Source organism: Peromyscus californicus, unplaced genomic scaffold (assembly GCF_007827085.1).
Source record: "Peromyscus californicus insignis strain IS unplaced genomic scaffold, ASM782708v3 Scaffold_1__1_contigs__length_55948999, whole genome shotgun sequence".
Taxonomy (NCBI): domain Eukaryota; kingdom Metazoa; phylum Chordata; class Mammalia; order Rodentia; family Cricetidae; genus Peromyscus; species Peromyscus californicus.
Window position 1 is genome coordinate 23,697,823 of NW_026294492.1, and position 144,179 is coordinate 23,842,001.

Sequence of the window (144,179 nt, forward strand, 5' to 3'; positions counted from 1 at the left end):
CAGAGCTTATGCTGACCCACGGGTCCAATAGTTTTGCATGCAAAAAGATCTTATGGAACCGGGCAATCCAGCCCATTAGCCATTTCATTCTAAATTCCATTCAGGGGACATGAAATGACCAAGCACACCCTTCAGCGTGTGGATTAGGTGGCTAGGTTTGTTGTTTGTGCACTGGATGTGGTCACTTTCAAACGGTGACCTTGTTCTTGGCATGAATGTGCGTGTGACGGAGCCATCCTGGTCATGCCATCTGTTTTCTAATGGGGGTCTTCTCACAACGTCACACTCGGGAAGGTTTTCATCTCCCTGTCCTTTCCACACAGACACTTGCTGTTCCTATTGTGGTTTAAACCCAAAATGTCTCCCTAAGGCTCATGTGTGAGCAGGGGGCACTATTTTTGGAGGATGGTGGGACCCTCAGGTGGTGGGGAGGGAGCTGATAGGTATAGGTCTCCAGAAGTGGGTTTTGAAGCATAGCCTGGCTCCTGGTTCTGGTCCGTTTCTATTTCCTAGTCCAATATGGTGGGAGGGGACCTGTGCCACATGCTCTAATCACTATGAACATTGCTATCCCTTTCCCACCACAGTAGACTAAAACCTCACGGTACAATACGTCAAGATAAACCTTTCTTCCCGGAAGTTGTTATATCAGATACTCTGTTATGTAGATGAGGAAAACAACCAATACAATCCCTCACTGAGAGGTGCTTCCAGAGTTGAGCTCTTACACTGCATATACTGCAGAGCAGGGTCTCCCCTGGTTATTTTCTGAAATGACCATGATTCAAAATAACCCTTTGGAGATACCCACGGACCACACGATGAACGAGGAGGAGGAAGGAGGCTCCTTTGCTGGCTAGACTGTCCTTTCCCTCAGCTGTACTTTTAAAACCAGACCTAAGAGTCTTCTTTCACACCCAGAATCCTTTGCGGAAATTTTATTTTATTTTGCCATTCAGCTGTAAAACAACTACAATGCAGATACAAAAGAATGTCATTACCGGTAAATGACACTGAATAGACCATTCCTGGGTCACCAATGCGCACCTGGGGGTTGAATACACTGGGTCAGTCTGCTTTTTCCAAGAGATGGATTCTGTGAGTTGGTAGCGTAGGCTCCTTCCCTTCTTTCCCACAGGGGACATTTCCTGCTTTGTTTTCCTGGACGCGCCTACCGATGTCAGAAAGTGCTCTGATGACCTAACGTCCTTGGGTTTACCGGAGCCTGACTCAGCTAGCAACTCAGCCCAAGCTCTTGAAAGGCATCTTTGACTCCACTTCCAAGATCAGGTTTTAGCTGCAGACCTGCCACAGGAGGTCGGCACAGCGCCATGGAGGAGGAAGCCAGTTCCTTGAGTGACCACCAGGAGCTCGTCCTAGAGAAAGACATAGATGCTCATAGGCAAAAAGGTCCAAGGCAGAATAAAGAAACGGTTCCTTTCTTCAAGTAACCACGGAGGGAGGCCCAGCCCCGTTCTCACGGTGTGGACCAGCATAGCAAGCCTGGGCATTTCCTACTGTGAGAGTGACTGGCTCCCTCACCGGGTCCCCCACCCCCAGGAGATAGGGATGCTCTTTTCCTTGAAGTCCTCAGAAGCCGCTTTCCATCTGTTCTACTCTGCCTGCAGCTAGACTCCACACCAGGGCTCCCATGGCTCCGGGCGCCTGCGGTGCCATGACAGAATCTTGGAGTCAGCCCGGATCTGTCCTCCCTGGGGCGGACCGGAAAGGAAGCTCTGCCCTCTGTGTGCTCCAGTCTGCTGGCTGCGGACTTCTGCAGAAGAATGGCTTCTCTCAAGTGTACGTGGCTCAGACTGACAACCCTGCATAGATATTTCCCCTGCAACTGTAATGTGTCCCCGGCCACGGCAGTTAGGAGTCCCCAGTTCTCCTTTCCAACTGGTCTCGTCTTTCAAGACCTAAGCATTTGACTTTCAGGCTTTTCCCCGGCTTCTTAGATTTATTTTCTAGTAAGAATTTAATTTAACACATATAATTTGAAAACTCAATCATTACTACGTGCCACGAAGGAAAAAGGGCAGATGACGGTGTCTCTTCCTGTCCTTGGTTCTCCTCAGACTTGCTTTGGAAGCCTTACTCTACTTTTCTAAATACTCAGCTCAGACAGTGGCTCCCTCACTTGTCAATTTTAAATGCCCATCGATTTCTGTGATGGAAGATGGAGCTGGGTGTTCCTCATCCACTTTTTATATCTCTATCCTCTCTTCATTCTTCTAATATATTTATATTCCACTTTTTGTTAAATCAATATTTAATTTCTACTTTATTACAATTATATATGTACCGTTCACCGCTGAGTGAAGAAATACTCTTGGATCACATTTCCGTTCTTCTGTAACTTTTTGTTCTTCCAGGAGTTACTAATTGCCTCATTTTTTTTGTCTGTATAGTCTGTCATTATCTTAATAATTCTTCCTAAAGTCTCCAGCAGAATTTCAAAGCTTTCTGCACAATGAAGCCATCCAAGGAACTATTCTGGTTTTCTCTCCCCTCAGTTCACCCTTCTGCTCCTCCGGGGGACTGCTTGCCCTCTGTGCTGTGTCTGATTCTGCTAACTGTACTTTTCTACTGATGGAGCTCACGAGTCTGGATTCCTACCCCCACCCGCTGATTATGCTCTTTGAGGGTGCATGTTCATCTCTCAGCTGAGGACATTTCTCTTCCAAAGCCAGCTCAGAAAGCTGGATGATGATCTTCTGGGGTAACTGGGAACCACTGTATTTATATTTTCTTAGTGGGATCTGGAGTTCTCATGTTACCAGTGGCAAATCCAGACTCCCAACTCTTAATATGACCTCCATGGGAGAGTTTTATCCAAGCTTCTGATGGTCTCATCTGTTGTGTTACCAGTCTTCAACCCAAAGTCTAGCCAGCTACCTCAGAGGTTAGGAGAGATGGATTTATTGGGGTAGAAGCCACTCTGAGGAAGAGCTGATAGCAATCAGCAAGATCAAGGTCATTGCTGCCTATTTTTCACTGTCACAGAGAGTAGAGATTGCTGTGCAGTGGAAACTGGCACAAACACTAACGTTGTTAGAAGGTACTCTCCTGCCGCGTTGTCCGTACATCAACATGGATGCGGATGGCATTAGCTAGATGAGCCCTCAGTAAGATGTCCTGACCCTCTAGACTCTTGAAATCAGTTGAGATCAACATGGCCTCACCTGTCTCAATGCACTGCTAGCATTTCTGAACTTGATAATTTAACCTAAACACCACCTGCAATGTGGCAGTGGAGACCCATGCCTTCTTCAAAACAAACAGGTTGGAGGGGAGAGGAGAAGAGCAGTTCAGTCTGGCTTGTGCTTACTCACAACCTAAGCTAAGTCAGAAATGAGCGGGGGGTGGGTGGGGGGGGTGGGGGTGGGGGCTGAAGATGAGGCAGAACTAGAGGAAGATATGATTCTAACAAAGGTAGTACAAGCCAACCCGCTCAGCAAGTCTAGGGGACATGAAAGGCTTCTTGTATAGATTACAGAATGTGACCCAGAAACAGAATGGCCTGGCAACAAGGTTCCATTACTTTCTTCTCTGGGGAAGACGCTCCTGTCGTAAACATGACAAATCCTTTGCTTATTCCAGTAACAATACGGCTGAATAAACAAGACCCAAACAGTGACGATACCAATACACATACTAGCATGGGGTGGGGGGTGGGGTTTACAGGGTCCCGTACCTACACAAAAAACCTACAGGCAACTAATGACTTCTGGGGAAGGGAGAGTTAATCCCTCCCAGTGATGAGCCCCCTAACTGTTTATCCCTGAAGTCATACACTCACAATCAACACTCAACCGATTCGGCAGGTTGTGGTCATCTACTGGTACATTGATATATGCATAGATATATGTAATTATAATAAAAGAAGAAGCCATCAATTTGAGAAGGAATGAAGAGGGGGACATAGGAGGGGTTCGAGGGAGGAAAGTGAAGTGGGGGAGTGATGTAATTATATTTGAATTAAAATAAAACTTAAAAATGAAAGCACGACTTCTTTTGAAATCTGGGAAATGGTGACTGAATGATTCCCTTCCCCACACTTTGCTTTGTGCTCAGGTAGCAACAATTGAGACACATGTAGGCTTAGTATATAGCAGGGGATGCAGTCACCAAGCAAATAACTAAACAGGTATTAGCCAACTACAAACAGACGGAAGTTCCTTAACCTGATGGAGGGTATCTATTAAGAACTCAAAGGTAGCCGGGCGGTGGTGGCGCACGCCTTTAATCCCAGCACTCGGGAGGCAGAGCCAGGCGGATCTCTGTGAGTTCGAGGCCAGCCTGGGCTACCAAGTGAGTCCCAGGAAAGGCGCAAAGCTGCACAGAGAAACCCTGTCTCGAAAAACCAAAAAAAAAAAAAAAAAAGAACTCAAAGGTAAATGGGACATCCATATCACACTCCCTTCTCCCAAGGCTCAGGGGTCATCTCGGAAGAGAGGGCAGAGAGAATGCAGAAGCCGGAGGGGGTGGAGCATTGCTATAAAACACTGTTTTCCAGACACGACAGGGGAGTTGTTCCTATGAGCTCACAGAAGTGGTGACGGTATGCTCCAGACCAGCACAAGGTCAAGGTAGAGAAAATCCTAGCATGGAGTGGGAGGTGGTCACAAAGTGTCACCCCAGCTAAGGAGCTATTGGCAACTGGTGAGAGAGGGACTCTCCCAGATTGCTGAGAGAGGAAGAGTCTGTCTTCTTCAGAGATATGGCCCCTGAGAGGCTACTTGGGTTCCTAAGATGGTCCTACACCCAGGTACATATAGATAGCACTAAGTAGACTCAGTGGGTTTTAAAAAAGAACACATTAACTAAGAAGGGGAAAGCCTTGGGGAGGCATGGGAGGAATTATAGGGGAGGCAATGGGGGATGGATCTGATCAAAACACATTGTACGCATGTATGAAATTCTCAAATACTAAAAAGGGAAAAACCCATCATCCACACAAATATGCATGGTCCTGGACATACTCATTTCTGAATGAAATTTAGATGCAGTGTTTTCTGAATACTAAATAGACTGTCACCTAGACACGAACACATACAATCCAACCACTGTATACATGGCTGGAAAAGCACCATAGGGAAGTAGGAAAATGACAGACTTAGCCTTTAAATTGCCTGACTATTAACTAGCTCTGCAACCCCAAGTGAACGTCTCAATTGTAAAATGGGGACAATATCATATAGTATTTGTTGTAACATTAAAAACACTACAGTCCCACTCCCCTAAAGAAGAAATCTTCAAATTTAATATCATATGGAACAGTCAATGACTAGGCTTCTATGCCAAGATCAGGAATATAAGGATGCCTGGGGTTTTGTTCACTCATTTGTTTGTTTTTAATTTCTGTTCATAATTGTGGTAGAAGTCCTATTCAGGATGATAAATCAAGGAAAAAAATAAAAAACAAACAACCAAACCAAAACAAAAACCCAAAGTGATAAATGGATACAATTTGGAAAGTAAAAAAAAAAAATGAAACTACTTTCAGATGTGATTCTATATCTTTAAAATCCAAAGGGATCCCTTTAAAACCAGAGCTAATGAATGAGTTTAGATAAATTGTAATATGTAAGATCAGTATATAAAACTCAACGTATTGCTAAAAGCTAGCAATGGATAGATGAGAAGCGGGGCAAGAAAGCAATTTCATTCATAGTAGCATCAAAAGGAGTATAAAACCCAGAAGACAGTTTACCACAGGCACGCAGACCTTCCATACTGAAAACAGGAAGAGAAACTAAAGATGCAAAAATTAAGGTGTGTTCTCGCCTCAGTTCAAAAACTTATGTTGTGAATATGACATTTCCCAATTAATTTAATACTTAATGTGATCGCTATCACCCCCAGACCCCCAAGATAGGACTGGGAATATAGACTAAATCCTTACAGTATGATTAGTTGATGTTCAAAGAGAGCAAATGGAAGAGGCACTAGTCTTTTTAGCAGTGGGTTCAGAGAAAACCAGACATCCACGCGTGAAAGAATAAAGCTAGACCTCTTGCTATACAGAGGCAAAAAAAAAAAAAAATTACCTCAAGATAGTTCAAAAACCTAAATGACAAACTCTAAATTGTAAAAAATAGTTACAAGAGAATCAGGAGCAAACATTTGTGACTCAAGGCTAGACAGTGACCCTTGAGATCTACCATCCAAAATATAAATAACTAAAGGACAACAGATATGGTAGACTTCATCAAACCTAGACACTCATGACTGCCCAACACTGAAGAGACAAAAACAAAACAAAACCCCCACAAAAATACAAAGTGGGGAGGATCTGGGAGGAATTGGGAGAGGGGAAGTATGATAAAATATATTACATAAAAACAATTTTAATTAAAAACTAAATAAAAATTAAAATTAAAAAATTGAAAAGGCAACCTTAAAGAAGAGGAGAAAAATTGACAAAAACATATATGATAAGGGACTAGTAACTAAAATATGAAAATAACGCTTACAACTCAGTGGCAAGAAGATATTAATATATAACTCAATTTCAAAACGCAGAAAGGATTTGAACAGAATTCTCCAAAGAAAATATACAATCAGCCTATAATCAATGGGAAAGAGACTCAGCATCATTTGATATCAAGAAAGTGCCAACAAACCCACAGTGAGGTACCAGTTCCAACCCACAGAGACAGACAACACCAAATGCTGCTTAAACCCCCAGTCACTGCTGGTAGGAAGACAGAAAAGGCAAGCCGCTCCTCAGACTGTCACACAGAGTTATCATGTGATCCTTAAGGCCCATCCCTAGCTATATAGCCAAGTGAAGTGAAAACATACGTCCACCTCAAAGCTCGCTTACAAACATTCACCATATGATAATTAATGATAGTTATCACAAAGTAGAAATAACTTCAACATCTACCAGCTGTTGAATGATGAATCAACGATGGTGTAGCATCAATGAAATACTACTTAGAACTAAAATGGAACAAAGACTCAAGGCATGCTTCAATGGAGTGAACCTGAAAACATTACGCTAAGTGAAAGACACAGTTACTAAGGGCTGCTCATTTCATGATTCTACTTGTATGAATCACCCAGAATAGGCAAATCTACAGAATCATAATGTGGATTAGTGCTTTCCCAAGACTAAAGGTTGGATGGAACTGGGGAGTGACTGCTGGGGGGAGTATACATTTCTTTATATAGAGATGAAAAATGCTCTAAAATTATATCATTGGAATGGTCATGCAGGCCTGCAATTATACTAAAGTCACATGTTGCAACTTTAGTTTTGTTTTGTTTTTGTGACAGTGTCTCATCATGTAGCTCTGGAAGGTCTGGAACTCACTATGTAGCCTAGGCTGGATAGGAAGTGGGTCTTCTCCCCTCAGCTTCCTGAACTATAGGTTTCTAGGTGTGTACCGCCATACCCAGCTTGAACTTCATATTTTAAGTGGGTAAACTTTATACTGTGGATTGCATTTCCACAAACCTCACTAAAAATAAAGGGAGAAATTGGCAACAAGAAAACTACGTGTTGAGCTTTATAACTGGGGAAATGGATGTGAGAAATTTTATGGGAGTTGCCAGTTGGGCTACAGCAAGAAAGAGTAGGAGTTGGGCTACTAATAGCCAGGGCAGAGCAGACAGTAAGGTCTGAGATCCAAGGCTGGGAATAACAGAGAATAGAAGGCAATGGTATTATCTATGTTTGGTGGACATTGACAAAGGAACATGGTGTGGTCAGATAGATGAGCTGGGGCCGATGGTCCATAAATCCAGGAACTGATGTTAAGGACCCTAGAACTACCTTATATATCAAGGGGGAGATACATTGAAGGATTTTTAACTTGGGGAACGCAGTAAAAGGATTTGAATTTTTAAGAGTATAACTCTGGCTTCAGGAAATTGATTTGAAGGATATTAATGGATAAAGAAAAATAAGATCAAAAGCCAATGCAAAACTCAGGGAAACAGATTTATAAGAAATCCAAATTGAAGTAGCTTGAGGAGAGAGTAGGAAGTGAGGATGTGGAGACAATTAGTTCCTTTATGAAGTTTGGCTGCAACGGGAGGAGAGGGGAGGTAGTAGCTGGAAGGGATTATGAGGTGGGAGAAATTCAAAAGATACATGTGCTTGAATGAGGCTTAGAAAACCTGAGAGAGAGAGTGGTGGGGGGGAGAGTTTAGTATTCAGAAGACAGTGGAGAACACTCATTCAATCAGGCTCCTGCAAAGGTGATGGTAATGAGTTACAGAACACCCCCAGAGGGAGTTGCTGTGTGACAGAGCACAGGGGAAGGAGGGACTGTTACCAAAGCAGGTGGATCTGTACTAAACAGAAAGAGCTTCTTCATCTTCCTGCCTCCAGTTCCTCAGTGCAACTCATGAGCCATGCGTGAAGGGATATGTGCAATATTGTGATGTCCAAGAGTGGCTATGAACAAGGAAGAGGGAACACTCGCAGGGTAATGACAGGCGTTAATGCAGGAGATAATACATATGCACCTCACATTACACTCCCTCCTTGTACAATCTTCAGAACAGGAAAGTGGAAAAATCAGTGAAAAGAGAATTGGGACTCTCCAAAAGAGACAAGAGAAAATTCAGTGACTTTAAAAGTTCAAGGATGTAGACCCCATGTGCCAAATTAGCTTCAAGATACAATTAAAGAGTCGTTCTTTACATTAAAACCATGCAGACTGTGATAGGCACAATAAAATTGGAAATGATCTATTTTTTTAAAAGGAGTGAAAGGGGAGTTCAATGCAGTTGAGTAAAATTGACTCTTGTCAATTTGTAATCACTAGTAGCCATCAGATGTTCATCAGGAAGTACTGAAGCTCAAATATTATATCTTTATGCAGAGAACCTTCCTCCCAGTTTCAAGGCACACACATGATTCATAGATTAGACAAAGACTATTTTCAGAAGTAACAACATCTCAGAGGATATGGGGGTAAACTTTGATTATCGACTTGATTGGAGTAAGAAACATCTATGAGATTAGTGGGGTGCACTTTGGGGCGTGTCTGTGAGGGTGTTTCCGGAGAGGACTGACTGAGTGGGTAGGACATGCTCTGAATGTGTTGGGGAGGTACCATCCTACGAACTAGGTCCCATACTGAACAAAAAAAGGGAAAAAAGAGGAAAGCTAGTTGAGTATGAGAGCTCATCTTTCTCTGCTTCCTGACTGTGGATGCAAAGCACCAGTCACCCCAAGTTCCCACTGCCGTACTTTTCCTACCATGACATACGACGCCCGTTCAAACAGAAACGAACCCTTTCTTCTGTTAACTGCTGCTGTCCAGCATTTTGTCACAGCCACAGGTAACTAGTTCACAGTACCATTTCATGGAGAACCACCAGTAATAATTAAATAAGAGAGACTTTGGGTCAGGCAAGAGAGTGTCTTCAAGGGCATCAAGATCTGGTATATCTAGTCTTTTTTTTTCTACAGTGGTCTAGGGAGTAGAGTTTCTATGGATGCATGATAGAAATTTCCAGGGACCTAGATGCTTGTCTCTAAATAAGGAACCCATAGACTTGAAGATTCCCAGAAAGTGGGAACATGAAGTCTCAAGGTCTTCGGAATTCTAGAACACTCACTCAGCCAGAATTTCTGCTATAGCAGCATTGGGCAATGTGATGATAGACTGTCTGTAACTCTAGTTTGTTCCATAAAGGTCAAAGAGGAAATGGCAATGTGCTTGCTGCTGAGCACAGACTAGATGTATAAATGTGGATGGCTACACTATCCACTGCTGTCCAAAGCCAGTGAGGCAATGGTCGGGTTGGGGTGGCCAGCTCTCCTTCCCCGCAAGGTCAACTGTTCGTGTTGCTCTGCAGTATTCTATTTTCACCATTTCTAGTCCCTGTCTGGAATGAGTCATCATGCTTTCTCTTCGGAACATTAATTAAATGTTGTTAATCTCTCATTCACGACTTTCAGGCTGTTCTCTTTATGAATGGGTTTAGATGAAATCTGAGCATTTGGCCTTGAAACTCAGGAGCCATGAGCAGCGGGGCCTTGGCTCATAAAATAAGCTTTCTGGTGTCTCTGAGAGGCTGTGTCCAGGGAGTCTTCTGCGTCATTCACAGAGAAAGAGGGGCAATGTTCAGAGGAAGAAGACAGGACTTTAATGCTGCCATGTCTTACCTGGTCCAGAGGGCTCTGCTGGATTCCTCACCTCAGCCATACATGACTAGGTTCATCCACTGAGAAATAAGCATCATCGTTAGAATGAATATTTCTCTCCCCTCTCTACCCACCCCCCCCCGGGCATGAGTCTCATATATGCAGATTCACATGCATGTAAACTATGTGAGTTTCCTTACTTTTTAAAATGAGTCTCTCATTGAACCTACAGTTTACCAACTGGGCTTGACTAGTTGGCCAGCAAGCTTCTCGGATCCTCCTGTCTCCACTTCTCCAGGGCTCTGGAATGGTAGGCATGTGCCACTCTGCCTGGCTTCTTATGTGGGTGCTAGGCTTCTAAACTCAGGTCCTTATGCTTGTGTGGTAAGTACTTACTGACTGAGCCCAGACCCTGTGTAGCCAATTCTTAAAGCTTGTTCATTTAATGTGGAGCTGGGCAAATATACACCCCCTCCATTGGAAAATCTCAGTTCAGTATCAATGCATTTTCCCAGCTAACTCCATCTTCAGTGTTCTGTTCTAACACATCCTTCCCCCATACTGTCTAGGCAGCTCCTCTACAATCCTCCACTCTACCAACTGAGCAATTGAAGGGCATATATTATTTTCTAAATAGCCCAGCAGAGAGAGGTGTATGGGGGTTGACCAGCTGGCTGGTTAGATGGCTCTAAAACTCAGGCTTAATGTACGATGAGCTAGGTGGATTGTTCTTTACTTCTCCCTTGGATTTATGATTCCCACATAATCCTCGGCTTTATTAAGCTATTGGAAAAAAATAAAATCTCTCTGCCAAGATCCTAAAGCAGCCTGGCAGCCTGCAATATATAAAGGCAGTAATTGGAGGCAGCTCCCCCCACCCCACCCCCAGCCTGGCTGGCCTTGGACAGACTAGTCAATACTCTGGGGAGAAAAAATGCCCCCTGGAACTGGATCAGGAGAATGGAGCCTGGGACTGTGCCTGGTTCTGGGAGGGGAAGGTGCCTCACCTCCATTTCTGTCAGGTAGACTCCTCTGCCGTCCTTGGAGAGGTTGCGGAATGCCTCTAGGATAGAGGAAGAAAGGTTTTGACTGGCTGAGAGGGGGATCATAAGTCTCTGCTGTCCCCAGAATGTGCCTTTACTCTGTTCTCCTGTTTGGTCCGGCTCTATGCTGTAGGGTGGCTTATGGTTCTCCCCTTAGGACAGTTGCGATTATTCTCACCTCTCCTCTTCCAGATCCCATGTACCTTGTTTCCTTCTACTTTGTCTTGTGGGGGATGTATGGGATGATTTTTGTTTGTTTGTTTGTTTTTCCAGACAGGGTTTCTCTGTGTAGCTTTGTGCCTTTCCTGGAACTCACTCTGTAGACCAGGCTGGCCTCGAACTCACAGAGATCCGCCTGCCTCTGCCTCCCAAGTACTGAGATTAAAGGCACGAGTCACCATGCCCAATGGGCTGATTTTTTTTAAATGGGCACAGTTAGGGATCTCCCCAATCTATTTCAGGCTTTGCTTTCACCTTTTCAAGGTTCTACTCTTTCAGTCTTCACTCGGAGCCTTGGACTTTTCAGAAGTGCCCCATGACTGTGGAGGTATCAGGATTCAGGGGTGTTTCTATACCCCCACTCGACCATTCCCTCATTCCCAGCAGCTGTTTTGAGCTGCACTGTAGCTTGGGACTTCACACAAGGTTCCACTTAAAACAAGAACTATTCTGCTAAAAAGTGTGGAACCCTCTGGCCTCCATCTTTGGAGTTCTATAGCTTGAAGAAAGACCTTCTGCTCCCATGTAGTCACTGGGGCAATATCCCCTTGCTAGAGACTGAAATCCTTCACTGCATAACTAAAGAGTAGATTTAGTTCTACACATAGCCTGGAGAGGGCACAGGGTGACTTCAGTGGACCTTGTTCCTGAGACAGAGCCTGACTAGGGTGAGGAGGCAAAAAGAGAGTTGGGATGTAGGGACAGAAAAGAGTGTGGAAGGGAAGATGGGGACATGGATAATGGCACTGTTATTGCTTATCAGAGGCTGGTACCCTCCGGAATTTCCAGGTCCTCATAACTGAGAATTAAAAACAACAACAACAAAAAAATGGGTAGACATGTGGAGAAGAGCAAAGGCAGAGACACTTTACTAAGAAGGAATAGAATATGCCTGCGATGGTCAGTGTTAATTGACAGACTTGACAGAATCTAGAATCAGCAGGAGAAATGGGCCCTGGGCATGCCTGTGGAGGATTATCTTGGTTGTATTAATTGAGGTAGGAAGACTACCGCGGGTGGCACCATTCCCTGGCTGGGGTCCTGGACTGTGTAAGGAAGGAAAGGGAGCTGCATGGCAGCATGCATTCATCGCTTTCTTCCTGGCTGTGGATGTAATATCAGCAGTGGCTTCAAACTCTGACTACCTTGTCTCCCCGGACTGTAACCTGCAGCCATGAAGCAGAAAACAAGCAAACAAATGAAACCACCTCTTTTTCCTTAAGTTGCTTTGGTTGGAGTATTTTATCATAGCCACAGTGAAAGAGAGCAAGACAACTTCCAAGAGAGGAAGTAGAGCAGAACTTGGAGGAAGGTTGGAAGCTCAATGGCATGGTGTGAGGAGGGTCATAACCATCATTTCTGTATCATCAGCATAGCACCAGTTACCACACAACTTGGCATACTGTGGGTTTTTTGTTCTTTTTTCCTTTTGAGAAAGCACTACCTATCCCGTGTTGGCCTTGGCTGGGGGGTTCCGGTCTTCCTCTGCATCAGCTGGTTTCTTTCACATGTTAATCTCACAGCAGCAGTGTAAGGGTTTAGCAGACCTTATTTTCTGCCCTATTCCTTTCCACAATACTACTTGCAGTCTCACTGGCTGGGCTCTCTTAGATCCCGGCAGTCTCAGGCAGGACGGCCAGCCTGCCTACTCCTGAGTCTTCACCCAGGTCCTGGGGCACCGGTGTTTTCCCGGCCATCTATTGAGTTCATTGGTCACTGGGAAGGTCTACAGAATGCCCCTAGGGTTACTTACTTGCCATGGTTTCCAGTCGGATCAGGAAGCAGACAAGGCTGGAGAAGCTGACCAGGCCAGATTTATCACTGTAGCGGAGTATCATGAGACCCAGCAGCTCATTGCTGATGAAGACTCCTGAAAGGAAGTCTGCGATGGGAAGATTAAGTGGGTGAGCTGAGAGGAGACTGGAGATGGGGTGGTCCTCTGCCTCATGAGGCTCAATGAACCTGTTAAGACAGTCCAGCAGCCTTCTACCCCCACATCCCCTACTCAGTCCCGGGTGTCAGCCAGCCCCACCTCACTCGGGGTCTTGCCTTTTTCTCTTGATCACTGGCTAATGGACCTTAGTGTCACAAGCCTGCAGCTTGGCCAGAGACCAACTCAAGAGACTGACTATTCCTGTGAAGACACACCTTCTCTTCCAATAATTAGATAATCCCCATGTAGCGTGGAGTTGCCAGGATGCCTAAGGGCTGAAGTCCAGCCCTGCCTCTGCCAGGTTTCTCTTTGCTGGTGATCCTATTAAATGGTCTTCCAGCTAGATGTCATGGCTCTCTGTAAGCCCCGTGTATGGGTGCTGCTAATGGAGGCAGGTGTGGTCACCCTCCAAGAGGGAGATTCGGTTCTACGGTGCTCATCCAAGGAAACGTTGGGGCACAGGAGGGAGCCCACAACTCAGCAGGTCACCTCGGCTGGGCAGAAGATAAGCCTCTTGCCCTCTTTCTTTGGCTTTGTCACTTTGCATCTCTAGTGATAAGCTCCAGGGATCCAGGGAGACACCAACCACACAGTTGACAAGTGTGGAGTGGTCAAGCCGTTGTTGCTCTGGTGAGCAGGCAGACCCTTGAAAGCTGAGCCATTCATGCAGCGATGAGTTTGGCGGCCCATGGGCCCAATGCAGTTAGAGACACATTTGGTTTCTGCAGTAAAGCTGATAAGAGAGGAACCAGACGCCTTCAGAAGGGGCTTGAGTTGCCCCGATAGCCACCTGCCCAGCCTCTGAGAGCTTCTGAACTGAACTGGAAGTGTCCTCTACTTCACCCCCTTGTTTTACTCTGTGGTCATTAGGCTGCTCTGATGACTCCAATTTTAACTGGCTCTCCAGTGGTTCTCCAACTGTGACCCCACGAGACCCCATGTGGCCCCATGTCAGCCACAGACGTTACACCTTAGAACTTGCTAGAAATGGAGGGAAGCCTCGGCCTTTCTTGTTCTAGCAAGCCTAGCAGGGCACGGTGGGGGCAGCTCAGCTCTGAGCATCTCAGCCTTCTGCTCTGCTGCAGACCTGTGATGCTGAGGTGCAGCCGCTGACAGTCATAATGAAGGGGAGGAGCTATGCGCAAATGGAGAACAGTGTCTTATATTTCTACCACTTTTCATGCCAGGAGCATGGGAAGAAGAATTACAGAGGCATTCTTTCTGGAGTTAACCTGGGGGAACATGAGTCTACGGCTTATTAAGGAAGGTGGCCATTTCCTTACATAACCTTTATGTGATGTGTCTTCCCCACAGGTACAGTGGAAGCAATGATTCCTGCCCTTCCCCGCTCACAGCCCAGTGGAGACAATGAAATGAGATGGTGTGAACAGTTCTTGGTGAACTATGAAGCGCTTATGCACCCTGAAGTACTGTTAGCATTACCCCAGGATGGAAAACGTGGGCCTATTTGAAGCCAGCACACGCCATTTGGTTTAATTTAGCTTTGAACCTTATGTGAAGAGAGAGAAGAAAGATTCCCCAGCCTGCTGTGGGTTATTTAACCCTGACAGCCCAGACAGTGAGTTGGAAGCTTCTGGAAGATGAGCTCCATTCCTTGTAGGTTATGTGGTCCTACAGTCATGTGGGTCCTCCCTGACTCAGTCAGAGCTGTGTTGGAGAGAAAAGGTGGCTGAGGAAATTGACGGGGACAGGACTGCTCAGGCTGCAGTCGGGGAGCTCATATCTGAGTCTGGAGTGCTGGAAACGGATCAAGGTCAACGTAGGTAGGGAGGACACATAAGCTGGAGCTCTCTTTTCTTCCAGCTGCTCAGCCTCTCCATGCCAGCCTTGCTTATGGCCTGCTGGGAATATGGGCTTCCCTCGTGCCCCATAGCCTCCAGTCATCCAGGCTCCTGAGTCCCATGTTACCTGTACTCTCTATGACCTTCCACAGATCTGAGCTCAGGAGAACTCCAGGGCTCCTCTGGATGTTCTGGAAAACACGCTGATGGAGGGAAAGAGAAGCCAGTGAGGACTCAGAGGATGTAGATGGGAGAGGTTCTGAAAAATCTATTCCTCATCCCCAGTGGAGGCCTTACTAAAGTATGCAAGGAGCCAGCGTACACAGAGGTAGAGGAGGGGACGGGGCAAATGGGGACAGCCACACCCGTTAAGTCCATCAGTCTGGTCACAGCTGGGCCGGAAACGTCCCTCCTGCAACCAGCTATCCTTTCCCCTTCCCACTCCAGACACATGGGACATTTGGGCAATCTCTGGGAAAGCACAGGGGTTCTCTCTAGTCCAGGGGTTCTCAACCTTCCTAACGCTGCGACCCTTTAACACAGGTCTTCATGTGGTAGTGACTCCCAAGCATAAAATTATGTTCATTGCTATTTCATAACTGCAATTTTGCTGTTATGAATCGTAATGTAAATGCTTTTGGAGGCGGAGGGGGTGCCAAAGGGGTCGTGACCCACAGGTTGAGAACCTTGGCTCTCAAGCGTTTCTGGCCAGTCGTGGTTAAGAGCACAGATATAAAAGATGATCTGCCCGGGCTGAAGTTCCAGCTCAACTATTGACTGGCTGTGTAACGAAATCCTCATCAAGTTACCTCGTCTTTCTAGGCCTCAGTTTCCTCTTATCCAGTACAGGGCTAGTTACAGTGCCTGCCTACCTCCGAGGTTTGTTACAAGAAGCCGAGGAGCAAACATCTCTGAAGTACAAATCCATAAAGTGCTTGTCATTCACTAATTTCTAAGTGTGCATGCTCATGTATGAATCCTCTGCCTTGTACATTAGTGAGTGCTGCATAGAAGATACCAACAGCGGTTTAGAGCTGTGTCCTGGCCCAAGCATGGCCACAGAAAGCAGACCGCAGCCGCCACTGTTGGACCAACCACTCTTGCATTGACTGGAGACTTTTCTTCTCTCCCTGGTGCTCACTGTAATCCTGGTCCATGGCGCACTTCCTAGATGAGGAAACTGACCCTCAGGCAGGTGAAGTCCTGGTCTTGGATTAAATGCGCAGTTGCCCAGGACTGAGCACAAGAGTGCTTGACTGTGGTCAGTACCCTGCTGGCTCATGAGAGCTTTTCCATGTCCAAGTAGCAAATACCAGGTATGCAAGGCAAGAGCAACTGGAGCGGCAGCCATGATTATAGGATGACAGCTTGAGAAGCCCCCCTTGCCCTTATTTGGTTACTGGTAGGTTTAAAGACAGACTTCATGTGATTTCCATTACATTATCTCATTCATTTGGTAGCTGATTAGCTAGGTCATCTATTGAGCTATTCTGAACACTGCTGTGTCACATACACCGTGGAAGTCTCTGGGGAAAGAGGAACATGAGGAAGACCCCGCCCTGGAGGACCCAACAATATAAGGTAGGAGGAGCCTGTTGTTGTGGAAAATTAGTTGAAGATGTGTTACATTTGTTTATGCTGTGGAGCATTTGTTTAATGATGCAAAGATGTGTTACATTTGTTTATGCTGTGGAGCATTTGTTTGATGATGCAAAGATGTGTTGCATTTGTTTAACTCTGTGAGGCTGTGTTACTTTGCCTGTCTAAAATACCTGATGGTCTAATGAAGAGTTGAATGGCCGGCCAATAACTAGGCAGGAGAAAGAAATAGGCAGGGCTGACAGGTAGAGAGAATAATAGGAGAAGAGGGAGGAGCAAGAAAAAGGAGAAGGAGAGGAGGATGTGGGGGGCCAGCCACCCAGCCACTGAATATGGAATAAGAAGGAAAGAAAAGATATACAGAAATAGAGAAAGGTAAAATCCCAGAGGCAAAAGGTAGATGGGATAATTTAAGAAAAGCTGACTAAAGACAAGACAAGCTAAGGTCAGGCATTTATAAGTAATAATGTGTCTCTGTGTATTTATTTGGGAGCTGGATGGCAGGCCCCCAAAGAGCAAAAGAGAAAAGAATAAAAAACAAACAACTACAGCTTGTCAACCATTCTAGTGTCTGGTGAGAAGTCCAGTGGCCCCCTGTCAGGGATCAGATGATGCATCTTGGCATAGTCACACAGGGGTATTTGATTTAGTCTTTCAAAATGTTCAGAGATAGTGACATGATTAGACGTATTGGTGCCCTCTATTTTTTAAAAAGCAGCTTGTATGAATGTATATGTTCATATGATTGATGTATTGCCTTGTTTATTTATGCGTTCATTTGTTTATTTGATGTAGGGCTTCTCTATGTAGCCAAAGCTGGCTTCAAACTCATAATCTTCCTGCCACAGCTTCTTGAGTGCTGGGATTACAGATGTGCCCATCATGCCTGGCCATATTATACTTTTATTTAGTGTGTATAAATGTGCCGATTTTGGACACACTCTGGAACATATTAACTGGGTCTTAATACTTTCCCTTTGGCAAGATCATGTTTTCTTATTTGAGTTTGTTTTTTCTCTTCTATGTTTTCTATTGTCAATAGGCACCAGTTTTAAAATAAAGTTCTTTTTAACTACAAAATTTTAAGGTAGATAATGTGGCTTGACCTACAGGTATCAGCTAGGTGAGGAGTCAGAAAAGACAGTAATCAGGTCATAGGAACTGGCAAGAGAGACTTGACAGGGAAGGCATGTCCAAAGCTCCCTGTATTCTTAGGATGGATGAGCAATGGCCAGCCTTGGGGTATGGAGATGGGAGAGAGGAAGGGCAGGCCAGAGGAACAGAGGCATGGGGTTAATAGGGGGCAGCAAGCATCTTAGAGTTGGGTTTCAGAGCAAGTAGGATGTGTAAAAAATGACATCTTCTGGACTTAAAGTTAGAGGCTCAACTCAGGAGGTCTGTGTGCTACTCTGATGCATGTAGACTTTGTCCTGAGGACCATGGGAGGCCATAGGCCAACTGCATCTCTGTTGGTAGGTCTTCCCACAGAGGCACTGGGATAGGAAGAGAAGGGTTCAGACTAACGAATGTTTCCATATATATCAGGGCAGTTCTAGACACCGTCCATGGTAACCTCTTTCTCCAGCCTCCTAGAACATTCCTCATCCTGCCTCTCTGTCAGCACTTCAGCCCTCGGTGGCATGTACATCTCCCTAAACCAAATGTGACGTGACTTTGGGGATGAGCTGATGCTTCCCATCCTTTCATACCCCAGTGTGGGACACCCAATCAATATTTGCTCACCTAGGTTAAATAAGGGCATTAGTCATGTCACAGAGAGCGTGACCATACCTGGCAGTGGATAAGACGACTCCATAGTCTGGCAAACTCGTCCTGATCGAGCCGCCCATTCACCTTCAGCTGGGGGAGGAGTTAAGTGCCACACAGTCCAGAGGGCAATGGGGAAGGGGAGTTGTTGGTCCCGCTAGCAAAGCCAGAGCATCTCTGTCCTTCAGCTGTGTAACCCAGCAACATGTTGGCCCCATGCCAGCTGGCTCCCGCTCTATCTAAAGGTGACCTGCTTTAGATTTGTTTCACAAAATAAAATGGATTGTTACAAGGATGGCTCCCTGAGAAAGAGGCATCAGTTTTGGTTATAGCCAGCAGAAGAGAGGGACCCCTACCCCTGCCACGACATGGCCTTCACCAGTTGGGCTGGGTTCCCTGGCAGGGGAGGGTGGGGAGGAGCATGCAGGGGGCCTTGCAATGCAGAAGTAGTGTGGACAGGTAAATGTGCCATCCCTGGGCCATGTGTGTAGCTGGGGTGCTTCCCTGGCTCCCCCTTATAGTAGGCAACTAATGCAGGAAAGATAATGGAGCTATGAGAGCACCCTACCCTAGCACTCAACCCCAGGGGAGGCTCTATTTGCAGTTCCACAGCACAACACAGTGCACGGGTCTTTTCTATCCCTTTCTTTTCTTCCCCTAGCTGGGTGCCCTGGCCACAGGGCTGCAAGGGCCATTTGGATTCCTCTGTGCCTCTGAGTGACTCCAGACCACAGCCGGCTAAGACAGGACTGATTTATGATTCCATCAAGAAGCCTTCTTGTTCTACAATAGCTGGCTTCGCATTCACAATCGAGCCTTGTTAACCAGTGTGAGAGGGGGTGATCTGTCTCCCTCGGGAGACAGCCACAGCCTGGGGAGGAGCTGCCAGGCTTGGGATCCATCCTATGTGGCCAGTGTCTCTCCGGCCTGGGTAGAGGTTGGGTAGAGGAGAAAGGCTCCTTGGAGAGGGTGTTAAGATGAGAGACAAGAAATTAAAATTTGATTTCTGGTCCTGTTCCTCGTGGTCACGGAACTAGGCTAGCTAGCTACCAAATTGCCTCAAGGTCACCACCAACTCATGCAAAAAAAAAAAAACCACCATGTGAGCCACAAGGGGGTGCCACTGCTGTGCACTGTAGACAAAGGAGGTTTGAGAGTTTCCAGGGGTTATCTTTTTACATTGGTGGCCATCTGAGTAAGTGACGATTTCTCCAGTGTTGAAGGAAAGGGCCAAGGGCAAAGAGTTCCAATTGGAGGACGTAGTGCAGGCTGACGTTAGAACACAGACCTTGGAAGCTAAAACTTTTATTTCGAATCCATGTATGGCTTTCAACTAGCTGTGTCACCTGGGCAAAAATACTTGACCTCTGTGACCTCTGTGTCTTTCACTGTCCGATGGGATAAGGGCTGTTGAACCACCGGGGCTGTTGTAAGCATTACGAATGCATTTCCTTAGGATTCCCGGAAGTTTGGTCAGTAGTGGCTACTGCTATTGCTGCTGTGATGAACTAAATTCTAGAGTAAGTTGGGGAAAAAAGGCACAGGATCCATGTGCTGATCTATAATTAGAACCCCAGGTTAGCCCTCAGGGCAGGTGGGTTCCTAGGGCAGCAGGAGGGGGTGCCTGCAAAGGATACATCCATCAGAGCCACGATGCTTTGGCACTGGTCCAAGGAGAAAGTGTCCCCTGGAGACCCTGTGGAAAGAGAAGGGACTGAAGGTCCACTGAGGGTGCCCACATGGGAAACAGGGCCGGAGCCAGCACACCTCTGAGCTGACATACCTGTCAGGAACTCCTGGTTGAGAAGTTTCTGAAGTTGGGTGGCATCAATGTCCAGCCCCTGGTCCAAAACACAGGAGAAAGATGGGTGTGAGATGGGAATCGGGAGCCAAGGGGTAAATCCACCCCACTCTGTAGCAGCTCCCTGATGTATAAACCTTTCCTTTCCATAGCATGTCTACCCGTTCTTTGTCCTGGGCCTGCCCTGGGTTCTGGCCATGTTGCTAACCCCCTCCCTGACATCCGTCATGATGATTGGTCCTGACACTGGGCTCCTGGTGTGGGCTCCATCACATTGCTTCCTTCCATTTATTACTGGACAGAAAGCATACTTCTTCCCCTTCTCAGAGTGGCTGGCACTAGTAGATCGCCTTCAGGAGACCATCTCAGGATAACCAGTGCAGCCCTTTAGGTGTGTTCTCCACTTCTAGAAGGACCGTGAGAAGATGTGATAATATCATGTATGCCTGTGTGTGGTAACAGGAGTTAAATATACTCAAAAGCCAGGCTACTAAAGCTGTTATCATGGAGCACAGCAAGTAGTCTTCCAGGTACGGAGGCTTTCCTTAGATGAAAAGCAGAAAGCAGCTAAGGTGGTGGGTAAAGAGGTTGTTTTCCAGGCCTGATCTCAGGAGGAGGTCATGGTACTAACCCTTCCCTGCAGACAGGCACTGGGCAGCCTGGTGGGCAGTGTCTTTGATGATAGTTTTACAGAGAAGCATGGCTGCTGTACTTGGGGGAGCTGGCACTGGAGTACGGTTTCTTAGTGGGTAGACTTGGAGAGGGGCACTCTTTGGGGTATCCTGAGACCAGCTCCTTACAGATAACTGCCCCCGCAGACCCCACACACTGTCCCTTTCTCCTTTCAGGGTTGGCAGTACCGCCTGCCCTGAAAGCAGGAACAACCCCATATCCTGTCATTGTAAGGACCTACAGTGAGAAGCACAAGCCTCTCAGATGCTAGTGTCTCATGCTGGTCCTTACGCCATTCTTCTAACCTCGAACAGTTTGCAAATATCAGGGAAGTTGGCTTTATGTGCCCAACATCAACTGAGTTTTTCTTCCAAAGAATCTTGCTCAGAAGTTGATATGCTAAGGAGGGACTCGTCTTCATGGAATTGACCCCCAGCCAACAAGCTGAACAGAGCCATGGACAACATCTGCTTCTGTCTCCATATTACCCACCCAGGACACACTTGGACCAGGACCCCACATTCTGTCAGTCACCAGGAGCATTTGAGGAACTGATGGCCAGGATGGCCATGGTGGTTGCTCAGACAAGTTCCCTAAGAATTGTATGTATGAATTATGGGACCCTCAATTGAATTCATAAAGGATGGGGGTTAGATTTGCTCTGTCTAATCCAAGGGCCCAAATGCATGATTCCTTTCTGGCAAGCAGGCCTGGTTATACCATCCCCACTGCCATGGCTAACAAAAACAGCTCATGGCAATGGGTGCTGATACATGACTGTACTAACAGAGCTGGTTAAACCAATGGGAGATATCAGGAGGAAAGAGACAGTGAGCACGTGAGAAATGGCTTTGCTTAAAATTTCTTGGACGGTCACAACCTCTGAGCATAGCTTTCATGTTGTACAGGATGCTGCCAGAGTGCCTTGCTCCAGGATGCCTGCCTGAGAGGTGACCTAGGCACAAAACTGTATTAGTATCTTATTCTAATTCTGACCAGTGTCCAGTGCCAGCAACAGTCACTGTAGGGGGAGCCAAACATTTGGCTGTCTCTTGGAAAAGTCCTGATTAGGGAGCCTGTGCCATCCTGTCATATGACAAATTATATTTTTATTTTCGAAGTACAGGTACATGGACCTGTGTGAAAAATGTGCCACCTGCCCTGGAGAAGCTTGGTCTCAGGCATCCTAATCAGGTCCTGCTGGCCACCTCAGAGCAGCTAATCCAAGCTTGGGTGTCTGCTCCAGGGGATCTAATCTGTCTTAATTCAACCTGACAGAAATGATTGAGCACCTCCTCTGGGCCAAGGACAGTGATCGGTTGTTTGGGGACAAGGAATGCATATGAAGTCGTCTCTGCCTTTGGGGATTCAGACAGGGGACAATGGTCTTCTGGGTCAGTCTTGTTTCAATAAGAGCTGGCCTGAATTTTGGGCTAATGCCGATGGACTGCTCTTTGAAGCACTCACCCCTCACTCCAGCTACACTCTTCATCTGCACCCCCCTCTTTTGCCTGTGGGTCCAACCTGTACCTGAGATACCACTATGCCATTAGCCCTCTGAGTACAGAAGCACGGAATGGCATCCTTCCTTTCTCAGCCTCTGCTTGGCCCACGGTACACAAAATCATCTGTATCACTTTCTGCTTCCCACACCGACACCGTTATTAATGGTAAAAGGCCCATCCCACGGAACCATTGGCAGCTCTTTTATCCTGAGGAGTCAAGGAGTTCTTTATAGCAGTTTATTAAACCATTAGGAAAGCCCCATGTGCACATAGGTGGCTTGGCAGGAGTAGAGCTGTTGGGGCTTTTTGAAGCTGGCCAGCTCTCGGGAGGAACAATGCCAGGTTTGGTGGGGGGTGGGGGGGGTGATGGCCGAGCCAGAGAAAGAAAGATTTCAAGGGGTGCTGCCAACTGCTTGTCTAAAGGCTTAAGCCACAATATATCCCTTACACACAGCCCATAATTATCCTCTTCCTTCTTAAGCTCTCTGTTCCAATGGGATTCCACCCACATTGGGATATCACTTGTCTCTGGAGCTCGGCAGCCAGAGCATCTGGGGACGGTCCAGGGACAGAAAGTAGCTGATAAGATCAAGCCCTCTTCACTCTGTGCATTCCGGCAAGCGACTGGAGAAGTCTCTGTCCCTGGATTCCCTCCTCCCCCGACCCCATAAGTAAGGTCCATGGGTGTAGATAACATACCTGATCCACGTATCTGTAGAAAATGCTTTTTGGGGATCCATTTTCTGAAAGACTTCCCTGGATCAAAGGGAAAATAGTTATGTCATATTTCTGGGGAAGAGGTCACTTATCCAGTACAGCTTTGTTTTCCTAAGAGCTGGTCTGGTGTAATTAGCTGAAGGGTATAATTAGCCTGACCGGAATCTAAGATAGAAGCCTCCCTCACTTGGTGGTTGGAGAGGTGCGGTGGGGGAAATCAAACTTTAAGGGGATTTGAAAACTAAAGTTTGTTAGAAGGAAGAAACTTGAGTCCAGTCTGGTCTTTTGGGGTTGACCTTCTCTTCTGCCCCACTCCTTAGAGCTACCAGAAGGCTGTCATAGCATCTCTGTTTTTCCGGTCAATAGCAAGGCCAGAGGAGGAGAAAGAAGCCCTTGCGGGGATGTGATGTAGCTAACACAAAGACAGCAAACAGGACCTGCACACCTACCTTAAGGGCTCTGAGGTTGAAACTGCTGCTCGGGTTCCTAGAAAACCAGGGGAACAGTGTGACACAAATGACCTGCACTGTATTCCCAGGAGTCTACCTGTGGAGGGCACCCAAAGGCACCTAACATCTTCAGCAAGGGTGAGTAGAAGGCAGCCATGGCAATAGACAGATAATGATCATATGGCCATTTGAGGTGGACATAGTCTGGTTTGCTAGCCACTGACTTGTGCATTCTGAGATGCACATGGACAGTGACGTCTACTGCCAGGATGCAGAAGACTTTTGACTCATTCTCCACCCTGAACTGGCAGTGATGGCCACCCTTACACATTCACTGTTAATATATTAATATCTGACTATAGTAACTCCTGCCTCAGGCTCCAAGGGACAGGACTTTTTGATCCCAATCTTGACCCATGATTTAACATTCAAGACTCTGTAGAATCAGAGTCTGTTTTTCAGGCTACTCTGGCTTTCTGGTCTACCCCATATTCTGGCCATGTTTCAGACAAGTGAATGTAATACATAGTATGATCTTCCCATGCATATGACTAACAATGCTTATTCAACAAGCCCTGTGCTCTGCTACATCCCTGCTTCTTCTCAGCTTTCTTTCTTTCTACATGCATGGTCTTCTCTTGAAGTTACCAACGTCTGTTTACCTTCAAGGACCAGCTCAAGTGCCATTTCCTCTGAGAAGCCTTTCCCAGTCCCTAAGGTCAGAAGCAGTCCCTCCACTCTGTCCTTTCATGCAGTTTTACATTGCTGTTGGGGTCAAGTTACAGGTTCACGGGCTTTCTCATACCCCACCGCAGTGAGCATCTCAAGAGCAAGACTCGTATTGTGTCCTTGGCACACCACGTTCTGCATATGACACACAGAGAACTGCTCCTGAAGACACACTGGGGTAGAATGAAACACTCAGGAACCCAGCGTCTCTATACCTGTCCTTGTCTGGCATTTTGAGGAATATTCGGAGCAGGAACTCAACTTCTTTGCGGTGTGCCGAGGGGACAATTACATAGGTCCCGGGGCTCAGGTGGAAGGACTTGGTGAAGTTGCACTTGGATACATAGTCTATGCCCTGGGCGGCACTTCTAAATGGGGAGAAAAAGGCGGGTGGCAGTCTCTCCTGGAACTGCTGGAACTAGAAGAAACAAGATTATTGTGAGACACACCTCTCCATACATGAAACCTGGCACCAGGACCGGTCGCTGCGTTCTAGAGTTCTAGACCCTTCTCTGCTCACCCAACCCAGCATTACAAGTCCTGGAAAAGCAGACAGTGGTGGCTCAGACCCAATATTAAACAAACGAACAACAACAACAACAAAACCCCAATAGTACCTTATCTACCATGTGTGTCCCACCTGTAGTCTGTGGGTCCCAGGATAGCCAGGGATGTGGCCCAACACATTTATCGATGATAAAAATCATGTTGCAATGTCAAATGGTTGGACTTGGCAGATTCCAGACCCCACAGTGGATGTACAAGTATTTGACAGGTAATTTTATCTCACTAATCTACTAGCATCCTGGGGTTCTAGTTTTCTTTCTTATTTATGTGCAAAGAAGACATGGAAATTAGTGGCAGTGTTCCAGTGTTGAATTCCTTCTGGGGTCCCCACAGCTACGTCTCCTCTAAACCTTTAATCATATGCGCTGGGCTGCCACAGGACCGCAGGGTTGAATTTGCCTCTCTCCCTCGCTTTCATCTCTCCAGCAGAGCCTCGGGATTCCTTCTCATTGGAAAATAATGGTTCTCAATCATTTTCCTTTTATTTCAAATTTTCTTACAGATAAAACAATAAATATAACGCGATTCCTATTACCAGATGTCACATACATATTATATAATAAAAACCCCTTACTAAACAAATTTTCCTACTACATGTGAGCATGGTGATTCCATTTAGAATGGCTATACAGCATGAAATGGTTATTGATGGGCTCTGCCTTGGGGGAAGAATAGGGGGAATGTGGAAGTTCCTATCAGGGGATAGGGCTAAGACTAGGCAGGAGGTGGGCCACTGCCCTAGGTGTACAGCAGAGGGCAAGTGGAACCTCCAAAGCAGTTTTGCTGCTCTCAACAGCAGCCCTTTGTAAGTTTGGGGACCTGGTTTTCTTAGGTCCTTTGACAGAAGTAATGGTAGGGCCAGTTCTTTTCCAAAAGGGCAGCTCTGACCTCTGGCACTGGGTGTAAATGTGTGTGCAGAGGTGTGTGAACAGCCTTTCTCCTACAAGCTAGATTAGGATGGCCTTGGTTACCTGCTGCCCTCCCTTCTACCACAAATATATGGTTTTTGTTTTTGTTTTTGTTTTTTTGAGACAGGGTTTCTCTGTGTAGTTTTGATGCCTGTCCTGAATCTCACTCTGTAGACCAGGCTGGCCTCGAACTCACAGAGATCCGCCTGGCTCTGCCTCCCAAGTGCTGGGATTAAAGGCATGTGCCACCACCTCCCGGTCTCTGCCCCATACTTTTGCAGCCCTGTTCAGCGCAGCCTTGCTCAGGGGCAGTGAGAAGTGTGACTAGGGAGTGATAGGAGACCTTGGTGTAGTGTATGGAGGAGCCTGCTTCACGCAAATTCATGGCCAGGAAGGTACAGAACTGGCCCTATTATTCTAGTGGTGGGGCTTGTACCATTTTCTCACTCAAGTCCCTGCTGTGTTTTGTGTTCTCCATTTCAGGGAACTGGAACTCTGATCCATTCCATTCACTTGAGAGCTTCCCTTAGAACCCTTCTAGATGTTCTCCTATGGCTGGGACCAGAGGTAGATCCCAAGCCCCAGCTTTGTGGCTGGGCCATGGCTAAGGGTCAGACCTCTTTCCTGCCAACTTTCTGTCTGTATTTTTGGGTCTCCCTGCTCTGGGAGCTGCTACTCTAGACACTGTCTACTTCTTGGGACCTTGTAACAGCCTTGGGCTAGGGCACTGTTACCATTTGCTGTCTATGGCCACATCTTGACCCTAGTCCATACATTGTACCTTCCTCTTGGCAATAGAGGAAGGTTACTGCAGACTTCACAGTCATGACAGGCTCTGTGCCTGTGAGGTTGTACCCTCAGAAGTCCATTGTCCCTTTCCATCCTTCCTTATAGCCTTCAGATCTTGTATCAATACTTGACCAGATCAGGTCATTGGATATAAAGAGATATCCACTTGCTTATTTGAGAAGAGATAGGGTATATGTCTCGAAGCTCTATGTAGCCAGCAAGTGCTAGATTTGGGGACAAAGTTAATAATCTAAAGGTCCTCCCTAGGTACCCCTTACTCCTGCCATCATCTCAAATGCACAGAAACCCACTGGGCCAAGCTTCTCTAGGAGGACCAAATGCTTCAGGATGTTTTCACCACTGCAGCCCCTCTTGGATGTTAAAGAGGGACACCTAATGGGGTCCATCCCACATACCAACATAACAAATCCTGTCCTAGTTTGTTGACCTGTTTGGAGATGCTGACAGCTGATTCAAGAATCAGCCAATTTGTGGACTTGGGGCACGTGGAGTCCCCAGTGTTGGAAAGAGGCATAACAGTTTACCAAGGGACAGCATCAGAAGTGTGGGAAGTCAGTGAGGACAGCAGTGGGCCATACCTGGGAGTCTACCTGTGGGAGAGAGGAAAAAAGGGCTTCAGGAAGACACACCAGAAAGACGACTGGGTCTCTCATCCTAGCGCACGGCACATGCTACTTCTTGTGTGGCCAGCCTGTCTGGTGTATGGGGTTTGTGTTAGGGGTGGGGATAGGGTCTTCGTTTGTGCTTTGTTCTATTGCCAAGAGGAAGGTACAATGTATGGACTAGGGTCAAGATGTGGCCATAGACAGCAAATGGTAACAGTGCCCTAGCCCAAGGCTGTTACAAGGTCCCAAGAAGTAGACAGTGTCTAGAGTAGCAGCTCCCAGAGCAAGATATAGTTATTGTTCAGAGTTATGATGGTAATACAGAAGGAAGAGGACACCAACAGGACCACAGATAAGACGTAATCTCAGTCAAGTGCAGATTTCCCAAAGTCAAGAGCAAATCCCTCAATAAGGAGGGCACCGATAGAAGACAAGTTTGATCCCCACCCCCAACTGTAAACATGACAGGTGTTTGTTCTGTGTATACTACCCTTCCCGTGCAGGGAATGTATGTGCACATATGGATGGCGGGAAGCACCAAGGACAGAGTTCTGTTTTTATGCCCCTCCACAATTTTCAAAGTCCTTCTGTGTGATCCGCTGACTATTCAGCACAGTCCTTTGAACAGATGCTTGGGTCCTGTTCCACATGTGTGGAAACAGAGGCTGGGCAGGCAAGAGGCAGAGCAGGGAATAGGGCAAGCTGTGTTGCTTCCTTAGCAAGGAAGTCCCCCTTCCCATCCAGCACAGTCCTGCCCAGGTAGCCTGGGTTTTGATTCCTTTGCACGGGGAGCTGGGGTGCTACACATGCAGACTAACCCCTTTGTGGGTGTGATCAGACCCATGTTAGCCATAGATACCGGGAGGGAGGTGTCAAACCCTGGCTTGTGGGAGGACCTTTGAGGAGTGGGGTTGAAATAGCATGGACTCTTGTCCCTTTTCTCTGTCCTGACTTTTTCCTGCCTGTTCACACACCGCTGGTATCCAGTTGATACAAGACAGAATAGTGTGCCCACAGCTGCCGGGGAGGCTCACACTAAGCTGGGAACCCTATTTCAGCTGCATTAGCATTATAATCGCTCAGCCCTAGGGACTCCCATAAGCCTGGATGCTGGCAAACTAATTGTTTCTGGCTGGAATGCAAAAAGAACCAAAGTATCTTTTTTTTTTTTTAAGATTAAAAAATTTACATATATGAGTGTTTGCCAGCATATATGGGTATGCACTAAGTGCATGCCCAGTGTCCAAGAAGGAAGAAGGCATTGAAAAGCTTGGAACTGGAGTTACAGACAGTTGTGAGCTATCATATGGATACTAGGAACCCAACCTAGGTCCTCTACAAAAGCAGCAATCACTCTTAACCACTGAGCAATCTCTCCAGTCCCCCAAGATTCTTATGAGATCTAGACTGGCTTTGGCATTTAACTCAGTCAGAATCCTGGAAGGACCATTGAGATCGCAGGAAGCCTGAGGAGGCCTCTGGTCTGAGTGCACTTTTGGTAAGTGTCAGCTTACCACAGAGATAATGCATCTCTGTGCCAAGCGGAGAAAGGAGCTCGGGAGAATTTTAAAGATGGGGTTGATTACCACCTCAGGATAGCTCCTGAACTATAAGCGTGTTTGTCCATTGGTTATGGGTGGAATCATCTAGAAAATGAAGCTCAAACGGGAGATGAGAGCTGAATAAGAAGACTCTACAGCTAGACACGAGCCTACAGACTGACCTATATGGCTACTTTTGGGCCAAGAGATTTGTTGTAAATGACACCTGCTTCTTCCTGCCTTTTTTGTTTAATTATTCAGTAGTCGGGTATCGGCATGAGCAGGTATGTGTGTATAGTGAGGTGGCTGGAATGGAGGTGAAAGGGACACCCAAGTAGAAACGCCCAGGTCACAAAAGCTCTCCTTCTGCATCCGAGGCCTGGAGACAGGGAGTTATTTGGCTTTTTTTAGCTACGGCAGTGGAAGCCCACGTACTTCCTCCTACCAAAGAGGAGGCAGGAGCCGGATGGAGGATCAAATGACACTTGTTTACCATTGCATCCTTAAAGGATGCTCTCTGGTAGTCTTGGCAGGCCTGGGGCAACTTAAGTATTGTACTGAATCCCAACAATCTCTTCTGTAGGGACTTTGACTCTTAAAGAATTAAGTAAAAGGGGTAGGAAGAAGCAAGAGTTCTGAACTATGTTAAGAGAGTGGAGCCCAACAGGCTCTCCTTGCAAGGTCAGAAACTGTTTTCTCTGGTTGCTCTGGGTATCATGAGAAAAGCAAGTATGTAAGCCCTGCTAAGAACCCTGGGCCTGGGCTTACAGGTGCTGAGATCAAACTTTACCCATCACCCCCAGCTGTTGGAAAAATGATTACTCTTCTCTGAGTTCTGGATTTCATATCTATGAAAGTAGGGATAGCCATGGTTTTGAGATACTAAATGAGAACACGCTTGTGACTCTACAGTGCCATATCCATGAGACCTTCTCACTAGCTAAAGACACAGCTGTGAGCAGGACAGTTCTCCATGAGCAGAGGAGGCAGAAAACTTGTCTGGCCATGAATGGGTTGAGGCCCATGTGTTTGAAATTTACTTTGTCTCAGTGAGCAATTATAGTTGTTTGGGAGGCTAATCCCATCTCTAGCCTAGTGTGTTAACAGACTTCTGAGCTCTGTGGTACTCTAAAGGTGACAGGTGTGTCTGACCGAGGGCTTGAAGGGCATCTGGTGCCCAGTCTCAGCATCACCATTAATGCTGGCATGCCATTTCACACCCCGTGCACTGGTTTCTTCAACTCTAATGTGAGGAGATATACTACTAACGTCACAGGGATGCACAGTCTTATTTGTACAATGAGGCTGTGGGATGTGAGAATCACTCACTCTACCTTTGGGATGCTTTAAATTTCTTGGGAGAAGAGGCAGCTGAGCCATTAGACTTGCTTTGTAACTTTTTTCTTTGAAATGAGTTCCTTAGTTATCTGTCTCGTGTGTGTGTGTGTGTGTGTGTGTGTGTGTGTGTGTAATTTTATTCAATGATTTAAATTTAATCAATGATTTTCAAAAATGACACAAGTAGGCAGCCTCTGAGGACCTTGTTAAAATGCAGATCATTTTAGACTGCCCTTAAAATTTTGATTCAGGGAGTTTGGGACTGGCTCAAGGATCTGCATAATTCTAGAAGCTGGTCTCCTATTTGAGATACAAAGGCCTTCGATTGTGAAGCATACCTGAAAGGCTGTACCACACCAGTGGCACAGGTAAGGGGTATATGCCATTTAAAAGATGGGCAAGAGGCTGGAGGGATGGCTTGGGGTTGAGAAAAAATGCTGCTCCTACAGAATTCTGTTCCCAGCAGCTGCACAGTACAGCTCACAACTGCCTGTAACTCTAGCTCCAGAGGGCTCCAACCCTCTTCTAGACTCCATGGGCACCTGTGCTCACACATGCACACACTCACACATAGCTACATACATAAGAGAATAAAAATTTTAAAAAATTAGTCAAGTCTGATTCTCCTTTAAATTTTTCTTAAAAATTTAGAGCTGGACACATGAATGCTACAGAGCCTTTGAGCTTTTACTACTAAATCTTCCAGGTTGGCCAGCATCTCTATCTAGTTCCAAATGTACATAGTGTCTCTGAAGAGCAAGTCCCCGAACAGATCGAACAGGTTGCATACCTTGAACACCTGGAACTGTAATGGAAATATCTCCTCTTCTGTGTTCAGGCTCTGTGACATGATTGTGAAGGCCACAACAACATTGTTGCCGACTGTGGGCTCTTGAACACCAAAGAGATACTGAGTATCTCTCGCATGTCCTCCTAGAAGAGAATGAGCCATTACTAGAGTTCAGAAACACCACAGGGGTCCCAGTGCAGTACTTTATGGACTTGGGTTTTAATCTCTGTTTGAAAAGCTAAGGCCTGGGTCTGCAGAGTCACAGTTAGTACTTGTGAAACAATTTCTTTATATTCTGAGCCTCAGTCTCTTTCTCTTAAAAATAGGGAGGGGAATATTATCCCTACTTGAGCAATGTCTTCTATTTTTATTTTATTTTATTTTATTTTATTTTTTTTTTGGTTTTTCGAGACAGGGTTTCTCTGTGTAGCTTTGCGCCTTTCCTGGAACTCGCTTTGGAGACCAGGCTGGCCTCGAACTCACAGAGATCCGCCTGGCTCTGCCTCCCGAGTGCTGGGATTAAAACCGGGCGGAAACAAAAGGAGAAGAGTTTATTTTGGGCTGGAGAGATGGCTCAGCCGTTAAAGGCTAGGCTCACAACCAAAAATATAAGAGCAATGTCTTCTAAACTAAACTATAAATTCAGTCGTGTGTGTGTGTGTGTGTGTGTGTGTGTGTGTGTGTGTGTGTGTGTGTACACATTTGTGGAGGCCAGAGGTCAACCTCAAGTTTCATTTCTCAGGTTCTGCCCACTGTTTGGTTTTGTTTGGTTTTATTTTGTGAGACAGGGTCTCTCAATGGCCTAGGACTTTCCAGCAGCAGGCTAGGCTTGCTGGCGAGTAAGCCCCAGGAACCTACCTGTCTTCACCTCCCAGTACCGGGATTATAAGAGACCACCATCGTGGCCAGCTCTAAGCGCTATTTATAAGTACAATTACAGAGTCTCCAAGTATGCATGGACTTACTGTACTGGCAATAACCATGAGAGCTTTGAATGGCATCAATCACCAAGCACCGGTAAAGATAGTAGGAAAGAGGTGGTAGGAAGGTGGTCTACAGTGCTCTTATACCCAAGCACGCTTAGTCAAGCCAGAGCCACGAGGAGAGCTCACATGGAAACTACTAGACTCAAATGCATAATGCAGCAGGGCAGTCAGGATCTAGATGAGCGGACATTCTTCAGAAGGCATGGGTCACAACTAGAGAGCTCTGGAGGATGAGCAGGGACACAGAAGATGGTGATGGTCATGGCCTTGCTATGATGAGGATTAAAATGCACTCAGCAGCAGCATAGAGCAGGCACTCAACTGCTGCCTTCCTTCCTTCTCTTCCTTGTAAGGTATTGCTGTAAATGGTCTTGCTGTGTAAATCTGGTTAGTTCACTAACGCACGTTACAGCCAAGGAAAAGGGCTTTTGTGGTGTGGTCAGGCAGGCACCGCGTAGGGAGATGCGTAAGAAAGAATGACTCAGCAGTTCCATTTAGTCTGCACGGCCTCCTTGATGATAAGGCTTTCAGAGTAAAGTGATCAACAGAGCCTGGAGATAAAGAGTGAAGCCTACTTTAAGGTCTGGCTGGGGTCCTTCAAGAAGACCTTTCTGGACAGGTAAGCGTAAACATACATTCTCTCACACAGCTATGCTTACAAAAAAACCTCTTTTATGGAGGATGTGCTATCTCAGACCCTACGCCACAGGAAGCAGTTCCAGTTATCGGCGTCACAAAGGGGACATGATGGACAGTGAAGGGTCATGATAGAGGTGCCTGCCGTCGCTAACTCATGAGCCGGACAGGACTATTTACCCTGTGTCTTGCTGGTGCTTCTGTGGGTTCAAGGGGGTCAAGCAGGGATTACTATTAATACTCTTTGCCACTGTGGAGGCTGAGGACAGAGAAAACAGTGATATTCCCGGGCACAAAGCTAGTGTGTGGACAAGATGATGGTTTAACCAGGCTCTGAATTCCTTTCCCAGGCTCTTTCCGAAGTCTTCCCTCCTGTCTTGGGTGTTTACTGGAAAGCAGAGAGCCAGCTCTCTACCCTAGATGTGGGTGGAGCTGAGTAGCAGGGTGTGGAAGCCAGGAGAGGTCATTCCCCCACCCACCCCTACTAGCAGCCATTGTGTTTGGGGAAGTGTTAGTTGGCCCTAGAAGCTAACTCCTTTGCTTTCTTCAGCAGGCTAGTGGTCTAACCAGAGGTGACCAGAAGAGTCTAAGCAGAAGAGTCAGAGACAAGTCAGGGCAGAGCTAGGGCTGACAGCTGCTGGTCCAGCAGAATGACCACCTGCCATGTTTCCCGAGATCACTTGGTTCTTAAACATCATTTGGCGCCATCTTTCATTGGGTGTGACTCCATGATCCGGGGTGATGGGGATCTGGTTACAGATGAACAGGCATGAGAAGTTCTCTTGGAAATCTTGACATGACATCCTGTGGAAAACAGACACATGGCCCAAGTCACCTATGGCTTTGTCTGCTACCAGGGTTTGGCTTCCTACCCCTCACTGCGCCTCTCCAGTCGGCAGAAGTGCCTAGGGATTGACTTACCATAGGCCTACCCAAAGACCAAAGTCTGTCTCTGGCACATTCGGTGTCATGTGCTTCTGCCCTGAGAATCTCCTCCCATGCTTGGCAGGGCAGTGGTAGAGACAAGTCTGGGTATTGTGTCACCTGGAAAAACTACTTACCCAACCCAATAATCCAACTGAGTCCTTTTAGGATCAGTGAAACAAAGGCCAGGGTCTCTCCATATCTGTTCCATCACCCTGTAAGCAATCTTGCCTTTCCTAATTGCAAATCCATTGCCAATGTCTTTAAGAAAACCCATGGATGCCACAGCAAAATCCTAGCCTTGTGCCAGAATTAAAATAGAGATATTGGGGAAGATTTGCCTTTCTAATTGACATCTCTGATTCTTAGGAACCACAGACCTAGGCTTTCTTTCATTATTTCACACATGGTAAATTCTTTTTTTAATTTGTTTTCATACAGTGTATTTTGACCATGTTCTTACCTCTCCTCCAACTCCTCCCTACTGCCCTACTCACCCAACATCATGTCCTTTCTCTTTCTCAAGAAAACAACAAAACAAAAAATGAAAATCAAAAAAGACAAACTAAAAAAACACAAACAAAACCCAAACCAAGCACGATAAAAACTAGAGTCTGTTGGTCTACTATTTCTTGTCAAGTGGCTGCCCTGGAGCATGGTTGGTATGCCCAGTGACACTCCATTGCAAAAAAACAAATATTCCCTTTCCTGGCAGGGATTAATTGAAAAGGTTTCTTGGTTAAGGGTGGGAATTTGTGTCCACTTCCTCTTCTCAGTGTTGGGATTTTGTCTGGTTTGAACCTGTACTGGGCTTGTTTATGCTGTCATAGCCATGCTTTCTCAAGTTCATTTCCTTTCTCCTGCTCTCCAGGGAGCAGCTGAGGTCCAAGCCAGGCTTATTCTATAGATCTGTCCTGCTGTTTCTCTTTGTTTTCATATATACGTGCTATATCGCACCAAAATATGTCACCAAGTAAACCAGAGAACTCTTCAGGAAATGGTCATCTTCTCTAAGATGTGCTTAAGGCATAGCATGTGTTTTCAAGACAGTGAGTCTTGAATAGCTTCTAGCTAAGGACAGTGATATCCCATCCAGGGCCGGGCTGGAAAATTCACTTCCAGTTACTCTTTTGGGAGAGTCTTTCCAAAGCAAACTGGAGCTGCTGAGTCCCTACTTGATAGAAATCAGAGGTGACAATCAGGCCTCCAAATCCAAACCTCTGAGAAAGTACCTTTTTACTGTTAAGATATCCAGGAGATCCCAGTGTCTCATCTCCAAGATAACCTTCCCACCAAGGAGAGAGGGCACAACCACCTGCCGTTCAAAGCTGTTGTGCCTTGGGACAGAAAATAGGCTCCCTCTAAGCAGGTCTTTTCGCCACTGATTTCCAACCTCACAAAAGTTTAAGGGAAGCTGTTGGGATGGAGGACTTGGGAAATGAAGACTTCAGACATCCTTAAAGAAGAGTAAGTACCAAAACTCGCCATCATCCTTGTTCTCATACAGCTGGTTTTTCCGAGGGTCGTGGGTTTCCTCCCACTCCTGGGACCTGAGGATGGAGAGAAAGACCACAGAGTGAGACCTCTCCCACATGACTGTAAGAGGTCCACGGTGACCTCAAGTCACCTGCCCACTTTTGTGAAACTCTAGAACACCCGACATCTGTCCTTTAGGATCTGGCTTTTCCCACTCAATATGCTAGTCTCTAGTTCTGTCCATTTTTTTCCCCTTGCTAATAGCGTGTTTTTAACTCTTCTTTCTGGCTGAATAAAGCTCCATTGTGTATATAGACCACATTTCGTTGACCAACTTACCTGTTGGGGGCTGCCTGGGCCGATTCCATAAATTAACAGTGGGAAAGGGGAGGGAGGACATGAGAGGGTAATAAAGTGGGGGAATGACCAAAATACATCTTATACATGGATAAAGACGCCACGATTTGTACAATTAATGTACACTAATAAAAACTACCTCCCATCTTCAACCACCTTCTTCTTCTACTTCCTCCTATTACCGAGCTTGAACACAAGAGCCTTTTGCTGTCTCTACTTCTGGCAGTCACCAAATATTACTCATTTATTGACTCTACCTCCTCGGTCCATCTCACAGACGCCCTGGTCCCACTCCTCCGTTTGTTACCCTAGTTTAACCTACCTTTTAGTCCCTCACAGACATGCCGTGATCTCCCTGCACATAGTCCTGCCCACTTTCCTACCCCTCCTCCACACATTCACCGAAACAAGCCCTCCAAAGTAGGGGCTTGATCATGTCACTTCCCTGCTTAAAACATGCTGGTGGCAGCCAGTTACTGCCAGGGCAAAGTTCAGACTCCTTAAGAAAACCGTGGCCTCTGCCAACCTCCCCAGGTGTAGCTGGGCTGCTCCTGCGCCACCCCCACCTTTGAAGGTCCTTTTCCAGCGAGATCGTTCATTTCCTTAAAGAGGGTGACTCCTCCCCCCAATCCCCACATGCACCTCTTGGCTTTCATCACAATGATGCTCCTGCATCAGGAACACTCCTATCAATGCTAACCTGCTACCTCTCATGCATCTTTTCACCTAATGGGGACTCTGCGTGAGAAGCCTGGCTCACATGCTCATGCTGAGACCTGGCCCACCCTTTGGGCTCCCGTACACCTAGTCCTCTGTGTAGCTATTCCTCCATTGCTTTGTCTTTCTTTCTCTTTTTACACTCCAGATGCCCAGAGAGCAGTGGCCTTGCTTTCTGAGATACTATCACAGGTACCTCACACACCATGACACCCACTCCAAGCAATGACTTTTGTCTTTTTTGCTTAGTTAGCTGCACTACAGAGATGATGCATTCCAGAAGCAAGTCCTGGGGTGTGATGGGAAAGAGACCCTTCTAGGCAAAAGGCCACGGCTGTTCCTCATTCAGCTTTCGCTTTAGAGGAGAGGCAAGCTCCAGGTTCCAGGCCCCAGAGGCCTAACAGTTTAATGAGATCTTTCCTACAGAGGAGCCCGTATTGAGAGCCCGGGTCACCTTTGTGTCAGGACAGCAAGGCAGAGACCACCACCCAGTCTTCCGGCGGCTGGCTGGAGCCGTCAGATGTGTTATTGTAAAACGGCAATTTTATAATTAAGCGATAATTACATTTTCTGCAGTGTGTAAGGGAAAATAAATGTAGTGTAAATCAATACGCTATTGATTCATGCAAGTTTGCCTTTAAGTGTGTGCGACTGAAATTTCAATTATGGCTGAGATTAAACCATCCGGCTCTCGCCATCCGTCTCCATTCCTAAGGAGTAGGGGAGAAATCGACCACCTGCATAGAGACAGTGATTATGCGGTCCCCACCACTTCCTTCCAGCCTGGTTCTGGCGAGAGAGGGGGGCTGACACTCAGCCAGGGGACTTGATCCTACAGGGTGGAAACTGCTCTGTACACACACTCTTGTTTAGAGGCCCCATCCATGCTCATTCCTGTAGGATTTGAATCCAAGATTCAGGCCCCTTCTCCCCATCCTTGCTTCCTCTGCCATAGCCCAGCAGTTTCCTGGCTAGGGAGAGGGGCCCTGTCTCGCTTCTCTTCTGAAGCACACCCGATACCCTTGTCACAAGGACACCTCCTGTTCATTGCCATCTGTCACGCTTTCCCTAAATATGTCCACCCACAGGACCTTTTTCTTCTCTGAGCTCTGATGTCCCATGTGGCCTTCCTTCACTGGTCGTGGAAGACACAAGGGAAATATTAACCATTTTGAGTTTATTGTCTGCCCTCACCTTAGGGAACCTGTTGTCAATGGTCTGACGTGTTCTATTTCTACCTGCCAATCAAAATATCCTCTGGGCCACATTCAGCAGTTTGGGGTGCTGGGCATGGAGAACCGGGGACAGCCAGAGGTTACTCAGATTTACTTTGGAAAAAGTAAAGGAAAATCCAGGTCGGGTGGCTGGCACAGGTGTGTCATCTTAGCCCCTCCAGAGGTTGAGACGAAAGGGTGGCAAGTTCAAGGCCAGCTTGGGTGACAGAGTAAATCAAGCCTAGACCAAGCAGTAAAGCAGGACCCTGCCTCAAACAGATAACGAAGAAGGCTGAGAGTGGAGTGAAGTGGTGAAGAGCTTGGCTGGCACGCATGAGCCCTGTGTTTAAGCCCCAGGAGGGAAGAAAGGAGAAAAACATAACTTTAAGAATAGAGGCAAGAGAAGAAAGAGGACACCAGGAAGGCATTGCACAGGCTGGGAGAGCGCATGGGTGCATGTTTTCCCAAGGTCATATCCCTTCTATCTCCAGGGAGCGTTGGAGGTTCCAGCCACGCTTGTTCTACAGACCTGTCCTGAGGTTTCTCTCCTTTCCTTTATCCTTCCCCTTTCCCTCCCTCCCTCCCTCCATCCGTCCATCCCTCCCTCCCTCTCTCCCTTCCTTCCTTCCCTCCCCTCCCTCCCTCCCTCCCTCCTTTCTCCTTCTCTTCCCTGCTCCATCACACATTCACACTATTTGCTAAGTGCCCATCCATGAGGCCAGGGACACACCAGTTCCAGGGCCCGCAACGAATCAAGGGGGCTTGCCTCAGCTTAGCCCAGGGAGTCCCACTGGGGTGTTGGCGGCTTGTCCAGTCACACTGGCTGTCTGCATGTGACTTCCAGAGCTGTTGTGAAAATCAACCCTATTGATTTTCACTACTTGTTGGGTCTTGTTCTGTTTGTCTGACACAGTGCATTTCCTTTCTGATCATGCTCCCATCCCCAACTGGTAATGAAACTGCAGCCACTGTGCTCTGATGCCTTTTAACAGGTCTGCACAGATCCTGAGTGGAATGGGACAGACCCAGCCCCACTGGCCACCAAGAGAGACAAAAAGTATTGCTGCCCCTCTGTCCTTCTCCCTTTCAGTCACCAAAGCACTGGGGACTGAGGTGGGAGGAAGAAAATCCAATGGGAGGGACAAAAGACAGACAAATGTTGAATATTCTCTCTCACATGTGGAAACATTTAATTGCTCATGGCAGGCAGTCGGGTACCAGAGGTCAGGCTACGGCAGCTGAGAACGACCATTCCAGCACCTGGATGAAGTTGCTGAGTACCCAGATGCTCATCAGGGTGTTGGAGACCTAGCTACTCAGCAACCCCCTTCATGAGCAAGGGGTACTGCAGGCACGTGGGTCCACGAAGTCCAGGTCAAGGGCTAGTCGAGCATCTGAGTCTGCTCGGTAAAGAGACCACCCAGATCATGGTCTCAGGTCCTCAGTTCTACCTGGCATGGAGCCTGCTCCACGCTGATCCTGTGGGCATCATCAGCATCTGAATCCAAAGAATTCCTTCCAGGAAGGATGCTTTTATTCTCTACTTGTCTTTTCCCAAGGGGCAATCATGGCTCCCATCCTGCCTCTTTTCCCTCTTTGCTAATCTTGGGTACGTGAGATCTCAGAGACTTTTGGGAGACAGACACTGGGTCTTCCCATTTGTGTGTGTGTGTGTGTGTGTGTGTGTGTGTGTGTGTGTGTGTGTGTGTATACAGCACCTACCTAACTTTATCACATGCACATAATAGGTGTCTAATAAGTGCCTGGAAAACGATTCCTGGGAGTGGAAGTACACCCACAGCCATAACCAGTGATGTACTGGCCAGGCCCATAGCGAAGCCTGCAGTGGGCTGGCCAGACCCTGCCCAGGTGCTCAGTGAAGAATCGACATCTGCCCATGTTTCCAGCACTCATACCCGTCTCTCCAGCGCCCTTTCCATTCTGTGTTGCCCCAGGGGTTCCAAAGGCGGATGATTTCTTCCCAGCCCCTCTGGTACTGAATCTGTAAGGAGGAACAGAAAAAGCAACCATCAGGGCTCTCTGGCAAAAGTCAGCAGAGAGCTGAAGTATGAATGCAGCTCCTTTTTTTTTTTTCTTTACCTCCCAGGACTAATTTAACTTCTGACCTCATTTGGCTGCAGCCAAGAGAAAAATGAAAAGAAAAAAATCAATGTCTCTCTTGCCGCCTGCATGGAGCTGGAATGAGAGAGGGAGAGAGAAGGGGGGGGGGGAATGAAAATGACCCTTGTTTTGCTCAGCCCCCAGCAGGTGCAGGGGTAGCTCCATCATGTTGGGTGCTGTCTCCTGGAGCTGGGTGAACTCAGGTTTAACTGCAGAGACCTAGCATGGGCTGCTGCATTTGGCTGTAGGGGAGATAGCTTTGTGGTCCCCTGCTTTGTCTAATCCCTCTCACAGAAGGCTTCTCTATCCCACCGTACAGCCTGCATCTGTGCCGGAAGCCTACCAGGGGCTGCAGTACAGTCTTGTGAGGAGGCTGATATGAGCAACCCTGGGGCATCCTTGGAGCTGGGATAGCCAAGGCTAACCTTCCATCTTGCCCCTGACTAAACATCCCGGTGTATGAGAAGGTGGCCTCTAATAGCCTGAACCTTCCTTCTTCATCCCCACCTCCAACATGCAGGGTTTCACTTGTGCCGCTTTGTTAGAATTTTTGCGGCTGTTACACCAGATAGCAACAAACCAGCCAGCCCACACTTCCGGGAGCCAGGAGCCCTCAGCCTGGAGAGAGGGACTGAAACATGATTGAGTTGTAGTGGGGCTATTGATCCATGCTAATGCTGTCTAAGGAGATGGAACGCCTAGGGAAGGAGGGGGCTGCCTGCTGACTCCATGGCAGAGGCGGCTGAGAAATTCAACAGCCTCTCACTGGACAAGGAGAAACTGCGGCAAGGCCCCAGCTAAGTTCACTCTCAGGTCTCTGGGGTGGGCATTCCTATAATCCTTGTCTTGCAGAGGAAATAACAGAATCAGAGAGGTAAATAAACTTTCCCAAGACCGAGTAAGCAAGTAGCAGGCAGAGGGAGAATCCCCATCCTAGTTGCTGTCAGTTCCCTAGGCCTCACTCTAAATTTGGGAATTAGATATGGAAAAAGACTCTTTGATGTGGCTGTGGCCTTGGCCTCAGACATAACCCTTGAGTCACCTTGCTTAGGCCCACATGATCACTCACAGATACGCTCTGAAGAACGGCATGGTACAGAGCTTGGACCTTGGCTTAGCAAAGGTCTTTTGCTTGTTTCTTTCCAGGTCTGCCCAGTCTCTTACTAGCATGCACTGGGAGGCTTGCAGTTCCTCCAGAGGGCAGAGGCTCCTGGCACGAGCCCAGGCCCTCATCCTCTCTGACCTACCCCAAGCCTCCACTCAGCTGCCAGCATTTGCTGGTCCCCACAAAGCAGGGTCACCTTGTGTGCCACAGAGCTTCATGAGCGACCCCTTTGGTGCCCAGTGGAGTCAGGGGCTCAGTTGGGCCTAGGGAGGAGAAGTAGCCAGTGATTCAGGAGGGCTGAGAGCAGGGCTAAATGAGGCATGCAGATAAACACTCACCCCTTGGCCCAGGGGAGTTGCCAGCAGAGCTAGGTGCATAATAAAAAATGCCAATTTCATTTATCTTCCTGTCTATGGCCTGCCTGGAGGGAGGATGAGCAGATTAAAAAGCATACTACATTTACAGGCTGGTTTAATCTTAGCACTTGTGGCTCAGAGTTATAGCCTTCTCGCTCTGGAGGGGGAGGGAGCCTATAGCAAAGTCAAATCCCTGAGCCCTTGTGTCCTTTATGACCCTGCCCAGTTGGTAGCTACATAGTCTGTGGCCAGGGATGCAGAGGTCACATTCAAAGCTAAGACCATGGATAGGGATACAAATGGGGTGGCTCATGGCTTCACTGTTCCCAACCATCCTCTTGACCTTGGTCAGCCTTCTCAGCAAAGCTGTCACTGGACAAGAGGTAGCCCAGGTCATCTGTCCTAAATAGCAGCTTCTTAGATGTATTTTCTTGAATGAATGCTAGTTCCATTGGCTATAAATAGCTCTACTCCAGAAAGAGTGGTTTCCTTGTTAATGGTTGATTAAAACCAAGAAGCACTAAAGAAGGTGCTCTCAGAGCCTTTAAACTGTGAATGTACATTCCATCTGCAAGAGGCAGAAATGAGGAGATGCATTCTCCAAATGTATTCGTTTTCACAGAACGTCTCCTGAAGATACCTTCTGTGATGTGACACCTGCTCGGAAAAGCAGGGCAGGATTATACAGGCCATAGGGCTTTGATCATCTGTCATCCCAGGTCAGGTGCTCTGTTCAGCCCTCTCTCTCATCCCATGCTCACCACAGGTAACACTAACTGATGACCACTCTCTTTCTCCAACTCTGCAAGCAATATCAAAGTCTTGTCCATCTAGAAACCCCGACGGCATAGTTAAGTGACCACAGCTGAAACGTGAGATAAAATCTATTTGCAATCCCGAGACGTGTCCACATCTGGGAGAGTGGGGCTATAGGAAATGGAGTGTCTACACATGGCCAGTGTGATGATAGTATCACTGGCTTCACTGACAATCCCTGGGAAGAGGTCTGGAGAGTAGAACAGAGGGTCTGGTGCACAGTTCGGAGGACTGGAGTCTGCAGTCGCCATGACCTTGCTCATACAAATGCCCTCTAGGCCTCTGTCATATATTCTGTGATAGGGGAATAACAATGTCATCTTCTCAGGCCAAGGGCAAATGCATTCATTCATGCATGCAACTGCATTCATCCATTTAACAAGCATTTATTAGATGCCTACTGTCTTCAAGTATACTGATGCTGATTTACCATTTTGGAGGCAGACCGGACAGAATAAGGTCCGCCATGCTGTGAACTATGACTTGAAACAATGAGGTAACCAGCTTTTAGTTGGTGGGTGGGAGAGACAGATTGGCACAGAAGAGTTAAGACAAGTTGAGAAGGGCACAGAAGGCACTTGACACTCGGCATTCCTTAGTTTACAGGCACCTGTGAGAGATCTGTCCTGGAGTTTGGAACTCTGTCTCTTCGGATATGGAAGCTGTGCTTGACCTCAAGAGTAGTGGGACACACAGTTACAGGGAACACTTGTAGGAACCCCTGGGAGGTCAGGAAATGTCACTGCACAGCTTTTTGATGACTGCAGGTACAAAATGGGGGGGGGCAGGTGCCAGGGAGCTATGCCACAGGTAGCCATCTCGATGACTTTCAGGCAGGTCCTTCTCCCATCACCTCACAGCGTCTTCATTTCAGAACGGAGGAAGCTGGACTTCCCTAGTGCTTTCCAGATGGATCACACTTGATCCAGGAACCACACACATTTTCACTCACTTGTAGTAAGTTCTATAGACTGCCTGCCTCCTTGTGGAGTCAAGCTGCACCTGAGCAAACAGAAGCAGCCACAAAGTGCGCTTCACTTCCCAGCCTCCTTTGGGTCACTGTATGGCTGGGGGATTAAATGCAGGCTAATGGGCTATGGGGTGTGTGTGTGGGGGAGTGGATCTCTTTCTCATTCTTGTCCACTATGGGGAGCAAAGTGTGGCCCCTGGCCTCTTTCTTTTCCCAAGCTAGAAGACAAGGGTACCATGTAGTTTGAACCTACCAATAGAATCCAATGCTTTGGATGTCAGAGTTACCCAGTATGGTGGTTTGAAGGAGAATGGCCCCCCACAGGCTCATATATTTGAATGATTGGTCCCCAGTTAGTGGAACTATTTGCAAAGGATTGGGAGGTGTGGCCTTGTTGGAAGAAGTGTGCAACTGGTGGTGGGCTTTGAGGTTATAAAAGCCTCTCTCTCTCATACATGTACACACACACACACACACACACACACACACACACACACGCACCCATATTTCTGTTTCTCTCTCTCTCCTACCTGTGGATCAGGATGTAAAGCTCTCAGCTACTGCTCTAGCACCATGCCTGTCTGATTCCTATCATGGCGATTATGGTCTAACTCTCCAAAATGATAAGCCAGCCCCAGTTAAATACTTTCTTTTATAAGAATTGCCTTGGAAGCTGGGCAGTAATGGCTCACACCTTTAATTCCAGCACTCGGGAGGCAGAGGCAGGCAGATCTCTGTGAGTTCGAGACCAGCCTGGGCTACAGAGTGAGTTCCAGGACAGGCTCCAAAGCTACACAGAGAAACCCTGTCTTGAAAAACCAATATGGTCACGGTATCTCTTCACAGCAATGGAACAGTGATTAGGACACCCACTGACCCAGGATCACCTGCTTACCTGAGCGAGAAGCAAATGCTATCTTGTTTAAACCCATGTAGTTTAGAGGGCCTTTGCTCTATCAGTTTAGATCATATGTCACAAATGACATGAGTTCCAAGGTGAAGTGTTCCTCAGAGTCAACTGGGTGATGCATTCTACCCCTCTTTGGAGTAAATCCCCTATATAACTAGATACCCACACCTCTGTGATCACTTCACAGAGAGCAAAGACACAGGGGAAAAACGGGCATGGGGGAGAAGGACCCTAGGCGCCGTAACATTGGAGAAGGAATTGAGACCGCTGGAGGTGGGAGCTACGGTAGAGCGAGAGAAGGAAACACCCCTGTCAGCTACTGGACTTGCAGCAGGCATCTGCCTCTACCTCCTGTTTAGAGGATCCCGGGGACAGATGCCCGGCTAGCGGTTCAGCCTTACCTGCTCAGCTCCAGTTACTGTGTAGGCGTGCTGGCTCACCAGTCCATTCTCCATCACCTCCGACTCATCCGTCAGCTGCAGAAGAGAAGGACAGAGTTCTTTGGAGACACAGAAAAATACATGCAGGCAGCAGCTGAGTCAGTGGGCTACCCACCCACCCCCAGCAGGAAGTGTGTGTGTGTGTGTGTGTGTGTGTGTGTGTGTGTGTGTGTGTGTGTAAAACCTATGTGTGTGTGTGTGTGTGTGTGTGTGTGTGTGTGTGTGTGTGTGTGTGTGTGTGTGTAAAACCCTTCCTAGGAGCGTGAGGCTACTAGGTGGAAGGTTCCAATGTTTCATGCCCAGGAGCTACCTACCCCACTGACTATGAAACTCACAGGGCTCTGAGGACATGGGCTGCTTGCTCCACTGACCATGTGTCATGAACAAGACACAGCATAACACATGTCAGCAGGGTCTTCCACCCCTAACAACATCCTCCCCCCCCACTCCCCCCCGCCGCCACCGAAGGAGCAGTATGACTTGGCCAATGTTAAGAGTACAGGAAGTGTGAGGGAGCCAGGCATCTTAGAATAGACTGAAATAATTTGGGGGTCATGCAAACTATGAGACCTGCTACCCCTATGGCTGGTGAGAACCAGGGCTTTTTATAAACATAAAGAAAACACAATGGAGCTTCCCACAGCTACAGTCGCCTTTTCCGACACCTTGAAAGCCTTCTGGTCACCCTGGCCCACATGCTGCTCTTGGTCATAAGGAAGCAGTATGTGAGAATTTGGGGGGAGGGCAACTGAATTCCAATAGTGCACAGCACCCCCTAGCCACGTAACTCTGAAACTTCACTCCATCTCTCTGAGCTCATTTCCTCTTCTATGACATGATTTTGGAATGCCTGTCTCCTCCCTAGCTAAGGACTCTGGATGGATACCCCCAGGTGAAGAGAAAACTTCTTGGGCACCCAGGAAGCCCCCATCTACTCACCCCCTTTGGGGTGGCACAGGCCACCATTGAGCCTGCCTTGACTGCCGTCTTCACCGCCATCAGGAGGTCAGAAGGGGAGGAGTGCAGGTTGACAATGGTGACCACGCCTCCCGTGAGGTCCACCAGGGCATCGGGAAGGTAGCCATAGTGGATCTGGGAATAGGAGCCAAGCAGCCTGGGAGGGGGAGGTCAGGTTAGCCCTGAAGCAGGAGATTGCACATCAACCCTGTGTGTGTTCCCTAGGTGAGAGACTTCTCCATCCACAGGGGACCACACACACACCACGCCCCCAGGAGGAGGGAAGACCAGGGCGAGCCAGCCCCTAGAAAACACTGAGTGCTGATTCTCTTGATGAGAATCTTTGTTGCTGTCTCCTCAGTCTGAGGACACAGTAAGCATTGACATGTGCAGGGCCACCCTGAGTACATGCTCCATGATGAACAAGACCTCATCCCCACCCTCAGAGAACTCACAATTAACATCCCCAAGTTCAGCCTGGCAACGGGTACTCTTTGTTTTTACTCTGGGAAAACTGACCCAGATCTCTTGTTTATAATGCCACCCATCTCCCTGGAAATTAGGAGGGGGAGAGGCTTTAGTGAAGGTGGCATAGGAAGAGATGAGTCTGGGCAACCATGCCCTCAGACCTGTTCTCTAGACACCTCTCCCACCCCCACAGTCTTTGACCTTCTGCTTCTGCACCCGCACCTCAGAAAAACCTGGCCGCACTGTCTCGGCTTTGCTTTCTTCTGATTTTGCTTCAAACCTCAGCATTGGAGCCCTGCTCATCACCTCCTGGCTGTGTGATGGCAGGAATTGACTTAGCCTCTCTGATCCTGTTTCAGGACCCCATCACACATTATCGAAGCTCCATCCTTGGCTCCTCTCACAAGTTTTCAATATCCTGGAAGGAGACTGAGCTTTCTCAGGCACCCTTTGCCTGTTCGAGGAGAGGACATTTACATATGCCTCACTGAGTTAAGTAAATTCGGGCAGCATAGAGAAGCCTCTGGCCATGGCCAGCATCATGAGGCACAATGGTCTGCGTGTCCCCTTCTCCCTGCTCCACATCGGCCTGTCCTCCATACCAGTGCCTGGCATCAAGACATAATCTCTTTAGAAAGGGTTGTCAATGATCACAAACCAAGCCCTTTGACTTCATGAGGTATCTACAAAAAACAAGTAACCATGGGAGACAGACGACAGACAGGTCCCAGCCTAGGGCCCTTGACTCTGAGTTAAGGTTCATGTGGGTCAAGAGAGTGCCAGGGGTATTCCAGGGAGGGGAAATCAAACTGGAGAGGCTCCCAGAGCCAGGAGAGCAGTGGTTCTCAACCTTCCTAACACTACCACACTTTAATACAGTTCCTCATGTTGTGGTGACCCCCAACCATAAAATTATTTTTGTTGCCACTTCATAACTGTCGTTTTACTACTGTTATGAATCATAATGTGAATATCTGATATTCAGGACATGTGATATGCAACCCCTGTGAAAGGGTCATTTGACACCCTCCCCCCCTCCCTGGGGTTGTGACCCATGGGTTGAGAACCGCTGCAGTAGAGCATGGCGGACCTAGACGGGTGGACAATAGGGCTGGGGGAAGCCTGTGATCTCTGGGAGAAAGGACACTGGAATAGTCACAATGATATCACTAAAGATGGAGTCATAGGGCCAGATTCTCAGTGGGGTGAACTGTAGGTTCCTAATCTATAGCCATGGTAAGACTTGAAAGATAGGAGATGGAGGTCTGTGGGCAGTCTCCTGAATGCAGGAGCTGCCCTCCCTCTATCCCTGCCAGATCTCTGTGCATCTGTCCCCTACTGGCAAGCAGATGCAGAGCCTTTCATGCATGATGGTCAGAGCCCCTGCCTTGACTCTTTGCTTCTTTTGCTATTATAAAATAATAAAATGGGAGTCTGGGCCTGGGTCCATTCTCACCTCTGCCTGTAACAAGGTACTTGGCCTTGGAGATGACCCTTCTCCATTTTGTTCTTGGAGTTTCTACTAGACATAGCAGGGTGGACTGGGATCACACTGGGGCCCTCAGACACTCTTTTCCCATCCTATTTTTTACCTTGGTCGCTTTCCTCCTAGAACCACACAGAAGTCCGGCAAAAACATGTGAGCAAATACGTGTTAAGTGGCCACTGTGTCCCAGGCACACGTGCTAAGGGTGACTTAGAAAAACCTCTTACTACAGAAACCTAAGGATACACAGACCAAAAGGGCAAATCAATGGGACACGCGTGTGACATTTACCCACACTGTTTAAAATGAGTCCTGATCTTATCGCCTCCCTGGCCTCCCTGTGACCTCAGGTTCTGATGGGCTTTACATTCTTTATCTCCACAGTGTGCGCTCAGTCAACGACACAGGTTCTCTTTGATCAGGGTTATGCCCAGTTAGGTCTGAAGACTTAATGTCACAGGTCTTTACTGAGGACAGCAAAGCCAACAAGGGCCATTCCAAAATCTATTAGTGCTTCGCTGCACCAAGCTTCCGTGCCGGTACCAAGGGTCCCTCCCAGTTCTAAGCAGGACCCATGAAGGTGGTTGCTCCAGGAAAGCGACTGGGGGCTTTGACCCTTCTACACGGATGTACCCCATCTCAATGGCTCTGGCCTTCATCTGAGGTCTGTTACCCACATGACTCTGCTGTCACCACAAAGACACCACACACAATAGAAGGGCTCCCTGTCCACTCTACCACAGTGAGCATCCCTCCTCATGTCGTCCAGAACCTTCTCTCGGTGTCTGTCCTCGGTGCCTACAAAGCCTGTCCCAGGAGCCATTGGATGTTTTGACAGATCCAGGCTTCTGGATCCTGCTGATGCTTCAGGAACACGTCAACTATTCTTAGTCCCAGTTGCTGACAGGAAGCAGGAGAGAGAGAGAGAGAGAGAGAGAGAGAGAGAGAGAGAGAGAGAGAGAGAGAGAGAGAGAGAGAGAGAGAGAGAGCGCAGTGCCTTGTCACCCGAACCCCGGAATTCTGAGTGAGCCTCCTGCTTGGGCCTCATCTCGAGGAAATGAATGTCTCCATGCTCTGACAAAATAGAAGCATCCAGATGTCTAAGCCTGAGCCTGACAGGAGGCTGAGATGCTGCATTTCTTACCCATAAAGACGCCGCCAGGGCTGATACGCAGCCTGCCAGATCTTGTCCCCATCTCTTCAATCTCCAAACACAGACTGCTCTGCCTGACACTTGCCCGATCTGATTAATTTACTTCCAGACTCCCCAGCACGGTGAGAAGTGGGAACTGGGAGTCCACATGGTCACTGGGCTGCTTCTACTCCCTCACAGGGCCAGCGGCCTCTGCCACAGACAGCTGCGCTCTCCAGGTTTGTGTGGGGGTCCCAGGGTCAGGCAGCAGACAAGATGGATCTCTTTCTGGAGAACTGACAACGTCAAGAACTGGCAGGAAGAAGCTGGGCGGACAGCTCTTGGTCCTAGCTTGGTCTGGACCACTCGGTGACCTTCTTGGGCCTTGGTTTCCTCATCCCTCACAGGAGGGAGTGCTCGACGTTCACAGAGGCCTCTTGGAGCTCGAGCTCTGAAATGCTGGCATTCGCTTCTGCATTCGGCAACTCTCCTCTTCGGGTGGGTGGGTCAGGGCAGAGCTTTTAAATAGCTTTAATAGTTTGAAACATTTTATCCCCAGCTAGATTTCTTTAGGCGGGAGAATGTGGGATTTGGGCCTAGTCTCCCATTTCTTTTCAAGCTGAATGATTGCTTTAGGTCAGCTGTTAACAAAATGGGGTCAAAGTCATCATTTCCGTCCTCAAGCTTTCTAATTCTCCCAGGCTCCCTCTTTTTACATAAGGGAAAAAAAATGAGGCCCAGAAGTGATAAGGGTGGGATCTAGCCTGGAAAGATAATGGCGATGTTTGTGTAAGTAGCTTAGGAGTGAATTAACCTCCCAGAACGCCTGCTCTGGTTCAACAGCCCTGGCTGTTATCTCGACTTCTTCCTCCAATGCGAACGCACAGCTCTTCCCAACAAAAGAAGGGAGAAACAACTTTAGTTTTTCCACAAATTGCCTCTTAAAAAAAGAAAGAGGTCTGGAGGAACCTCTTCATCTAGATTGTGAACCCAGCCAGGCTGCACCCCTGCTATGTGGAGTCCCAGGCAGGTGACCAAGGGATTCAGTGGCTTGCATCTGTTGTCTCCTGGTAGCTCAGAGACTCAGCTTCTTCCTGTGTGAATGAGGAGCCTTCCAACCCTATGTCCCTTTCTCCTCTTCCTTTTGTCCCCAAGGATGTGGACTGCATCATGGTCTTTCTCCTGTGAGCTATGACTCCCCACCCCACCTCTCTGAAGTACTGTTCTCTATGTCTCTGCCCATGCATCCTTCTGAGGGAAACAATCTCATCCACAGCTCTTGCCCAGCGGGCTCTATGGCCACGGAACCCTGGCCATGGTTGAGGAGGCCAATGGGAACCTAGTGTAAGCCTGGCCAGTTAGACTGCCAGTACCTGGAACCTCATAAGGAGCAGGAGATAGGGTTGAAGGAGCAGACTAAAGCCTGAGGGAGAGAGAAAGAACAAGGCCACCAGGCCAAGCTCTGCTATGACGGGCCAGGAGTATTCTGAGAGAGGGGAAGTTAGTGGAGTGAGCAGAGATGAGACAGGGAATCAGGTAGGCCGCTGCATTCCTTCTTCACATCAACCATTTCAGGATGTTTAATATGCAACATTTCTTTCCTCTGTGTTCTTGTAAAATGCACACTGTGGTGGCTATAGCGTCCATCTCTATAGATGGCTTCATATTTTCCTGCTCAGTGTTTCTTGCCCCATTCACTTAGAGCCCACCCTCCAAGGATCACCCTGGGCATAGATTGTGTATGTGGCTTCCAACTGCCATGGGGCTGTCCATGGAGTACACCCACCCCATGGTACCTGTGCACCCTGGCCTGGATACAGCACACCACACCCACAGTGCCATTGGGAACAGCCCAGGCCTGTCCTCGTAGAGCCCTTCTAGAGAGCATCCTCATGGGGTGTGACATATGCCTGTGAGTAATCTAAGAGTAGTCAAGTGGCCCTTAGAAGGTTGTCTCAGGGCATGTCCATTAGGGCTGTTTCTTAGACTCCCTACATACTGGCAGTCACTTGGTCTTAACCTAGCTTTGACTTTTGCAGTCTAAGAGCACAGAGGGAAGCTGTCTTACTTTTAAAAATTTGCATTTTTTTTCTTTTTTGGTTGTAGAAAGCCTGAACCTCTCTCTCAGGCATTGTAAGAGTCTTTAGAACAGTGCTGTGCTCTACATAGATGTGTGCATGCATATCATTATCCGTATTCGCTTGAGCCAGACTGCTCTAGTGTCTGAGGCGGTGCCAAACACAGTGCCTGGCATATGGTAAAATGTTCAGTGGGCATCTGTTGAGAAAGTAACCCTGAAAGCTTAAGGGAAACAAGCGAGCTGGGGTGCATGCAAATTCTGAGCTTGTCAGGACCGCAAGGTGGTCCCTGAACATCCTGGGTGGACCACAAGAGAGGGAGAAAATCCTGCTCATCAACCATTGCCCCACAACACAAATGCGATCTCATGGCAGCCACACAGGACCCTCACTCAGTTCCTGGACCACAGTTTGAGGTGTTTCACTCAAGCCTTTGTCTGTCTCCCTCTCATGGCCTCTACCCACAAGTCTCCCTCTCACTGTAGCGTCCTACCCATGCTTCCATCCTCACTCAAATGCCATGTCTCCCAGCAGCCTTAGCTTGCCTCTCTGTAGGTCAGGGAGTCAGGATCATTTCCTCATCCATACCACATCAGACTGTGAGCAGGATGATAGCCAGCCCAGTTCTTTGAATGTGCAGCCTTCACACCGACTATGAAACCAACCATGCAATGAAAGGGTTGGAAACAAATTTTGTCAGTAACGGCATGGGCAAGCATTCCTTGTCATTATTTCCTAAATAATACAATATAATGACTATCTGCACAGGGTTTATAGTGTGTTAAGTATTATATGCAATGCATGTATAGATGATTTAGAGTATGCAGGATGTGTGTAACTTATATGTAAATACTATTTCATCTCATATAAGGATCTTCAACATCATGGGTTCTAATATCCAAAGGATTCTTGAACCACGCTCCTTCGGATACCAACAACAACTATGGTTCATCTTACATTTGTCTAATCATTCATGTTATGTGGGCCTAGAGCTGTCTAGTCCACAGCTCACTGTGTGTCTGTGGGTCCCTCCTGATGGCCCCAGGATCAAACCTTAAATCTGGAGATTGTTTACAGAGATTGTTTCACCAGCTGACAAGGGCTCTGATGTTCAAATGGACAGTGTTTGCTTCTTTGTAAGGTCTCACTATGCAGACCAAGCTGGTTACAGTGATCCACCTGCCTCAGCTTCCCCAGGCTGGGATCAAAGGTGTAGTCCACCACACCCAGGACACTGCTTGCATTCGGAACAGATACTGAGAGAGCTGCAGGGCCAGCTGGCAGGAAGCATCTGTGAGGGCAAGACACTGGGCAAGCAGAGCCAGCACAGAAGCTGGACAGAGAGGCTTGCCCACACTTACTTGGCATAGGCTTTCTCCATCAGGCAGGGCCAAAATTCCTGGTTGCCTCTGCGAGGATGCACAAAGAGGAAGTTCTTGCCTATGACAGGCAATCGGTCATCAACCACTACTTCCACCCAGTGGCCACACTGCCAGAACTGGAAAAAAAAAAAAGACAAGGATATGTCTTAGTAGAGCTGGGGCAGGAGGGAGTTTCTGTAACTACCTGACCTAAGCCAAAACATTTTTGTAACTTCATTTCCATAACCCAGTAGCAAACTCAATCCAGAGCAGTATCACATCCCAAAGGGCATAGGCATGTCATCTCCAAGGGTAAGAGCAATAAAGGAGGCGCCAATCAAGACAACAAGACAATTAACTCAGGGAAATCTAAGCAGGGAAGAAGGATGCATGGGCTCTACTTCAGCTTTGCAATGAACTACAGCCTTATTCTGACAAATCCCTTGTGAGCTTCAGACAGACAGAGGAGAGTCCAGATCTTTCTTGCACACACAGGGCGGCAGGGGAAGCATATGTAAAATAAGAAGAGTGGCAGGTGCAGGGCTGTGGCAGGGCAGGACAACTGACCCGGAGCTGAGGGCTCCAGGAAGGAAGCATGTCAGGCATACTGCAGATGCATCTCAAATGACGAAGACAGAATGGACCAAGGCCTGGAGGCGGGATGATGTGGCTGGCTCAGGAGGAGTGAGCAGTGACAGCCTGACTCTGGCCCTTCTGTCTTCATGTCACAATGGCCTTGCTATTATAATGGACAAATGGAGCTGGCTGGTGCTCTTACTGCTAAGAGCACAAATGAGCCAGATGTTCCTCTCCAAAGCAGACTGCTTTCATCTTTAGTATTCAGCTCTAAATGGTTCACCCGGGGACATCAGCAGATGAGGAACATTCATTAAAAAAGAACGCTCTGAGTTTCTTCGTTGGCTTCCACTGGGCTGGATGGAGCACCGGGACCTCTGGTTTGGGTCTGAACCGGATGAAGGTAAGTCTCCTCCAGGTGAGCTTGCTAAAGTGGGGTGGATGTGAGCGCTCATCCATACCACCCTTTCCACAGCTGGAGGTCTCAGGGTTGTCACACCCACCTGAGGATACACTATCAGAGCAGAGATGGAGAAAGAGACTGAGATGTCAGTGGAAACAAGGTAAAGATGTTTTCATGGTCATGAATGAGCCAGGGCACTCTAGCTGGCTTAGACACAACGGGATGAATGTTACTCCTGAAGCTATCAGTAAGCTGTGTAAGCATTGAAATTCAGGAAACAGGGATGCTACTGAGAACCATCAAGGAAAGCTAATCACAGTTCCCAGAGGGCAGACAAGAAGGCCATTTAAACTTTGGACTTAGTTGGGTAGACACAGAGAGGATAATGTCCAGTGGGTAGAACGGTGCCTGAATTTTGGTTTTAATCTATTATCTAATAACAGTTATTAGGCAAGATACTTACTTAACCTTGACTCCATTTCCAGTCTGTCAAATGATGGTATCATGAAAGAACCACTTAGGAGGCTAAAACTGAGACCAGATGAGACAGGGAGAGGGACGGAGTGGTTTTGAGCCACTATGATTTGTGGAATTGTATGGCTGTTTTGTTCAGCAACCAGGGTGGTGTCATGACAAGTGAGAATGCCCAGGGACAAGGGAACTATTATGGCCAGTTTTGTCTCAGAAATCACTCTCCTCTCATTCTCCCACTAGTAAGGCTTATCAAACATGCTTTCTGTATGCAAGGAGGACACCAGATAAGATTGCTGTTGCTGGAGATCAAGAATACACACACACACACACACACACACACACACACACACAGCATATGTATATGATTAATTATGTAAAACAGGAGCTTTCATTTTAAGTATATGTATTTAAATAAGCATTGAGACATATGAATAAATAATATAAAGACAAAAAAAATAAACTGACTGATGGTCAGGAATGTGGCCATGTCCTATTTCCTGGGTGAAGAGGACAGACCTATTGGACAGTGTTTAAACCCTTCAAGAACCATGCACGTGCCCTTTTGCCAATGTCATGTGCCTGACAGGGAAATCAGAATTTTTCTGGGCAAAGCATCTGAGGCGCCTGGGCACTGAGTGCTTTCTAGAAGTAGAGTCCAAGTTCACAGTGGTAGGAAGAGAGCGACAGAAATCAGCACTGTAGCCAACACTGGGGAGTTTTTTTACTACATTTGTTTGTTGGTTTACGTGTGTGTGTGTGTGTGTGTGTGTGTGTGTGTGTGTGTGTGTGTGTGTGTGTGTACACCACAGCACGTGTGTGGAGGTCAAAGCACAACTTGTAAGAGTCAGCTTTCTCCTTTCATCATGTGGGCTCTGGGACTTGAACACAGGACACCAGACTTAGGTAAGTCTGATAAGTGCAGAGTCATCTTATCAACCAAAGGTACTGGCGTAACTGGTCGGCTTTCTTTGTTACATAGAAGGGCAGAGGGCGTTCTGCTGGGTCTCTGGTTATCCTAACCACCTAAGGCATGGCCCAGCAATGCTAGCAGTCCTGCGGTGAGCCTATGCTCTGTTCAGTTCTGGATGTTCTCTGGTGCCTCTCAGTGTGGTCCTTGGATCACGATCAGTACCAACATCACTAGGGAGCCTGTCAGAAGTATTGCCTAGTTGGACTTTGGGAAGTAAAGAACAGGATTTTTTTGTTTTGTTTTGTTTTGTTTTGTTTTTTTTTTGTTTTTTGTTTTTTTTTTCGAGACAGGGTTTCTCTGTGTAGCTTTGTGCCTTTCCTGGGACTCACTTGGTAGCCCAGGCTGGCCTCGAACTCACAGAGATCCGCCTGGCTCTGCCTCCCGAGTGCTGGGATTAAAGGCGTGCGCCACCACCGCCCTTTTTTTTTTTTTAAAAAAAAAGAGGACCATCAATGATGGAATGAAAACTAGAAGCAGAAGGAGGCTAGTCTTTAGGCTGAATGTCTCTTTCACCTTCAGGAAAGTGTGTGTGTATTTTACATGTATACATTTGTGTATATCTACGTTTGTGTATGTATGTATGTATGTGTGTGTGCATACTGCTGTGACTGAGCCATCTCCCTAGCCCAAGAATATTTTAGTTTATATTTTAAAAATTACTTTGTGTGGTGTGTGTGCGTGCGTGCATGCATGCGTGCATGTGTGAGTGTGTGTGTGTGTGTGTGTGTGTGTGTGTGTGTGTGTGTGTGTGTGTGAAGGTGTCCATAGAGGCCAGAAGATGGTATCAGTTCCTCAGGAGCTAGAGTTGTGGGCAGTTGAAGCCATTCAATGTGGATGCTAGGAACTGAGCTCGGGTCCTCTGGAGGAGCAGTACATGCTGTCACCTGCTGAGCCATCCATCTCTCCAGCCCCCCAAGAGTAATTTTTAAATGGTACACATCTGAATGTACTCTAGAGACATTTCTGAACTCCAGGGAGAGATAGCCACTTAGAGACTTGAAGTTTGACAGCACATGTTACATGTAAAGTTGGCTGACACTGGTGCTGTGGGATGGTCTGTTTGTCAAGTGTGTTGCTGATTGGTCAGTAAATAAATCACTGATTGGCCAATGGCCAGGCAGGAAGTGTAGGCAGGACAAGGAGGAGAATGAAGCTGGAAAGTGGAAGGCTGAGTCAGAGAGACACTGCAAGCCGCCACGATGACAAGCCGCATGTGAAGATGCCGGTAAGCCACGAGCCATGTGGCAAGGTATAGATTAATGGAAATGGATTAATTTAAGCTGTAAGAACAGTTAGCAAGAAGCCTGCCATGGCCATACAGTTTGTAACCAATATAAGTCTCTGTGTTTACTTGGTTAGGTCTGACGGCTGTGGGACTGGCGGGTGACAGAGATTTGTCCTGACTGTGGGCAAGGCAGGAAAACTCTAGCTACACACTGGACTTTTCTACAAAAACGGAAATAATAACACCATGGGACATTGGGAAATTCTGAGGTTAAAGAACATTGACAGGATAATCCAGATCAAGCCAAGATGTTCTTCAATGAGACCAGATAAATTCTCATATAGTTTGAGAAAATTATGCAAGGAATGACTTCTATCTGATAAAGTTAAATAGAACACAATCTCAAGGTAAGAAGAAACATGGCTGGAAGAGACTGTCAAGAAATGAGTGTTGAATGTTTCTGACCAAAAAATTACCTATAACAGTGAAAGTGAGACCAGTAAATCAAAAACAAAGACTTAAGAGGGTCTGTCTGTGTGCCTGATGTGGCATGTGTGGAGATCAGAAGACTACCTGCTGGAACAGGTTTTCTCCTTCTACCATGTAGAGCCTGGGTCTTGAACATAGGTCATCAGGCTTGGTTGGCCCAAACCTGTTGAAACATCTTGCTGGCCCACAGATAACAAGACATTAAATGAACTATCAGAGAATCTCAGGAGCAGCTTTAAGACATTATATTGGGAAACATTCTTTCTGGTAAAGCCTAAATATTAGTAAGCAACTCCAGCTATCTGTGGGTATAAGGACAAAGGTTTAAATTGTGGCCAGGGAATCTGCTGATTTAGTAGAGTAGTGGTTGCAGGTTCTCCTCCGAGATAAATGACTTCATTAGCTGGTTCTCATATATGCGTGCAACATTAAACAGATGGAGCAGGTTATGTTTATGTATGTATGTATGTATGTATGTATGTACATATACTTATAGGCATATAATAACAATTAATGAAAAAAGAGGCCATGAGTTTGGCAGAGAGCAAGGAGGGGCATATGGGAGAGTTTGGAGGGAAGAAAGGAAAGGAACAAATGTAATTACATTGTTATTTCAAAAATAGAAATTAAAAAGAAATAACTCCAGGAGAAAGAAGTGATGCAAACTAATGAATAGCTGCTGAATATTCCAGAAGAGCTAAAGAAGTCATATTTTAACAAGAGGTGGGGTGAGATAGTTTAACTATTGTCTATTATACTTTCCTTTTTGTCTACTTGGCTGAATATTTGATTAGCAAACATTACTCAAATGATTTCAAATAACCAAGGGTGTAATAGTTCACTTTACGAAGCTTGTATAACTCAGACATGATTAAAAAAATAACATAATGCAGAAAATAACTTCAGATATGACACAGACACAGAAATTCTAACGAAGTGCTTAACAAACTGGAGCCGGTGGCATCATCAGGAAAGCCCCTTACTAAAATCAAGAGGAGGGAAGAGTTTGACTCTTGTCACTCTGATTCAAAGGATGTGACAAGGCAAAAGAACAAAAATAACAACTCAGGGTATTAAAAGAGGAGAAACAAGTCCGGGCGGTGGTGGCGCACGCCTTTAATGCCAGCACTCAGGAGGCAGAGCCAGGCGGATCTCTGTGAGTTCGAGGCCAGCATGGTCTACAGAGCAAGAATCAGGAAAGGCACCAAAAACTACACAAAGAAATCCTGTCTCGAAAAACAAAACAAAACAAACAAAAAAAAAAGAGGAGAAACAATTGCAGTTGCATGAAGATCAGATCATTAGGTAACTAAAGTAATCCAGATTCAACCATAGGAAGAACTAGAGAGAGAACTTGATAAGGTGTCCAGAGAGTTTACTATGGAATCAGTGGGGGAGGAAAGCCAAAAGAACTTCACATTGGCTCTATGGTTGTAAAATATTTGAGGATAAATTTATGCAGAAGGGCACAGCACCAATATGAAAACATAACTGTAACATTTTATGGGCAGGCATAAAATCAGTTCCGAATAAATAGAAAGATATACCCTGTTTCTGGATAGGAATAATTAAAACAATAAAAATGTAATTTTTCCAAATTAATACATAAATTGCATGCTGTTCCATTCTACATCACAGTGGTTTTTCTGTTTAATTAGACAAAATTATTTTAAAATTCCCATGGAAGAGAAATGTGCAAGGATTACCAAGGTATTTGAGAAAAGAAGGATGAATAATGAAGCAGAATACATCTGTTCCAGATGCTGCAATTTCCTGTAATATTCTTGTCACTAATATCATGGAGTGGGGCAGGAATAAGAGGCATGGACTCCATGGTCATGACCTTTAGGTTCTAGGTCAATGGTTCCTTCACTACTTGTCATGTACCTCTCAAAATATGCCCAAAGGACTCCTTAACATCCTCTTCCGACCATTTCTATCCCCATGCAAACATCTCCCTCCTCATCTTCTCTGTGTGTGGCTGGGCCATAAATGGAAGGTAGAACGCTGTTTTGGAGGAGGAAGGGTAACTGGCATTCAGATGTTACTCCCAGTTCAGGCTCCCAGGTCATGAGAATGTTCATGGCTCACAAGAGTTCCCCATCCCAGAAGGAGTATACTTGTGGTGCACATACCCGGAACCGGAAAATCCCAGCATACTGGTGTGAATAGCTTTGGTCCATCAGGATCTTCTGCAGACACTGTGGGTTCTGGGTCAGGGAGCCCAGTGCCGCCAGGAACCAGCAGTCTCCTGGGAGGGGATGAAGCCATAATTGAAACTAGTTGTACCCAGAAATCCCACCCCCTGAATTTTACAGGTTGTGGATACCAGAGTTAACAGATCTTCTTACGAATACAGAGTGAATGTCAATTAGAAATCTTTGAGACCAGAACATTTTCAAATTATTTTAAATTTTCAACTATTTTCCAAGCAAGATGGAGAAGAGGTGTTAGTGCCGGTGATGTAGGTATTGGGGGACAGGGTGTGGAGTAAGGTCTGGTGAGGAAGGCCAGGGAAGCCCCAGATAGGCTTTAGCAATAGGGGGTTCAACTTACTCCCTGACACTTTTTCCTAGAGTTTCCCAGGACTGACATCCATTAATTTTTTTTTTTAACCACTGAACAAAGTCAGCAATGGTACTTTATATAATTGCAGAAAATGCACCTGTATTTTTCTTTGCTAATATTTGCCCTGCTCCTTTTCTATGCAGGGAAATCTCTAGCCCGTGCAGAAGTTTTCTCTGCTTCCCCTTGACAGATGAGTAGCCTTGACCTTCTCCACAAGTATTGATGTGAGTCCTTCTAAATATGCTTCCCTCCTGTCTCAGTCTCCCCCCCCCCCCCCGTGCCCCCAGCTTCACTGTCAACACCATCAATTCTCTCTCATGCCAGGCACTGTGCTCAGAGCGGCAATCACAAAGAGACCCTTAGAGGGACCCTTTCTCCAGTTAAGGGAAATTCTAATGGGCAGATTACAGGCTGGTAGTTGGCTAGGTGTCTATGTACTTGGTTTAAGACTGATTTCCCATGCAATGACCAAGTCAAAAGGCTGGGATGGGAGCTGTGGAGTTCTTACCCGCTCTTCCTTGCTGGATGTCAAATCTGCTTGCACCTTCCAGGATGAAGTGAGGCGGATCCTCTGATAAGTCCTTACAAAAAGACAATGAAATGCTATGAGCTTCTCTCATTCCTTTTTGCCTCAATGTGGTACCCACAGCATCATTAACTTTGCCTTTGAGAGACAGAGGTTAATTATTAAATAGATGCTTACCGTATGAATTAGGAAAATTTCCTTTGTTCTTCAGGTTTTATGGCTCTTGGGAAAGCAAGTGTCAAAGGGGTGTGTATGGAGCTGACAAGACAGGCAATAAACGCACAAAGAAACTACACAAGGAGACTTCATAAATAAGGTTTGAAGATCTTTATATCAAATAGTCAGCCTGTCTGCTCCCAACAAGCCTGTGTTTTATTAGACGGTTATAAACAAATAAAAGTGAATAGGATCCATTCGTCAGAGGAGACTTGGAGAAATACCAGGACTACACTTTTTCTGAGTAAAGCTTTTCCTGGGAAATGGTGGTCTTAGTTAGGGTTTCTATTGCTGCTACGAAACACCATGACCAAAAAGGAAGTTTGGAAAGAAAGGGTTTATTTGGCTTATACTTCCACATTGCTGTCCATCATTGGAGGAAGTCAGGACAGGGACTCAATCAGGGGAGGATTCTGGAGGCAGGAGCTGATGCATAAGTCATAGAAGGGAGCTGCTTACTAGCTTGCTTCCCCTGGCTTGCTCAGGTTCTTATAGAACCCAGGACCACCAGCCCAGGGATGGCACCACCCACCATGGACTGGGCCTTCCCGGATTGGTCACTAACTGAGAAAATGCCCCATAGCTGGATCTCATGGCGGCATTTCCTCAACGGAGGCTCCTTCTGCTCTGATGACTCCAGCTTGTGTCAAGTCGACACACAAAACCAGTCAGTCCAACAGCATACTTCAGAAATCATCTTGGCCATTCCCACCTCTAGATTCCAGTCCACTGACATGCTACACAGGACACAAGCTTTGAATTACCCAGATCTTTGCCCACCCCTCACCTATTCACAGACTGAGTCTGGGAATCCTCCATCCACCCTTGGCATCTAGCCCACACACACTTCCCGGCCACAAAAGAAGAACGCTCCAGTGTCAAAGAGGGACAACATCTGGGCAAATTCGGAGGACTCTCAGCAGATGTGAATATTATAAAATCCCTAAGGGGGATCTCCAGACACTAGGCTCCAACTCCAGGGCCCACGCGCCCTCTAAATTTGTTTCCTTTAAGGAGGCCATGGGGTTTTCGCCTGTAACCTCTCTGTGAGGCTCTTCTACTGTATATGTTTGCATCATCTGGTAACTCTTCCACAACTGTATCCTCTCACATTGAAACATAAGTCCCCAGAGAGCAGGGCCCTAGCATCCACAAAAGGACAGAGACCTACTGTTGTTGGTTGTTTTTGTTCTTTTGGGGGTCCACCATCTAGCTCCCAAATAAATCACACACACACACATGGAGGCTTATTCTTAATTATAAATGCCCAGCCTTAGCTTGGCTTATTTCTAGCCAGTTTTTCTTAACTTTAAATCATCCTGTCTATCTTTTTTTCCTCGGGGCTTTTACCTTTCTCTATTTCTGTATACTTGGTCTTTCCTTCTTACTCCATGGATGGCTGTGTAGCTGGGTGGCTGGCCCCTGATGTCCTCCTTCTTTTCTCTTGCTCCTTCTCCCTTCCTCCGAGATTTCTCCTCCTATTTATTCTCTCTACTTGCCAGCCCTGCCTATCCTTTCTCCTGCCTTGCTATTGGCCATTCAGCTCTTTATTAGACCATCAGGTAACACAGTTACACAGTAACTGTAACACAGCTTCACAGAGTTAAACAAATGCAACATAACAGAATGCAACACATCTTTGCATCATTAAACAATTGTTCCACAGTATAAACAAATGTAACACACCTTAAAGTAATAGTCTATAACCTACACCATAAATAACCCTCTCCACCTGTCATGTGCTGCCAGAGTTTCCTAGTGAAAACATGGACTGGAGACAAACAAAGGTGCACCCACCTGCATTTTCTCAAGCAAGGGCATCTTCCTACCAGCCTTCACTCGCTTTCTTGGAAGTGAATTGACCCCGTTAGATGCCAGGAGAAACACAGTTTGGCTCTCCAATAGGCCCTCTGTTGTAACCAGGTCCCCAATTCACACAAGTAGGAAAAACTGCTCCAAGGGACCATGGTCCTGTGCACTGGCTGTGGAGTTCATTTTAAAACAATGTGGGTGTACTTCATTGACCATGGATTGTCTTTTTCTACTGGGAAAAGGCGCTAGAGGTCTCAAAGGAGGTGCTATCTGAATGAAGACACTCAATGGTGATGCTCCACTCACAGGACTTGAAAAAGAAGGTGGAAGCCTGGGGAGATAGTTCAGTGGCAAAGTCCTTGCCTTTCAAGCAAGTACGATGATCTGAGTTTGGTCCCCAGACTCTATATTAAAGGCCTGCTCAATGCGAAGGAAGCCATGCTTGGTACCTGAAACCTAGCCAGCTACACAGGGCTAGTAAAGCCAGGGATCTTGGAGGAGAAGCTGTAACTGCTACTTTACTAAACCAGTGTAATCCCTAACTACATTCTAAATATTTGTCTTTATACACACAGATCAGTATAGTTTCCACTCGCCATCCAAGAAACTTCTCTTTGCAAGAGATGGAAACCAACCATTACAGAAAACCAGAACTGGTCAAAACGCAGCAAACAAGAGATCCTGTGGTGCCCAGTCTCAATGGATACATCTACAACACAATTCCGGAACCTGAGACTCAGGGATCACTGAGGAAGAGGGGGCAGAAAGATTGTAAGAGCCAGAGGAACAGGAAGCAGTTTGCTGTGAGATTGTGTCTCCTAGAATGCCAGATCCCATCTCCTCAACATGGCTGCCCAAACATGAGCGGAACAGTGACGGTACCAACAGACATGCTAACAGGGCAGGGGAAAGCCCATGAGGTCTCAACACTAGACAGAAAACGACAGGCCGCCCAGGAAGGCTGAGAACAGGAGAAGAGAACAGGAGAAATAGTCTTCCCCCGGGGAATAGCCCCCAAATTGGTTACTCAATACTGAATGGTCAGCCCTGGAATCACATACATATAAGTAACATTCTATGGACTGATCAGGTTGCATTTATATTTTAGGAGTGTATGTGTGTGTGTGTGCACATGTTTGTGTGTAACAACAATTAAAGAAAAAGAGGTCATGAGTTTGAGAGAGAGCAAGGGGAAGAGGTACATGGGAGGGATTACAGGGAGGAAACTGAAGGAGGGAATGATGTAATTATACTTTCATAACTTATAAAAATAATAGAAGTATATATGTATAAATACATACACACACACACACACACACACACACACAGACACACACACACACACACACACACACACACGCACCAGGAGTGGTATAGTACACTTATAATCCCAGCACCTGGGAGGCAGAGACAGGCAGGTTCCTGAGGCTTACCCTCCAACTAGCCTAGCCTACTTGGCAAATTTCACGTAATAGTGAGAGACCTCATGTCAAAAGTCAAGGTGGATGGTACCTTAAGAAAGGTGACATCTGAAATGGCCCTTTAACTCCCATGTGCACATCTCTACCTGTGACCCAAACACATGCATACACATACATGCGCACATGCATACACATAGAACAGGAGAAGGTGGGGACCACGGTAATTTGGACCAGGAGCACAGCCAATCCTGTAGTTAACCTTATCCACTGTCCAGCTCTTCAGCAGCTGCCCTGTTGACTTTGCTAAGAGGGTGCTGTGTTTGGAAGGTCCCCGCAGACAGACTGCATATGGAATCTTGCCCTGACATTTCTCCCCAGGCGACCTGGGGACCTTGAACACTTTCTTCTTCTTTGCTGTAGCTCAGTTTCCTCATGTGTCACACGGCGACATACATGGAGGAACAGCTGAGCGAATCAAACTCTGAAGCAGGGCGACGGCCGCCATTTTTAAAACCCCCACTAAGCCGTAGATGTTGTCCTCCTAGGCTATGTCCTGCAGGCTCGAACCAAACTCACAAAGTGGGATGAGTCCTTCCATTTGCAAACAAGGAAGGATGTGGAACACTTCAGCACAGCATCTGACAGAGTGTGTGTTCAATAATTATTGATTCCTTTCTCCTGTGTGACAGCCGCAAAATTAAAATGGCTGTGCTCATAGCCTCAAATGCATTCATTATTAAACGAGACAGAATCAAACATAAATTAAGCAGTCAATTCATAGATAATAGAAAGAAAGGGACAAAAATGGGAGGAAGGAAGTGATAAAGAAAACGACCTGTAAGTTATAAAATAAGCCAGAAACATAGCAAGGATAATCAGGTCAATAAATTGTTCTGCTCCGGATAGTGGCTTTACATAGAACTGACCTTTGATAAATATGGAAGAGAAACCCAGGCACAATTAGAAATAAAAATGGGCTTTAGAAATATAAAAGCACAGCAGAAAATTTTATGTTGATCAACTAAAAATACTAATAACTTTCTGAAAACTGATGACGAAATGACTTAAATTAGTAAATAACACCCCAAGTCAATAATCTTGGTCATTATTTTTAAGATTTCAAAGACAATCACCCTTGTATACCTATTTATGTAATTTTCCTGTTGAATTCTCTCCAACTTTCAGGGGGTAAACAAGTCCTGTATCATTTCCAGTTTCAGTTAAGAAAAAAAAAGAACTGTATTGCTGATTAAGAAGTTAGTGGATTCTTATTTATAACCTGAGAGTAAAGACACATACACAAAACATACACATGTGCACACATGTGTGCATGCACACACATGCTGACATCACAAGCCAGACTGACTTAGACTAACTTATTATCATCAAGAAGGAGTTTCCACAGAAATGAAAAGTGCAAGGATATTTTCATTTCAGGATCTCGAATAACACAAAAAAAAGCACTGACATGGGCCCAAAGAATGAAAAATGTAGACTCTTTTGCTAAATGCTATGAAGGCATTTGATAAACACACAACCTTTTACCAAAATAATGGAAGTTATACGCCAAAAACAAAAAGTTACTAGTTATGGGCAGAATAGACCTGAAGTCAATCGTGAGCATCGTCTGTAAGGATACAGTGGAATTGACTGCATCACTGGTGGGCACAGTATCTCCAACTCCTGTCCCCCGAGTGTCTGCCCCATGCCCCATGCCGGGCTTTAGAACCTCCACCCTGATCAGAGAGGTATGATGATCATCAGAAGCCTTTCACATTGGACATCTGGCTTCCTCGAGAAAAAAACCCATACAGAACATATGTAACCGTGGCTGAGACGGAGTAAGCTCTGGGCCTGGGAAAGTCCCAGATTAGCAGGCGGACTTGGCGAACCAAGGCAGTGGGGAAGTTATTGTGATAAGATCCTAGAAGAGATTTGGGCTGAACTACCACCAGATGGTGACTCAGACTCAGCTGGCAACCTGGTGGACCTGCAGGCTGTGGAGGCCTGCCTTCCACACCTGTGAATCAGCAGGTCAGCCAGAGGTAGCATTCGAGACCGACAGCGATCCCCGGGGTGACTCTGAGGCCCAGCCAGGGCAAGGAACGAGGCTCAGAGAAGTTGTTCCAGGTTCGTTTGCCTCCATGGGTTTCTCTTCCCCTCTCCTCACTGCAGTAGCTAGAGTCTTTCCCAGCCTGGAGTGTTTGATTCTGTGAGGCGGACAGAGCCTCGGAGGGCTTAGGTATGCCAAAGGAAGCTGCAGTACAGTTAATTTGGTATGTCAGCTTAACTAGATCACAGGGAGCCATTTATTTGGTAAATATTTTATCTGGGTGTGTCTGTCAAAGAAAGGGTGGGTCGATTGATATTTGAATTTGTGGACTCAGTAAGGAAGGCAGTCTACCCTCTCCAGTGTGGGTGGGAACATCCAATCCTCTCCAACTCATCAGGTACCTGACTATAACAAAGGGGAAAAAGAATTTGCCTGCTCTCAGCTTGGGCTCACAAAATGGTCTCCTGGTCCCAGACTAGGAATCCCACCTGTGGTTTCCCTGGCTCTCAGGCCACTGACTTAAGACTTGTTTGTGTCTCTAGGTCGCAGACTACATATCATGGTATTACTTACTCAGCCTCCAGAACTACATGAGCCAATACCTTTCTCCTGGTAAATACATCAACAGGTTATAGATAGTATATTAATAGGGTTAATATATGAGTACATACTATCAATATGGATGTTGATAAATCATTAATAATATATAATTACACATCAGTGCTATATAGATATGCATCTACACACCCATATATTATAGATTTTGTTAGGTGTTTGGAAAATCTGAATAATACATAAGCCATCAATAATCATCAGACTAAGTAACTGTCAAATTACGTAATCCTAATAACTTAAGTCTAGGCTATAGGTCCTTTTCTCCAGGCCAAGCTTAGGTTACTCTCTGTTATATTAGGAGTATCAGAAACCCATGTAACACACATCTTGGCAAATATCATCTGCAGTGGCAACACAGAAGCCACTGTTCTTGGTCATCTCTAGGGACATCACCCCAGTATGAAAACATTTGCCTCCCAGCATTTTCTTTGAAGACTGCTTATGAATTTCCCACATAAAGTTCCGGTCTTGGGTAAGAAAACACGAATATTAGTTACCTTTGCACAGCTGTGACTAAAATACCTGGGGAAAACATAGAAGAAGAAGGTTTTATTTTAGAACACCGTTTGGGGGATGGTTCATTGATGTCCTTAGTTGCAACATCATGTAGTGAGATGGTCTGTTAGAGGAGGCTGTTCACAGCATAGTAGATAGGAAACAGAGAACAGTTAAGGGATGGGAGACCAGGTAGAAGTTTCAAAGGCATGCCCGTCAATGACCTACTTCCTCCTACTAACCTCTACCTCCTAATGTTTCCAGAATCATCCAAAATGCTGCCATCACCTGGAGACTAAGCATTCAGCACCCAAGCCTATGGGAACATTTCATATTCAATCAGTAACAATTAGACCCATCATCTTGTCACTCAGCCCTTCCAGATGGTGACTAGGCTTTTGCTTGGACAGGTGGCAATATAATTCCTTTCCTGTTTTTCTGAGAGAATTCTGCTGTGCTGTCATCCAAGATTTTTTTTTGGCATGTTGGCAACTGGCTGTTGACACAGTCACTTCCGGTACCTTCTGTTAACTGTTAGGTGATAGAACATCTTTACAATTCACCCTACATTCAGATCTCCATCTTTTCCCCCCCTCTTCTTTTTATGAACAATACATTTTGGTGAGTCACTTCTAGTGAGTGAATGATCCCATCAGAAACTATTCTGACTACATGAAGATATTTCCTGGGCAGGCAAATTCATTGCTGTGAAGTGACTACAGCCTGGATCTACATTAAAGCTGTGAACTGAGCTCCAAGTACCTATTAGAGAATATGCTTTAGACATACCGACCCATTCTTTGGTAGAGGAGTGGGAATGTCATTTTTTCCCTGAATAGGGTCAAAGATGATATTCCAATTCCTTGGTCTACCACAGTGGTGACAATGTGACAATCTGCCATCTTCAGTTCTGTGCTGTTCACTATGATAGGTATAGTTATACATGTTGATTTAGACCAGCAGTTATCAACCTGTGGGTTGAAACCCCTTTGGGGGTCGAATATCAGATATCTTGCATATCAGATATTTATGATTCATAACAGTAGCAAAATTATAGATTATGAAGTAGCAATGAAATAATTTTATGGTTGGGGGTCACCACAACATGAGGAACTGTATTAAAGGGTTGCAGCATTAGGAAGGTCAAGAACCACTCTTTTAGGCTTAAACAACACTAAAATTTCCTTTCCCCAGTCATAACGATCACACTTCAAGTACTCAGTAGACACATTTGACTGCTGCCCATGGCAGCGAATGGAGCAGATGAGCACCTCCATCACTGCTGAAAGGGCTACAGGACACTGCTGATCTATTTAGTGAGCATAATATCATCCACCTTACAGGACTTGATGGTAATTAAATGACAAATTGCATGTAAGTACTTAGTATAATATCTCAACTATGTACACACTCAGTAAGTGGGATTTATTACTATCATCCACAGAACAAAAATTCTCCTAAAAGGCGGTCATCTAAGTACCAAGTTTAATTTAGAGAATGCATTACACACACACCCCATGTTTAATTCTTGGCATTATCTCTTACTGAGAGCAGAGGTTATAGGAAACATTAAGAATGATGAATCCTCGAATTCCCTCCCTACAAGGTCACAGGCTACTGCAGAGCCCAAGCTGAAGTGAGGAGAGGGGCTGGGCATTCCTTAAAGAGAAACAGAACGGCCGAGTAGTGGTGGCACATGCCTTTAATTCTAGTACTCAAGAGGCAGAGCCAGGCGGATCTCTGTGAGTTCGAGGCCAGTCTGGTCTACAGAGCGAGATCCAGGAGAGGCTCCAAAACTACACAGAGAAACCCTGTCTCGAAAAAACAAAAACAAAAATAAAAAAAAAAGAGAGAGAGAAACAGAGTAAGTCAGGCTGTGAGAAACATTCCCCTTCAACTACATTCTAGCAGAAAAACACGTTAGATTCCTTGTTAAAGGGAAGGAGAAGAGAGAAGAGGAAATGCAGGTGTGATGGTTAATCTTGACTGTTAACTTGATGGGATTTAGGACCACCTGGGAAACAAACCTGTGGGCAAATCTGTGAGGGATTTTCTAGATTATGTTAATTGAAGTGGGAAGACCCTCAATGTGGGTAGAGCCATTACGTGGGCTAGGGTTCTAGACTAAACATAAAAGGGAAAGGCTTCTGAACATCAGCATCACGTCTGCTTCCTAACTGTGGACACAATGCAATCAGCCACCTGCCGCCATGCCTTCCTGGCCATGATGGACAATACCCTTAACATGTCAGTCAGAAGCAGCTCTTTCTTCCTGAAGCTGCTTCTGTCAGGTATTTTGGCCCATCAACAAGAAAAGTAACTAATAGAGTAGGCAAAGGGAGAGAGAAAAAGAGTTATTGGGACATGAAACAACTTTTCTGTGATAGGCCCAGAAAACTGAGCCTGGGTCTCAGGCCTCTGACTTGCAGGTTATTGATGAATCTACTGAGCTGGGATGGATACTCCAGGAAGAATAATATCCATGGTGGTTTAGCCATTGCCTAGAATATGGAGTTTCTCTATTGTCTAGAATGTGCTAGAATATGGAGATGGGCTACGGAGCCTTAGAGCATGTGAACCAAGCAGACCCATGGAGAAGCAGCAAGCAAGTTGTAGGTGGGGGGAGGTTGGACCGTGAAAGGGACGGAATACAGAACATGAGGAGAAATGTACTTTGCACATCCCTTCCCAGCAGCCACTTAGCCCCTCACAGTGTTCTCTGACCTATATTTCTCCTTGGAAACATTTGCTGATTTTGTCTGGGGGTTGAAACTGGAATTCTTGAACTGTGAAAGCTCAAGAGCACTGAGGGATCGGAGAAACAATAGTTGGCGTTGAGGAAGTACTTACACTGTGCTGGATACTAAGCATTGCCTTCAGTTCCTTCTTAAAGTAATCACATGTAGTATGATACAGACCCAGTTTTCATCCCTACTGTTTTTCATCTATAAAATGGAGCAAAGAGATTGTCTACGGAACAGAGACTGACTTTATGGAAGGGTTGGTTCCTGGCTGACCACGTGAGACTGGAGAGGCTAATGGTGCATAAAATATCTGTGGCGACCAACAGCCAAGGATATAACATGTAACATAAGTTCAGAATGACATTTTATAGGGGACAATATATTGTGAGGCCAGGCATTTAGGTCTTGGGTTGTCTAGTTGTGTGACCAGACTGATCATTCTACGCTGCTCCTGGTTATATCTGCAGAACTGGACTCGTGATAGTTCTTCACGATATTTTAAAAATCAAAGAGCTTAAAACCATAACACTATGTGCATCTTGACCTTATTACGAGGCCTGGGCCAGGTTGGCTGGGCCTCTTCTTTCAAGACTATGCATAGTCAGGCTGCAGTTGTCAGAGATGCCAAAGTAGTGAAGAGGTATGTACCTGGGTTTTCTCTTTGCTAGCCTATGGGGGAAATTGGTCAACAAAAGGTTTCTCTTTTGTACATATGATCTTGAAACCCCAACAAGTCATTTGTAGATAGTTACCCACTCATTCATTTTTTTATTCTTCCAAATCCTAACAAACCCTTAATAGGCATGCAAGTTCGTGTGCGTAAAAGTATAGCACGTGGCCTTGGGAGTCTTGTTATAACTCTGGGCCCTTCTCTTCCTAACCATGTCATCTCAGTCAAGCATATCATCTGTCTGAACCTGTTTTCTTTCTTGTAACATTAAAAACATAAAGGCTGCAAATAAGATAAGTTACATGGAAAGCTTTAGAAAGTATTATATAAATACAAGTATTGCTAAATTTGGAAAGCGACACACTAAGAAATACGATATTTGAGAATGTATTATAAAATGAACACTAACCATTAGTAGAATATGGGTAAGTCCCTGGGTGTAAAGACTGATGGGAGAATAACCATGGCTTCTAGCTGCCTCAACTTTGGATTTCTGGTCTGATTCTGTTTGAGTTATTTCCACTTGCCTCATTTCTCCTTGATCCCAAGAATTTTTTTATTCATTTTACATACCAATCACAGATTCCCCTCTCCTTCCTCCTCCTGCCCCTTCTGCCTTCCCCCACAACCCACCTCTCATTCCCTCCTCCAACAAGGCAAGGTCTCCCATGGGGAGTCTGCAGAGCCTGGTACATTCAGTCGAGGCAGGTCCAAGCCCCCCCCCTGCATCAAGGCTATGCAAGGTGTCCCACCATAGGGAGCAGGAGCTCTCTACCCTTTCTAAACAGGAATGTTATTAAATTCTCAACAGTCTAAGGTCTTACATAGACTGCTCAGCACCTTGTGATAGAAACAAAAGTACTTCATGAATGAATCTCATCTTTTCAAAACAACAGAGGAGGAAAAAAAATGACCCTTCAGAATTTCTTTAGAGTTGCCTACCTCCTTAGGCGGCAAAGACAACAGCAGAGAGCCGTAACTAAGGACCTGCTGCCAAGGTCTCATTGGATCGACCACACAAGATTTATTAGTGCACCCAGCTTTCTTGAACTAGCATTGAAACCCCACCTGGTTTCCACTGGCCCTTTCCTTTCACAGAAATATAACTGTTCGGGCTCAGGCAAGAAGCTTTCTCTTCAGAGCTCAGTGTCTTGAGTTCTCTTTCTCAGGTGCAGAAGTAAATCACACAGCCTGGGACAAAACAGACACTGTGGCATGTCCCAAGTCCCTCAACCTCTTCCCAGCATCACCAGGAAACACTGTTCCATACAGGCTAGTCTGGTGTTACCCAAAGTGCCCAGTACAATGCTTGCCAGGTAAGCAGTGCCTGAGAACTGTTCTCAGAATCCACTCACAGACTTTGTATTCTGTTTCCTTGTTTCAGGCTGCCCTGGCAGATTTGGAGGTCCAAGGAGGAAGCACCAGACATCCCAACGCATTTCCTGTTTAGCTCCTTTGCATTCATAAGAGTCCCGATGAGATCATGAGAAACTTCAATCCACTGAAATGTTTCCCACAGAGCTTCATGCTCTGACATTGAGATAGTTCTCAAATAAAAAAAAAAAAAAAAGCAGGACTCACCCTATTGCAAGGTAGAGTTAGTGACCATCTGCTGAGGTGGGGGGAGTCAGGGTGATTCAAATGCTGCCCTGCACTACCACTCTGATGTCACGGGGGATGTCTGAAGTCCTTTTACAAGACGGAGGATGTGATTATAAAAGAGAAGCAAAGCAATTATTTGAATTCATCCTCTAGTCTAAATGACTGACATGATATATTCCTTTTGAGGAAATCCTAGTAGGTAAGAAGAAAGGAGCATAAAGACACTGACACCTGAAGAGAATAAAGGGTGACAACCTGATAGATGGGCTCAATTAAAGAGGTGGAGAGACCCCAGGGACCAACTAGCACAACCTCCCAATCCACGACATGCCATTTTTCTAGTCACAGGACTGAGATGTTTTAATCTGCGGATGAGGTCATTGTTAGAACCGAGTTAGAAGCAGTGGTCCAGGCTCTGACTTTGAGCACAGAGCCTTCCCATCCCTTGTACTGGACAGAAGACTGCCGCAGAGAAACCAGATGAATCTTATTTCCTTCCCAGTTTGGTTTGCGGCTGGACTGCCCTCCTTTCCCTAGGAGATACCATGGCCCACAGCTCCCGGATTCAAGGAGCTTGCTGTGTTCCCAGATGGGGTTCACTCACCGGTGGTCGCTTCCATTCCAGTTTTGAAAGGTGTTTGCCCTTGAGCAGCTTCTGGCCTATGGAAGATGCCTCAGCCGGGAATGTATCATCTGTAAACAGCTGACCCCGGCCCAGGCACCGATCCCGTAAAGTCCTGAAGTCCTGATTCTTGAACTTGACCACCGAGGTCTCTGTTAGAGGCTCTGGGTTATGCGCCATGACTATTTCTAGGAAGATGTCTGGAATCTTTTCTTTCTGGTGAGGAAAAAAAAATGATTAGCACCAGAACATTTTGATGCCTCCACTTTTGTAAGACCTGAGGCTCAGATGTCTGCTGTCCCTGGCATAGAGCCCCGGGGCGGGCAAGCCCCAACTAAAATTCATCATCCCTACTTCTGGTTACATTCAACCTGGTATACTGAATTAGCATCTCAGTGTGTTCTTGTGTGCACCCAGAGACTATGAGGGGATTTGTTCCTTTAACGAACATTTAGTGAGCACTGACCTTGTGCCAGGCTCTCTTGTGAATGTTGGCAATCCAAAGATAAATACACCGTGATCTTTATCCCCTATGGGCTCAGTATCAAGTGAGAAAGATGGATTAGACATTCCAACAACCTGCTACCATTCCACAGACACTACTCAATTAAAAATGTGTTCAAAGTCTGTGGCCATAAAGAGAAAGCACCATAATCTCGGACAGCCCGGGAGGACAGATCCATAGGTGGTAACATTTGAATCAGCCCTTGAAGGAAGAAGAATTTACCCGATGGAGAAATGGTGGGTAATGCTTTCAGTGTCTGTAGCGGCCCTGAGTAGCAAGTGCACCACAGAGGCCCTGGAAGCTGGCTTGTGAAGTCATAGGGTATGGAGAATAGGAAGTGAGTTGGAGGGTTTAGTGGGGTTGGGATTGGAATAGTTAAGTACTTGGAAAAAGTGGCTAGAAAGGCAGATTGGAAAGTCAAATTAAGGTTTTTTATTTTCATTTGTTTTTGTTTTGTTTGTTTGGGGTTTTGACAACCACCTGTAAGCATGTGTGTGTGTGTGTGTGTGTGTGTGTGTGTGTGTGTGTGTGTGTACGTGTGTGTACACGTGATGTGTCCTGATCATATCTGTAGATAGGATGGTACTTCTGGAATAAGTAGGTGGCCTGATGAGGGTGAGAATACAAGCAGATTGGAGGAGCCCCAACATCTGCCCTCAGGAGAGACAGTGGTGGAGGCCAAAGACGGTAGAAGGTAGACAAGGCTCAGGTCTCTTTTATAGGTAGAACCTATAAATTAATGAATGAATTAAAACAAAGAGGAGAGAGGAGGCAGTGTGGTGAATGGTCACATGGGTTTTAAAGTTTACATTGTACTTTTACCACCTACCCCTTGGGTCTACAATACTGAAATAGTGCCCATGTCTCTGAACAGATCTCTCTACCTCTATGGGTCTATTGTACCAAACTTAGAGGGTTTGTGATGATATTAAATAAGATTTGACCTAACCAAGAAGCTGGTATACAGTAGGTGTTCATTAAATGTCAGTGTCAAACTTCCTTAATACGTTGTCAATAACAGTTTAGGATTCTTGTCCACGACGCCATACAGGTGTAACAAATGGAATCCAGCAACATGTACATCCCATTCACCATCTGTGAATCCAGCTAGTCTGGATCACAGTCCAAAATTCACCTTATTAGTGGGGCGTGAAACCCCCCTGCAGGTCTTAAAAGTCCTGCTATGGAAGCTTCTTTGGCAAAGATCTACTTAGGTGGCACCTAAAGTCCCAATGTCCATTATTTCCCACCCACTACTGCTTCACAGTGAAGAAATCAAGCAAGAAAGAATAAGAGAACACGGGGAACTAACTTATAAGGGAATAATATGAGCTGACAGCCAAGACTTGTGAATCCTAGGAAAACATATGCAAACTTAAAATAACTTGGCAATTATCTTGCAGTTACTTGGTAGTGGTATGTGGCAAATTACTGAGATAGTGCAAACTCACAGGCAGCCTATTACCAGTTAAGTGTCATTGTATGAGCACATTCAGAGGGAAACTGTACTTATAATTTCTCCCAAATAAGAGATGAATAATTTACATTGGCATTATTTGACTGAGCCCTATAAAACTGGCATTGTTATGGATCAAAAATAGTTAAATGGAATCAGATCCATATAGTTTAACTTAAGGCAAAATAATGGTGAAACACAGACCATTTGATTTGTCTTCAGTTAGCATTATACATGTATTTCTTCAATTTTATTCTTGGGGACAAAAACAACACCAAACTATTCTGTACGCCTCACCACCTGCAATGGGGTTTATACAGAGAGTCCCCAACAAATTAAACAGTAGTGGCAGAGCCGGAGTAACTGCAAGCTATCATTCAAGAGCAGGAAAACAGTGGTAGAAATTGCTTGTCAATTCAAGACAATGGCAATGACAGCTGGTAATGAAGAGTTAGGAAATTGTGGGTTTGCCAACTCTGTGCGTGCTCGGGGAACCGGGGAACCAACACAGCATTACCCAGCTCCTGCCTCTCCATCAAATACTGAATTGGAGTATGTGAAAAAACTCTAGCAATGACCTAATTTTAGCTTATGAAAACCACACTATAGTTACCCTTAATAACACAATTATGGGATTGCTAGTAAGGAGCCCATAATTGCATGTAAAAATTAAAGTTTAAAAGATCTTGTTTCATTTATTTGTCAAAATCATTCAAAGGTCCTATATGTGGGGAATGAGTCCCTGGCCCATTCTAGAGAGGTCCCATTGCCCACTATTGGGTAGTGAGTTGGCTAGACTTTAGGCATGCCCACTGAAGAGTCACTGTCCAGATTTGTAAAATGGAGATAACTTTACATACATAATAGGGTCATTCTGAGACTCAGAAGAAACTCTGCCTATAGAATGCATAACACCATAACTGGAAAGTAGAAAGTGGTCAATGGGTAATCGTCATTAGTACGATGATCATTATCACTTGAGTATAAATGGGTTATGTAGTGGCCTGACATCATCTAAGGCAAGAACTTCCTGTATTCAAGGGTAGGCTAGGATCAGAGGGGCCTGAAGGATGGGGGTAAGAAGGTGATCATTCCTCTCTTGCTCTTTGTCCTTCACTGTCAGCTCATTCACTGGGCTGTCTAGGCCCAGGAGGGAAGGGAAATGCTCTAAGGGGCAGTGGTAGATGATGTCCGCTGTCGGAAGAGGTAGGCCACTCTGGGGGGGCGGGGGAAGAAGCTTTTTCTTTTCAATCCTGTTTATTTAAAACAGTATTTTGATTAATTCTTTGGGAGTTACAAATACATATTCACCATCCGTCTTCTCCCAGATCCACCTCTATCTCCCTACTCGCTCAATTTTCCTGCCCTTGGTGTCTTTACTTTTTAAACCCACTGAGTTCAATTTACGCTGCCCAAGTCCACTTGGGCGTAGGGCCATCTGCGGCAGCATGGTTGACTGACCAGAGGTTCCATCCTTAATGGAAACTGCCTCTCCCTTTCCTAGAAGCTATTACCAATGGTGCCTCAGTCAGGGGTGGGACTTCATGTCCACCTCTGAGGGAGAATCTTGATGGGTAACAGAAAAGACAGACAGGCAGGTTCATTCAGCTAACGGAGACACAATTGTGTCCACACACACACGCAGCACATGTGCCTCAGACCATGTCTTCTCCTTTCTGGACTGTTCATCTGAAGACCTTGATAGGATGTCACTATTATGTGTCCCAGAAAGGACCGATCAGTTTTCCCACCTGCCATTTAGGAGGGGGCTTTGGGGTCTCATTCCTGTCCTCTCTTCCCTACGTGCCTCACATTGTAAGGGAAACAGAAACAGGTGAAGATTCGACTGCCCTAACTTGAGAAAGAGAAAATGTAAGAGAGGAAAGCCCCGCCTGATGCTCGGGCTGAAGGCTGGCTGGCTGCCGGATCTCTCTTGGGGTACACCAAGAAAAAATGGCATAGGGAGGTATGACAATGATAGAATGGGTAGAAACTGAGAAATCAGGTAAGCGAACGAGTCAGACTTCGGGAAGAGTGGTGGTGGTGGTGGTGGGGGGGGGCTAGGAAACCTCCTCTTCTGCTGACCTTTGCATCTATGAAATAGGCTGAATCCAGACTTCTCGACACTCCTCTGTTGAGGGGGAAAACTGTCTTAGCTTGGGCTGCATAACAAAACACCAGTGGCTGGGCCCACTAACAACAGATTTTATTGATTCCATCTGGAGGCTTCAAGGGAGGCCTGGTTCTGTGTTCTTGCTTCCTCTTTATACAAGGCCACAGTCTTTTTGTATACGGCCTGTATTCTTGACATAAACTAGTCCCTGATGCTGTCACCTCTAGATGCAGTCATACCAGGGGCTGGCTATGTTTCCTTCATACCAGTCTGGGTAGGGATGAGGGAACTTGGATCAATCTGCAGCAGTGGTCCACTCACTCCAGTGTGACCCAACAACTCTCCTGGTACTGATTACATAGTCTAAGAAGTTCACAGATCCAAGGGAATTGGGGAATTAGGAATAATGAGGAACTGGGGGTATAGGGGAACAGCTGTCAGTGGACATCAGGCACCATCTAACAGTACTGAGCAGACAAATATTTGAATGAATGGGAAGATGGCAAGGCCTCTTTAACAGAATAGCACTGATACTTTTTGACACATGCAACAACATGGATACATCTCAAAAATCATTATGCCGATTGAAGCAAGCCAAAAGGAGCACATACCATACAAGGACATTTAGCTAATGTAATTGTGATGGAAAACAGTCAGTGGTCACCCATAAACCAAGGGAGAAGAATGAAGGCATTACAACTTTTGAGGGTGACGATGATGCTCATCTTAAGTCTGGTGAGGACATCACATGCGTGGACACCCTCCGATTTCATCAACATTTGTACTTTAAATATGTACAGTTATGTGTTAGTTGTACCTAAAGTTGCTTAAAATTAGGTGCTGTATATAACTTACATAAAATTCATCATTCACTCTCCTTCCCATCTCACACATTATCCTACAACTTACACAGCCATCTCTGCATTGATATTAGGAGTTCTCTCCGCTTTAATGAAAAGCTATGCCATAAATATGCTATAAAAATACCTCATCCTAATGTCTCCAGGTTGGAGTTCCTGGAGTGGAAGTTTTGAGTGTAGAGTATGTACACGTGCAGTCGAAGTCGGCTACACTATTTTCCAAGGAAGAGTCTCCACTGCTGTGGATCCTGAGTGATTCTGGGTATTGGCAAGTTTCTCATTAGTATCTGGCTAGTGTGAGCAAATAGCAGCTCCTTGTGGTCTTAATTTGTTTCCCTGATTAGTGGTAAGATTGAGCATTTTTCAATATGTTTCTTCTCCATTCATGCTCCCTCCCTTGAGAAATGAATATTCATATCTGATGCACATTTATCTACTGGCTTGTCCTTCTCTCATTGATTTGTAGGACTTCCTTATCTTCTTGGGATATTCATCTTTGATCGGGTATATATGTTGCAAGTATCTTCACCCAGCTTGTGGCTTTATCTTCTTTCACAGCATCATTTGAAGAACACAACTATATTCTAATTTACATAAACATATTAAAACATCAGTTTAAATTTTATACAGAGCCCAATGCTAACAGTTGTGGGTATTTATAAGAAACTGTGTGCGCTTTTCTCCCTTTTTTTTTGTTTGTTTAAAGTTGATTTTTAATTAACACTACAATTTTTCTGATTTAAGGATTTTTATAGCTCTATGGCAACTTTAACAAGTCTGATAGAAAAAAATTAAAATAAACTCACGAGAAACATTCTGAGTATTCAACAAATAATGCTGGAGAAAGTGTGTGTGTGTGTGTGTGTGTGTGTGTGTGTGTGTGTGTGTGTGTGTGTGTGGTGTTCCTGTCTTTAAAAACAATTTTTTGATAAAAATCTCCTATTACTCTGCACATGTAAGGTGGTAACAGCAGGCTAGCTTGGGCAGACTGTGCATCCTGCCAGATGGAAGCACTGCGCAGTGTATCATGTTGAGGCAGAACATAGCACAGTAAACAGAATTCATCGTTCACATTTTGACCCAGAGATGCAATAAGGGAGTCCGGATTACCTGGGAATCATTGTACTGTAATGGTCATCAAATTATGTTCCTTGCCCCGTCCTGCTCAGCATGTCTACCTCAGTCACCATAGAAAAGTGCTGAGATTCAAATGAAGATCCTTTGCGACTTTTCCCATCATGTTTAATAATGGAAATCAAGGAGAACCACAACACAAGAGCTGACAGAATCAAAGCTCGAAATGACCTCAGAACTAAGAGGATGAAGCGTGACCTGGACCGCCACAAAACTGCCTTTGCGCATGAAGACGAACTGTGCACATTCCAAGAGAGCAGGGTTAGAGTTAGCATGACTTCATTTTGAAAATACTCTGGGCATTGACCATGCTCCGATAAGTATATGGGCAACAGAAATTGGACTCGGTGTATTTTTTTCTTCTTTTTTTGGGGGGTGGGGTGGGGGAAAACACGGGTGGGGGACAGACCTGGGAGGACTGGGAAGCAAGTGTGATTGGGGTGCATTGTATAAAATTCCCAAATAATCATAAAAATATTGTGTTGGGGGAAAAAAAGAAAATACTCTGTATATCTAACGTCCTGCTTAAAATGGAGCCAAACTATGTGTGGGGTCTGAATAGCTTCAAAGGCAATGTCTAGATGGAATGGCTGGAGTCTTGTATATTAAGCTGTTCTTGGCTTACTGGAGTACTGAATGTGTGGCTTCAGTACTAGGGGCTACATTCCAATGGGCCCACTGCCGCTCTCTTTCTGTTGTGTCCAAACAAGAGTGGAATTTGACCAGGGAGGCCAGTACTCCACTTGCAGGCAGGCTTTTTGATATGTTGTTAGTTATACCCACCTGGAGCCGTGGGTGACTGTATTGAACTTGTACAAACAAGATATACAGGCTGGAGTCAGTCTGGTCAAGCAGACAAGGAACCTAGAGACCATGTTCAGTATCTAAATAAGTTTCCTGGGAGGGAGGGCACAGAAATGTCATTATTCCCAGGCCCTGTATCCTGATTCCCAAGCCTTTCAGAACACAGCTGTTCTGGGAAGGCAGAAGTTTGACTCTCTCTGGACCCTAAACAGCCACTGGGTTCTTGTCCTCTCTGGTCTGAGACAGCTGTTGTTGGAATCATCTGGCCACATCACAGAAGCCAGGCTAATAAGCCTGATTTTAATATATATTCTTTCTCTTGGTTCTGTTACCCTAGAGCACTCTGACTAACACACCATCACATACAACACAGGAATCACCAGGCACATGTGGCCCTTGAGTTCTTAGTTATAAGGCAAGTGACTGACTTTTAATCTGATCCCATTCTAGTTCATTTACATTTAAATTGCATTCAACTGCACCCGATCTCCATGCAACTAGTGGCCGCCTTACTGGGCAGCACCAAGGAAAAGACCCGCGCATGACACGGAGTGCCACGGAACAAGGAGGAACATGACAGCATTCCAGTTGGACTCATCAAGCAGAGGAGGACGATTGCAAAAGGATGCAGAAGAATCTTCGCAGCCTGCAGATCTCTTTCAACTTTGGCCCGCTGGGCGCTCTCCACTCAATTACTTTTCTCCAGCATCCAATTTTCCTACCACGGACTCACTCAGTCACTTTCTTCCAATGACAGGCCCAGGAAAGCAGCTCCCCCTCCTTCCCCCGAGGCCTTATAGTGACAGGTGCCTGAGCTGTCCTGGTGTCCCTGCCTACAGGAAGTACTTGGAATATTCAAGCCATAAAGGGTGAGTTCGTTTGCGTTTTTTTTTTTTTTTTTTTTTTTTTTTTCAAGTCAGCTAAGAAACAGGAAGGAGTGTTCAATTGCTGCTGGCCCGGGAGTGATGCACACAGCCCTCTCCTGGCCGGTGTTTTTTAGAACAATGGAAATAAATCTGATGTAATGTAGCAGAACACGACAAGGGACGGCTTTCCCCTTAACAAATACTCATTTGAAATGGTGCCCAAACCCTGCACGAGGAGCGATCTATTTCCCACAACAGTGTTACAGCAAAACCCATTACTAATTCCACAACTCAAATTAAAACTAACAGAGCTTGAAGGCTGGGGCTGACACTCTCTCCGCTGACAGGGAACAAGGAAGGGTGGGGGAAGGGAGCCTGCTCACTCTCATGCGTGTGTGTTTAATTACACTGTTTAACACACGGAGAATAATTTAGTCACCGGAGTGGAGAAAATAAGGCACTTAACTGCTCTCTGGCGGAAAAACACCCGGTGCAAAACACTTTTAGCTATATGCCACCTTGACACACCTCGGAGCTTTAGGGAGAGGGAGAGAGGGAGAGATGGAGGGAAGAAGAGAGAGGGACCAGTGAGACCGAGCAAGGGAGAGGGAGAACTGGGGACCGAGGAAGACAGGGGAAGAGTAAGGAGGGGAGGGAGGAATTGCAAAGGCAAGTGGAGAGAGAGGCCCTTGGACACAGGCTTAGCTGCTATTAGTGGAAGGCACAGAACTGTTCTCAAGGAGAGCTTGAGGGAGAGGGTGCCAGTGTGGGAACGGGCACTGATGACAGGTCTTGAAGATGGGGCTAAACTCCTGGGTGAGTGTTGATCCTGAGTTATGTTCGTGCTTCCGACACCTCAGGGCGTTCCCAGCCATTTGCAGTCTAAAAGCCACGGATGGGGGTTACATCTACCAGAAAGGTAGGTCTCAGAGCAAGACTCTTGGAGCTTCTTTTCCTGCTGCTGTGGAAATACTTTGACAAAAGCAACCTAAGAGAGAAGGGGGCTGGCTGCTTTAGCTCACAGTTCAAGGTACCGTCTATCACAGCAGGTAACTCAAGGTGGCAGGAGACTGGTATAGAAGGGTACGTGCCTGTACTCAGTTTGCCTTCTCCACTTTATACAGTGTAGGAGTCCCCTGCTAGGGAATGGTGCCACCCACAGTTAAAACAGGCTCTCCTGTATCAATTAATGTGATCAAGATAATCCCTCACAGGTCTGCCCAGGATCTTATCCCTCAGTTTATTACAGATCCAGTCAAGCTGACAAGCGAGAGTTATCGTCACAAAGACTGCAGTGTGTTCCACTTTCCAGAGGAGGTGGAACTGAGGCTCAAAGTCAAGTGGGAGAAGTCGGGTGACACTTAGGGGCTTCTGCACTATCCCTGGCTTCAGAGCTGGAAATCTGGCCTGCAGTAACACATGGTGCCTGTCCATTCCCCTTCTGCTTAATCGGGGCTGAAAGGGATGGGAGTAAGCAAGCGGCTGCCATCCTCCGAGACCATCTCTAATCCACCAACTGGCCACGGGAGTGGGAGACATGAAAGAAGTCTTTCTCCATGCTCAGATTTAGAAGCAGTGGAGCATCTCATCTCTGTCGTAGGTGCCAAAGAAGTGAGTGCTCAGAATAGAACTACCCATTGCCTGCCAGTGACTGGGTTTAGCCTCCATGCTGGCTGCCAAGGAGAATGACAGCTTGGCGTGAGAGCACAGAGTATGGAAAATACTTTCTGTGGGTCAGCAGACATGGCAGCCACACCACTCTCTTTCCCACTGCCCTGGCATGTGAACGGTGCCTCCCAGCCTCCCAGCCTCTCAGCCTCCCAGCCTCCCATCTTCACAAGCCTCAGGAAGCTCACAGATCTTAACTGATGGGAACATCTCAGGAAACCCCAGGTGACAGAAAGAACAGAAAGGATCTATGTAAATCTTCTGATCTCAGCTACAGCACTGCCTCCGCTAGCCTCAATTTTTCCCTTTGGAAGATTAAGCAAATTGGACTTTCTCTTCTAAGTTTCTTTCCTCCCCTTCTTTTTAAATGTATGCGCTGTGTTTCTGGTGTTAAGAATGCACAATATATGGGCTCTTACGTACCCTAAATATTACCAGGCAGTAAGGTTGAGATCCTTTTTATTGTGTTTAAGTTTGTGTCCCAACACCCACAAGGAAAGGACATTTGTCTTGGTGTCTCTCCTCTCTCCAAAGGTCTCTGATAAATATCACTCCATTAAGAAACATACCAAGAAAGCTCGTGGGCAGACTGCTAGCTGTATTCTACTAACAAGGTAGACTATTCTTTCGGGATGCTACAGCTGGATGCATCTCAGAAACACTGTACAGTATTTGCTATGTTCCTTGATCTCTGGGCATAGATTTTTTTTTTCACCTATGAAGAAAGCTTGCGCTTCACACTCAAACTTAGCTAATTCCAGTTTTCTCTTAAGCACATCAGGAAGTCTTAGGAAGTTGGTGCTGGGCATGTACTAAGCTAAAATACAGGGTCATGATAAGTGAGCTTCTGTGTTAGAACCAAGCTCCCTCGGAAGGACCTAGACTCCCCTCCTGATCACTTCCCAAAGGCCAAATCAGACAACACCAGGTTCAGAGTCTTTCTTCCCTTTTCGAAAAAAAAAAAAAAAATAGGGAAGTTAAGGTCACCTTTAGATAATCCATTTATTCTTAAAAGATCACCTTGGGCTTTTCTTTTTAGTCTTTGATTGACCCGAAATAAAGAACAGATAGACGAGAGGGGTAGACAAAGGCAGGGAGAACACACAGGAACAAGAACGGCATGGAGACCGAGGCAGAAAGGGGCCAGAGACAGGAAGGAAGCCAGAGACAGCCACTCGGTGGGAAAGGGACTATGGAGAAGAGACCTAAGGCATGCAGTGTCAAGATGCTAGGAGAGACAGAATCTACCTGGGGAAGGCATCCTCCCGTGATTCTAGTAGCTCATGGTGTTGAAGCTGTTCAATGCCAGGGTCCCCCATCTCTCCACAGTGAGCATTCACGTACAGCCAGAAAAAAAAAAAAAATGCATTTGCTGTGACCCGTCTCTAGACGGAGCTCTTGAAGACAGTCCCTGCCCCTTTATCTCTGCTTCTAGCTTCAACATGGGGGAGGAGAAAGGTCAATCGAGTTAGACAGTGTGGACGCCTTCCCAGTTGGCTTGACATACTAACTTTTGACCTGGCTATCCTGGGCATCTGAGGTCATCGTGAACCTCACAAATGTGTGTCAGTGCCCTAGACTGGAGGCCCAGCCCAACTCTATCAGTGGCCCCTCCCAACATAATATGGGAGTGGTGGGGATGAAGAGGAGGAGTAAGCGGTACCAACAGCCAAGGAGCACTTTGACCACGGGGACCATTCCCATTTCCTGAGAAGCAATCTGGGACACCTGATGATGGTCCCAGGTTCTAAAGCCAAGTTTCCAAGTAGATAAGGTCACAACATCTCAGGAGTCGGGGACAGGGTGTGGATCAATGGGAGGACTAAAGTCTTCAGAAAACAAAACTTGTACTTTAAATGTGCCAAAGAGCAGTTCAAAAGAGAATGTAATTAGAACACAAATCTGTATATATAAATATGAGTGTGAATGTGTCAGGCATCTTAATACCTTTCTTCATCCGTTCATTCCCCAGACTCTAGATTTCCAAGTGGGGCCAGATAACTTGTGAGAAGAAGTGTGTCTAAGAAGGAAAGACAGTAATGGAAAGAAAGGAATGGTCTGAAAGGCTGCAGATGAAAAGGTAGAGGGCTGGGATGGACAGGCCAGCCCCCATGAATACGGACAGGCATTGAAGCCTCTCTGAGAAGAGGTGGCAATGTTGTCAATCAAGACCTCTTCTGTTGCTTGAATCCCCTTTCAAAACACCTGAAGTTGACTGGGAGTCATTGGGGTACCTGTGCCCATTTGGGGAGATCAATCTCACTGAGTGGGCAGGTATGGTTCATACACAGGTCCAACAGAGACACTGGTACCAGAACACGGCTAGCCCTGATATTATTCATGTACCCAGCAGCCCAAGAGATCACCCGGACATCTGCGATATTATACAATATTCTTTTCGTGTATGACTCCACCAGATGGGCAGCTAGTGGGGCAAACTTACTTTGGACCCTACACCAGTTCTTTGAAAAGTTGGATCCATTACTGGCTATAAGCAATAAATATAGATTTAAACAAAAGAAGACAATTAGACTGTCTCAGAGGCAATGCAGGAGCGGGATGAATTGGTTCACAGCTGCTTTTGAACACATCGCGGTTACAGAAGGCTAGGAGGCCCTCCACACATCTCACATGCAACTGTCTTCATCATTAAGATGAGGAACCAGGCCCCACTGAACTCTCCCAGCTGTTTACTGGGAGATTCAGCTTTGAAGGTTGATGAACTTTCTACATATTGCTTGGTTTCTCATTGTATTGAAGAATTTTTCTGCAAAAAAAAAAAAAAATCTATGCAAAAGGAAAAAAAAAAGAACATAGTAAAATCCCTTGAGAATTCAGGGAACAAGGCAGAAGGAGATGAAGGCCCGCTCACAACTGCCATGATCAAAAGCAGCATTTCCTGTGGGCATTCAGTAGAGGAAGGGGTGGTGGGTTTTAAGCCTTTCTTCTGACCTCTTCATAGCCTTTATATGCAGATTTGAATCATAACTCTCCAAGTAAAGGGAAGGCAGTAGGAAACATTAGCCAGATGTTGGCATCAATCCTTTATACCAAGGAACTCCCCAGTATAGCTCTCAGAAGTCAAGTACTGTTTTGTCTCCAGTTCTTCTAGCTTCATCTGTCTTCTGGGTGTCTTAGTCTCCTTTCCTTCCTTCCTTCCTTCCTTCCTTCCTTCCTTCCTTCCTTCCTTCCTTCCTTCCTTCCTTCCTTACTTCCTTTCCCTCCTCTTTCCCTCCCTCCTCCTCTCTCTTCCTTCATTCCTTCCCTTCTCTATTCTTTCTTTCTCTCTTTCCTTTTTTTCCTTTCTTGTTTGTTATTATTTGCTTGCTGTTTTTCACTCTATGGACTGTGTTTTAGGCAGAACTGTTCTAGAGGTAGAGATGGAGCTGGGCATTTGCTCATTTGGTAGAGTGATTGCCTACCATGCACAATGTCCTAGGTAAACTTAGCATGGTGGTGCTTTCTGTAATCCCAGAACTCAGGACATGTAGGAGGATCAGACATTCAAGGCCACCTTCAAGTACATAACAAAAGTCTGAGCTCCACAACAGTTGTTCTCAAGGGGGTGGGTAGCAGAGTCCTGGGCATGGCAGAGAAGCCACACTCTACTCTAGGCTTCTTAGAGTCCCAGGCTTTCTTCGGCCTGCCAGTGGCTTGCTGCATGTTATACCGTGTGAAGTTTCAGAACTTTGGTATGGCTTCTTACAGACATTTAAGACATGGGGTGGGCCAGCCCATCTGAAACCCTCATGGTTCTCTCAGGGGTGAAAGAGGTGTCTCCCAGAAAACACTAGTATATTACATTGTGCCAAGAAAATTGATAATTAGCAAAATACTAAAATGATTATTTGGTCCTTTTTGAACTTATATTTTATCTCAGGTTCTTTCAGACTCACCTATCTTTTGGAATTCTTAGTCTCTCTCTCTCTCTCTCTCTCTCTCTCTCTCTCCCTCCCTCCCTCCCTCCTTCTTTCTTCCTTTGTTACTTTTTTGTTCACTTGTCTGACTTTTGTTTTGTTTTGTCTGGAGACATCTCATGTAGCTCAGGCTGGCTTCAAAGTCGCCATCTGAATGAAGATGGCGCATTTCAGGCATGTGCCTTCATGCCTAGTAGGAATAGTTAGTGTTAACTGGAATGTTAAGAAGAGCTTATAGCCACCAAGAAGATGGGTCCTAGGTATGTCTACGGGGGATTATCTTGACTACCTTCACTGAAGTAAGGAGACCCACCCACTCTGGGTGAAACGATTCCCCAAGCGGAGGATCTGGACTGTACAAGAGTTGAGGCAGCAAGCTGAACATGAACACACACGTATTCACTGTTCTCATCTTTTGACTGTAGACGATGTGAATCATTGTCTCAAGTTCTTGCTGCTGTGACTTCTTCCACAGTGATGGACAGTAACCTTGAACTGTGATCTGAAATAAATCCTTTCCCACCACAGGTTGCCCTTGCCGGAATATTTTCTCACAGCAACAAAAAAGAAACCAAGATGCTCAGCCTCTCAGCTTCCTCAATACCCCAGACAAGGAAGCACCAACTGCTCCAGGACTCGGGTGAGGTGCCAGACCTCAGAGACCAGACAGAGTGTCTCAGTGTGGTCCAGTGAACCAGATAACACAGCCAGGAGTTCAGGAGAGCGAGTCCATCTGAACAAGGAAAACGAGGGAGCCAGGATGTGCGGCACTTCTCCTGTCGTCTCTGTGCAGAGACAAGATGGACAGCCCAGCCAGTCTGGAGCTAAGCGTCTGGGCCACGTCTCTCTGGAAAGAGAGGCCAGATGGGTGACTTCCTATTGTTCCCCAATTCTCTTATTACTTCCCATTTCCCGCACTCTTGCTGCCCTGGCTGGTAGCTCCTAATGTGTTAGTACTGGAGCACTTAATCTTTCCAGGAGCCATGTAACAGGGGGCTCAGGATAAAGTACCATCACTAACAAGGACTCAGCTTTCTTGAGCAATAACCACACTCCATACACTGCTAAGTTGTTTGTATTTACCGTCTCATCTAACTTTTCCATCTTGAGAGGAACGACCTATGGCTACCACATCCTAGTGAAGAGGAAACAGGGGCACTTCCAACAGATAAGGTAGTAGAGGATAGATACAAAGTTTGCCCTCAGTGCCGTCGAGGAGGCCGTTCCACTGTGTGCTGCCTCCTCGCACCTTCTTCTCAGAGGTGTTTGCCTAAGAGGGTCACTAAACACAACCAAGGGACCAGGGAGCAAAACAAAGTGTGACAGAACTCTAGCTCCGTCACTGGCATTTAGCAAGAGCTTCACAGTCACCTTCTCCATCTGCAGATTGGAAATAATGAACTCACAGATACCTGCCCATTACACAGGTATACATTATTATATCTCATCACTTCACATAGCAATCAACAAACCCTCGTATAGTTACCATGCCCCCCCTCCCCCCTTTCGCCCCCCTCTCCCCCATAGAAAGCAGTGGGGTCAAGCTAAGTCCACAGCAGGGAAATTCAAGAAAGTGTTCTGACTGAATAGCCAGTCAATGCCTCTTGGGGGTAAACAGAGGTCTACCTGTCATTTGTGACCGAATTCTAAGCACAAAGGGAAATACGCCTTTGCTCTAATCTGGGAAGTTTGGGGTTCACCTACCCAACAGTATCACATCTCAAAGACAGGATAACGTCAGCAACCACAGAGGCACTCATGTGACTATGACATGGCAGGAGGTTATGGAAGCCACCTGAACCGCTACAGTGGCAGTGACCCGCCTTTTGTGTTGAGCTAAGATTTTTTTTTCAACTTCATTCTTGTAGCTATTACACCTGATTATTAGAAAACAGTGTCTAAGCTCCACGCTTCCCTTTAATGGATATCTATTAAATACCTACTCTGCCAGATCTATGATTCAGTGGACATGGAAGTCACGATTATCGGGCTAGACATATTGCTCAGTTGGTAAAATATTTGCTACGCAAGTGTGAGGACCCATATTTGATTCTCAGCACCTATGTGGAAGGTTGGGCATGGTGGCACACACTTATCCCAGCAGAGATAAGAGACAGGCAGGTCCCTAGGGCTCACTGGCCAGTCAGTCTAGCAGGAGCATTGAGTCTTGGGTCCCAGTGACTCTGATTCACAAAACTAAGTAGGTGGCTCCTGGAGCGGCACCCAGGGTTGGTCTCTGGCCTGTGTATACACACACGCACACGCGCCCGCGCACATGCACATGCACACACTCATACACGGGAAGTAAATAAATAAGGTGGACAACGTCTGAGAAAGGACACCAAGGTTAACCTTTGAGCTTCACACACCTCAGCACTTATATGCATATATACCCGCATAGACACACACACACACAAAAAGACAGATTAAAAAGAAATCACGATTCCTGTCATCAGAGTGTTCCTGTGGTCAACAATGACCTCAAGGTGGTGGCCCTGAACGAATAGAAAGCAAAGATGACTAAATGACTTAAGACACTTGCTCTCCGTGAACCGGGGCAAAATTGGGATAAGCTTCTCCACAAAACTCAACCTGTGTTTGTCCCCAATACTTCTTTTTAAAATTGAAAATAGGTATTTTTACATACAATATATTCTAATCACGATTTCCCCTCTCTCTGACTCTTGCCTCTGAAAGCATCTATCTCCTTGGACCAGGTACCCAGGAAAGGCATGGTTTTCAGAGTCCCTCCATCCTGCATCGTAGTCCTGGGGCAGGACCCAGAACCAGCATCACGAGGATGGTTTCTGGGGAAACACATAGGTTCACTGATCGCAGGACGGTTATCTAGGTCCGGAGCTTGAGAGGTCGCTGCTTGTACCTCACCTGTGTCCTCTGCAGGTGCATCCAATAGAGTAGCACTGTGGGCAGTATTCCTGCAGGAAGCCCACTGGGACGAATCAGTCACACAGGATGAGCAGCGGCGGCGGGCTTGAGGGTTGGAGAGTGGCAGAGGGGACGATGGAGGAGAGGGCTGTCGCCTTGGAGGAAATGCAAGAGAACTGGCGGAGTCAGGAGTCAGGCAGGTTCTGCTTACCTCTCCCTTCTCAGGTGCTTCCTTATATGGGTACAGCAGGTACCGCAGCCCCACCTTAGTTAAACAGTAATTCCAGCCTTGGCCCCGGAGAGACAGAGACGGACACACAGAGAGAGGTGAATATGCTTTCAACAGTGAGATCTCCAGATCCCCCGCTCCAGTCACCTCCACCCCCGGCCACGACTCACTTTGGACACATTAGCTGCTGATTTCTCACCTGCCTTCCTTGGATTTTCCTGGTTTTCAGGTATTTCCACGGCTTCATCTTTGTTTCTGGGACCTGGCGATTTTACAAAACCAGGGAGGCAGCTCTTCACGCCTCATCCTCATCCCGGAAGCTCAAGTATCTTGTCTTCCCTGCCAGGCGTGGTCACTCAGAGCAAGTCACATCCCATGTCCCTTCGGCCGAAGAACACATTTTCTTTTTAAAAATAAATTTCAGAATACATTAACCCCTGGGCATGGTGAGGCCCGCAAAATGGACTCCGCATCATCTCTGCCTAATGGAGTGTGGGGAAATAGATGGAGCCTGTGAAGCCCATGCCTCCTGGTTGAAGAACCCTGACACTGTGGTTCAGCCTGGGTTATAGGAAGTGATGGAAAAAATGGGCAAAGCAGGACAAATGTGGAAATCACTAGAAACTAACACGAACAGTCTGTTCCCAAACTGAGAGGGGTGGGAAGACAGGAGACTGAGAACATGGAAGACTCTGACCACTTGGGAGATGTGGCTTATACCGCCCATGGAGACAGGGTAGTGGGTGGGTAAGCTGGAAGGGGAGGTCCCTGGCTTGACTGAGAGTGAGTTTTAATCCATCTCTACAAGCTCTATCACATCCAGGGAAGACTCTTCCTTTAAGTCTTCATTTACCAACCTGTGAAATGGGCCTTGTTTGTTTATTGACAGACTATTAGAACTTGCACTATCAACACAACAAACAGCACACTTCCTATAACTATGAATAAATATGCATAAATGTGCATGTTTGTGGTGCGTGCCCCAAATACTTCTACTGATTGAATATGTAGTCAAAAACATTTGAAAGCCCTCGTATCAGAAAAAATAAAAAATCGTGAGAAAATACTTTAGAAAGCCCCACAAACACAATCCTAAATTAAGATCGTGCCTCTAGGAAAATAATTGGGCTTTTTTTTTTTTTTTTCCTGCCTTACTGATGATGGCTTTGTCTTCTCTCATCTCATGAAATATTTTTTTTTCCCCTAAAAGCAAGAGTCCTTGTTCCCTACAGGAGTCACTGGAGGACTGAGTTCAGAGGGAAATGTCTCCTGATGGAGTGTTCGATGCCAGCAGATAAGTCCCTCTCACTGACAGTTGGGTTGTAAGAATAAAGAACGGCAGCAGTGAGGGGGCCGTTTGCTGATTTCTTAGTATTCTCCTTTCCCTTTCCTGTATGCTCCCTAGCAGCCAGCTCCCGGTGATCTGTGTTTCTAGAGAATTCTATCCTGAAACTATAAAGTAGATGACACTTCACCATAAAATCTTAACTGGACTTCCTGCTCCGGGGGAATGTGGCAGGCTCCTCACTTCACACCCGCTGTGCAACGTGGCCCATTGGTCCCCAAATGGGAGGCACAAAGGCCACCTGCTTCCTGTAAGTGGCGGCAACGGTGTCATGGAGGCCTGTCACAATTTGTGGTGGAACAGCCACACAGATCCTGTGGCGGCCCAAGCCTAGACTTCTGGGGTTATTTCCCCCGGGCCGATCCTGGATGACGAAGGTATGTTTTCCACAGCCTGTGGCAACACCCACCTTCTCCCTACAGTGGCTTGGCTGTCTCTGCCATGGCTGCTCCCACGCTTGTGCTTGTGACATCTCTTGCTCCATGTCCTGTAGAAGCAACAGAGGGCAGGTTTTGTTTTTTTGTTTTGTCTTTTTTTTTTTTTCTAGTATTTGGAGCCAGGAGAAAACCAGAGACGGACTGAGATTAGGAGCTACACTCTGTACTTAGCCCAGGCTACAGTCCTTGGGTCAGGTTACCTTCCCAAGAAAAGACTGCTTTCCCAAGAGCATCCTTACTTACCCATGCAAAAAAACAACCCAGCCTCCAGCCAGGTCTCAGCATGCCTACACTTGAGTGTAAGAGGCATAGCCTTTCTTAGCTCCCTCTCCTGGCTTCTCCTTATCTTCGTCCTCTAGCCCTGCATTGGACTTTCCCTCTATGCCCCTTTATCATATTTTAATGAGAAAGATATACATAACTGACAGCCACGGGACTGTCATATAGTGTGTCATATAGCCATATAGTGTGACTTGATATGAGTGCTGTGATAGACACTAGCACCTTCAGTGAGGTTCCCAAACAGGGAAGACTCCTTGAGCTAGGAGTCCTGGGAGGTCTCTCTCTTGAGTGGAGGAGGCCGGAGAGCTGCTGGAGAGATGGGCGTAGTGAAGTATGTGCAGACTTAGCAGGGCGGTCAGAAAGAAAAAAATCCTGCGCCCACTTGGTGACTTTTCTCCATATGAAGCCCAGAATACCAGCATCCAGGTTAGGAAATGGTACTATGGGGACTGGGCATGGCGATGCACACCTTTAATCCCAGTCAGTATGTGGAAGGGCAGAGGTGGGTGGATCTCTGTGAGTTTAAGACTGGTCTGGTCTACATAGCTAGTTCCAGGACAGCCAGAACTATATAACAGAGAGATAAATAAATAAATAAATAAATGAATGAATGAATGAATGAATGAATGAATGAAGGAAGGAAGGAAGGAAGGAAGGAAGGAAAGAAAGAAAGAAAGAAAGAAAGAAAGAAAGAAAGAAAGAAAGAAAAGAGAGAGAGAAGAGAGGAAAGGAGAGGAGAGGAGAGGAGAGGAGAGGAGAGGAGAGAAGAGAAGAGAAGAGAAGAGAAGAGAAGAAAAGAAAAGAAAAGAAAAACGAAAAGAAAAAAGAGAGAATGAGCATTGTAGGTACCCAGAAGTCTGCTGGGCAGACTGATTCTTCAGGGCACCCCAAGATAAAATGCTCTTGGTCTGGTTGGTTCTGATAAGCCCTATTCTGTTTTCCTTAATAAGAAAACAACAATGTTGATTTAGGGGATTAAAAAATGTCTATGCAAAAGTATGACAAAGGGCACCATTTGACAGGGTAAACAGGTTTCCAGAGCACTTGCCACACAGCTAACAGGATCATCTAACAGACTTCATGTGGGTAGAAATGACAAAGTAAAAAAAAAAAAAAAAAAAAGAAGTGAGCTGATTTTTGTTAGTGCAGAAACATGTGAAGAGACAGAACTCAGCCTGCTGCATTTACGGCAGACCCAAGCCAGGCCCAGGTCTGTTCCACTCTGATATCTTACCATGCCTTGCAGGACAGGACCCCATCAACAACCAAGAGTCTCATTTGCATGTCCAGGGGAGCAGAAATGAGAGTGTGCACAAATGGGGGGGGGGGGGGCCGGAAGCACCTGGGACCGAAGGATCCAGAGGCAGTTTTCAAATGGCCTGACGGCTCTTCCTTCCTTAGTTTCTTTCTTTCTACAGGCATCTATATAGAATTTAGAAAATCCCAGCATTCCAGTTGGCAGCTACACTTGAGACACGCCATCTCAGGATTCACACCAAATCGCTCTGGCTTGGAGCCTTCTCTCTGTAAAGACATCCTCCATGTTTCTGGTGAGTCCCGGGGTGTCTTCTGGGTCTCCACAGAGCATCTTCTCTTACCTCTGGGGGACTAGAGAAGACCCGCTTTGCCCCGAGTGAAGGTCTCTGAACCACTTACTGTCTCTAGCCCTAGTTCCTCCTCTTCCAGATGGCTTCTGAACTTTCTTCCCTACAATCACTGCTGCAATGATATGCCTGTGGGGGTGTAGGGTGTAAAAAGCTCTCAACCTTCTAGCTAGAACTTGCTCCCAATATTAGCACCCTTTTTCGGAGCCTCTTACATACATGCATCCTTTCTTCGACAATTTTTAAACAAACTTCAGATTAAATACTGTTCTATATCCCACCCTTCCCACTTAAAACTCAATCACAGACATGCTTTGATGCCACTGTCTAATCTGGTCCTCATACAAATGCCTCTTCCTCTCCAATGACGGACAAAGTGACACTTGAGATATTAAACATACCTCCCTCCCCACGAGCATCCTCCATAAAACCTATCTCCTCTCTCCCCAAAACTCATCCTTGGGCATTGGTTTTTACACGCTTCAAGCTTCCTGGCTCACATTTGGTGACACTAACTCACCTTGCATTTCTGAACATTTAAATCATTTCTGAATTTTATCCACTACAAATCCGCTTGCATAACTCTTCCTAAATGGTGTTGATGGATTTCTTATGCTAAACTCCTAAAAGTGAAAGAGTTATGAACACTATAAATGGTTTTGATTTCTTTTTAAAATTAAATTTGTGTGTGTGTGTGTGTGTGTGTGTGTGTGTGTGTGTGTGTGTGTGTGTTTACATAGTATAATGCATGTGTGGAGGTCAGAGAAACCCTTTAAGAGTTTTTTTTCTCTCTTTCTACCATGACAGCTCAAGGCAGCAAGTCCTTTTCCCCACTGAGCCCTATCACTGACCCAAGATTTTGGTTTCTATAGCCTTCAAAAGACTATACCCTTCTAGCACTGCACAAGGGCCATTCTTTTATCCTTAGGGTTTTTCTGATGTAGCTCTGTATGTGTGGTGTATCCACACATACATATTCATGTTTCGTGAGTATGGGCAATGTGTGTGTGCAGGTGCACATACACGTATGTGTGTATGTGTGGTGTGTGTCCCTGAAGTTGATATTGGGGCTCTTCATCAACAGCTCTCCACTTTGTTCATTGAGGCAGGGTCTCTAAGTTGAACTCAAGAGTTTGCCAATGTGGCTATAGTAACCTACCGGCTTGCTCTGGGGATCCCTGTAAACACTCATCTGGTATTTACATTTATGTGGATAATTTTAATTGGGGAATCTTAATTCCTGTCCTCCTGCTTGTATGGCACCTGATTTACCCACTGAAGCATTTCTTCACCCCCACTTGGGGTATTTTGACATTATAAATTGTACTTGCACTGGTTTCCCCAGGGAGGGAAGATGAGGCCCTAGATAGTGGAGAGAGAAATGAACTACAACATAGGAAGGAAGCTTCTAGTGCTCATACAGCCAACACCCCTTCTTCAGTCTCATCTCCTTCATGCTCCATGACCAGTTCCCAGCATGTCATCTCCTCCTTGCTCCATGGCCAGTTCCCAGCATGTCATCTCCTTCATGCTCCATGGCCAATTCCCAGCATGTATTCTCCTTCATGCTCCATGGCCAGTTCCCAGCCATGTCATCTCCTTCATGCTCCATGGCCAATTCCCAGCATGTCATCTCCTCCATGCTCCTTGGCCAATTCCCAGCATGTCATCTCCTCCATGCTCCATGGCCAATTCCCAGCATGTCATCTCCTCCATGCTCCTTGGCCAATTCCCAGCATGTCATCTCCTCCATGCTCCATGGCCAGTTCCCAGCCATCATGGCCAGTTCCCGGCCATGGGAGGCCTTGTCAATCCCTGGGAGAGTCTTGTATTTCCATGTTCACACGGCTTTTGTTATGTAGAGCCTCTGTAGAAAATTTGTCACCGTACCTCCCCTGCCCAGCCTAGCCCAGATCAGCTTTCAAAGCACTGTCCAAACATTATGTCTCTTCTTAACCACCCATCAGGAGCAAATATTCAGTAAATATTAGCCATTGCTACTACTGTTATTACTTCTTCATGGTATTCTATGTAGGAGTCTTGGCTAAATATTTCCTATGGCATATATCATTTCATTTAATCTTCCTACCCCGATGAGAGAGGTGCTATTGCCCTCATTTTACACACACACATACACCACTGTCCATTTTAAAGGTTAAGTCATTTACTCAAGATCACACAGCTGTAAATAGTCAATCGTGATTTGAATTCAATCCACTTCTACTTCAAAGACTGTAGGATCCTACCCTCCAGCCTCCTCTCACCTCCCTGTACCACGCAAGCATCTGCTCTCTCACATAGGCTACTAGGCACTTGTTCATTTCCCAACTAGTCTATAGTTACTTACAAGGCATGGATAATATATCTTCCAGATCTCAAACTCCTAGCAGATCCATGGCCTACAGTAGGTACACAATAAATCTGTGTGGCACGGAGTGCAGTTCCTAAATCAAGTGCCCTCTTCGGGTGTTGGTGAGGTAGACCATTCATTTATCTTGGTCTGTAACAATGATTTCACCTAGGCAAAGGAAGTGTGAGTTGCCGTTCTTAGTAGAGTCCAGAAGTGACGTGGAAACCAAGGAAGTACTACCTGAGGGCAGAGGGAGAGGGTAGCTGATCTCCAGAATGATGGAGCCAATGGAACCTCATATTCTCCATGAAGTACAGGCATTGCCATGCTCTTAGACTGAGAGCATACCACAGGTAAGATTTTCCATAAATGGTAAATCTGATATTATGCTTAATAGGAAGTTGTAAGTACTCAAGTTTTCAAGTCATTCTCTCTTGGCCTTGATACACATCTGTGGGAGCTGGGACAAGTTTGTTAACTCTGAGCCTGTGTCCTCGTCAGGTCTGATGGAACCACTAGAGCCAAAAGTGAGTAAAGTGGAGGCTAGCTCCTCCTACATACAATGGCTGCTCTTTAGCAAAAGATTTAGTATCAGGAGGGTGGAAATTTGGAGAACCGGGTTAGTACCGAAGCTGGGACTCCTAGTGTGGAAATCAAGATCACTCCTGGGAAGAGTGAAAGTGATAACGCAGGACAAGGAAGTAGGCCCTGACAATGACCAGAGTAGGAAAGTCCTGAGTGAAAAAGGGGGCACACTTTGAGAATAAATAAGTCAGTATGTGCTAAGAATTTCCTGAAGAGCTTGTATTAACACCATATATTTGTCTCTAGTGTTACTGTGTGTTGCTATACACATAAAGGGAAGAATCTAGTCAAAGAGAAATGAGCCAGGTTGCTGACAGGGAGGCTATAGCAATGAATCAGTTGAAAGAAAACAACCATCTCTCTTGTGTTCGTAGAACGGCCATGGTGCAGGGGCCCCAGAGGAACGTGAGTCCTGCTTTTGCTGAGGGACTAGGGAGCTGACTCTCTGGAGGGGAGTGTATCTACACCAGGGTACGGTGACTGGGAGCTTGCATGTTTTAGAACCCATCAGGTTATGTCCTGGTAGTTGCCACCCAGATTCGTGAAAGCATGGTCAAAAGAGATCAGCTCTGTATCTTGTCCTGGTAGCAGAAGCCCTGATTGGGGTAGAGTTGGGTAGATGTTTGGTCTGTGTTGTTTTTTTTTCCTGGTATAGCAGTATTTATAGAGAAAGTGATTTATAAACAATAGAGTTTATTTGGCTTAGGGTTCTGGCACTCTCATAGGAAATGCAATATTAAGATAACAGAATATCTTAAGTCCACATACTGTAGACTCCATGTAGATTCCATGGTAGGAAGCAGGAGGGCAGGACAGCCTAGCAATAGTGAGAGAGACGAAGTCACTTTTATAACTAATGCACTCTTACAACAGCTACCTGGATCCCATGGTAATAACACTAACCCACTTATTAGACCCCACCTCCACACTACTACACTGAGAACTAGTTCCTACCACTTGAAATTTGTGGAACACATTGGGCTATGATATGACAGCTGCTTTTCTTTTCTTTTTTTTTTTTTGTCCTCTGAAGAGAGGCTCCCAGTCCCCACAGGAAAGACCTTCAGTACTTGTCTTAGTTTCTTGTCTTGTTGCTCTGATAAAACATTCTGACAAAATCAACTTAAGGAAGTTAAGTCAGCTCATAGCTCCTGAATACAATCCATCATATTAGAGGAGGTAGCAGGACCTCGACAGAGCTGGCCATCTCACATCCATAGTCAGGAACAGAGAGCCATCAAAGTACCCGTGCTCAGCTCACATTTTCTACTCTACACAGTTCAGAACCCTCTGCCTAGGTAATCGTGCCACCCATAGTGGGCAGGTATGAACACAATCATGATAACCTCCAAAAACCAACCTAATCTAGATAATCCCTCATTGAGATTCCCTTCCCAGGTGATCCTAGGTTGTGTTGAAATGATAATTGATATTAATCATGACAGGACCCTTTAAGAAAATGATCTTGGACAGCCAGAGTGGGCTGGCATAACTTCTCATGGACTCTTGGGACCGTCTCTGTGTTCCTAAGGAGTTTAAACAAGAAAAATAGAAAAAGGGATGCCCCTGCTCATTTGGGGAGGGGGCAGAAAGAAAGGGCTGGTGGGACGGAGCTGTCTCAATCTCTAACTAGGTTGGGGAAGACAGAAGGACTAGCAATAGATAACCAAGTCCCCAGAAGATAAATGGGTATTAAACAAAGAAGAGGGGGGACGCTGAAGCCTGAGCTAGGTCAGGGTCCACTTGCAGCTCTTTCTGGGGCTGCTTCCTGCTGACATTTACTGTGAAAGATAATAAAAAAATCACTTCATTAATATGAATGCTCATGTCCTCACCAAGTAATTAAAGAAGTTGCAGGAGACATGTGCAGCTGGATATGAAGAAGACACAGACATGCCCCATGAGAGAGCCTTAACCATGCTTACACATGCTCATTGTTTTCACACAGTGGTCAGACGAATATTGGTATCACCTGGGTAAGGGAACGCTGTTGGGTAAGTGTATACAAGCCTCTTAATATCTATTTTTGTCCATGTTCGAGCCATCTTACACCCCAAGAAGACAATCACTAGACAATGGGCCAAGCATGAAGATAAGTACAGTGTGCTCAGTGGCAAACACTGCCTCCGAACAGAGCAATCAAGCTTTATTCATTTCTTTCTCAGCTCATTATGTTAACCTTTTATTATACAAAACTGTCAATTCCTTTGCACAATGACAAAAAAAAATATTTGGAACAATTCACGAGATATGTTTACCACACCAGCTAGCAGGGGGAAAAAATGAGCTAAAAGGAATTTGCTAAAGAATATTCTCAGCTTTAGATGTTCATCGACAAATTCATCTTTTCAGCTCCTGGTCCTTGAGTGTGCTTTTTGGAAATGCAGTATGCTCTAGGCAACACAGAAGCAGGAAGTTTTTTTGTTTGTTTTGTTTTGTTTTTGTTTTTTTAGACACAGGAATCGAAAGTTTGCATGTTGGTAAACAGCACACAGGGGAAAAGGTGCCTGGCCATGAGCTCTGAGCAATAGGTCTCAAACTCCTGTGGGGAAGATTCACTTGCGGGGTTTGATAAGTAATGTGGATCTCCAGACCTCATTCTCCAGATTCTGACTATGTTTGCGTTGGGGTCAGAGAATCCACAGGCTTAGTTAGCATCTCTGAAGATCCTGCCTTAAGAATCCTTGCGCACCTTGCTTCTGACTAGTTAGCTACTTACATTACCACATGCATACGTGGGCCCTTTGGGGGGACATAGCTATCTCTAGAGCAGTGGTTCTCGACCTGTGGGTTGTGCCCCTTTGGGGGATCAAACAACCTTTTCACAGGGGCGGCCTAAGACCATCAGAAAACACAGATGTTTACATTACAATTCATCACAGTAGCAAAATTACTGTTCATGAAGTAGCAACAAAATTATTTTATGGTTGGGGGTCACCACAACATGAGGAACTGTATTAAAAGGTTGAGAACCATTGCAGTAGAGGGTCATCTGGCCTTCAGTAGACTGGGAGACAGGGCTATCCCCATGAGTACTGCCTAGAGGGTGATCTTGGGTGGTAAATTCAGTGTCTGATCACCCAGGGGTCAGAGCGAACTTGTGGAGTAGATTTCAGTGGACTACTGGCTTTCACTGCCTGTTGTTCTCCAGGGACAAATTTCTCAGTTCTGGCTGGGCCTTAGATCTCTAAGAGAATTTTTAAAGATGTTTACGCCTGAGCTGTGCCCTGGAGCAATCATCAGGATCAGGCCGTGGAATGAGGGCGCTCCTGTCAACAAGGGATATGCAGTGAGGGTTAAGACCCACAGGCTCTTTCCTTTTTTCGCCTTCTGGGTTCTTTCTTTCTGGCTCTGAGGGGTGGAGACTCCTCTGAGAATTCAGCATTGGAACCACACAGCCTGGCTGCCCACATGCATGATGCTAACCATCCCACTGAACCGTGTTCTTTCTCAGGGCCCCTAAGCCCTCCTCTTCTCTCCAGCACGGAGCCCCTCAGGGAAGATGCTGGTTGGAGGAGTCCTCAAGGGAAGCCGTGCTTGTCTACGGCCCTTCCGTCAGTCTGTAAGTGACGAGTGATCCAATGGTCTTAGTCAAGGCCTGTGAGGCAAATCTGAGGGAGTTCATGCACAGGTTTATGGGGAAGCTGTTGGGCAGAATCAGTGCCTGTGAGAGAATGAAGGCCGGAATATAGGATGGCATGAGCAGATGGGTCTAGAAGTCATCATGGAGACTCTGAAAGCAACCCTTTGGCATGGACAGTTTATGCAGTTCCTAGGAACATGCCTACCCTGAGGCCAAAAGCAAGTTTGTTGAGTCCCCTACCTGGAATGGTCATTTTATGTTGGCTGGCTTTGGAAGGGGCCTTGACCTTTGATGAGGCAGTTCTCTTCAGTTAATGGAAACTGAGGCAATATCCAGAGAAAGCTTCATGGGAAACCCACATAAACATGTTGAGCAGATGGGGAACGAGATACCTCAATCTTTAATCACAATTTACCTGTCACCCACCCCATTATCCATGACACTAGCCAGGCCTCAAGGTTGTTGTTTTTTTAATTTTGGGGAAGCTTTCAATGTGAAACTAACTAGCTATCTTAGGGAAGTGGGTGCCCTTGAGAGGCAACCTGGGATTGTTGTAAAACATCTTGGGCTTGGATTGAAATGCTAGCACAGCCACTTCCTAAATTTAGGATTTTAGTCAAGTTGCTTAAAACCTCTTCATCTCAGTTGATTTATCTTTGACATGGAGTCATAAATGAGTTCAATGCCAAGTCACTGAGGTCTGAAGTTTCTGGTATGGATAATATCTGGGACATAGGGTATATACCCCTGCTCTCTGCCCTGAGTGGGCTTTCCTGACCTGGTCTCTATTTTTGCATATGACTACACAACCCTTGGACAGTACACAGCCATTTCTCTTCCATTCTTACAATGTCCTGGTAGCTGAGAATCTGAGAGCATTGGTCACAACACGTCCACTGGGAACACTGTTCACATTTGGTCCTGGACTGGAATTGCAGATTTCCACATTTCTTACTGCAACATAAAGAAGTGCCTTGGCCTATTTTCCTTTAAAAAACAGGGAGCCTTGCAATATGAGAGAGGTACTATAATGTCACACAAAAATGCCAATGACCTACCACCATCCTCCTGGGTCTGAGGAAACCCCCAAGTCAGTGTGGAGGACTAAGAAGGAGGGCTGTGTTTCACTCACAGGGCATAAGTCTCCCAAATAATATCCATTAGGAGGCTGATTAGTAACTAGCCTTGGAGTAATGCTGTGAGCATACTGAGTGTAAAGTAAAAACGGGACTCAAACTAACACATCCACTATGATTCCAACTCTCCATTACACTGGCTTGGAAAAATTCTAGAAGCACAAGGTGTCAAGATGTCACTGTAATTGCCTCTTCATAGTAAAGACTGTGGTTGATCCCCACCCCCCACCCCTTTCTTTACCCATCTCTGCAACTGTACATTTCCCCACAATGAGCAGGCACACAAAAAAGGAAAAAGAAAGCAGGAAATATGTTCTCAGTGGGGGGTGGGGGTGGGGACACGGACTCTCATGCCATCCCTCCCACAAGCTTCTCCCTAGACGACATTGCCACGCAGCGAGGAATGCAAAGCCCGGGCGTCCTTACCACTCACCAGAGTTAAAGTGTCTGGGTGCAGAGATAGAAGCAAAATACCCACTTGTGCTAATCGCCGCTCTGAGCCAGCATGCCGGGTATTTTCTGGGGGCCACATTGTCAGTCGAGGGCTGCCCGCTGCGTGGGGTGGATTTCCCAGCCGCACAGGATAATTTTATCACCAAGGACAACATTTGCAGTTCTGCATGAGTGGCTCCCCTGGTGTGATAAAGAGAGGAGGCAACTGCTAGGAGACCAGGGCTGAGACGGAAAAGGCTGGGAAGTCTGGCACAAGATGTCACGGGGGAGTGGAAGCTGTATTTAGCACAGGGAGGTACTGAGAGGCAGCGTGGCACAGAAGGAGGTTTAGTGGGTGCTATCTGTCTTTGCAACACAGCCAGTGTGGTAGCCGTCCGTCCCCCCCCCCCCCCTTAAAATTTCTTGATCCTTGTCTTGGGACTTTGGCGACAAGTACTACGTTCCTGATTTCGTGTGTCTTTCTTGTGCACACTCATGTGCTATGTGTGTGCATGCGTGTATATAGAAACCAGGGGGTAATCTCAGTTGTTATTTTTCAAGAATTGTCCACCTTTTGGAGGGCAGGGGGGTTTCTTGTTGGCTTTGGGATTCACTGAATCAGCTAGGCTGGCTGATGAGTAAACCCCAAGAATCAGCCTGTCTCTGCCCTCCCTAGCACCGTGATTACAGCCATATAGCCCCACACCCAGATTCTTCTGTGGGTTCAGGGTAGCCAACTCTGGTCTTCATTCCTTTACGGCAAGCACTCCTCTGGCTGCTCTATTGCCCCAGCTCTCAAGTGTCTTTCCTCCATTGAATCCATTAGTGGTGGAACCCTTAGTAGAAAGCTGGGGCATTTTGGTGAACAAAAAGAACACTTTTAAGCTTGGGTAACTTTAGAGGTTGGAGGACATTCTGAACTTCACCTGTCCTACACTTTATTTTACAGCAAGAGTTGTAAAATCCACAGAGACCCATGAAAAGCCTGGGTCTGCCTGCCCGATTCCAGACCATAATTTAAAGCTACAGGTTGTTGAGACATGTTATGGGTTGAATTCAACATCCCTCCTATTCCCCCACCTAAATAACTAAGACCATTCCCTGCCAGCTTAGCCACAGTGCCTGAGCAGGTGACACCATTGGGAGAAGGGGGTCTTTCTAGAGGTAAACAAGTTAAAATGAGGTCACCAGACAGTCCAACATGATTGGCATGCCAGGAGACAGCTGTCACAGACGCGGGGACAAGGTGACGCGACTGAGAAAATGTCATGTAAAGGTTAAGGTTGTGCTGTTGCAAATTCCTACTAAGGAGCCAGGAGCGGAGTCTGGAACATCCTTTCTAGAGACTTTAGAGGGAACAGGGGCTGTCAATACTTGACCTCAGACTTCTGGCCTCCAAAAGTTTGGGGCAGGAAGTTCTGGCCACTTGAGCTGCTCACTCTGGAGCTTCCTTCTAGGCAGCCAGGAGATTAACACAGGTTTCTCAGAGGAGGGATTTCTACCACTGATCCTCCGGAAGAGGAAATCTCAATTCCAGTAATCCATTCCAACTTGTGCTACACAATCATTAACAATTGGGGCTGGGAAAGATACAGATAAACTGAGATGTCTGACTTCAAGATCCTCGGGGCTCACCACACCCTGGCCTTGATTAGTCAGGTTCTATAGCTTCTCTGCCCATGGCAAGTACCTGCTTGGGATGCGTCATTACAACAGGTTGGGGTCACCTCTACCCTTTGCTCTCTCTTCACTTGACAGTGACTAAATGCAGTGTTCTATTTTCTTAAGTCAGAGAACAATATAAACAGCCATACTTAGTACCAAGAAAGCAAGATTGTGGTTTGGTACAACTAGACAAAGGCAGACGATCACAGACCAGGAGACAAGAACAAATGGCTGCCTCTGGACACGGAGAAGGACTCAACCCAGGATATGACCCCCAAGACAGGATCGGACATTTTTTTTCCTATTGCTTCTTTAATTTCAAAGATAGATGTTGTTCTGAGAATAAGCCCATAAGTATCATCGACCAAGGAGTCCAAGCAGGCATGCTGGGCTAGATGACAGGTGTAGAATGTGAACGAGCAGAGGAGTGTAAGGAAGGAGGGCGGAATGTCCAACGGAAGCAATACAATTCCTGTCTCTATTTCGACTGAGTTTCTCACAGATCCTTTCTCTTTTGTCTGTAAGTTCTTCTTATTAACAGGAAATGAAAGACGGGAACACCTTGCTGTCAGAGTTACTTCCTGGTCAGGACAAATCTTACCCATGGGTCTTCAGACCTCATTTTACATTCTCTCCTTCCTCAGTGTGCATATCACATCTCGACAAACAGCAGCCCACAAAGCAGTGAGGGGACCCTGGAATAGAAATTGCCTTTTCCCCAGACATCTCTCTTTCCAGGAAAATATCCTGAAATTCTAATCCATTGATACATTGCCAAGCATAGTGATTTAGCTGGCAAAATGCCATATCATGAATGTGGGGGAAAAATGATTGAAAAGCAATATGAAACTTGGACGTTTATCCCCACAGAGAGGCACCTTTGGACAAGGCAGCACAGAATTCTCACAGTCTACTCCTAAGCCCAGATGGAGGGCTTTGGCATATAAAATGGAGGATGGCATAGATTAATCATTTTAATTTTTTTTTATCTTTTCTTAATCAGTGGAGTTGTTTCTTCACATCTTAATTGGAAGCACAAATTTAAAAAAAATTTTTAAAAATGAGTTGTTCCAGTTAAAAAATAGGCAAACAACTCAAACGCTCCCCCCCTCCACAGAAGGTCTAGAAGTGGCCAATCCACACATGAAAAGATCATTACCATCAAAAGAGAAATGGGAACCCAAACTGTGATAAAATACCACTTCTAGGATAATGCAGACAACAGCAGCAAACAGAAAAGAGACTGTTGTCAATTATTTGGAGAAATTAGAACATTGTGCTCTGATGGAAGACATGAAGGATGTGGGGCATAGCTTGGTAGAACAGAACTGGAAATACCGTATAACCTTGCAGTTCCACTTGCAAATCCGCCAACAGATGTTTGAGTAGCCATGGCTGAAAACAGCAGCATTTACAACTCAACTCTAAAGACAATCCTGGTGTCCACTGATGGCTGAAATGTGGCCTATACACACAATGGAATGTTTACGCTGTTCAAAGGTGGGAAATCTTGACGTGTGTCACCACATGGATGAATCTTGGAGACATTGTACTAAGTGGATAAGCCAGCCACAAAAAGGACAAACACTGTAGGGCGCTACAAAGATGGGTACCTACAGAGGCCAGACTCCTGTTATGTGTATATTTGTAAACACAATAATATGCATGTATATTATACATACAGAACAGTAACAATAATGATGAAGAGTTTCTCTGAATTTTTTTACTTATTTTGTGTGCATGTGTGTGCAGTTTATGCATGTGGGGAGGGTGTGTGTTCCATTGGTTGGATGTAGAGGACAACTTGCAGGGAACTGTCCTCTCCTTCCCCTGTGTTGACTCCAAGAATCCAACTTAGCAAGTGCCTGCTGAAACATTTCTCTGGACCCGCTGTTTGCATTTTTACATAAATCTGTTTTTCTGTATTGGGGCTTCCAAAAAAAAGGTTTTCCCTGCCACACCCCTCTCCGAGACACAGTCTCTCAAGTCCCTCAAAGGAATCTGAAAGAAATCGGGACTATGGCTGACAGATGTCTGACCTCACGATCTTGGGGTTTATCACACACACTGGTCTTGGGTAGCCAAGATCCCCAGCAGAGCTTTCCTGCCTGGGGCAAGTGCCTGTCTGAGATGTGCCATTAAAAGAAGTCAGGAGTTCCTGGTCCCTACCCTGTCCCTCTCCTTTGTCAGGTACACTAAATGCAATATTTTGCTTTCCCAAGTTATAAAGCAATATAAACAATGATAAGGAAACAAGACTCCATTCTTAGGAATTCACTATGCAGAAGCTGGGGAGATTGCTCACTGTTTAAGTACCACTTGCTGTTCTTTCAGAAGGTGTGGGTTTGATCCCCAGGCCACCGACAGCAGCTAACAATAATTTCTAACTCTAGTTTAAGGGTATCTGCAGTGGGTACTTCACAAATGTGGTGCACAGACATGCATGTGGCAAAACACTCATGCACAGAAAATAAAAATAATCCTTGAACAAAATACAAATTCATTGTTGAACGTGGCTCTAGCACGGTGGTTCGCAACCTTCCAAATGCTGTGACCTTTTAATACAGTTCCTCATGTGGTGGTGACTCCCAGCCAGAAAATTGTTTTCGTTGCTACTTCATAACTGTGGTTTTGCTACTGTTATGAATCGTAATGTAAATACCTCTGCTTTCCGATGGTCATAGACGACCCTTGTGAAAGGGTTGTTTGACCTCCAAAGGAGTCACGACCTACAGGTTGAGGACCACTGCTCTAAAGGGTACCAGAAGGCTCACCTGAGGATTTAAATAACCTAAATCTCAAATGCAAGTACATCATACTACTGAAAACCACCCATGGGTTTAATAGAGACAGTTGCTTCTTGAGTCTCTCAGCATTGAGGTAACTGTGCCCAACGTGGATCACCAGGTCGATGGCAGCAGGGCCTACAAACAGATTGATCTTTTCCCCTTCAGGACTGGTATTGCTTAAAAGCTCCTTCCCTGTTGGTTCTTGAGATAAAATTGTCCCTGGACTATTGGACAGACAGTATTATCTCCGAGTGTCAACATTTTATGAGAAAGTGAAGATTCTAGAAAGTTTCATATCACAGAAGTTTTTTGAAGGAATTAGTCTAAATAGATGACCCAAAGTTACCTGTGATTTATTTTAAGGAGATGATTTAATATTATTTGCAAAGATTCAGTAGGATCTTGGCAGACTGAATTAGAATGCAGTTTGCAAACGGGTCCATTATGTAACAATGGAGACATAATGCTCTGATTTCCCAGTGGACAATGTTCCATTTCTGAAACTTCTTTTTAAAAATGTGTTTTTAAAAATCTAGTTGGGGTCTAAGGAGAATAATATGCAGATAATAAGATCTAACCTTGGTTAGCATGCAGGGATATTCCTTTTGAAATGGTCTATTAACTTCTTTTGTGAGGATGCTGGGTGTTCAGGGGTGGGGGCACCCACATGTAAAGTCCATTAAATGGAGCAAATGACCCGTGAGAACTTGGGTTTGGAGGGAATTGATTTAAAGAAGTGCATTTCAGGAATGGGTCTCAGTACATTTGTGGGATTTATCCTGAAATTCCTTTCTGTTTATTATCTATCTTTTCTCTTTTGGAATATGTATTTACACGCTGACAGGATTAAAAAGCGTTGAAATGAGTCACATCAGATGAGTGAGCTTCCAGGAGCAAGGAAGCCATGATGCCAGAAAAAAAAAAAAGCCATAATTCCCCAGGGAAGGGAGGACTTTTAGAAAATGGGAAAGCCTATGGATAATGGGTAGGAAATTAGTTCTCCCAAATCAGTGCCAGGAGGTAGGTAAATTATGATATGTGCTCTCAGGGGGATAGTATGAAACCATTACATTTAATTTTTATTAAGAGAAAATTATGGCAAGTGCATGTAAAGCTTCATCACCATCAGACAATGCGTGTGTAGTTTTTATGTCAGTCATGTGGAAGGAGAGAAAGCAAGGCAACCAGCACCCAGGGCTCACAAAACAAAGCCTGCCATGTCTGTTAGATGCCAGGATGGTTGGTTACTTTCTCTTTGTTGTTTGTAAAATTTCATCGTATGTTGCTTCAGGACGACAGTCACTATTGTGTTTTCAAATCACTGGGACTGGAGATGCAGGTATCGAGCAAATAGATATTTTGAGTTTCAGAACACTTGCAAACATTTAAAAAGAGAGCTGGCTACTTTTATAAGTTTGCCTCTGTCGCTCGACTTTTCTATCAATGAAAAATAATTTTGTATGAGAATAGTTTTTTTTAAGATTTATTTTTATTATTTTTATTTCTATGTGTGTGAGATTGCCACAAGTGTGCGCCCAGGGAGGCCAGAAAAGGGAGTCAGAGCCTCAGGAGCCAGGGTTATAAGCACCCGAAGTGGGTACTGGGAACAAAATCTTAGTCTTCTAGAAGAGCAGCAAGTGCTCTCCCACCCCAGGAATAAATCTCAGTGGACTTTTTTATGAATCGACTTTAGCTGTACCTTATAAATAATTGTATATTTAAATATCGAAACACTATATAGCCATTCATGTGCGCGCGTGCACTCACACACACACACTCCCCTGCATACCTATACAACAGTTAACAATGATAGGAACTGTTTACAGTATAATGTAGAGAAAAAGAAAAAAGATTGTATAGATAGTACAAACTAAATAATTCTGTTTGAAAAATAAAAATAAAATCAGGGAGATCCACGAATTCAATTTTACATAGAGAAAGAAGATTAGCTGGGAATCTTTCAGAAAGTAAAAACTGCTCAACTCTGAATGGTGTTGTTATGAGAAATTTATTCTACAGATTTTTCTGTAGTTTTTCAAATTATCCATAAAATTGAAAATTCAAAGCATCCTTAAAATTTTAAATGCAACAAATTTAGTCTAAGTTTAAAATTCTAACCTACTTGAAAGTTTTAAATTTTTCACTATGGTGAAAAATAGGTGATTCCACAAAATTAAATACTGAACTGTCATGTAAGGATATGATTCCACTTCTGAGTAGAGACCCAAGAAGGGCTAGAAGCAGTGACTCAAACAGATGTCTGTCCACATGTTTTGAGTAGCATTATTCAAACAGCCAGTGAAACACATGACACAAATGTCTACCTGTGAGTGGATGGTAAGCAAAATCTGTATCCTTAAGAAGGAAGAGAGTTCTGACACCTGGAGAGACCCTGAAGACATTCTATTAACTGAATCAAGGAAGTCATTCAAAGGAAAATCCTGTATAATTTCTTTTACTGCAGTCAAAGTCAAAGACAGAAAATGGAATGGAGGTTGACAAGAGCTGGGAGAAAGGAATGGAGAGTTAACGTTTCCTGGACAGTTCTGCTAAATGAAATGAATTCTGAAGATGAATGATGATGATGTTTGCACAGTGAGAGTGTTCTCAAAATGCCACTAAACTGTGCACTTAATCATGGTTAACACGGCAAGTTTAAGGTTATGAATATTTTATCACAATTAAAAAAACATTTTCACATAATAAAAGTTAAAGTCCAGATAACACGGGGGGCCTAGATGAGTTGATAGTGACCAAGTTGCAAGGTGGTGTGCCAGTCACTGAGAGGTTTGACAGCTGGATGGGATGCTGAGGAGGAGCCCTGGGGACAGCTGAGCTGGAGGGTCAATGACACAGCGAAGTTGAGGATGCACAGAGCCACAGAGCAGAAGAAAGCTGAAGATGCTGATGGTGTCCTAGGCTTACACTTTGATGGCTAAGATGGTCACTGCTGTCAGCTTGAAATCCTCCATGTCTAGACACACATGGAGAATGGGCATCTGAATGAGCCAAGGGAGGAGTATCCTGATAACCTCAATCTTGAGTTGGGATGACCCACTGTGGGTAGCACTTCCCTGTTTGGCATCACTGACTGCATAGAGAAAGGGAACAGAGAAATAGTACGCATTTATCATTCTCTGTTTCCGATTGTTGAGTCAATACAACAGCGGCTTATGCTCTTGTCTACCTGACTTCACCATCGTGATGGACTGAGCCTTTGAAATGTGAGCCAAGAAAACCCTTTCTTCGCTGAGTTGCTCTTGTCAGAGTATCTTATCACAGGACCAGGAAAGAGAATAAGACAACAGCTCAAGAGATAATAACTAAGAGAAGTGACTTGTCCAGTATCCCAGGGATGGCACAGATGACCCAGATCCCTACCTCACTGCCCTTCTTTCACAATATGTCAACATTATATATCATAAATGACAAGCAAGAGAGAAGAAGTCATCACAGGGGCGGAGGAGGAAGTGGAGAGAAATGGAAGAGAGGCAGAGCCTGCAGCCAGGACGGATCATAGCTGCAGACAAGAACAAACGTTTAAACGAGGCCCTGAGTCTGCATTGAACTTTTGACAATTATGGTCTGTCAGCATGGTAACTGATTCATAATTATTTTATGGGAGTTTAGCAACTCTCTGTGAAACTGGCGCAGAGCAGTTGCAGAGCTGTTAATCCTGGATGTTTATTACCCACCATTCAATAAATAGCTTAATAAATCTAAAGAAGTCCAATTTATGGGGATGGTTATGGCATGCTATTCAAATTTCAAGCAATTACAATAAAACCGTGTCTATTGAGGGTAACGCACCCCCCCCCCCAATCTAATACAAGGGAATGGCTGAAACTTGACATCCCTTGGAGCTATTCTTTGTTTCTTGTCTAGACCATAGGGGGCCAGAGGCCATCTTTAGGTTGCTGTCTATCCAGAAGATGGAGGGAACACAGCTTATCATTTCCATTCTGACTAAGGATTCAGGAGTCTGGAGACAGTGGTATCTCATGACTCACCAAGGATGCAATGAGGTTGATGCCACAGCTCAGCTTGCATAGGCACTGGGCTTGTTCTAAAGAGTAAATGCAATGAGTTGGGAAGAACCAGGAAGCAGCTGAGTTTTTACAGCTTCTTTGGAAGTCACAGATTTCTTTGCTCAATATCAGGAGTTCAATGCCCCTGCAGATAGCGGTAGAGTCAGAAGTAGAAAAATCATGTGTGTATCCATCTTTCCTCCCTTCTCTTTCTCTCTTCCGTTCCCCTTTCCTCACTCCCTCTCCCCCATTCCCCTTCTCTCAATGGTATTGCTCCTTAGAACAGGGGCTTCTTCCACTTCCTGACACTTTGTCTTCCTACCGAGAGACAACTGGTTGACAAAATGATGCCCATGAATAGCTTCTGAGAGGGAGAGTCAAGTGGAGAGGCACTGGGCTGAAAGGGACAGCTGTTCTAGTTGCAGCCTTGGCTCATCCTTACTATGTGGCCTCTGATAAGTCATTTCAACTCTTGTGCCTCAGTTTCCCCTTTGCATTCTACAGCTCAATGAAGAGGAACAGAAGGGAAATGGAGGCAGGGGTGGGGGAAAGAGATTTGCAGAAGAGAGTCCCTGTCTGAACTGGAAGACTGTCTCCACATCTCCAGTCCATGGGAAGGCTGTCTCCACAACACCACTCCATGGGAAGGCTGTCTCCATATTACCAATCCCTTGTCTGCACTGGAGGACCAAATGTCTCTACATCACCTGTCCCTGTCTGAACTAGAGCACCATCTCCACATCACCATTCCATGGGAAAGCTGTCTCCACATCACCACTCCATAGGAGGACCATCTCCATGTCATCAAAAGGTAGAAAGCCAACTCTACCCTCTTCCAGCTCAAATGTTTATTGAGAATTTACTGATTATCTATAAAGCCCAGTATCCAAAACTTTACATAAGCAAGACACAGGGACCCCCACTTAAGAGTTCAAATCTATCCAAAAGATACATATTCAAATAACCACAGGGAAAGTGCTAAATTGACATTTTGAAGAAAGTGCTTTAGGTACACAGGGAAGGAAAGACACCTGTTTTGGGAGTTGGTTAGGATGTATTTATATCAACCTTCATGGAGACTTCATATGTGAATTTGACCTTAAAGGATGGTGATTTGACAGTCACACCTGAGGGACCAGGGGTAGGACATCCTAGAGCAAGTGTCTAGCTTAGACAAAAGGACTAAAAGTGCTCTCACTCACTTACTATGTGCTAGAGGTGCAGGAGCATCAGGGCTACAGCAGACAGAGTCTCTGATGCTACAGACCTGGGATTAGGAAATGCAGACAGCCTGAAGCACAAGGTACAGTCTGGGGGAGAACTGGAAATGAACTTGAAAAGATACAAGCCCTAAAAGAGGTTTCCTCGATGAAGGCCGAGAGCTACCCTTACCTGTGAGTGTAAGAACATGTATTTAGAATGCAGTAAAAAATTACAAAGGTTTAGGAAAGTGGCAATAGCAGGTTCTCCTCTAAGATCCATGACCTCCCTGGCTATGAGTGGTTGGTTAGGTTTACAGCACTAGGCAGACATTCCCTCCTATTGAGTGGGGCGTAAGTCCAATTAGATGATCCCCAAGATTTAAGCTCTACTATTGCACTCTTGGGGCTATCTTGCTGTGGCTGGTAGTCATTGTGGTTCATAGGCTTTACAGCTGGGCAGGACTACTGGTTGCTTTTCTCTCTTGGAAGCTTGCACAACACCTTCCAAGACTATGAGAACTGTTCTACTGGGTCAGACCCACCTTGATTTCTCTAAACTAACTCTCTCTCTCTCTCTCTCTCTCTCTCTCTCTCTCTCTCTCTCTCTCTCTCTTTCTCTCTCTCTCTGTAATCTTCACAGAGTCTTACCTTCCAGTTTTGAGAGACAACCAAGGGCCACATCAACAGCTTATGTTGTTTTGGGAGGCCATTATACACATCCATCACCAGTCAAAATACTAAGAGAAACTGACTGTGGGGTTCCCATCCCCACTGATATATCTATCACCTAGTCTGTGCCTAGGGCACAGGGAGCATCATGAAAGAGAGGGTAGAAAGATTCTAAGAGCCAGAGGACGAGGACACCTGCTAGGAAATAGTGTCTTTTACATATGACAGGGAAGATACACTAATCTCAACAATATGGTTGATGGAACAAGAGCAGCACATTGACAACACCAGCTGACATGCCACATGGATAGGGAGGGTCTTCCAGGGTCCCACTTCGACAGGAAGAGGTATAGCCAATCAACGGCGGCTGATAGAGGGAGACTGAATTTCCTCCAGGGTTCTCCAATCCCAAGTGGTCAGTCCTAAACCCATGTGCACATGCTAGCAACACTAAGGAGATTCGGCAGATCATATTCATATATACATATGTATGTGTGCATATATATATAATGCATATATATTCATATGAGACAATGGTCATTAGAGAGGAAGAGGTCATGAACTTGAGAGGGAATAGAGGGGAAAACAGCGAGAGTTGGAGGTGGGAGAGAGAGAGGGGTGGAATGGTGTAAATATAATATTTGCATATGAAATCTCAAAAAAAATTAAAAATTTAAACAAAAAAAATGATCCAAGCCCAACCTATTTTGGAGGGTCTTAACTTCAGACTAAGGCAACTGTATTATCTCCCTTGGGTAACAGGTACCAAGGAGCTGACAAAGAGGTTTTAATGTGGGAAGCATGCCAGCTTTATGTTTTAGAACTAAAACCAAGACTACATTAGATGGCAGGACACTGGATGCCGAGCAGCAATTAGAATGTTAGTCTGTTATCTAAGAAAAACAATGAGAACAGATTTGGGATTCTCTCCATGGGAATGGGGCCAGGTAGAGAAACATGAAAGGTATTTCGGAGACACGAACAAGACTCGGTGATGTGAGCACTGAGCAACACAGAAGCGGAGATGATTCCAATCCGGTGACTCGGGGGAATATTTACACCACTCTCAACGATAGGGAAGCCAGTGGGCGGGCTTTAAAGAAAAGACGTGAATCTGAGCCACGTGTGAGTGGCAGTCAAGCTGATAGTTACTAACATGGAATTCATACAGGAAACAGGTGCTGGAGCTAGTGATTAGAGATCCTTCCATCTAAAACTTTACATGGAAAACCATGGGAATCGGTGAAGCTACTCAAAAAAGATAAAAAAAATGATGACTAAACCACCCAAGAAAATCCTCACAGAATGGAGGATTTAGAATATGCCTTCAGTGAGAATGTGCCGGAATAAGGGGGAAAAAAATAAAAGAAATCAAAACTATAAAGAGGAAGACACTGCTTGGAGTCTCCTCAAAATCAGGGAGGAGAGAGCATTTAAGTCACCAATAGGAGGCTGTGGGACTGAGTCATTTTGTTGACGTGCTAGAAGCAGATAACACTACACAGAAGTTCGTGAATGCCCCAAGTCCAAGGTAGAGAAAGAAGGCATACAAACAGAAAGCAGTCCAGTCAAAAAGGCTAGAGATCACACAATATTACGATCATTATAACCATTTATTATTTACTAATTTAATAACGTCCTTTCTTACTTCCTTGTATATTCTAGGCCCTTGGCTAAAGCATTCCTGCAGGGACCGGTAACCTAAATGTCTTGCTTTTGAGGTAGTCATCACTGTGATGCAGGCAATCGGGGAGTACATAATGGTTCCAGTGTGGCACAGGGGAAGAAGATTTTGTTCTACTGGGTAGAGAAGGGGCAGAAACTTCTGACAAGGCACCGTTCATCTGGGATTTAAAAGATTAGAAGATGCTTGCTGGGAGGAAGCAGGTAGGAATCATTTCACACAGAATAAACAGGACATAATAAAATGAAGCTGCCAGGAAGGATGTATCCAGGGCACGATGAGCCAATTGGCATCTGCGGGTCATGGAGCATGTAGTGAGTATCAACTAGTAGAACAAAAAGACAGAGATGAGAACATAAATGGCTTCAGAGACCATGCTTCGGCTGAGAACTTGGCCTTGGTCTCATACGAGAGAGAAGAGGCCTAGCAAGGAAGACATGGCGCTTTAAATATATTTTTGATTTCAACCATGCTATTTGTTGATTTCTTCACCCACTTGGTTTATGTCACTGTTATTTTTCTAGGTTAAGATGAACATTGAGTTCTTTTATTTTTCATTATCTTTCTTTAATAATTAAATATGGCCTTTCTAGTGATATTGTATTGGTATGAGTTGCTATATTTTTTTTTCATTGGCGTCTAGGTAATAAATTATCTCTTTTTAATTTCCTCTGAAATCAGTCAAATGGAAATTTAAAAAATAGAAGGCATAAACAAATCCAAAATTTTATTCTTTGAGAAAGAATAATAAAATGTATACACCCTTTGCAAGCCTAATTAATGTAAAAGAGACCATAAAATATACAAGATTAAAAATGGAAAAGGAGTCATATTGTATTTACATGCTTGAGTTAGATAATAGAAGAATGTGAAACCTGAGAAGAAATGAATGAATTCCACTTAAGGAAACATCCACTAAAATCTATTTAAGAAGAAATAAGGAAATGAATACCCCAACTTGATCAATTATTAGAGAAATTGATACTCATTAGTGGGCTACTATTGGGAAAATCACCAGTCTTCCAAGCTGAGTTTTAGAAAACTCAACAGTAGCAATTCCAGTGCAATCTAATCATCCTAGACAATAAGAAGAAATAGAAGCCTTCTGAGTAATTTTAGTAACAAAGTCAACAAGAACTGCAAAGGAGAATTACATGTGCCAACATCACTTATGAATGCGGGTGCCACTGTTGTTTCAATGGAAACATCCTTCATAGACTCAGGTCTTTGAACACTGGGTCCCTAGCTGCTGTCACTGCTTGGGAAGTTTGTAGGGGTTTTAGCAGCTTCACGAGAGGAAGTGGGTCACCTCCTGGTCACCCTCTGCTCCCTGAGTGTGGGTGCAATGTGACCAAGCCTGCCTCCTGGTCCTGCCACCCTGTTTCCCTTCCTGCTGCATGGCCTCCCTATCATGATGGATTGTATCCTCTGGAACCATAGGCCAAAATAACCCCTTTCTCTCTTACATTGCTCTTGTCATGGTGTTTTATCAAAGCAATGAGAAAGTAACGAGGGCAGGTACAAAATGAAATATTGGCAAATAAAACAATGATCTAAAGAATAGTTGATTAGGGGTAATCCGTTTTTAATTAAATGATATGTATTATTGCACGTCTGCATGCATGTATGCACATGGAGGCCAGAGAACAACTTAGTGACGTTAGTTCTCTCCTTCTACGTGTATGTGGGCTCCAGGGTTTGAACTCAAGTCCCCAGGCTTGTTCAGCAAGGGCCTTTATGCACTGAGCCACATCACCAGCCTGCTTAAGCAGATTTGATGCCAGGTGCTGCTCAATAAAGAAAAACGTATCCAAATAGTCCCTAGGCCATAAATACTATTATATCAACATGCACCAATTAGATCAATAAATGGAACATGAATGTGCATGTGTGCATATACATACTTTAGATGTATTATATCTACAGATTGCATATTGATACATGATTGTCTATAACATGATATTAATGTGAATAATAGAGCTATATAAATCGAGGGGACAATGGGTCTAAGGCTCGGAAGGATTTACTAATGAAAAAATATCTAGAGTGACGACAAAATGCATGTGTATTTAACTACATATAAATCAGAATAAACTTTAGTATGAAAATACAAAGTCAACGTTTTCTCTTAAAGAAAAGAATTACAAGAAAAACGTCAGAGAAAAAGACATAGTAAAAATAATTTTTTTTTTTGGCCGGGCGGTGGTGGCACACGCCTTTAATCCCAGCACTCGGGAGGCAGAGCCAGGCGGATCTCTGTGAGTTCGAGGCCAGCCTGGTCTACAGAGTGAGTTCTAGGAAAGGCCCAAAGCTACACAGAGAAACCCTATCTTGAAAAACCAAAAATAATAATAATAATAATAATAATAATAATAATAATAATAAATAAGTTTTTTAATGATTTATTTATTTTTATGTTATGTGCATTGGTGTTTTGCCTGCATGGATGTCTGTGTGATGGGGTCAGCTCCCCTGGAACTGGAGTTATAGACAGTGGTGAGCTGCCATGTGGGTGCTGGGAATTGAACCTGGGTCCTCTGGAAGAGCCGCAGCCAATGCTTTTAACCACTGAGCCATCTCTCTAGCCCTGCCATCTCTCCAGTCCCAGAATAAACTTTTGTAGAACTCTCAAACTTAACCAAGTCTTTATAAAAAACCCAGAGCGCACTTATCCAAAAAAGTGGGTACGGTTGTATAAGAACCGGGACTTTCCAACATTGCTCCTCTCCCAACTCTGCAGTAGACACAAAAATAAACATTCCTCATTCACTCTGAAAACCAGCAGTCTTGCAGCCAGCAGGACAACTGTTTGGAAATCACTAAAAATAGAAATAAAGAGTACCAAGGGAATTAAGACAGTATACTAGAAAATAGCCATTTAGAACAAAATGGGACAGTGACAGAGGAGAGAGTAGCAGAAAAGACATCCGATATATACAGAACAGAAAGCATAATGGGGGCCATAAATCACACCTCATTAGTCATACTAAATGCAAACACATTAAACATTAACAGTAAATTATTAAACTCTGAACAAAAGGAGGAGATTGACAGGATAGATTTTTTTAAAATAGTCTTCTCATATGCGGCCTATAAGAAATACATTTTAAATTCAGAAGACAAGTAGGTTGAAAAATCAAGTATAAAGAAGCTGTGTTATGCAAACAGAGTTTGAATAGATTACAAGTATCCGTAAAAGTGGACTTTAAAGATAAGAATTATTACTGGACCTTAGAAGGAAATCAAGATAAATACACATATACTGTAGACGAATTTTTAAACAGTCTTATTAAATAAAAAATCACGGAGCCAGAAATAGGGGTGAAAATCTGACAGAGATCAGAGGAATCAGAACAGCTACCAGCTAACCTTATGTCACCACACCACAGCTTCCAAGTGCTACTTCCTTATTTCTTCTTAAATAGACTGCAGTGGATGTTTCCTTAAGTGGAATTCATTCATTTCCTCTCAGGTTTCACATTCTTCTATTATCTAACTCAAGCATGTAAATATATGACTCCTTTTCCATTTTTAATCTTATGTATTTTATGCTCTCTTTTACATTAATTAGGCTTGCAAAGGGTGTATACATTTTATTATTTTTTCTCAAAGAATGAAATACTGGATTTGCTTATGTCTATTTTTTTTAAATTTCCATTTGACTGATTTCAGAGGAAATTAAAAAGATATTTTATTACCTAGACACCAATGAAAAAGAATATAACAACTCATACCAATACAATATCACTAGAAAGGCCATATTTAATTATTAAAGAAAGATAATGAAAAATAAAAGAACTCAATGTTCATCTTAAGCTAGAAAAATTGCCTTGCTGTTCTGCCCTCTCATTGGCTCTTAGCTCAGTTACCTCACTTCCTTGTCACTGCCTGTCTGTACAGACCACCAGGTTTCTATGGTTGATACTGGGATTAAAGATGTGTGTCACCACGCTTGGCTCTGTTCCCTAATATGACCTTGACCACACAGAGACCCTGCCTACCAAGTGATCGAATTAAGGGCGTGTGCTACGACTGCCTGACTTTTGTGTTTACTTAAAATGGCTTGCTATTTCCTCTAATCTCCAGGCAAACTTAATTAACATACAAATAAAATATCACATTTCAGCACAAATAAAATATCACCTCAATGTACTTTACAACCAGATCCCTAAATAGATGAAGTAAAATACATAATGACCACTGATAATATAACTTGGAGTCTCTGCCCTACTTTGAGCCACAGGTAGCAAAACTAGGAAATAAAACCAGCTAGACATACCTAACAGACACCCACAGAACATTTTGCCCAATACACCCAGAATACACTTTCTTCTCAAATATACATGGAGCATTCCTTAGGGTCGACAATAGGTAAGACCATAAGACAAGTCTCAATTAACTTCACTTAAAAGGTTGACACAATGTAAATTATGTTCTCTATCTACAATGGAAGGAAATTAAAAACCATCGGGGGAAAAATATGGGAAATTCGCCAACTGTAGAAATTTAAAAATCATTCATATTCTTAATTAGACATTTAGATCAAAGAAGTCACAAGAGGAAAATGTACATTTTAAAACTTACAGAATATAGCAAAAAAATAGAGAAAATGTATATGTACTATAAGAAGATGTTAAAACAATAACCTTAACCTCTACTTTGAGAAATAAGAAAACAAAATGTAAACACAACAAAAAAATTAGACAAAAGAAGGTAAATAAACAATGGAGGGGACATATTAGATATAGACAATAGGAAAACAATGAGGAAAAATCAATAAAATTACAAGTGGTGTTAAAAAAAGGAATCAAAATTTGTTAACTTTTAGTTAGATTGATCAATGGGAAAAATCCTTTTAAGTAATCAACATTACAAGTTAAAAATGGACATCTGGGCCGGTGAAATGGCTTATAGGGAAAAAGCACTTGCTGCCAAGCACGGTGATCTGAGATTGCACCCTGGAACCCACATTGTAGAAGGAGAGAACCTCCCACAAGTTGTCCTCTGATCTTTATGGACAAGTCCTGGTATGGGCACACACATTCACACACACACACACACACACACACACACACACACACACACACACACAGCCACACACTGCACACAGATAGACAGACACATGTAAACACACACACATGAACATACACACAATAAAATATAAAATGTAATTTTTAAAAATATGGGGCATTACTAGTGACCTTAGTTAGGCAATAAAGAGGGTTATAACATCAATCAATATCAAGAAAAATTGCGGATCAACAAACAAAATAACTAAATGAAAGGACATCTTTAAATGGAAGGACATATTTCTAGAATGGTGCATACTGTGAACGAACTGATTCGGGGGTGTTAGTTTTGACTACCAACTTGATTGGATAAAGAAACACCAAGAACACATTTTTGAGTGTGTCTGTGAGAGAACTTTAGAGAGGTTCAGTTGAAGAGAAGAGACTCTTTTTGAATGTGGGATGTACCATCTCATGACCTGGAATCTTGGACCAAATAGAAGTGGGAAACTGTATAGAAGGCCCACACTCCCCTTTCCTTGCTTCATGATGCACTGAGATCTGAGCAAGGCACCTCCTCCTGCCACATCTTCTCCACCAGGATGGAATTGATCTCTTGAACTGTGAGACAGAATTCAACCTTCACTTAACTACTTTGCTTCTTAGGAGGTGTTTGGTCACAGAAATGAGAATATCAATATGGGAAGAAACAAAATCTGAATGGAAAGTTAGAAGATTAAATGAGTCATCCAAAAGCCTTGCTCACAGAAAAACCCAAGTTTAAACGGCTTTGCTAGTGAATTCTATAAAACTTACAAGGAAGGATTAGCACTCATCCTTCATAACATCTTCCCCCAAATAGAAGGCAGAACACTTACCAAACCATTCTGAAGCCTGCATTACCTGATGTAGTGTGTTATTAGAGATACACCATGGCTTTATATAAATGATAGTCATAGGGTCCTCTCTAGGTCTCACAGAACCAACATCTTATACCATTTAACACTCTGGTTTAAGCTTTCAGGGATTTCCAACTCAATGAGAGTTCAGGGAACAAGAGCATTCAATATAAACACAACTCTCAGGAACCTGGAAACCAAGCCTGGTTTCTTAAGAATAGCTCAATACTTAATATGAAAGAAATAATTGGTCACTAGTACAAATTGCATATAGTATAAGAAAGGGGATAAATCTCCCAAATGCTGAGAATGGTCTCTGTATGGAGAACCTACCAGTCAGTCCATCTGAGCTCTGACTATATGTGGTTCATGCTACCAGCCAGCTTCCATCTTCCTTCTTGTAAGAGTGCTCCTGGGAGAAACTGAAACTCATTCTTGATGCTAATTAGACCATAGCGGAGAAGCTGACTAATGAAAACCACCTGATTGCTTCAACCATGACCTTTAGTGGTAAGGAAGGGCTTTGAACCCACAAGTTCCAATTTCAAAATGAGATAAAGTATCACAAGGAAACTGCAGCCCAATATCCCTGATAACTATATATATATATAGTCAAGGCACCTCCTTTATATATATATAAAATCCCAGAAAATACTAGCAAGCTGAGTCAGGTACCTCAGAAAAAGGATGAAATGGCCTGACCAAGTTGTATTTGTCCTAAGAATACAGGTTACTTTAGCATATAAAAGTCAGCATGGTGATATTTCATATTAACAGAATAAGAAGGAAAAGCCCTTCTCTGGAGATGTAGGGAAAAAAAACTTGAAAAACTTCCAACACCATCTTGTGATTGAAAATGAAGAGCAACTTGATAAAGGAAGGGAGGCTTCCCGAGGAACAGCACCTACCAGGAACCCACCTACAGTCTTTCTGTGGGGTCAGCACCTACCAGGAACCCACCTACAGTCTTTCTGTGGGGTCAGCAGCAAGATGCAGACGCTGTCCAGACACAGAACAGAGAGTCCAGAAACAAACCTTTGTTCACCTATTTTCCAACAAGGGCACCAAGATGACAGGGTATGGAAAGAATTGTCTTTTTAACACATGATCTTGGGAAAGTTGGATAGTCACATGCAGATGAATGAAGTGTTAACCCTGTCTCACTCCATACACATGAGAATTAAATCACAAAGGCCTATATTTAAAAAGCTAAAATTATAAATGACATAAAAGAAAATACAGGTATTCAGATCCTGGATTAAAAATAGCTTTTTAAAAATACCTATGACATCGTAAGTACAAGCAATCAAAGAAAGGTAGATATTTTAGACTTTACCAAAATTATAAACCTTGGTTCCTATTATAGTCAACATAGAGAATGAGAGAAAATATTTTCAGTAATATATTGTATCTAATAGTATCTATACTATATAAAAAACTATTTTATAGTCCACTAATAAAGGCAATCCAATTTAAAAATGGGTTATGGATTGGGCTGTGGCTCTGTTGGTAGAGCACATGCTTACTTCAATCCAAGCACTAAGATAAAATGTCAAAATGGGAAAAGACTTGAGTAGCTCCTTCTCCACTGAAGACACACAAATCGCCAATAATTATACTTAGTGTCATTAGGCAAGAAAATAAAATACAAATCAAAACCACAATGAGAGACTGTTTCATATCCAATAGAAAAGGCAGCTCTCATTTTCATAAAAAGGAAACTCTAATAACAAAGACCATAAGTGGAAACTGGAACCTTCCTACCCTGTTGGAGGAATGTGAAATGGTGTAACTACCCTGGAAAACAGTTCCTCTAAAGTTAAGCCGAGAGTCATTATGCAATCTCTTGGTGTATGACCAAGGGAATTAAAAGTCTCATCTAAATGCTCAGAGCAGCCCTATTCCACCCAGGCCAAAGATGGAAACAGTCAAACACCCATCGAGTAAGACGTGAAGATGCAAAATCAATGCGATATCATTAGTCCAGAAATAAAGATGGAGTATCAGTTCATGTTCCAACGGGTGAACTTTGAGAACATGCTAAATGAATCAAGCAGAAAAGGCCATATATTACAGGATTTGTTTCTATAAGATAACAAGACTAGGTAAGTCCACAGAGACAGAGAGCATATTTGTGGTTTCCAGGGAAGACAGAAGTTTGTTCAGCTGAATAATATATTCCAGAATTAGATAGTGAAGGCTGAAAAGCCTGATGTGACTTGTGTACTCAAAAAGGTAACTTCTACGGTGTATAATATGCTAACACACCTGAAATAAAAAAAAGAACCTTAGGTTATGTATCTTGGAAGAGATATAAGAGAGATAACAATATACCTATAAAAACGTAATTCAAACAGTATTTAAATTGTTAATTTCTCCACTGTGCAGGGAAATTAGAAATTGAGAAACAGACCAAATCACAATCAATAGAGCAAATTATACCAAAATATGATTCATAGAAGGGCATATGCAAATGGATCAAAATATGTTCACTTCACTGACAGTCATAGAAATCCAAATTAAAATAACAATGAGGGATCTTTTTGCACTCACCAGACTGGCAAACATCAAAAAGCACTATCCTATCTGCTGTGAGCAGAGACTCTGAGGAAGAAATGGGGCCTCACACACTGCCGCTTGGGAAAGGGCTGGGGCGACAGCATTCTGGTAGTAAACAAGCAATGCCTATTAATATCCAAGGTACACAGAAACTGTAATCTAGCAATCCTACTCCTGTGACTCTATCCCAGGGAAGTTAGATAGCAGTTTCTAAAGACAGAGTGGGAAACACACATGCATATTGTTGCTGAGTTTGTTATTGATGTCTATAGTGCCACCAACCTGAATACACTGTCGTGTACTTACATACATTACATGTATGTGTACATAGAAACAAGGATGCATTAGGAAACTACCAGAAGATCTGAAGAGAATGCCATGGCTTTTATTTGACCAGAACAGAAATGCATAGACACACACACACACACACACACACACACACACACACACACACACACACACACACATTCTTTTAATAACATAAGAGCAATGTATGTGTTTACTTATATATTAACATACTACATATCTACACGGAAGTCTGTCTATGATTATGCTTTTGATATACCCATAAGAACAGGAAGGGAATGATTTTGGCACTTTGGCATTAGACACTGTTGGGAACTCTACAACTGACGAGGAAAATGTTCTGACAATTTCCTCTGTTTTGAAACATTCCCTTCAGGAAAGAGGCAGAAGGCTCATGAGACCCAGGAAGTAAACAAACCTCACATGTCTGAGAAAGATGAAACTTACAAGCTGCACACCCCCAAGGTTATAGAAGCAATAATCAACTGCGGGTGTGTGTGGGGGGGGGGGGGGGGGGGCGACGGACAACCTAAACAGCCAAGCTGCCCAGAAGCGACTGTTCAGTGGCCAGTAAGTCTTGCAAACAGTTCAAGAGAGCAACTTTCCTGAGTTGTCATCTATACTGGGGTGAGCTTTTCAACAAAGTAGCTACTTTTGAGTCATCCCTGATCATGTGGGTAACTCCTTATCCATACTCCTGTAAGTAACCCCAGTAAACGCTTTGGGTCACCAAGCTGGACTCCAGAGTCATCATTACTTTTGTTTGTCATTGGTTTCCTGTCTGGGCTGAGTAGGGGTGTGTGTGTGTGTGTGTGTGTGTGTGTGTGTGTGTGTGTGTGTGTGTGTGTGTGTGTGTGTGTGTGATGTTTCTCTCAGGAAAGTCTCATGCCAGGGAAAGTCATGATGAGGAGGAACTTGGCTAACTCTATGCTGGAGTTGTCTCCATGAAGTCCTTCTACAGGGCTTTCTGCTCTGTCTGAGAGCTAAGTCGATTATTTTCCTGTAAGAATGGATGACAGGTCCATCAGTGTCCTGTTCTGTTGCCACCTCTCATTCCTCCATCTTGGACTCTCTTCCTACAAGGTTGTGTGCAGAACAAAAGTATCTATGCCATTTCCCCACCTGTTCCCTGCCATCATGGTGCATGCTCTTGCATCTAACTGATGCTGCTCACAAACTGGAGTGTGGAACCCAAAAGAAACACGGCCAACAAGTAGCTCATCATATCTTTTCTCTGTGGATAATAAAGAGGTCCAACCTATGTCTTCCTTTCCTTCTGCCTAGCCTTTGCAGGCCTGAATTACCTGCAAACAGAGCTTCTAATACATACAAAACTCTATTCTAAGCACCTGGAATTGGGGGTGAGGAGATTGGTGGAGAAATGTGGAAAACACCAAATGTCAAACAGGGCATCTGCTCCAGATGAGTTCATAGCAAGAAGGGGTGGGAGATCAGTTAAGAGAGAGGCAGTTAAAACAACATGATGGGGCCTTTCCAGGCTAGAGGGACATGTGCTTAAGACCTACTACTTAGCGTAAATGCATCTACTCCACTCAACCCAACTATCCCAACTATCTTTGTCAAAATGTCCTACAGAAAAGAAGAGGGGCTCCTTGTTGAGGAAAGAGAAAATTCCAAAGAGATGGAGTAGGACTAGGTACCAAAAACTCGAAATGCTCCAGGTGGGGCCCAGGGGAACTCACTTCTGCTTGTGAAGCCACGAGCAAGTGGGCACAAGAAACAATTGCTCCAGATGGCCACAGGGTCATGAGTGTGGATGTCGGGGAAGGAAACCGGGAGGAAGGCTACGAGATCAAAAAACCCTATTTTTGATCATTTTATTACAACTATGTCAGGTTTTCTTACCTGGCTGGATTTCATGAAGCATTTGGAGAGTGTTAGTGCAATAACCCACAGAGAGATGGTGGGAGACGCTTACATCTGACACAGCCTGGATCTCCGATCTCTTCAAAGCAGAGCAGAACCCAGAATGGGAGGAGGCATCCCAGGGTGGGAGACTGTGAGGGAGGCTGCAGAGGCAAGTGCTGTGAAGCTCCTGCCTTTAGGCCCTTGGGACTTCTGAGACTTCCCTCCCTCTGTGCTTTCAACCTATAAAAGCTGCCTCTTTGATCTAAAAGAGAAAAATGGATTCAGCCTCCAGGTTAATGCTATTTGCTGAGTGTTTCAGAGAGGCTGCACGATGCAAGGACGGACATCACAGGCACACAAGATGCAGCTGTGGGGGATAAGGCACACACCCCCCCCTTAACCTGTGTGGAACACTGTGTGCTTCTCTATAAAGCCAGGGAAATAGCTCCTGCACCACATTCTGAAGGGGCCCATCTCATCAGGCAGCTGTTGCCACACTGTGCTCCGCAGAACCACCGTGGCCTGTGAGAGTACGTAGTTTATCAGTCCATGCATCCGGGTCCCGCTGATGTGGCTGGTGCAGGTACTTTAAATGAACTCTTGGCTTGTCCATGTACCAGCTCAGCGACAGGTCATCTGAACCAGTTCTGCTGACGTGCCCAAAGGTGAGATCACTATTGCTGATAGAGGATGACCCGAGTCCCATGGGCACATTCCTCGGACTCCGTGGACTCTGTTCTATGAGTATCGATGGATGGCACAGGACAAGGATGGATATAGACACCCTAACCCCTTTGCTAGCCTCTGCATCCATCATGTCTCTTAACAACCCAGTGGCCGAAACAAAGCATGTCAAAGAGGAATGGCATGGCAAGATGACGGTGACATAATGCAGGGCGATGGGAAATGACAAAGAATCAGGCTATTTTTGCAACCCACCACAGCCTCTACACACTATAAGCTATGCAAATAAATGTAAGGTAGCACTACTATCCAAAGGCAATTTAATCAATGCATACTTGAACTGATTTACACGGGCACTGGCCTGTCTCAGACCTGATTGCTTTCACAAGCGGTTTTCCAATCACCCCATGGTTTTTCCACAGCAAAAATAAAAGTCCATTTCACAACGACCCATAAATTTTTCTTGGACAGCTGAAGTGGTCTGCCTTCCCTCCATCTGAGATTCTAATGTGTGGATGTGTGTGTGTGTGTGTGTGTGTGTGTGTGTGTGTGTGTGTGGATATGTGTGTGTGTGGATGTGGATGTATGTGTGGATGTGTGTGTGTGTGGATGTGGATGTATGTGTGGATGTGTGTGAGTGTGTGTGTGTGTGTGGATGTATGTGTGGATGTGTGTGTGTGGATATGGATGTGTGTGTGTGTATGTGTGTGTGGATATGTGTGTGATGTGAATGTGTGTGTGTGTGTGGATGTGGATGTGTGGATATATGTGTGGATGTGTGTGTGTGTGATGTGAGTGTGTCTGTGTGTATGTGTGGATATGTGTGTGTGTGGATGTGGATGTGTGGATATATGTGTGGATGTGTGTGTGTGATGTGAGTGTGTGTGTGTGTGTGTATGTATGTGTGGATATGTGTGTGTGTGTGATGTGAGTGTGTTTGTGTGTATGTGTGGATATGTGTGTGTGTGGATGTGGATGTGTGAGTGTGTGTGTGTATGTATGTGTGGATGTGTGTGTGTGATGTGTGTGTGTGATGTGAGTGTGTGTGTGTGGATGTGTGTGTGATGTGAATGTGTGTGCGTGCGTGTGTGTGTGTGTGTGTATGTATGTGGGGGTGTCTGTGGTGATTTTCTGTTTCCATTTAGCTCAAGTCATCAGCGATAACTTTCACTAGGCAATTCCATCAGGGCTCTTTCTAAATGTGCTGACATTTCAATTAAATGTCAGTGGCATCATTCTGTTTACCAGCTGGAAGATTTGTAATGGGGAATATTGGTAGTGCCAGAGACTAGAGATTTCCATTTGGTAAAATGCCAGCCAATGTCTTTTGTCTCCTACATTCCCGTGGGTTGTCTACACGTGGGTTTTGACAGCTTGACTGGCTCTTCAAGACATCACTGGTACTCTAGGTTAGGGATATTCAAACTGCTCCCTGAATCCTAGGAGGATGCCTCTAGAGTCAGGTTATTTTTTAATGTTTTTTTTAAAATGTAGAACTAGGAATATATTTTTCCACTTTCCTAACTTAATTAAATAGCCCTATCTTGTCAAGTGAGCAATCCCCAAATTATCATTTGCAAATATATATATTCACATGCATATTTACATGTATTTATGTATATACATAATACATACATATATACACATATACATACATACCTACATATACACACACATAGGCTTTAATCAGGAATAGAAAAAGAAAGAACCTTCTCCAGTCACAGACTAAAGAGTTGCACTGCCCATCTCTCCCACTTGATAGTTTGCTGTGTGACTTTGAGCCACTTATCTGGGTCTCTGGGCTTCCAGTTCCTCACCCAGGAACAGAGAACCAGAGTTCTGAGGCTTAGATGGATTCTCATGTTCAGAGCACAAGGATCAGTGATGAAATATTACTGTCAATATTAATAATACAGTGCAGCGAAATGAAGTGCAAATATATCAGATACTGATACCGGTACAAGAAAATAACTTGATAATCCAGGATTCCTGACTTAGCCATTTTATTAATATCCCAGGGTTGTATAGGGTGATCATGATATTTCAAAACAAGTGAAGAGTATGGATCACATCATGCAATTAGTATGTCCCTCTCCTTTGCATGTCTCTATTCTGGAGCCTTTGAGCCCCTCTCCTCCCGTTCATCATCAACTATGAAGTAAGTCGCTGTGAACTGCAGTCACCCTGCTGCATTGAGGAACACCTGAGTTGGTCTCATCTAATGCGGTTTTGGTGAGGATTATCCAGTCCTCCTCCATCCCCTCCCACACACCTTCCCAGCTTAATCTCATTTATTAAAATTTAATTATTGTCGCTGATGGAATTTTTCTGTTCATTAAAATTGATTTTTAAAAGTTTCACAAGAAGCAACTACCATCAAGCTGTTAAATATGCACTGGTTTCCAGGGAAGCTTTCACTTGAGAAAACATGTTCCGTTGCTTTACACCTAGGAAAGGTTGTTCTTAGCCATTCCTCACAATTCTGAATTAGGGGCTTAGGAGGCAACTCAAATATATAGACTAAATCCCAACCGATATGGCCCTGGAGGACAAATGTGGAGATGAAGTTATTCCACAGTGATCTCAGTAGTGCAAACAGCTAATACATTTGGTGACAATAGTCTACTTTGTAAATAGTAACTGCCTTGTCCATTGATTGATCAGGCCTTGAAACGGCCCCCTGAACGGTTGGTAATTGTCAGAAGTCCCTGCCCCTCACCCCAGGCTTCTGTGGCTGAGTGTAACACTGATACCGTCTAGTATTTCTGGTTCAACAGAAGCCACACATTTAGGAGGGCTCTAGAGGAAGCCCACAGCAGCCCTGCCTCTCCACCTGCCACTGTGTGTGGATGGACTCCTGCAAACTGAGCTGAGGTAGGCTCAGGGCTGTTCTGATAGACCAGCAAGCCTAAACAGAGCATCACTCCATCTCCTCTTCAGCTAGGATGCCACAGAAAGCTGCTCTCACTCTCTGTGCTTGCAAGAGAGCCTCATATCTGTTGCTCCGGTATCCATGGAGTACCAGAGAGGCAAAACAGAGGAATGCAGCCATCAGCTTAACATGGTACCCCACGACAGACAGAATCTTCCCACTTTACAGATAGGAATACTGAAGTCCCGGGGATCCAGACAGACTTTTATCAACTGGCCTCTGACCTCAAATTCACTGTGAATTTATCCTACCATTATTTATTGGGAATGTTTTAAAAGAGGAGCAGGCAAGTGCTACACACTTTATTTTGTAAATTAGTGCAGCACTTGCTTTTGCTTAAGAGCTCTAGGGGAGACAGACTCTATTACTTCTTCATCTATTCCCATCACGGGGCACCAATGGTCCTACAACAGGGCCCCTACTTCTGTTTTACTGACTTTATACTAATTTGTAGGATGAAAGTGCTTATTCTTAACATTTTTGTTTTGAGTGATCATGTAAGTTGTTTGCACAATTCACTGTAAGGTTTATTGCTGTAGTAAACATCTTTGCATTTAACGTCAAGGTATCTTTGTTGGTATACATGAATGTAATTTACATTATATATATTGCTGATATATATATATATATATGTACATATATATTATTTATACAAAGGGGTTATTCCATTCTGAAAATGTAGGAGGAATATAAACACTAGACTCGCACATATTCAGGTGCTTTGTTTGAGTTGAGAAGTTCAGGGAAGGTCAGAACTAAATTACAGAAGAATGACCGTCAAAAGATAAATTAAGAATGTTTTCATTTTTCCTGAGAAACGGGGTGTTGCTCTTTTCCTGAGAAGTAGGGTAATGTTGATAAGAAGTGATATCTGCAAGCTAGGTGTGGGGCTATAAATGTGAGGTCAAGGAGCAGCACTGAATGGAGCAGACACAGAGGCACAGAGTGGCCAAGATCTAGCTCTCTGGTTATTGCTCTCTCTGGGTTTCTGTTCTTGTCTGTGACATGACTTGAAAACTTCAGGAGTGGAGAAAAAGTCCCATCAGATGACCTGGAGAGATGCGGGTGCAAATTCCAGTCCAGCCACGTATCTATCTGTTGTAGTATAGGTTTATCCTCTGGGTATGGTGTATTTAATCCACTGCCATAGCTGTGGCCATTAATCAGCAAAACAGTGCAGATGTAGCTGAGTCTATGGCAATGGTAACAAAGCTACCAATATTACCTAGAGGAAGGGGTAGGGTGAGGTCCCAAAACCCCTCCTTCCCACCCTCCGCCAAGCTGCCAGTGATTTAGGGGAGATGCTAGAAGATACAAGGTGTTCACTGAAAGGGAGACTCCACGGTAGGCCCTCTATGAGGGCATCACCTATAATGGAGTGGAACTTTGTGGTGATGCAGCCACCTTGGGGTCACCCACTTCCTGTAAGTAACTTTCACACATGGTTCTGTAAGCATGCCTATGTGCCCAAGAAATTCATTGGCTCACCAAGCGGGATTTTTATGGAATTTTATTTGGTCTGTCTTTGGTACCCTATCTGGAGTTTACAGATGTTATTGCCATCTGTAAAATGGGGGAGAATTTGAATGCTATGTTAATGGTGATGGCTATACTTACTAACCAAGGAATGCACACAAGTGCACAGCTTGAATAAGTAGTAACTATTTCATCTTCATCAATTTTGCCTAGAGATAACTTGAACTTTCTTCCAGCCCTTATATACCCTGCTTCTGTTGTATGAGGAGGAAAGTTTGGAAGAATGGAGGCCTAGAAATTAAATCACTGTTTAATGGATTAATGATATAATCTACTTTTAAAAAACCTTCTCTTGGCAAGAACTCAGAAGGAAATCATAGTTATTAAAGATCCAAACATTTCACTGGGGGGAAAAATGATCTTGTCTAGAAAGGTTCCCTTTAAAGTGCATTTATAGTTCCCTTTACTCTATGCTATCCAGGCCTTACAGGTCAGTTTCTCCCAGTTCCCAGGGGAAGAATGGAATGACATGAGGAATACACCTTGAAATTCTTAGATGATAAAAAAGGATTAAGAATCAATAGTCTTTCTGCTTCAACTCTTTCAAATTTCCTTTCATCCCCACAGAGTGCAGGTACCGAGGAGTGAGTGGCACATTTGGTGATCTGATGTGTTTTGCCAGGAGTTAGAGGAAAGTGTCTCTGGGTAACATCACTGACTGCAAACTGGCCCTCCATTGATTCTGGGCGGAGGTTGTAGTGCTGAGCCTCGGGGAGGAATATATCAGACTTGTCCTGCGTAATGTAGCAAAAAATCCAGCTCGTTGGTTGCACCAGCCCCACCCCAAGATTCCAGGTGCCCATTCCACTAATAGCTACCATACTGGACAGTGGCAGGGTTGGAGGTTCCATCACCACAGAGTGCTCTACTGAACACCTTGGCATAAAGTCTCATTTGCTAAGTTAGAATTCAAATCTGAGCACAGAGGTGAGAGAGGTAGCCTCATCCTGCCTCCTGGAATCTAGATCTGTGTGAGGGTTCATCTTCCTGGTCAACTTCACTGGACTGAGGGATGACTGGGAGATAAGCAAAGTACAGGCTTGCGTGTGTCTGTGAGGGCATTTCTTGAAACAACCAGACTACAAGGCTCCACTCTGCCCAACCATTTCATCTGGTGGATTAAATGTATATAGGGTCATGGTTAATCTTCACTATCAACATGACTAGATTTAGAATCAGGTGGGTGATACACCTCTAGATGGATATGGGGCTATTTCCAGAGAGCTTCAACTGAGGGAGAGAGGGGGAACTCACCCTGAACTGGGAAGTACTGTCCCATGGGCTGGGGTTTCAAACTGAATAAAACACAAAGAGGAAGCTGAGTACCAAATCTCTCTCTCTCTCTCTCTCTCTCTCTCTCTCTCTCTTCCATCTCTGTCTCTCTCCCCCTCCCTCCGTTTCCTCCCTCTCTTCCTCTCTCCCTCTCCCTCCACCCTGCCCCCAATTATGGAAGCAGTGTGACCAGCTGCCTCATGTTCCTGCCACCTCCCCTCACACTGTGAAACAAAGAAAACTCTTGTTTAAATTGCTTTTGTCAGGTAATTTGTCTCAGCTACAAGACAACTGCATCTGTGAATAGATTATTGGGAAGGGGTGAGAATGTGGAAAGTAGGGTGTGGACAGAGAAAATAGGTCCCTGAGAGCCTGCCCTTGCATCGATAACTTGTCCTGGTTCCTTGAATGACTATGTCTTGCTTTGCTTCCTAGTTGCCAGGAATTGAATGGCTCTGTTCCAGATGCTTCTATCACCATGGGATGTCCCGTTTCATCCCGGGTCCAGAAATAACGGAGGCAAGAACGTATGGAGTCGACATCTGAAACCAGGAGCCAAGATACGTAAACCCTTACTATAAGCAGTCCTTTGGGTGTTTTAGTCACAGCAGCAAATATCCGACTAAGACAAACTACATTCCAACCTCAGCTGTGCCGCACGCATTTGGCTCTTTCAAGTCCTTGACAGTTGGTTACCTCATCTGCAAGAATGGGTGGAACCATTCACTCAGTTCGCCTGCTGTGTTTAACATGCACCGACTTCAGGCTGAAACACACATTGCAAACAACAGGCAGGCTGTGACAGATTGGTAGCAGCACCTCTCAGTGCTGATGGAACTCTCTGGCTCATCACAATGCTTCCAGCAAGAAGCGCCCAGATAACATGCACGGAGCGCCTTCCATTGGGCCTGGCATGCAGAACACGCTTCATATGTTAACTGATTGTCAGAAGCCAGTGGAGATAACAGACTCCTTCCTTAGTACTGCTTCCCAATTCTCCTCTTCCATTTTGCTAGTCTTTTCTGTATCATTGCAAGCTAAAAATGACTTAGAGAACAGCCACTGTAAAGACAAAGGAGCTGTGGGTCTAGACAGGGTCTAGAAAGCACACCAGTAGATGCGGTCCGAACTCCAGGCTAACTCTTGCCTTCCTACCCATTCCAAGGAACAAATAGAATACAGCATTCTTAGGGATTCCCATCAGGCTCACAAGAAACTTGAGTGTCTATTGAGAAGGAAGATACTTGAGGAAAAAGCTCCAGTCTTTATCATGGCCTTCTAGTATCTAAGCCATGTGAGCATCTCTATTTGGAGAATGTTGGCAAGGACATGGGTGGAGGTCACAATACCCAGGAAAGACAGGAGAGTCACTGAAGTCTGAGTGCCCATCACCCAAACCTCCCTCAGGAGTCAACACAGCCCAGAGAATCTTCCTTCTGATGCTGGGGCATGTCTGGCTCGGCTCTTCTCTGATGTGCATATGCCCAGGTGAGGACACCTCAGCCTCTTGGCTCTCTGATTTCAAAGCAGGACTCCAGAATGCTTTGACTTGATCAGAAGTTCTGATGTCATGTCAGATATGATATCACGTTCTGAGTTCTCATGTCCACCCAGCCGTCAGCTTAGCTGTGTGCTCTTGATGGAGACAGCCAGCCTATCAGGTTCATGTATCAGTAAAATGACCATGGCTCCTCTCTTTTGTGTGTACTGTTTAATGAGAATGAAAATGCATATGCAAGCCAGATGTAGTAGCACACGCCTTTAGTCCCAGCAGGGAGGAGGCAGAGGCGGGTGGGTCTCTATGAGTTCAAGGGCAGTCTGGTTTACATAGCGAGTTCTGGGCCAGTCAGAGCTACATATCGAGACCCTTTTTTACTTGTTGTTTTGTTTTGGTTTTGGGGTTTGTTGTTTTTTTTTTTTTTTTTAAGTGAAGGCTAACAGAGAGTGTTTGCATACATTAAGGCAAATGGGAAAGTACTGACAATATTTTAGAGAACAGCAGATGTCTGGGCTGAGGGCCCATGTAGAGAATCTGTGGTCTCAGGACCACGGAAAGAAAAATCAAGGCGCTTGATAGTTCCTCCATTGCTAACATCTTTCCTCACTCTTCTAAGAGTGCTGGGAAGCCAGTTCTTGTTCTTAATGTCACATGAAGGGCAGAGAATCGTGACAGAGAAACCACTTCAGGACAAAGCCCACAGTGTCGTTAGTAGTGTGGCTAGAACGGAGGAACCTGAGCCATGGAATGTAAGAGTGACAATAGGCAAGAACTCTACCACTGAGCCACTGACGTTTGCCCAACTACCTCTGCTCCTCCAGCCTCACAAACCAGTAAATTCCCTTGCTGTTTAAGCCGAGATGAACAGGATTTCTGTTGTCTGCATTAATGGGTGCATGCCCCTTGGGTAGTGTGGATGCACCATGCCCAATTCATCTTGGGAAGCCCAGAGACGGCCATGTCTCTTCACCCCCAGGGTCAGATTCTTTGTTTCCGTCAACTATTCCTCATATGAAATGGTGGGAGTATCTGGACATTTGAAGACTCTTCTGAGTGTGGTCACACTTGTTTTAAGTAACTTGGTATCAGCAAACCATCACAGGTTCAGATTTCTACCACTTGGGTATTTGGGGAGGCCAGCTGAACAATAGGAAGCTGAGACTGGAGTCCTCTGCCCTCTGCTCCCTTCCTCCTGCCTCTGTTCCAGGGACCCCGGGACTGAGGGTGGTCACATAGGATGTCTCTTCCCTCAGAAACAGCCTGGCTGCCTCTCTTCCCAGCTTCTGGATAAATAACTCATGTTCTCGTCACTGCGCGTCACAGATAGAGGGTTTTCAGTGGGGTTCAATGTAATTGCTACCATCTATCACTTTAATAGCTGAATGAAGGTGAGATGTAATTAGAAAGGGTGTCAGTGGAATATGGAGTTTGTTTTACAATTATCTATACAGCCTGGGGGACCATCAGCACAGAACACTGCCTTTTAAAAGCCCAAGAAACATGTGGCACAAATTGCATCATGGAATGATTTAAAGGGCCCCCGATCAGATTCCATCATGTTCTTTCGGTTCCTTTGAATATGGGTGTAGGCTTTTGTGCCTCGGGCACTCAATGGGCGCTGGATAAAGTTTTATAAGTCCTTTGTTTTTTAGAAATCAAATCCTAAACTTGACCTGATAGGCTTCTTGGGAGGTGGACTCAAGAAGATCACAAGTTCAAGACTAGTCTAAGCTACAAAGTGAGTTCAAGGCTAGTCTGAGTACTTTGTAAGGCCTGGTCTCAACATAGAAAGTGAAAAGGGAACTGTGGATACAGTTCAGTGGTAGAGTCTTGCTTAGCGTGGGTGACGACTTAGGTTCAGTCTCCAGCATTGGAAGTTGAAATGGAATCCATATCTCGTTGGCATACTTTAGCACCAGAGACTGTTTCTTATGTGACCACTCTTGAGCATCCCAGGTGCCGCTGCCTTGACAAGCTGTTAATGACTTCCGAAGAGACAGTAATCTTCAGGGTCGACAGTGAGGGCGGCCTTTAGTCTGCATGCTATCCTTCTTCTCCAGTAAAGAATCGCCCCTTCCATTATTTTTTATTGCAACAAAATAAACACAATGTGAGACTTACCATTTTAAATATACAATTCAATGGTATTAAGCACATTCACAAAGTCAGGCAACAGATACCACTCTCCACTTCCAGAACATTTCTTCATTTGCGACAGCAATGTGGGTTAAATAATAGTCACCACCCCTCCCCCTTGTGTCTTCTAAATCCACTCTACTTTCTGTTCCCTTATGTGTCTACATAGGAGTGTTCACACAACTCTACCCAAGTGGGGTTTCATACCACTTACCATCTGGTTTCTTATTTATTTCATATAGCATGTCATCTGCATTTAACCATGAAACAAACTAAGTCAGAATTACCTTCCATTTCCAATGCTGAATAATATTCCACTATATTGTACATTCATTCATTCATTGAAATTTGTAGAATCTGTAGAAAGAAGTAGAATAGAAACTACTTCTATCTTTGGGCTACGGGTGCTATGATTATTAAATGAATATACAAATATTCATATGGTTACCCACTTTTAACTCTTTGGTTATATATCCAGAGGTGGAATTATTAGACCATGTGGTAACTCCATGTTTAACCTTTACAGAATCCTAAACTATTTACTACAGAGGTTGTGCTAATAATAATTTCTATACTTCCTATCAACTTCTCTCTCTCTCTCTCTCTCTCTCTCTCTCTCTCTCTCTCTCTCTCTCTCGCTCTCGCTCTCGCTCTCGCTCTCGCTCTCACTCTCGCTGTCGTGTGTGTGTGTGTGTGTGTGTGTGTGTGTGTGTGTGTGGGTGTGTGTGTGAGAGAGAGAGCGAGAGAGAGAGAGAGAGAGAGAGAGAGAGAGAGAGAGAGAGGAGAGGAGAGAGAGAGAGCGCACGTGCACACATATGTGATACTGTGATATTGGGGACTGCAGTGAGGATACCCCTAGTATAGTGTCTCCATCTTCTCCAAAACATTTAATTCAACACTGTGGAAAAATGCTGTCCCCTAACAGCTCCATCTCAACCACGGCTCCCACTACCATCTTAGCTTTAAACGTGCTTTATCATGCCACAGGAAGAAATCAGCAGCTGACAGAGTGCTGATGGCTGACCCTTATTTAGAAGATACTGTCAGTGGGAAGAACATTGCTCCCAGATAACGATCACTTGCTGCTAAATAAATGCCAGGGCTTGTCTCCTGACGGATGCTATGCAAAAAAAATATCAATTACTCACCATGGCCTTGCTGGTTTACTGTGGTGTTCACCCCATCAAGGGGCCAGGACCCTTTGGAGGACAGAGCCCAGGAAGGCTGAGAGCACCCTCACCCTAACGCCTGGTGCCTGGGCAAAGGTGAGAGAGGATACAGAGGAGGCTCTGTATCCAACTTGCTGTGTGACTGGGGTGGGTGTAGCTTGCCTGGTTTGACAGTGCCTCAGTTTCTCTACCCTGTACTACCATGGCTGTTAGCTACAACCCAGACTGCTTGTAAAAGTCTGGAAAATACACTAGACAAGTGGTCCTCAACCTTCCTAATTCTCCAACCCTTTAGTACAGTTCCTCACGTTGTGGTGACCCCCCCCCCCCCACTGCCAACCATAACATTTTTGTTGCTACTTCATAACTGTAATTTTGCTACTGTTATGAAGTGTAATGTAAATAGCTGGTATCCAGGATGTGGGACCCCTGTGAAAGGGTCGCTTGATCTCCAAAGGGGTTGAGAGGCCCACAGGTTGAGAACCTCCGCTCTAGACCAACACTGGGATTTCCAATGGTGCTTTCAACACTGCCTTAGTACTCATTCCATCCTTTAGGCTGGCAGCAGTGGAAGGAAAGGGGGAAAGACAGCGTATATTGTCCATCACAGGCATGGCACAGGACTTAGAGGATAGAGCTCCCCAGTGTGAGGTCCCTGGCAATAAGGAAGCCTACACTTGAACTCCGAGCCCCATTTTCTTTTGTTTGCAGAGGACTGCTGCATGCGGAGGCAGATGGTCCTAGATTCAAATCCCAGTTCAACCACGGATGAGTGTGATAAGACACACAATCCCGGTGAGGGTCAATTTCATGATTTAAAAAGGGGCCAAAACTCTGTTTGTGCCTGAACTGTTGCATGTCCTCCTAACTTTGCCCCTGCTCCTCTGGCATGTCTTCAGAGTGACTCTTTAAGATATAGGTCAAACCATGCTGCTCCTACATCCCATTCCCAGCAGCTTCTTCAGGAAAAGGAGAAGCCAAAGCCTGTAATGGCCGAGAAGACCCACAGGACCATGGCTCTGTTCCTTCACCAAACTCATCCTCATCTACTTCCCTCAGCCTCCCTGCCTTGCTCTGAGGTCAGGGTCCTAGTATGCACCATTGGACTTCTGGGAAGACTACCCACAAAACTGATCCTTCATTCACATCCTCCAAGTGTTTATTCAAACGTTTGCATCTTTATAAAGCCAAGCTTCACAGTCCTGTTAAAAACTGCAAGATTGGGGCTGGGGAGATAACTCAGTGGGGTAGTGTTTGCCACACAAGCATGTGGACCTGGGTTCCAGCTCCAGGTTCTGTATAAAAGCTGGGTGCAGTAGTGTGCACTTTTAATCCCAGCACAGGGGAGACAGGCAAGCAGAATACTATGGCTCACTGGCTGGCTAGCATGGCCTAACAGGCAACCCTCTGGTCCCAGTGAAAGATCCTGTCTCAATTAAAACATTAAAACAACAAGTTTTAATCCCAGCACTCAAGAGGCAGAGGCAGGTGGATCTCTATGAGTTTGAGGCCAACCTGGTTTACAGAGAGTGCCAGGCCTGCCAGAGCTACCTAGTAAGATGTTGTCTCGACAAACAAACAAAAAAAACAACAACTAAACAATAACAATAACAAACCATGGTGGAAGGTAACTGAAGAATGATACTTGAGGTTCATCTCTGGCTTCCACATATACAAGCGTGCGCGCGCACACACACACACACACACACTTCAGGTTCATCTCTGGCTTCCACATATACAAGCGCACACACACACACACACACACACACACACACACACACACACATACACACACACAAACACACACATCCTGCACATAACCCCCTATGACCCTTTCACAAAGGTCACCTAAGACCATTGGAAAACACGGATATCTACAGTATGATTCATATAACAGTGGCAAAGTTATGTTATAAAGTAACACCGAAAAGTTTTATGGTCAGGGGTCAGCACAACATGAGGGACTGTATTAAAGGGTCAGAGCACTAGGAAAGTTGAGAACCAGTGCCCTATACCCTTCTTTTCTCCCACTGAGCATCTGTCCATCAAGCTATATACTCTTTGTTCACAACTTAGAATGCTGGGTTTCACTGTATTTGCTCTCTTCACAAGAATGTTAGAGCCTACAAAACTGGGGAATTGGGTCAGTCTTACTACATTCTGTATCCCCAGAACGTAGAATGTTGCTTGGTACATCACTGGTGCACAAATTGGGGGCCTGCCTTCAAAATACGATAATGTTTCTTTCAGAAAAGTTAGAAAGTAAGAGAGCAAAGGAAACCAAAGTCACCTGTAACACTCTTATGCAAAGTTTGGCGTGGTCAGAATTGTGAAATGTATTTTTTGACTATATATATGTAATATTATGTATAGGTACATTTGCATACATATACATTTACTTAATATTCACCAATTTACCAGCTTTGGTGCCGCTTACCCATTTCTGTAAAGTCCAGTTTCCATTTGTAAGCATTGTCTTATCAAGGTTTTATCAGATATCTTTGTGCCAGGTTTATAGTGACCTCAAAAGCTAACCGGACATACATCTGATTTCAAAATTTTACATTTCAGGAAATGCTTTATGATATGAAGGGGTTTTTCTTCCTATTTATTTAGTCTGCCCGAGACTCACTACAACTTTCTGGAACTATAAACGTATGTTATTAAATTTGGAAAATATGTAACCATTATTTTTTTTCAACTTTGTTTTCTGCTTCATTCTTTTTTTTCTGTTACATTCACACATTTCACGCTATGTGTGCCTTGCTCTATGTTACTCTCCAGACTTCTGAGATTCCACTGGGACATTTAACCTTTTCCTCCCCTTTTCCTTATCATGAATAAATTCTATTATTCCGGTGTCAAGTTTACTAGCACATTTTGATGCCATCTCCAACTTCTATTCATCCCAATCAATACATTTTAAAATGTCAATTGTTATGTATTTTTTTCATTCTGTATATTACACTTGATTCTTTCAAAATGGCAATCTATTTTCTGAGAACCCATATTTTTTCATTCATTGTTCGTGTGTTTTCCTTCCACTGTTCTCACAGTTTCTAATAACTGTTTTAAGCACTTTTTTAAAAAAACTATTCCAACAGCAGGGTCAGTTTGTATTGCTGGTGTTTTCTATTGACTGTGTATGGCAACCCCTGTTTTTTGGTCCTATACCTTTCAATTGTATAACAGAGAAGTGACATGCAGTAGAAACTCTGACTTGTTTTCGTGCTTTCAAGTGCATTGGATTAATAGTGCATCAGGTAATTAAACTGACTAAATTCAAATTCTAAGTTATATTTCTTTAAATGGATATTAGCTCCATTCTTTTACATGTCCAATTAGGATACTTGGAGTCCTCTCCATGTACAAACTTGAATCAATTCAGAATTGGCAATGTGTGTGTGTGTATATATGTGTATAAACATAGTTAAAGTATATTATGTGACTATATGAACATGCTACACCAAATCCCATTACCTTGCACAGTAAAAACTAAATATAATTGGTGGAGAACTTATGATGGTATTTTGAGTGTTTGTATTTTGTCACTTCCTCTGTGACAGTATCTTTGTCCTCAATTTCCATGGGCTTTTGAAGCTTTGAAACACATTCCTGACCCTGAAGACTTATAAGACTCCATGGTATTGTCTCTCTCATAGTGTATCCTAGAGAGGTGCAAGCAGGTGAATACCTGTGAATATCTTACCAGCACAGATAACTTTTCTTCAGTTTCTTCTTGCTTTTACTCTTTTTGGTACCTTTAGACAGTGTGTGTGTGTGTGTGTGTGTGTGTGTGTGTGTGTGTGTGTACGTGTATTCCTGAGTTTATAATTCTATATATAGAAGTTAGTTTAAAGCAAGCTACCCTGCCATTATTAGAGGCAAACACCGTTACAATTTTTTCCTTTTGTCCATTTGATATCCTCTGTCCCTTTGCTATTTATCTTTATCATTCATATTTTCCTGATCATTTATATGCTGATCTCGTTGAGTTCATTTCTATATCAGTTCTGATCATGACACATCGGAACTGGCCTGTAAAATAACTTGTATTTCCTACTTGAAACAGAACACAGAACCTAGCCTACGAGAATATCTGTAACGGTACCACATTCAAACACAGAGTTAAAGGTCTCTGCAAGTTCTATCTACACATACACTGCTGTGTTGGCCTCTGCATTTGGAACATGTAGTGTCCACACTCCTGGGTCCATATCATATAACCATCTTTGCCCAGGACTGATGGGCTAAGGTTTCTTTTCCATTACAGCATTCTAACTACTGTTTTAGTCCAAACAACAGTTTGTTCACCATAGTACATAGGGAATCAAGATCATTGAAGATCACTGATTGGGAAGTCAGGAGGTCTGAGATTCTAACCTGGATTCTTCTACCTTGTAACTCATAGTAGGACTCAGCTTCTCCTTTTTACCCCCTCTTCTAGTGTTAAGGATAATGTCAAGATTGCCTCACACTCCAGGCAGCTGCAATATTGTTGAGCTACATCTCCAGTCTCTGCTCAAGCCTTAAAATAGCCTCAATAACTGAGCATCATGCTGTAGGTAGGATGTGGAAATGCCAAACACATTGTGTGGCACACAAGAAAACCTCAACAAAAGTTGAAGCTAAATTTTTTTCTTGACCAGACAGCAAAAGCAATGGGGGCATCTAACAATAAAGGGAGACTTGAACATGGGGTGAGCTCAGTGCCGTGCAAGATATTAAATAAGATGAGAGGGAGCAGGGGGCTTGGGACTGGATTCCTCAGGCACTAGAGTGTATTTTCCCTCTGGAGCAATAATAACCAGCTACTTCTTAATCAAAATTTACTGCTAAATTTCCAATGGTATATTGCGCACAGAAATACTGTAGAAATTGACAAAGAAATGAAGGTGATTTTCTTAATAAAAAGTTGCTAGCAAGATGTGTGGTAGGGTGTGCCTTGGATTCTGTTCCCGAGCTGTCTTGGCCCTCTTCCCCACAGTGCCAAAAATTCTCACACAGACAAATATACCCAACAAAGACGCTTTAGCTTACGAGAGGATCTCAGCAAACTAATGTTTGGATCTGAATCTTTCTTTGCAAATGTCTTCCAATGAATTACACCCACAAGGCCACCAGGCTTCTCGGCACCTAGACTGAGCGGCCCTGACAGGGGAGGCAGGGGCTGGTCCCTCCCCTACAGCTGGCTGGCTAACCAACCTAGCCAAAAGGGCAGGTTCCAGATCAAGAGAAAGAGCATCTCAAAATCAAGGTGGGTAGGCATCTAAAGAACAATATAAGAAGTTGACTTATTGCCTCCACATGTTCATAAATACATGTGCACCTCCATACATGAATACTCTCCCCCTACACACACACACACACACACAGAAATAGTAATAATGAAATAAAGTCCTACATAAAGGACAGAGAGTCCTAGACATACCTTTGGGGTCCCTCTGAATTGTCCTCAACTAATCAGTCTTTGCCTTCTACCTTATGCCTTTTCAAATGGATTCATTTTTTTTTCTTGAATACTTTTTTTGGAAATAGATTCTTTTCTCATACAATATACCCTGATTACATCACCCCCTCCTCCTGGTTCCTTCCCACCTCCCCTCCCATCCAGATCCACTCCCTTTCTGTCTCTCACTAGAAAAGAACAGGTCTCTAAGAGATAACAACCAAGCATGACAAAATAAAATATAGTAAGGTAAAACAAAACCATCATATTGAAGTTGAACAAGGCAAATCACCAGAAGGAAAAGAGTCCCAAGGGAAGGCATGAGAATCAGAAACCTGCCCATTGTGTGAACTCAAGAGTCCCATAAAAATGCTAAACTCGAAATTATAATATAGATGAAGAGAGCTGTGTGGATGCTGTCTCCAGCAACAGGGCCTGGCTGTCCGTTTGTGGAAAGCACCTATTATCTTGGCAACAGCCTGAGTTGTTTGGGGATTTCCATGGTACCACTTTGGCCAACAATCCAATTGGGTGGAACCCAGTCCCCAGTACTGGAAGCTTCATTTGGTGACAAGAGATGGCTGGTTGGGACTTTGTCTCTCTCATTATTTGGAGACTGCATTAGCATCGCCTTCATATATTTTAGGAAGTTTTCATCGCACTGGGAGGATCAGGTGGAGAGGGGGGAGGAGAGAAAGGGTTGAGGGAGGGAATGCAGGAAGAGACAGAAAGAATGGGGGGGCATTTGAGAGATGGTATGGATTAGTTCTTATTAATAAACTCCTCTGCCACCTGAGGCTGAGTTGGAAAGTGTCTCATTGCTCTTGAACACCCTTGAGAAATGCTTCAAGTACACTTCACACACTAGAGGGGAAGTCATTTCTAGAAGAAGATAGGTTTCATGCATAACAGATCTAAGCTAGGAAATGGCTTTTATTTTGTAGAAAATGAAGGCTCCAGCATTACATAATTTTGAGAACCAAAGGAGATGCATTTGCATGCTCTTCAAACTCTTGCTGCATCATTGGTAAATGCGTTTCCCAGGGTTCTCTGCAGCTTCCATGGCTACTTTTCTGGTTCTACTTTCCTCACACGAGTTGCCCCTTTGATTCTCTGCCTCCACCTACATTTCCTCCTCTTGTCCAGTGAATTCTGAGTGTTCCTGCTTGCTCGCTTCCTCATCTCCAGTCTTCCAGGATGACCTCACTCTCCTGACGTCTTGCTCTGACACTTCTACACCTGTGACTTCTGCCTCTTCCTCTCTCACCTCTCTCTGGAGCACCTTGAATAGTCCCAGTTGGGTGCGTGTTGTTTTCTTGACATGATACTTGTCTCAGAACCACTCACTTTTCCTCTTTGCTGCCCTTGATTCTTCGATTCTGGGATCTGCTGCTGCGGACCCAAGCAATCTCACACTATCTCTGAACTACTTCCCTCTCCCTCCCCCTTCCCCCCCCCCCCCCACAGATATTCAGTAAGAAGGAAACTGTCTGATTTGTCTTCAGAAAAATTTGTCTTCTGTTGTCCATTGGTCCTACACTGATTAAAACTCTTAATGTTTTTTTTATTTGGAAAAAAATCACTGAGACCTCTATTTGCAAGTCTGCCTCCTCACAGCCTCATTCAACTCCAATGTGTCCTGGCCCCGAGTCTATATTTGTTGATATTTTACTGGCCAGAGCCTGCTTCTACCATTGCTGCCCTTTCTCTGGACAAACAAGCAGACTCAAGGAACTCTAGAACCATCAGATGGCTGGAACAACATGCCCTCACCCTTCTTCACCATATACTACACCCCTCTGACCATGCCTGGGCAGGTGGGGTAAGATTACAGCCTTTGTCTACACTGGCCCAGGTATGACAGGAGGTGACAAGAAAGCCTCCTTATTTTGTTTGTGAAGTCCCACTCAGTTGGAATAAAAAAAAAAAAAAACCCAAGATTTTAGATCCAGATTTATTAGTAGAATGCATTTTTTAGTTAAGGAAAATTTCAAACACAAATGGGAAAAATTATGTATATTAAACCCCAATAAACCCATGACCCAGCTTCAACAACTGTTTGATTCATGCCCAATTTTGTTTTCTCAATACCCCACGTAATTCCCCCTTCCTACCTTGGAATATTTGGAAGCAAATTTAGAATGAAGACATCAGGATTGAATTGAGCTGAAGCACCCTGGTCACAGCCTGCTTTGAGTCACAGCTTTAGCTCCCCTGTGGACCTTCTCAGCACATCCCCACCTGGTGGCTCTTGGGTGCAGGGCTCTGTAAGAGACCCTGGGACTGGGCTCCCCCCGCCCCACATTCTAGCTTGAAGCTGCCCTCTGCTGGAGGCAGACAGGACAGTTGGCAAAGTACTGCCTACCATGTCCCCAAGGGCAGTTTCACCATCACACTTTTCTCTGTACATATAAGGGCCATCCTTGAGTTTATGAGGGGCCTTGAGGGGGGATTACAAAGCTCAGCTCTTAAAGACTTACAGTGGACTACAATCCAGATATCCAGGAACCTATTTGAGGGACTTGGCAGCATAGTCTTGGGGAGAAAGAAGGGTGACCGTCACAAGTGTCACAGCAAGGAGACATGATGTGCATGGACTGTTGGGAGAGCATGGTGTCAGACCAGAAACCACAGGGAGTGGTTCACTTATGTAGGGCCTCCATGTCGCCTTTATAGTAATCAGAAACATTTTCAGGACTCTGGGCTCAAGATACAAATTTGCATATTACTTTACATAAGTCAGCATATGGAGTTCACTCACCCTTAACACCAAGAAAGGGAAATTAAATTCAATTAGATTAATTAGTGCAACTGATTGCAAATTGTTTTCAGACCTAATATTAAGGGTGCTGCATGCAGGAAATACTGAAGAGATGTTTTAATTGGGAGAACGGGGGCGGGGGCAGGAGGGAGGCAGCTTGAGCAGCTGAACCTAGTTTGCTATAGAGGAGTGGGGGCAGGGGGGGCGGGACTAGGAAGGGTAGGAGGGGCTTACATACATCTGGGATGTTTTTGTCATTGTCCAGATCCCCTCCTTCAGCCACCCCCTCCCCCTGCAGCTGACTTACCTGGAAGGTAACAAAGCCCAGTTTAGCGCTACTCATCTTTTCTCATGTTCAATATTCCATTCAATTTCCTTGTTCTGTTTAAGTGAGCTGGAGGAGGTTTTAGTGCTCAGAGCCTCGCTCAGCACACTGCTCTCTTATCATGCCTTCTCTTCTTTCCCTCTCCCTCCCCTTGTTGTTTCCATTTTATCCTTCGCCTTATTTCTTGCCTTATTTCTTGGAGGACATGGCCTGGGGGCCAGGGCTCAAGGAAAGAGGGTCTTCTGGGTAGAGGCCAGAGCACTCCCCTTCCCCAGCCCTGCAGGGCTATAGATCAGCCTCTGAGCATAGAACTGGCTCTATCTGGGCAGATCCTGCCTTGACAGTAACTGGGCACACACTGCAGCCTGTAGCTTAGAGCCAGGGCCAGCAGCCTCCTTTATTGGGTATCTGTCTTGGTATAGAGTGGGTCTTGTGCTGGGGACTCATTATGGGGCCTCCCTTCCCTGATTGAAAAGGTCCAGCTCACAAGGCCAGGTCCTGAACACTTTACAATGTCTCCTGTCCCCACTCCTTGGTTCTGAAATCCTGCTTGGTGTCTTCCTGACCATGGGGTGAATAGCCAGAACTGTGTGGCTGCCAGGCTCTGAACATGCCTGCTGCCTGTCCTCAACCCCAACCCCTCGATCCCAGCCTCCGTTTTTCTTTCCAGGCCTCTCCTCTGTGATGCCACAGCACAGGGCTAGGGTACTTGATAGGAAGGCAAGGCCTGGCCGGCCTTCTTACCTTTCTTCCTTCTCATACACTCTCTGGAGAAGACGCCACAGCCAGTTCCCCCAGGAGGCAGTACAATGGGTGGCACAGGAATCTCCGAGGGCTCAGCAGTAGGTTGGAGACTTTAACCTTTCTCAGGTCCGTAGTATCCACGTAAGCTCGCAGAAAACCTTGCAGGCACGCACACAGGCACGTACGCACGCTTGCAGGCAAGCTTGCACGCACGCACGCACACGTACTTCACGCACACCGCACGCACTCACGCACGCAGTCTTACATGCGCTAGACCCTGTATGGTGTGAGATAATTCAAAGGTGGACACAGTCTAGCAAGGGCAGGTAAGAAGCAGAAAACAAACAAACGCAAACAAACCCACTCCAAACCAAACCCAAAACCAACTAGAAGGAAATATTCAGAAGGAAGAGAACAGGAAAATCTCCCAAGAGAAGCACGGGCGGGCTGAGGCTGTCTGGAGGAAGGGGGACTGACGGTGGGTCTGGATGGGTAATCCAAAAAGCCATTGAGAAGCCCACCCAACCTGACCATGCCAGAGTAAGACGAAAATAGGAATATGTGTGAAGGGGAGGAAGAGTGTCGCAGCAAGAGGTGGCAGGTCCATACTAAAATGACCACAGTGGTAGATGAGGTCTACTCAGGGGCATGTGCGAGCAAAAAGCAAAATAAAGGAAACAGGAAGAAGCAGTGGCCTGGGGGCGGGGGGGCGGGGGCGTGGGGGTAGAGGAAGAGCAGAGATATAAGAGGAGACATCAAAGGCTCCTTGTTTTAATTTTTTTTATATATAAAATTCCTCTCCTTTTCTGCTTCTTCCAACTGATGTAAAAAGATGGAGGTTGGAAGATCCTGCCTCATCGAATCTGCAGAGTTTGCGTGCCGGGGTCTCGATGTATGCTTCCCTGTGGGTCCTGGAGCAGCTGAACACACACCTTCCCAGACATCCAGGCAGAGGAGGTGGCTCTCCCTGGGCAGTGGTCTGCTTTGCATGATGATAAGCAAGCTCCTGACAGTGCTAAATGGGCGTCGACTTCCAATAAACCCCATGCTGGTGGGTGCAGCGTGAGAGGTAATAATCGTTCTTCCTGGCTTGCTCAAGCCGCAGTCAGGATTATAGAGACACATGAATCAGAGATGGCAGCCTGTAACAAAAGCTTTACCTCCAGCTGTTTTGTTCATTTTCTAAACAACAACAGAACATTCCCTCCTCCCCCCCACCCCACCCCTCCCTCTCATTTTTTTTTCCCTTTGTGTTTAAGATTCATTATCAGCCAAATCCTTTTGTCTGAGCCTCTAGGCTTATACAACAAGCAAAGGGAGGGAGAGAGGAAGAGAGAGAGGAAGGAAGGAAGGGAGGGAAGGAGGAAGGGAGGGAGGAAGAGAGGAAGAGAGGGAGGAAGGAAGGGAGGGAGGAAAGAAGGGAGGGAGGGAGGAAAGAAGGGAGGGAAGGAAAGGAAGAAGGGAGACCAGAAATGCCAAAATCACAGGAAATCTGAGCCTATGTCCCCTGGCCACTTGCATTTGCCAACCTTGAATGAGCACGTGGAATGGAACCCCAGGTTCCTGTTTGCCTAGCTAGACACCAGACACTATTCACCTTCCAGACTGGCTGGGATCTTGCCCCTCATTTGGGCGGAACTTGCTTTAGGAACCCTGGCTTTCTGTGCTGAGGTCAGCGTCAGGTCACCCTTTCACCAGATAAACAGGGCTACTGCCGTGCATCAGATACTTGATTGCCACATCCTTTTACCTGCCCAGTGGAAATGAGTAGTTCCGGGGCCTCTCGTACACTTGTGTTACACAACTACCACCTCCTTCCCTGTGTTAGTCATCTTCCTGTTACTATAGCAATTACTTGAGATAGGCAAACTTAAAAAGAATAAAAGGATATTTTGGATGATC

At 45.1% G+C, this 144,179-nt stretch overlaps 1 protein-coding gene and 1 long non-coding RNA gene across 2 annotated transcripts; both read right to left on the bottom strand.

The window, feature by feature from the left end:
• Nucleotides 1-1,003: 1,003 nt before the first annotated feature.
• Nucleotides 1,004-71,105, bottom strand: Capn13 (calpain 13). Its single transcript, XM_052745666.1, has 21 exons — nucleotides 70,883-71,105; nucleotides 58,633-58,705; nucleotides 57,692-57,807; nucleotides 51,420-51,556; nucleotides 44,877-45,051; nucleotides 43,899-43,973; nucleotides 39,136-39,221; nucleotides 34,931-35,005; nucleotides 33,190-33,335; nucleotides 30,910-31,052; nucleotides 24,566-24,768; nucleotides 23,622-23,658; nucleotides 23,155-23,211; nucleotides 20,261-20,318; nucleotides 20,115-20,173; nucleotides 18,502-18,570; nucleotides 15,239-15,314; nucleotides 13,130-13,258; nucleotides 11,122-11,177; nucleotides 10,136-10,194; nucleotides 1,004-1,376 (listed from the first exon to the last, which is right to left on the bottom strand). Exons 1-20 carry the CDS (start codon nucleotides 71,078-71,080, stop codon nucleotides 10,168-10,170), a joined length of 1,995 nt encoding a protein of 664 aa, XP_052601626.1. The 5' UTR covers nucleotides 71,081-71,105; the 3' UTR covers nucleotides 1,004-1,376; nucleotides 10,136-10,167.
• Nucleotides 71,106-87,109: 16,004 nt separating this feature from the next.
• Nucleotides 87,110-142,482, bottom strand: LOC128115176 (uncharacterized). Its single transcript, XR_008220030.1, has 4 exons — nucleotides 142,278-142,482; nucleotides 89,093-89,170; nucleotides 87,538-87,719; nucleotides 87,110-87,397 (listed from the first exon to the last, which is right to left on the bottom strand). It is a non-coding gene; the product is annotated as an uncharacterized LOC128115176 (long non-coding RNA).
• Nucleotides 142,483-144,179: the final 1,697 nt, after the last annotated feature.

Bases quoted from the DNA above. Each gene is read 5' to 3' on its own strand.
- Capn13 (XM_052745666.1), bottom strand. From the start codon at position 71,080: ATGGCGCATAACCCAGAGCCTCTAACAGAGACCTCGGTGGTCAAGTTC. The intron at 35,006-39,135 runs GTATGAGTGCTG...CTCCATCCTCAG, and splicing joins AAAGGGCGCTGGAGAGACGG to GTCCCAGGAGTGGGAGGAAA. The intron at 23,659-24,565 runs GTATAGAGACGC...CTGGTTTTCTAG, and splicing joins AAAATGCCAGACAAGGACAG to GAACCCGAGCAGCAGTTTCA.